This window comes from Sminthopsis crassicaudata, chromosome 1, assembly GCF_048593235.1.
Source record: "Sminthopsis crassicaudata isolate SCR6 chromosome 1, ASM4859323v1, whole genome shotgun sequence".
Lineage (NCBI taxonomy): Eukaryota > Metazoa > Chordata > Mammalia > Dasyuromorphia > Dasyuridae > Sminthopsis > Sminthopsis crassicaudata.
In genome coordinates, this window is record NC_133617.1 from 81,298,745 (window position 1) to 81,442,923 (window position 144,179).

The following is a 144,179-nucleotide window of genomic DNA, read 5'->3' on the forward strand; positions in this document are numbered from 1 at the left end:
GTCTAGCAAAGGCGTGTGAGAGCTGCCTTCCGGTACATGTTACTACCACAAGGAAGAGGAATCTTCCCTTCTGCATGGCCCCAGAGGACAGAACCAGGAGGAAGAGACAAACTCTGGCTCAATCCACAGAAAATTTTTAGAGAGCTTCCCATCACTGTAGAGCCTTTAGAGGAGATCAATCAATTAACCAATGTCCCTTTCACTTTCCTCTTCTATAAAATGGGGGCAATATTAGCTCCTAACTTCTTGTGAGGATCAAAGTAAACAATATTTGTGATGCACTACTACTACTACTACTACTACTACTACTACTACTAGTGATAACATGGATATTGTTGAGAGAAGTCCTTTTCTGGTCTGGTTAAGCTGAGATTCTGTAATTCTTTTATTGAGCCTCTCCTATGCCTACTTCACAATGGAGGAGGCAGGAACAGAGAACTACTTCCTAGGAGATAGGATTGGTATACAGCAGACAGAAAACAAGGGGCTGGAATGCTGTATTTGTTCTCTAAAAATGTCTCTTAAAATGTCGGAAGGAAGTGAGCACTTGTCCATGGACCAGAACAGAGAAGACGGGCCTGGAAGGAAGGAGAGCAGGTGGCTTTGGAAGGGAGAAACCATCGGACTTTAGGTTGGGAAAATGCAGGGTGAGCAATGTTAAGAAGTCTGGAATTGTCAGTCCCACTAAGTCATTTGACATATAAACAGTTGGAAGCCCATTCATTCATTCAACAAAACCATAAAGAGTACTTTTCAGCTATTTTATGGACTGAAAGACAGAGTAGTCTAAGACACTGCCCAGCTAAATGCAGCAGAGGTAAAAATGGGAGAGTTGTGGAGGGTGGGTATAGAACTACAGCCAGGATAAGAGAAGGACTGCCTCTAACAAAAGAGATCAAGGAAGACTTCTGTAGGAGTAAATTTTTTTTTAAATATAATTACTTTTTATTTTTCAAAATACATGCCAAGATAGTTTTCAGCATTCATCCTTGCAAAATCTTGTGTTCCAAATTTTTCTCCTTCCCTCCTCTAAACAGCAATTTAATCCAATATAACTTAAACATGTGCAATTCTTTTAAATATATTTCCACATTTATCATGCTTGATCAAGAAAAATCAGATGAAAAGGGGAAAGTGAGAAGGAGGTGAAAAAAACTATGTTGTGATCCACATTCAGTCACCACAGTTCTTCCTCTGGATGCAGATGGCGCTCTCCATCACAAGTCTATTGGAATTGGCCTGAATTACCTCATTGTTGAAAAGAGCCACGTCCATCAGAATTGATCATCATATAATCTTGCTGTTGCTATGCACAATGATCTGGTTCTGGTCACTTTACTCAGCATCAGTTCATGTCTCCAGGCCTCTCTGAAATCATCCTGCTGGTCTTTTCTTACAGAACAATAGTATTCTATAACATCCATATACCATGATAAATTCAGCCATTCTCCAACTGATGTGTATCTACTCTATTTCTACTTGTATTTCCGGTTTCTGGCCACTACAAAAAGGGCGGCCACAAACATTTTTGCACGTGTGGCTCCTTTTCCTTTTTTGAAGATCTCTTTGGGATACAGTCCCAGTAAAGGCACTGCTGGGCCAAAGAGTATGCCCAGGGTGATAGGCCTTTGGGCATAATTATGTGGTAGCCTTTAACTGGAGTTTTGACTCATGGATTGGAAATGGGTCACAGAGAAATTTGTCCAAACAAGTGGGTGCTGAGGGGATTCCCACTGCAGAAGGATGCCTGTCCAGCTTGGCTGGATTGGCTGATCAGAGGTCTGAGGGAGGGCTGAGGCTCTTTTCAAAAGAACTGAATTACATTCTGATGCACATGAAAACACTGCACCTTGTAGAATCATAGCACTGGACAACCTGAGTCCAGTCCCTTCCATCAATTGCCAAATCCTATCCATCTCCCAACATGATATATTTCATGCATCTCTCCTTTTCCCTTCCCTTTCCCACAACTTTAGTATAGCTGCTCATTATCTGTAATAACCTTACTTATTTATCTTGATATGGCTGCTCTTTTAGCACTAGATTTGGAGTCAGGGGGACCTGAGTTCAAGCATTGTTCAAATACTTGTAAGGTATGAGCAAGTCACTTAGTTCTCCTTTTTATGAGGAGAAGAGGAGCTTCTGACCTCTCTGGTTCCTTCCAATTCTAATTCCACGATCCTATGATTAATCAGCACCCTTCATATGGATTCCAGAAGCATTCTTTACCTCAGACCACTTTTCTCCTTCAGACTCCTGATGCTGGCATTCAGTGCCTTCACCAAGCTGCTGCCTGATCTCATTCATTTCCTTCTATTTTTAGAGGGAATTACACAGTTCTCTGTCCCTTAGAGCATCTTTTCCTCTCTCCTCTTTCTATTTCTGCTCACACTGTTCTCTGTGCCCTCCCTCCCCTCTCAGACTGTGGAATTCTTGGTCCATATAAGTTCTCTCCTAGACGCCTCCATGGGCTGGTTCCCCTGGTTGGCAATGTCCATCCTCCTCAAGCCCCAGACAACATTTCCTCCTGTATCTCTGTAATGTAATTTCCTTTTAATCACTTCTATAGTTGTCTGTTGTTTTATCCCCCTGCTGAAGTAGGGATGGTTCTCGTGATTTTTGGAGTTAAGGAGGACTGAGAAGAAAAGGAAAGGCATTATGTATCCCAGAGACTCAATCACAGCCAGTTGCCAGGGATCTGGCTCTAGTTGAAACCAGTATTGGGGGTGAGGGTTGGGGGGAGTTAGAAGACAGAGGAGGATGCAGGGAGGAGTGTTCCAGCTTTTAATTTGGAGGCCGGTTAAATAAGCCACAATTGGATTTCTCTGAAGCTCCAGATGTGTGAAAAGTCCTAGATTAGGAGAGGGGGCTTGAGAACTTCATTGTCTTGATCAGATTGTTATAGATTCTTTCTCTCCCTCCAGTCTTGCTGAGAAATGTAAATTCAATTGGGTTTCCTGGCTTTGGGAAAGGACAACTTTTGTATCCGGGTGGAGAGGGAGGAGATGCAGGGAAGGGCGGGAGGGAACCCCCAAATAATCCAGAGCCTCCCTAGCTACCTGCCCCTCTCCCATGCCCATTAGCACTGCTCCTTCCATTCCTCTGGAGAGAGACAGGCTCCCCCCCCCACACACTTGACCTTCCCTTGTGTATTCGGAGTTAATGCTGGGTAGAAAAATAACCCTGGGCAAAGATTTAAATCAATTCTCTCCGTGTTTAATAAATGCCAGGCTCCAAGGTACCTGGAGGGGGGAAAAGAGAGTCTTTCTTGTGAACTGTTGTGCCCACGTTTGCCTGGGAAGGGCTAGAGCGGGGGCTGGGATCCTACTTAGAGAAACATTGTCCTTCTAGGTTGGATTTAAGCTTATAACATTTGCTGAAGCCCAGGCAATTTATTTTTTTCCACTTTCTGATAAATGCTCTTCACAAATGCATTAACATGAAGAAATCCCAACTCAAGTAATAGCCATTTCCCTCTTTCTTCTTTCTATTCAGGCCTTATCTTCACCCTGAGCTTCACATCAGTCCGGGAACTCCCCTGGGGCAGGGACTGTTCCTTTCCCCCCCTTTAGATCAGGGGCTCAGTGGAATGAAAAGCTGTTTATTTCCCCTCAAACCAGGGGCTCCAAAAGATGAGAGGCTTTGTCTCCCCCTCCCCTCCCCATGTCCTTGGGACTGGTAGTATCCCCTTCAAGCCAGATATTCCTGGAACTCAGACTTGATTTCCCTCCTTATATCAAGTGGGTCCATGGGGCTCCATCCATTTGTCTTACAGGGTCCCTTAAAATTAGGCTACAGTCTCCTCTGACAAGGATTCAAGGGCAGCAAAAACCTGCTCTTCTCTCCCTATCAAAGCTCTCCCACTGAGTATCCCCCCGACCTTCATCTATGTGCTGTTCAGTCATTTTTCAGTTGTGTTTGACTCTTCGTGTCCCCATTTGGGGGTTTCTCAGCAAAGATACCAGAGTGTTTTGCCATTTTCTTCTCTAGCTCACTTTATAGATAAGGAATTGAGGCAGACAGGGTTAAGGTCCTGAGGCTGGATTTGCACTCAGGAAGATGAGTCTTCTGATTCCAGATGTGGTTCTTTACCTGTTACCTTTGCATACATAGAAGCTTATTTTTTAATAATAATTGGCAATAATAAAATTGGCTATCCTGTTTAATTTTTTCTCATTTTAAAATAATATTTTGTTTTTCCAAATACATATAAAGATACTTTTCAACTTGTTTTTGTAAAATTTTCTTTTCTAAATTTTTCTCCCTCCCTCTTTTGTCTCATCCCTCCCCAAGACAGCAAGCAATCTGATACAGGTTAAATATGTGCATTCTTTTAAAATATATTTCCATTTCCATACCATTTGCCATGTTGTGCAAGAAAAATCAAATCAAAAGAGGAAAAAAAAACATGAAAAATAAAAACAAACAAAAATGTGAAAATATTATGCTTCAATCCACAGTCTCCATACTTCTCCCTCTGAATGTGACTGGTATTGTTGAGAAGCGCCAAGTCCATCATAGCTGACCATCACATGATCTTGTTACTGTGTACAATAAATATTCTTCTGGTTCTGCTCACTTCACTCAGCAACAGTTCATGAAGGTCTTTCCAGGCAGAGCAGCTTATTAATGCTTATTGATTTAAGTGATGATTTTAATTTCACCAATCTCTCTTTACCTTTATCCATCTGAATATCTCTCTTCCACCCACATTATCCATATATATATATTCGTGTGTGTGTGTGTGTGTGTGTGTGTGTGTGTATGTGTGTGTGTGTGTAGATAGATAGATAAATATGTTTTGGTTTTGTTTTTTGTTTTTTTACTGAGGCAATTGCCTAGGGTCACACAACTAGAACATATTAAGTGTCTGAGGCTGGATTTGAACTCAGGTCCTCTTGACTTCAGGGTCAGTACTCTATCCACTGCACCACACTGTCCCTCTTTCAAGTCTATTTGGTATAAGGATTTTATGGAAGAGGATTTATCCTTCCCACATAAACTGGATTAGATCAATCAATCAGAAAGCTTCTATTAGGTGTTTATTATGAGCAGATACTTTGCTAAAAACTCTGGGGATACAAAGAAATGACTTAAACAGTCTGCCCTCAACAATCTTAGATTATCAGAAGAATCAACATATAAAAATTAGAGCATGGGACAGAAATATAAAGCAGATGTTACTATTACTAAGCATTCTTTTTGATGATAAAAGAAGATGAGTTAGTGCTAAAATAATTAATTCTGGAATGGAAGGGAAAACATGGACAAATTGAACATAGAACCCTGGAGCTGGAAGGGGTTTCACAACCTAGAATGTCAGAGGACTATATAGAGGACTCTGATTTGCTAAATAAGAAGCCCCTTCCCCCCAAAGAAGGAGGATTTGCCCAGGATCATTCAGTGAGTCAATGAGCAGTGGCGACAGAAGCAAGAGAAGAAACTTTAGCATGCTAGAACGCTGGACTTCAACAGGAGAAAGGGGCTTTTTTCAGCTACTAACTCCCTGTGTGATTTGGGGCAATTCCTTTCCCTTAGATGGGTCTCAATTTTCCCATCTGTAAAATAAGAAGATAAGTCTAGAAGGTTAAATGACCCCTTTACATATTGACATTCTGTGATTCCAGTCCAATTGATTACCTCCTCTTACAGATGAGAAAACTGAAGATCTACCTGGAAACAGAATTTCCCACAAAGTTGAGCTCCTCTTACTATATTAGCTTGTCCTGATTGTTCTAAACTCCTAGTGTGAATTTCTTAGAGAGAGGGTAATTTAAGACAACTCAGAGTTTATGGTGAAAACAGGACAGGTGTTTCAATGACCTGTTCCTTTGTTTGAAATGTATTCATTATTCCCCTTATAATGGAGGATGCTGTCCTATTGATTAAATGCCTTGATCTATTACCAATAAATACAAAAGAGGGAAAAGCCACATACTCAATAATACAGTAGACTTTGGGTCCCAAATCCTCCTAGGAAAGAAACTCCTATGTTTGAGTGGAAAGATCCATCAGAGACCTGTATATACACTTAACTCTGGCCAATCGCTTCCTCTCTCCGTTTCCTCATTTGTGAAATGGAGCAAGGATGCTGGCACCTTACAGAATAATATAATGGATACTATTTAAGGACTTGAGTTCAAATCCTAACTCTTGCTTATTATCTCTATGACTCTGGATAATTCACTTAACATTTCTGAATCTAAATATCCTTAACTTTAAAGTGAGGGGATTGGATGCGTTCATTGGACTTTAGATTTAGAAATGGAAGGGATTTATAAGAGTATATCTATTTTACCTCCCTCAGTTTATAGTTGAGCAGACTGTGGCCTGAGAAAGTAAATGATTTGCAGAAAATCACAGAGATACAGCAACAACAACAGAACTAAGGCCTTCCATTCTCAAATCTGGTATTCTTTCCAAGGCACCAAATTATTTTCATGATCCCCTTCCATTTATAAATCTTATGATTCCCAAATAAGTTTATATATATATATATATATATATATGTATGTATAATTATGGTATTGTAAGCCTTGAAACAGGACCACTAGGTGGACAGAGCATCAGAGATGGATTCAGGAAGATCTAAATTCAAATCCACCTTCAGATAATTACTAACTGTGTAATCCTAAACAAATCATTCAATCCTGTTTGCCTCAGTCTCCTCTTCTGTAAAATGAGCAGGGAAAGATAAACCAGTGCATTGTCTTTGCCAAAAAAAAAAAAACCAAACAAATGAGGTCACAAAGTATCAGACATAACTGAAATGATAACAAAAAAAACCTGTAAAATGCTATTTAAATGCAAGTTTTTATTCTTATTTAGGGATGCCCAGAAATAGGAGACTAAAAGTTATAGATGAGATGGTCCTCTGTAGAGAGTACCTATTCACAGTGTAGCATCTCCATAGTCTATCCAAATTTCTATCACTGCCTGAAATTCCAGCATTAGTCTATTATTCTTTTGGGCTAAACCCTTTCTATGATTATTTTTAAAGAACATATTAAAAGACTTGAAATTGGGGTGTGTGGGGGGAAATAACCCAGAGATCCAAAGAATGTCAGAGTTTCAAGGAACCTCCCTTAACACAAAGGGTAGCGGTGCTGTAAGATAAGACATCTAAAACTGGAAAGAACTTCAGCAGCCATATAATTCAACTCTCTCATTTCATAGATGAAAAAGCTGAAGGTCCAAAAAGGACCAGGGATTCGAACAAAAATTTTTTTCTGACTGTAAATCAGGTTTCAAGCTAAAGCTTATAGTTCCCAGTTCAGTACTTTCCCTGGACACCCTTAGGATGTGAGAAGGATTTTAGAACATCAAATACCAAGGCTGAAAGAGACTTTAAGGGATCATCTAGTTTAAACTCTGCCATCTTCTTACTATTCCCACACACACACTGCATTGTACAAATTAGGACAATGAACCCCAAACAATGACAATGCAGAGTATGATATAAAAACTCAGAAAAGTGAGATGTTTTTGCAAGCTCAAGAATAAAGGAAGATCTAGGGCAGAAAGACTAGGAGGATGATTTATTTACTTAGTGCTAACTACTAGAAGGGCTTAGGAAGTTGCAAAATTTAGATAAAGCTTAGTTCCTGCCTTCAGGGAGCCCACCATCTAATACACACAAACAGATAATTCAGATTACTACAATACATAATATTATTGATTAAGTGATTGAAAAAGAGTTCAGCTGTTAAAAGAAGTCTTTTAATTTTTACTTTTAACCTAGCTTTAAATGAAGATGGTGAATAGGATAGAACAACAACAGAAAGAGTTTCCTAAATGACTGAGGGATTCTAAATAGAGAGGTTGCTGTCCTTTGTTCTCCTCTTGGAGAACAAATTGGATTTATGTGAGGGAGGGCTGGGCAAGGGCACCTGCCTCACTTTCCTCTCCTGAGCCATCTGGATTCAGCAACAAGATATAGCTCAAGATAACTGCAGATGGCCCTGGATGGCAGACCTTGGACTTTTAAAGCTAAGGTCTTCAACAGGTCTCAGTTTGACCGAAGCAGCATCCATTCAGTGACTAAGGTTAAATAGCAATTGAGGCAAGGGAAATACAAGAATGGGGTAGAAAGAAGGCCAGTACGGGGAGGGGGACAGGGATAAGGAGGCAGGCTGCCTGAGTGCAAAGAGTCCTGGGCTCCAGTCTCAGCTCTGCTGCTCACCACTTCTGGGACCCTGGACAATCCATTCTTCTCTGGGCCTCAGTTATGTCCTTTATAAAATTAAAGACTGAACTGAATGATTTCTATGGTCCTTTCTCTGGCATCCCACAATGCTGGGATTTTTCTGTCGGTCTGGGCAGGATGAAATGGAGTCCAGTCACTAACTTCCCTATTATACACTGGGCCCAGTGAGCAGGAGACTAAAGACAAGAATCCTGGATTTACAGACAGAAAACCTGTGTTCCAATTCCTGGCTCCAACCTGGACCTCAATTTCCTTATCTATAAAATTAGATGATTAGACAAAAATGACCTCTTAGGTCTCTTCTTAATCTGTAATTTTATGATCATTACCTAGGATGGTGGGCAAATCCCTTTTCTTGTACCCCCTTCTCTATTAGAATGGATGCTCTTTGAGGACAAGGATTGTCTGGTTCATTTGTAATCCTAGGTTTAGTACATTGGCTGGCATATGATAAGCCCTTAATAATTGCACGCGCTCTCTCTCTCTTTCTCTCTTCCTCCCTCCATCCTTCCTTCCTTCCCCCCTTCTCTCTCATTCTTTCTCTCTTTTATTTTTTTCTCTCTCTTGTGTGCTCTCTCTCTTGTTCTCTCTTTTGCTATTTCTCTTGCTCTCTCTCTCCCTCTTTCTTTCTCCCTTGCTGTCTCTGTATCTCTGCCTCTCTCTCCATCCACTTAACTTTCTTTCTACCTATCTATATCTTCTATAAGGGGATTGGGTCAGGAGACAGCCTGAATAGGGAGACAAGACACCATAATGAAGGTGGGACAGCAAGACCTGACAGCAGGAGCCTGTCATTGACCATTATCTCAGATCAAAGTTATACTTTGGTCCCCAAAGGATTCTCCAGTTCTTTTCAAAGAACTTTCATATTCTCTGTTCCATGTCAGAACCGCCCTTCAGCATCTGTACTCTTCCTTTCCTGTCTTCCGAAGATTTTTAATTTTTTTAAATAAGAGGGACACAAAAAGTCCTGGAATACTAGAGCTTGAAGGAAACTTCATGATCATGCAAAAGCATAATGGGGTTTGGAAAGAGGCCTAAACTTGGAAATAAAGGACCTAGTTTCCAGTTGTAACCTCATTGGTGGTAACCAGGAGAGGTTTTGTTCTACCATTAAAAATTTATGTGTCAAAGCAGGGAGGTGGCACCATGGACAGAGCACTAGTCAAGAGGACTCAAAATATGGCCTCAGACCATGACTAGCTGTGTGATCCTGGACAAATCACTTGACCCTGATTGCATGTCCTTTGGCATGCCATTGGTGTCCAGCATCAGTTGGAAGAGACCTCAGAGGAATCTAGCTCAACCTATATCTGAGCAGGAATGATACCAAACAAGTGGTCTCAGTTTCCTTATTGGTAAAATAAAGGAGATGGGCCATGTGCCTTTTAAGATTTTGATCATCCGTATATCTTTATCTCATGGTCAACCAGCTAAGTCCAACTTTCTCCATGCTAAACATCTTTATTTTCTTCAATAGTTCTTCATATGGATTCTTCTGTAAAGAGTTCCCCATGGGGCAGCTGGATAGCGCAATGGAGAGATAACTGACCCTGGAGTCAGCAGGACCTGAGTTCAAATACAGTCTTTAGACACTTAAGTTGTGTGCCCCTGAATAAGTCACTTAACCCAGTTGCTTATCTACCTCCCCCAAAAAGAGTTTTCTCCTCTGTAAAATGGATATAATAATAATTGCTATATGCCTTTGTGCCGCTCTGTTTCATTAAAATCCAATTTGTGCATGGGTCATCATCACCCCATGATATCATTGGTCCTCTATACATATAACTTCTAAGTCTATGTTGTGATTATGGTAAAACCATCCAGTTAAATCTAACCTCCATACTAAGCATCCTTAGGTCCTTCAACAGATCCTCCATTCAGCTTACTTTCTAATCTGCTCATTAGCATAAGCATATTTTTAGTTTGTCTATATATTTCCTAAAATGTGGTCCCCGGAAATGAACACAGTGCTCCAGAGTTTCCATACCAGATATTACAGAACAACATATTTTCTTTCTCCTTGGGGACATTCTGTCTCTCTTAATGCCATCTAAGATAACATTTGCTTTTTTGCCCACTATATTATTCTTTTGATTCATCATTTTCTTTTTACATATAGAAGGAAACTGAAGCTTAGAAATAGATGAATCAATCTATAAATATTTATTGTCTATTATATCCCTGAAACTGTGCTCAATGCCAAAGAGACAAAAAGGGACAAGAACTTACAATCTAGTGGGAGAGATGACATGTAAACAGATCTATACAAAGCAAACTATATTCATAATAAATAGGTAATAATTATGGGGAAGTATTAGAGTGTTTAGGGAAGACTTCTAGTAAAAGATAAGATTTTAGTTTGGACTTAAAGGAAGTTGGGGAGGTCAGTAATCAGAGCAGAGGAGGGAGTGCATTCCAAACATGGGGTAGAGCCAGAAAAAGTCAAAGAGCAGTCATTAATTTATTCAAAGTCATGTCATTGTAAGTCAGTAGCAGAGACAGCATTGGGATGCCTCACAAATAGAATCAATCAATCAATATTTTTTTTTTTTTTTTTTTTTTTTGAGGCTAGGGTTAAGTGACTTGCCTAAGGTCACACAGCTAGGAAGTGTTAAGTGTCTGAGACCAGATTTGAACTCAGGTCCTCCTGAATTCGAGGCTGGTGCTCTATCCACTGCGCCACCTAGCTGCCCCTAATCAATATTTTTCTAATACCTACTCTATACCAGACAATACACTAGATGCTGAGCTTATAAAGACCAAAATCCCTGCCTTCCAGGAACTCACATTCTGTCAGGTACCACATCCTGTTTATAAGAACAAATACCAGTTAATTTCTTAGGGTAGAAGAAATCACAGGTAGCTGGAGGAGCAGAGGGAATCAAGAAGGATTTCCTGAAAAAGCTGAGACTCAAAAGAAGTTAGAGATCCTAAGAGATAGCTGAAAATGAAGTGCATTCTAGACACGAAATGCCTTTGCAAAACCCAGAAGCAGAAACTAGAACTCTGAATTCTGGGAACAGCAAGTAGGTCAGTTTAACTAAAATGTAGAAGGTGTGAATGGGAGTAGTGTGAAATAAGGCTGAAAAAGTAGGCTGGAACCAGACTGTGAAAAGTTTTAAAAGCTAAGCTAGGATAGTTTTTTTTTTTTTTCTAATCACAGAAACAAAAAGAAGTCTCTGATGTTTCTTGATGAGGAAAATGCCATGACCAAACTTCTACTGTAGGGAAGTTCTTTTGATAGCTCTATAAACCAGAGATTGGGGAGGGAAGAGACTAAAAACTGGAATTAAATATGGACTATGATTCAAGAGTCCAGATAAGAGGTAATGAGGGCCTAAACTGGGATAATGGCTATGAGAGCCAAGAGGTGTGTGTAGGAATGAATTCAGAAGACTTGACAAATGATTGGATCAGGTTGGAAGGAAGGAAAAGGAAAGATGACGTCCTCAACAGAAACAGAAAAATTTGGGGGGCAGATGAATTTGGATAGAAGACAAATCATTCCACTTGGGACATGGTAAATATGGGTTTAAAATCGAATTGGAGATTCCAATAGGCAGTAAGTGGCCATTCTAGTCCATCAACATCATTTGACAGAAGAGGAAACTGGAGGCTTTGAGAGTCAGCTTCTATTTCGAAGCTTTCAATGATGGAAACATTGGCTTTCAAAGCAGTCCTCTCTACTTTTTGACAGCTCTAATTAAGATAAAATAATTCAGAGCTTAGAAGGACCTTATAACCCACCTAGTTATTTTATACATGAAGAAAATGAAGCTAATAGAGGTAAAATAATTCAAAGCGATGCATCTATGAGATGTTACTTCTCATTATTTTCTGTCATTCTTTGCCATAAGATTTTACAAACCACTTCAAGGACTAATATCCACTGGTTCTCTTGACTTCCACATCTAGCTAAAGTGTTTCTAGGTTCCTTTGGATGCTTCATGGTAATTGGTTTATATTGGTTGAACTTCTTCATGAAGTACTAATGACTAATGTCAATATCCATTCTTTTCATCCAATTCCCATTTTTTCAGCATGAATACTTTGTTTAAATTGATCAGGTTGGAATTGTTTTAATAGCATGCCATCATCTTTTTCTAATATTTATTTTTCTAAATAAAAAATGACTAACCCAGCGTATTCCATATAAATACAGGAAACTGTTCTCTTTTGTCTTTATATTACAAGTTCCTAGCATAATACCTTGTATATAGTGGCCAATTAACAAGAATTAGTTACTTGGATGTATGTATATTTCATTGAATTCCATTAGAAGCACATGGTTAGACAGTTTTTCTTTTATGAGCATATACTATCTCTCCTTTCAACTTCTTAACAATGTTCCTAATTCTATCCTCTGAAGTCAAGGAAACCAAATCTAATCCTTCATTCATATAATAACAACTGACTAAATAGAGAATTAAATATAGAATTTTGCCTGGGTTATTATAGATAGCATTATCTCCATTTTACAGATGAAGAAACTAAAGTTCAGAGAAGAGAACTGATGTATCCATTATTACAGGATATTAAACACTAGAAAAAGAAATTAACCTCAGTTCTTTCCTGACTCCAAGCCCTGCTCTTGGCATTATACCATGCTATCAGAAAACTTTGACTTTAGATTCTCCACTGGTACAACAGGGCATCATAACTGATGTCCTGATTAAGTACCAGAATCAAAGGAGAAAATGGGAAATACTTGAGGACTTGAAACAATAATTTGAGATCTTTGATCTTTGATAAAACAAAACAAAACAAAAAACACTTCTCTCCAAGTCTTACTTGTTTCATCTTCCAAAAATAGAAATAATTTTTGCTTTGCTTTTCTCATAGGCTTAGTGTTAGGATAAATGAGATGATGAATGGAAGCAAAAGCTTATTTTTTAATACCAACATTCCTCTGGTACTACTGTGTGACTACAAAGCATGGAACACAATTGTTCATCGATAATGAATGTCACAAAAGATAGTGGACAGGCTTATGATGGATATAAATAGTCTGCAACACATAATCAAGAATGAAGTCAAGAAATATTTATTAAGCATCTATTATGTAACAGGCACTTAGTTTCCTCATCTGTAAAATGAGCCAAAAAAAGTAAAAGCCAAACCCCTCCAATATCTTTGTCAAGAAAACCCCAAGTGTGATTAAAAAGAGCTAGACCTGATTGAAAAGATGGAACAAACAGCAATGTGCCAGGCATTATGCTGAACACCAGGGATTCAAAGAAAGGTAAAAGAAAATAATCCCTACCCTCAGGGAGATCACCATCTAATTAAAAAGAGAGTATGCCTTTAAACAAGATGAATACAGGAATAAATTGGAAGTATTCTCAATGGAGTACACTAGTATTAAGGGAGATTGGGAAATGCTTCTTGCAGAAGGTGAGATTTTAGCTGAACTTTGAAGGAAGCAAGAGAAGCCAGATGTTACACATGAGAAGGGAGAGAAAATGAAGAGAAGAGGAGAAAGACTAAAATATGCAATCAGGAAAATGTACCTTAGGAAGAGAAGATAGATTGATCACATAATGAAGGCAAACAGTTCCTCCCCTGGATGACTGCTCTACTTTTTTTGAGTTTCAGTAACCTCCTCCATAAAAACTAACTGATTTGCCCAAGGTCACAAAGTAGGAAGGAAGGGAAAAAAGAGTGGATTCCTTTGTTGAATGAGGAGAAATTGCTGCGTGGGAGTGTCTGAGTCTGGGGCAAAGGGGAGGCGGGGGTGGAGGCTTTTGTGAATGGATGTTCACAATCCCCTTTTAAGTTAGAGACAATATGTTTTTCTAAAAGCTCTCTAAAGCAGACAGTCCATTTTTAGCAGGTATATGCAAATCATATACAAATGAGAGCACACTTTCTTTACCCACAGGCTTATGGCCCAAGGCAAGATCTCCAAGTAGTCTAGGAAGTTCCTGTATATCCTCTCAGATGGTGGGAAGCCTTGAGATCATGGCAGGAAAGGATGACTGAAGATTTGAAATGATGTTGAACCTAGAAAAGAAAATATTTTGAAGACAGTAACTGATATCAAGAATTTGTAGGACCATCACATGGAAAAGGGATGATTCTTGTACTTTCTTATGCTTGGAGCTATATATTGAAATTACAAGCAGAAAGGTTTTTCCTGGATGCAGGAAGAACTTCCTAGTATTTCAAGCTATCCAAAACTGGAGAGGGTTACTTTCATAGATGCTGGGTTCCCCACTCACAGTGATATAAATTGTGTCCCCTTTAACCTTTGGGGGCCCTGAAACTGTGTCCCCTTTAATCTTGGGGGGAAGGGTACTCCTGAGCCTCAAACACCTTTCCCAGATAACACCCTTTCCAAGTTAAGTGGTCTCATTCAATTAGAGATCTTGGCCAGGGGCATAATCACCACCCTCCATTGAATTGGAGATTAATCCTTCTAACTGCTCCCAGTGGCTTAAACTCCCAGTTAAGTTATCTCATTCAAATTTGAACTGAATTGAAGCCCCAAGCCTCAGATGGCTAATAAAGACAACTCTGAACCCAAATCTTCCCAGACATCCTAACAGGACCTTGCCCACTGCTGAAAATATTTTCTTCTCAGTGAAATACATCTTTGCTATATTCATAACAGGACCTTGCCCACTAAGAAGGCTATCTTCCTAGCAAGCTGTCTTCTCAGTGTAAATAAATTCCATTCTTTTGCCTATATTCATTGGGGTTTTCTAATTCTTTTGCAAAGCCTGCCACTGGCCAAGGGAATCCCATTGCTGTTACCCTCACTTCTCACACATAATCAACAAGAGGTTAAACATTTCTAATTTCCTTCGGTTGAAGTCCTTCAGTACTTTCTAAGATGCATTATTATTTCCCTGGCTTCCTTCAAGATTCTTTTCAAATCCCCCCTTTAGCTGGAAGCCTTTCAGTATACACCTTCATACTTGTGCCTTTCCTCTGGGATTGCCTCCACTGTAATAAAACCAATCCACAATTGGTACACAGTTATATGTTTCCTCCATTAGTCTGTGAGCTCTTCCAAGTCAGGGGCTCTTTGCCTTTCTTTGTATCCTCAGACCGTTTTATAGAAGAGACTTCAGAAAGTTTCTTGTGATATTACTTCTTAGTCTGCCCACAGATCTTGCCATGTCTATCCCAGCTCTACTCAAACGTCAAAATTCAGGTTCAGTTTCCCTCCCTTCCTAAGGGATTCTTCCCTAATTACTACAGCTCACAGGGATCCTTCTGAACAAAGCTTTTATATTACCCCAAATTTGCACCACACATTAATCATTGAGAGAGGAAGGAGGAGATAAATGCAAGTTAGAGAGTTGAAAAAATGAAGGAACAAGGTTTATAGAATGAGAATGGTAAGGAACCAGATTCAGCTGAATAACAGAGATGGAACAGAGGAGGTAAGAGTAGATAATATCCATGGCAAATGGAAATGTGATTTCATCCAGTTCCCCTGGCATCCCATAGGCACAGTCCATCTTCCAGTTACTAGAAATCTCTTTTCCTGCAGATAATTACCTGCCTGGGGGGGATATGAATGAGACAGGAAGATGCTAAGAATCCCCAAATGTGGGGAATTTCTATAGGGCCATCCTATTTATTCCCTTTCAGAATTTAAAAACATTTATTAAAGGTTTCTTCTGCACTATTCTTGGTGTTAGGTACATAAAGACAAGTAAGCAAAACATTTCCTGCTCTTAAGAGCTTATTTTCTAATAAAGAAACACAATTTTTAAAAGGGATTGGAAAGAAGAGATTGGCTGGGCATGGTTTGGAAATAGCCATTGATCTTTAAAAATCCTCTGAGTTTTTATGCATATTCAATAATTTAATAAATATGGACTCTCATCCATGTGCATGTATGTTCCTTCTAAGATGCAGATTTCAAATGCTGTGTGACTTTCCCATTCCCTAAGTATATCACAGGAATCCATCCAATATTTTGGGAACTTCTATAGGAATTACTAGTTTTAATTAGTATATGGGACTTGTAGAGATGAGATGAGCTACTCAGGTGTCAGAAAGTAAGTGACAGAACAAGGTGGATTTTGAACCCTGGTCGTTGATTGAAATTGAGCACTCTTTCCATAAAGCTATACTGTATTTCCGCCATTTCTATTGTGTCTTACAACTTATAATTTACTTCCTTTTGCAATCAGGTTAAATAGCAACTCCTCACCCCACTGACAAAAGCATATTTCTGCAAGAATGGCTTCATTGTGGGCTCAGGTTGGAGTGTGTCCAAGGCCAAGCAAAGGTGTTTTACCTCCATCACACTTACAAAAACACTGTGTTTTACAGTGAAAAGTAATATTGTCCCCATTATACAGATATAGCCCTGGGAGAAAAGGAACTAGCTCACCCAGTGAGTGCAGAAGTAGTGCGGCAGGGATGCTGCTGGCTGTCAGCACTTTTAAGAGGGTGAAGCTTTTGGTGTGGGGTTCCAAGTCAGAGGGGAGAACTGAAATGAAGCTAGAAGCATCATCCCCCACACCCCAGGAATAGAGATGTTTACACTAATAATTCCTATTTAAAAAAGAAAAGAAAAGAAAAACTCAATCATAAGGGACTTGTCTATGTTCACATGTCAATAAGTGATAGATTCAGGATTTGAATTCAAGTCTAGTCTTTGTTTTGCTGTGTACTATACTAGTTGTCCCTTCTTTCCTTCCTTCCTTCTTCCCTCCCTCCCTCCCTCCCTCTTTACCTCTTTCCCTCCTTCCTTCCTTCCTTCCTTCCTTCCTTCCTTCCTTCCTTCCTTCCTTCCTTCCTTCCTTCCTTCCTTCCTTCCTTCCTTCCTTCCTTCCTTCCTTCCTTCCTTCCTATCTAACATTATAGAGCATGAAAAATGGATACTGGTCACAAGAGAAAGCTGTATTTGCCAGAACTCTTCTCTACTTTCCACCTCCATTTCCAGCTTTTTTTCTTCCTTGGTTAGATCTCAGTACAACTTCAGTATAACCTAGCTCTTTCTAACTTCTCAAAATATTACCTCCTTGATGAAGCTCCCCAAATGCTTTGTTCTTTGTCATATAGAATCATTATTTTCATCCACCATCCTAATTCCATTCAGTTCTATTATTCATTGTTACTACTATGTAACAATAACATAAATAAAAATGATAAAAACAATAATAATGCACATTTTCACAATATTTTATAAATTACTAACTCCTTATATATGTATGGAGAGGCACTTAAGGATACATATATATTTGCACATCCTTACATTTTAGTGTTGTTTACAATAGTTCTTTACAAAGTTCTTTAAAAAGAATAATGGGAGGTTGTCTCCTTGAGACATTCTGCTTGTGGTGGTAATGGTGATAGTAATGGCAATTTTAATAGTTATGGCAGTGATATTATTCCTGTGTGATCAAGCAGAATCAAAAAAAGGAGCAATGTAATTTACTTTTTATCATCTTGCTAACAAAAGAAGGGTTATCTATGAACCATTTACTTAATCAGTTAATCAACAAGTTATTTATTAAGTACTTGGTATGTGCTAGGAACTATGCTAAGTTTGGGGGATACAAAGACAAAAAAACAAACAAAACCAAAATCAAAACCCTTGCCCTTGGCTTAAATTTTTATGAGGGGAACAGCATTTATAAATCAGAACATACAAAATAAATAGATGGAGGGACTCCTTAGAGGAGGTGGCACTAGTAGTTATAGGGGAACCAGGAAAGGCCTCTTAGTAGAGTATTAAAAGGATTATAACTTAGAGAGGACAGGACCTTTACAGTAGAGAACCATCAGCTCTTTACAACAAATATTTATTAGGAACTTACTGTGTTTGCTAAGCCTTGGGTATTCAAAGAAAGGCAAAATCAGTCCTTACTCTCAAGGAGCTTATATTATAGTAAGGAAGACAGCATGTAAGGTACATAAAAAGTTATATCTCTCTATAGACATATTCTATGAATTCCATATATTCTTCCATTCATCCATCTAGTCATCTATTCATTCATGTCTCCATCTATCTAATCATCCACATATTTATCTATACATCGATTCATCCATCTACTTATTGATTTATCTGTCTACTCATCAATTTGTTCATCTGAACATCATCTGGATGCTAATGAGTCATAATATGAGCCAAGAATTCTAAGGCAGAGAGGGAGAGAATTCTAGATATGGAGCATATCCAGAGCAATGCATGGAGACAGGAGTCTGGAGAACAGCTTTGGATACAGACTTCCCCAATTTTTTTCATAATCATATTGAGAGAGAAAGAGAGAGAGAGAGAGAGAGAGAGAGAGAGAGAGAGAGAGAGAGAGAGAGAGAGAGAGAGAGAGAAACAGAGAGAGAGAGACAGAGAGAGACAGAGAGAGAGAGAGAGAGAGAGAGAGAGAGAGAGAGAGAGAGAGAGAGAGAGAGAGAGAATCAATATCATTAGTTTCTTTCCAAAGTATATCCTATTTTTTCAATGAGACATCCTAAGGAAAATGTAGTACAACATCCTACAACAAGTTAGTATAATGAATAGAGTGATGGACATGGAGTCAGAGAGAAATGAGTTTCAATCTCATCTCAGAACCTTATCTGACCCTAGAAAAGTCACTTAACTGCTGTCTGCCTCAGTTTTCCTCATCTGTAAAATTATTATTATTATCGTTGCTGTGAGGTTAGAACAATATACAATTTATAACAGTGCTTTATATACCTTAAAGTTCTAAATAAATGCTAGTCACTGTTATTATTGTTATATGAGGAAACAGGTCCAGAAAAGCCAGTAACATGACATGGCTGAAAATAAGGAATTAATGTAATATTGCTATTGTTGTTGTTTACTCATTTTAGTTATATCTGACTCTTCCTGACCCCATTTGGGGGTTTCTTGTCAGAGATACTGGAATGTCTTTGCCATTTTCTTCTCTAGCTCATTTTACAGATGAGGAAACTGAGGCAACCTGAGTTGCCCAGGGTCACACAGCTAATAAGTGTACAAAGCCAGATGAAAACTTAGGAAAATGAGCCTTCCTGACTCCCAGCCCAACATTGTCCACTGGGCCAATGCACTGACCTTAGCCTTTATTGAGAGAAGCATCATATGCAGAACTCTGTGGAGGGATACTTTTGTTATCCTCTGCCCAGATCAGATCACACCTGCAGTCAGTTATTCGAGCTCTAATGCACTCTCATCAGGGCAGAGTTCAGCAGGACTGCCCCGTACTGAGTTTTGTACCTGATGCGTCTCCTAATGAAAGCCACTGATGGAAGAGTGGAGTGCAGCATTCAGAGGAGAACAGCCAGGATGGAGAAGAGATCCAAGGGCATATCTACCTTAGGAGGATTCATTGAAAGAAGCAGGGGGATTTTGCCTAAAGAAGAGAAGATTTCATGGGGACACGGAGGAGAGTTGGATCTGCTTGGCTTCTGAGGTAGAATTAGGAGCAGCGGCTGAGAGTAGCCAAAAGGTAGATTTTGGCCCCATCCAGGCGCGTTCCCTCTCAGTCAGACCTGGCTCAAAGCAGCATAAATGGCCGGAAGACAAGCTGAGTTTTTTTTTTTTCCACTGGAGGGCTTCATGTGAAGGCCAGAAGGCTACTTGTCAGGTTTTCTGTTGAGAAATAGCAGGGTTGAATTATTATTGGGGTTCAACTTAGACCAGATGAGTTTTCTCTGAGGTCTCTTCCAGTTTTTCAATTCTGGGATTCAGTGGCTTTGTTAATGGCCACACAGATAATAACTAGTGCAGCCAGGATTCAAATCCAATCCCCCCTGATTTCAAATCCCATCCTCTCCCTTGTGCCAGAGTCAGTCAAGGGGCTGTTGAATTGAGTTTGGCCACGAAATCCAGTGAAATTGGCCTTTCCCACTGCCAGGAAGTAAGAGCTCGATGAGAAATTGTGGAAGCTTCTCTGGCCGCTCATGCCCAGAAAATGAAATGAAATTAAGTTGGCTGAGCCCTTTCACTACTGCAAACGGATATAAATTGGTTTCATTAAAAAGCCCTAACATGTTGTAAGGCTTCCGTCACAGCAGCAGCTTGTACACGGGGCAGCTGCTGGGAGTCAGGAGCTTGCTGGCATTTTCTGCAAAGGGAAATGGGGAAGAAAAAAAAAAGCAACACACACACATACACACACACACACACACACACACAACAGACTTGGAGGCAAATAGGATTTTATTGCTCTCTCTAAATGAAAAGGCTGGGAATATCTCAGAATGAAATTGATTTCTGCCTCCTGGAAAGAGGTCTCTTCCTTCTCAAGGATGTGGACCCAGTCTGGTTACAGGTGGAATAATGGTCATCCACAAACAGCCTTGATCTGAGATGCCTCAAGTCAGGTGAAAATGCTGACCTTCTGTGGACCTGGTTTGGAGGGTGATAATCTGGGTGGGAGTCCTGCCTTTAAATCTCAAAGAATCATAGAATCTCAGGGCTGGAGAAGACCTCAAAGGTCATCCGATTTCGCCTGTCGCCAGAAATTCCTGGCATGTGTCCTTAAGAATTAGTTATTTGCTGTTGCCTGAAGCCCTCCAGGGTGGAAGAACCCTGAAGATAGCTCACTCATTTTATGACCTATTTTTAAAAAATTAACATTCATTAAAAATCAAAATTTCAGTCCCAAATTCTCTCCCTCCTTCCACCCTTCCTGTAGCCATTGAGAAGGCAAGCACTCTGATATTAGCTATACGTATGAAGCCATGGCAAGCAAAGCTCATTCATTTTGAAATGGCTTTGATTATTCTTAGAATTATTGAACTACAGAATCTCAGACTTATGTGGGAATACTTAATGTGTTATTGAGTCTAGCCAGTAGCCAAGCAGAGAACGTCCATATAGTGATCCTCGCTATATCCAATTTATTGCCAAATTCTATCAATCTTATCTACATGTAACATTGTTTGTATCTACCCCCTTTTCCCCTCAGATAGTGCTACCACCTTGGTTTAGTTCCTCATCACCTCATGCTCGGTCTACTGCAATAGCCTGCCTGGGGGGGTACCCTCTTCAAGGCTCTCTTCCCACTCTAGCCCATCTTTCCCTTAGCCATCAATTTAACCTTTCTAAAGCAGGACTTCTTAAACTTTTTCCACTCATGACCCCTTTTTGCTTGAGAAATTTTTATGCTACCCCAGTATGAAAAATAGATATAAATATATAATAAATAATAAAAATAATATATATATATACTATATAATATAAATATATATAACATATTTTAAATAGCTATTATATATGCATAAAAAGATATACAAATCAACATTTACTGATAACAAATCATAAAGAATTTTATTTTAATACAATTCTTTGTATACATAAAATTTAACCACTTAATAATATGAAAGAAAATTTGCATATTAATGAGATGGATGTGCTTATTTTTTTTTACATAAAGATTTAAATCTTGGTGGAATATTTGATCTTTTATTGTTGTCAAATTTTTCATGATTCTCAGTTATTGATCTTGAGCTGCTTCAAGTCAGGCGCAAATGCCAACCTTGTGTGGACCTGGTTTAGGGGTAGTAATCTGGATAGGAGCCCTGATCTAGGAGTAAATGTGACATGTTTGCCCTTCAAAACCTTCATTAACTGCTCCACCCATATAAAATTTAAGATTATTTTATTAATCTTCTTATACCTTACACACACACACACACACACACACACACACACACACACACACACACTGAACTAGTGACTCTGGCTTTCTGGCCCTTCCTCATAGAAAGCACTTGGTCCCCACTCTCCTGGCATTGCCATTGATTGTATTCCATGCCTTCTGGCTTCCCAGATTTCCTTAGACCTTTAATCTCAGCTAAAAATCCTATTTTCTATGAGAAGTCTTTCCTGATAGCTTTTCATTCTAGGGCCTTCACTTTATTGATTCCTTTCAGTTCGTCCTGTCTATATCTTGTTCTTAGCTGTTGTCACTTTCTCTCCCCCATTAGGCTTTTGCCTTTTTTTGTATCCTAGTGCTTAGCATAGTTTATGATTGATAATTGAATCATTGATTGATGATATGTGATGAATATGATAGATAGATGCTTATTTACTGATCACAGCAAACCAACAAAAGACACTTCAGCCTTAGAGCATGACAAGAAGAGGTTTTTACATACGTGAAATCACAGATTCTAAAGTATCAAAATTAAGTGACTAAGAACAAAATATTAAATTTCTTTAAGCCTCAGTTATTTCATCTGCAAAATAGAATAATTTTAGGGGCACAATTTGATTCATATGACACTTTCAAGGAAAACCCTTTGCAAGAAATAATTACTCAGCATCACTTCATGAGGTCTTTCCACGCTTTTCTGAAATCACTTTCTCATAGAACAATATTTCATTTCATTCTTAGAGTATATCTTATTTAGCCATTCCCCAGTTGATGGGTATCCATTCAATTTCCAGTTCCTTGCCACAACAAAAAGGGCTACTACAAACATTTTTGCACATGTAGATCCTTTTTCCTCTTTTATGATCTCTTTTGGGGTACAATGATGACACTGTTAGAACAAAGAATATGCACAGTTTGATAGCCCTTTGGCCATGGTTCCAAATTGCAATCCAGAATGGTTGGATCAGTTCACAATTCCACCAACAATGCCTTAGGGTTCCAGTTTTCCCACATCCCCTTCAACAATTATCATTATCTTTTTTTTTTTTTTTTTTTTTAGATCTCAGTTTCTTAATCCATGAAATGGATAAGTTGGACTAAATGACCTAAAAGGTCCCTCCTAGATCTAAATCTATGAATCTATGAGGTAAAGAATATTATGAAATCCAAAGAGATAAAGGATCTGTAAATGCCTCAAAAACAGAAAAGATGCATACTGTGAAAGGGGAGAAATCAATATTATTAAAATAAGAACTGGCAGGACTATAAATTTTCAGGTTAGGGCAGGAAATCCTGTCTGTTACTCAGTCATAGTTAGCACCTGGTTCATAGAGTTGAAAGGGTCTTTAGAAATTATAAAGTCTCAATCCTTCATTTTTACAAAGGAAAGAACTGAGCTTCATATAAGAGGAATGCCTTGGTAAAGGTTTGTTGTGAGTGATGTCTTACTCTTTGAGACTACATTTAGGGTTTTCTTGGCAGAAATACTGGGGTGGTTTGCTACTTTCTTCTCCAGCTCATTTGACAGATGAGGAAACTGAGGCAAACTTGGTTAACTAACTTGCCTAGAGTCACACAGCTAAGTGTCTGAGGTTCATGAAGATGAATCTTCTTGATTTTAAGCCATGTGCTCTACCCACTGAGTCACCTAGTTGGCTAAAGCTAGAAAGTTGTGAAGGTAGAATGAGAATCATGCTCTACCAGGGATTTGGAGCCAAAGGGGACTTTGGACTAAAATTTACTTATTAGTTGAAGAAGAAACAGAAGCCCAGAAAGGTTAAGCCCAAAGTAACATGAGGTCAAAGTGAAAGAGCCAGGATTTAAATGTATATCCTCACTTTTTCTGCTATATTACAGTTTTTCTTTCCATGCTAACAATAGTATTTAAATAATATTTAGTATCTCAAAATGCTTTACAAATAGTATCACATTTTTATCCTTATAATAACAATGGAAGGCAAGTTCTAGCATTATTTTCCTTTTACTGATAGGGAAATTAAGGCAAATAGAAATTAATAGACTTGCTTGGGGGTCACTCAGCCAATAAGTATCTGAGGCAGGATTTGAACTTAGATTTTCCTGCCTTTGAGTCCAGGGATTTATCCACTAGGACACCTTGCTGTTTCTCAATAAGAATTCCTGGTCACAAATTTCTTGCAAAGTTCTTTATATATATTATCTCATTTGATATTCCCAGAAGCCCTATTGTCACCCCCATTTTATAGATGGATAAGCAGGGACTCAGGGACATTAAGTAAATAAGCTAGGACCTCACCAATAATATGTGTCTGAGGTGGAATGAGACTTAGTTCTTCCTTCCTAGCTTTATCCAGTGCAACATGGAACCTTTTGAGAATCCCATTATTTCCAAATGGATATCAAACTTTTACTGGAAAAACCTACATTGATGAGAAAAGCCTGGAAAAAAAAAGGAGGGAGTGTAATGTAGAGAATACATGCCTTGGAAGCCAAAGACTATGTGACCTTGAAGAAGCTATTTCTCCTTTCTTGGCTTCACATATACTTTGTAAATGAGGGGATTGGATAAGATAGTATCAACACTAAGATTCATGCCAGTCCATTTTATTCATTTTGCTCTATTTTACACAAGGGGATTAATGCCATTATCCTTTCACATTTATATAGAACCCAATGACAGCCTAGAGGGAGAGATGAGCCAGTGCTCTGGCCCATCTGAAGTATGGTGCTCATTCACTGATTCTAGCCATCTTATGTCAGAAGGATGCAGAAAAAACAAAAAGATACATATTTAGAAATGGGAAATCTCAAGGTAAAGAGATGGTAGACTGTGTCATTGGAAAGTCAAAGGAATTGGGGTTGCTTATGATGGAGGGGAAACATTAGCAAACAGATGATGACTACATCCCACTATTTGTCATGGGAATAAAAGATCATATTTGTTGTATTCTGCCTTAGAGGACAGAAGTAGGAACAAGGGGTAGAAGACCGAGCTTAGCTAAGAATAAAGGAGGAGGGGAATTAGCCACAACATTTCCAAAAGGGTATCAAAAAATCAAAAGGCCAGACAAGGGATTCTACATTATTAGTGATATTCAAGTAATGTAGAATTCATCTTTGGCTAAGTGACCTCTGAGATCTAGCTTGAATATTCCATGGCTTATTTATTCCATCTGACTAAATTCAATGTCGTTTTCCATATACCACAAAGTAGTCTGTCTATTCTCTTGTTTGGGGCAGTAAACAACCCACCAAAACAGCGCACTCAAATGCTGAAGAGTGCCGCTCCAGGTGCACACTCCAAAGATAGAAATTTGTGGAGGAGGACAGGTCTTAGAAGCTCCCAGTCCTGCCAAGGAATTATTGAAGGATGTAAAAAGCTCTCTAATAAGCTCTGGGCTCTGCATCTTGGGAGAATCTTGAGTATCACAGAGGGACTAATTGACGAGATTGAAAGGAGCCACTGTAGGTGGGATGACAGGAGAATGGACACCTCCCAGTCCCTAATTAGGAGAATGAATAGCTTCAAGGTACTATCATGAATGGCTCACTTACCAGGTGTCGGGAATATGGGTCAATGAAGAAGGGGATAACAGCCGGTCTTCTCTTGCCTTTTATCTTCTCTTAGTCAACCAGGTGTGGCGGCTTCAGGTCCAGAGGCTGTCAAAGACTGACTTTTCCACTTTAATGGAGAGGTGTGAAAGATTAACTATCATGGAACCATCCAGGTTGTATGTGCCAGAGGAAGGATGGATATAAATACAAGTCTTCATGACTCCAAGATTATCCTTCTATCCACTCTACTACTTTGTTTTACCAGAGCTGGATGGAGTTTGGTGGAAGCTGCTGCAGGTAGAACAAGTAGTTTCTAATCCATTCTGGGCAGGATGAGAAATTCTTTCAACAGTGTAGCCCCAGGAAGTTACAATCTAGCTTCTAAGTGAGCCTTTGTAGGAATCAATGTCCTGTTCCATCCCATTGTGGGACGATGTTAATTGTTAGAAACATTTTCATTCCATTAAGCTGAAATCTGGCTTTTTGCTCACACTTCTCAAGGCTCTTAATTGTACCCTGAAGCAGAATGTCTGTTTTCTTTGCACCATAGCAATCTTTTGTCTATTTGAAGGCAGAGATATGTCTCCAACCCAAGTCATTCCTCATCTTGGCTTGTCATCCTCAGGAATATGTGTGTGTGTGTGTGTGTGTGTGTGTGTGTGTGTGTGTGTGTGTGTACACTTTAAAAATATACAGTTCAGAATATCATACAATATTACAGATGGAGATCTAAAGAAGTAAAAGTATAGCCAAACTATTGCATTTACCCTCCTCTTCCTCCTCTTTATGAAAACTAGTACTTACATAATGTTCTAATAATAATAATGCTTTAAATTTTACAAAAGCTTATACATAACTAACTTTTATCTTGGGAAATAGGTGCTATTTTAATAGATGGAGAAACCAAGATCATATATCTAATAAGTCTCGGAAGTTAGATTTAAACTCAGGTCTTCCCAACCATGGGTCCAGTACTATGTGCACTATGACACTGGACTTCTTTTTATGAAGCTTATGATCATATATTTATATCTATATCTATATGTTGTATGTGTATGAAAGAAAAACAGAAACATATTTATATTTATAATGTATATTTTCTAATGTAAAATATAAGTTTTTATATTTATGAACATATAAATACTTTTATATTCACATACAAATATAAATATATAATATATATGTTTGTCATATCACACTGCCTATTATATTTGAGTCTGTTGTTCACTAAGACCTACCTACCTATATGTCTAATTCATATGACTGTCTATTATTTGATACTTGGCCATTATTCAATAATTTCAACTTACCATTTCTTTAGAACCAGGTCAAGGTTCTTGGCTGGTGGCCCAAGAACATCCAGGAAAGCTATAGTTATAACATGTATGCCCCAGATTTCTCACAAACTTGATCAAAGTTTGATGAAGTCATTTTCTATCTCTGGGGAAATGGGTATATGAAGTCCCATTGGAGCAGAAGTTCAGTGAAAAGAACACTAGTCTTAAGAGTTAGGAGATATGGGTTCAATTTCCTATATAATTAGAGTATTGGTTGATCTCTATGAGTTTCATTTTCATCACATGTAAAACAGAAATTATATACACAATCTAACTTTTCAGATAATTCTAGGAAAACATTTTTGCAAACGATGAAGCAGTATGTGAATATATTTTTAATTTTAACAATAAAGTTGAATTTAATATATGGCCTACTATGTGCTAGTTTCAGGGAATCAAAAGATAAAAATGCAAAAATCCCAGCTTCAAAGAGCTTGCAATATTTTGGAAGAATAATAATACACACATCTATATGTGTGTGTATATATATGCATGCACTTTTAAGTACACACACACACAAATTATGTAAAAGATACAAAGTAAATGCAATAATTTAGAGAAAGAACTAGAAACTGGACAGGGTAAAATGAGGAAAACTTAATATAGAAAGTGATGTTTCAGCTGAGCTTCAAAAGATGTAGAGGTGAAGGGGAAGTATATTCTAGGCATGACAGATAACCTGCAATAAGGCATGAAAACAAGAGATAAAGATGTAGTCTGAAGAACAGCAATGAAGAGAAGCAATGTATAATAGAGATGGAGAGATGGGCTAGAGACAAATTGTGAAGGGCTACACATTTTAAATAGAAGAATTTTTACTTGATTTTAGAGGTAATAGGGATCCAGTGGACCTTTTTGAGAAAGGGGAGTGAAATGGTCATACCTATGCTTTTGGAATATTATTTTGTCAATCGTAATGTTTCTATGTGAAAGTGACAGGGAGTCTGTGGGAATGTGAGTGAGGAAAAGACAACTGATTCAATATGTGGGGTGATAAAGATGTGCATTTGAGGATTACACAAATGTGAACTTGGGTGACTTCAATATGGTGCTTTCTTAACAGAATTAGGAAAAGTTTAGAAGAAGGTGGATTTGGAAGAAAGATAATGTGTTCTACTTTCAGAACTTGAAATTTTAGTCAATAACTGTTGAGTTTGAACTACCTCCAGTTCAAACTACCCAACATGCAGCTGGGGATGCAAGATTAGAGCTCTGGAGAAAGATTAATACTGTAGTTATTAAATGAGCAGAGGGAAATGATTGGCATAGGAAACACATTAGAACAGGATTGAATTGAAGAGTCAGCTAGAATTAAGGGAATATGATTCAGCAGGGTAAATTTCAGCACAGGAAGAATTTCCAACTAGCTCTAACATTTTGTGTGTCAACATTCTGTTCTGATTTCAGGGCAAAGACCTTAGATGCATGAGGTTTGAGATTAGTAGGCATCTCAGAGAGAGCACTCCTTTTGTATAAGAGATCATCTCTAGAATTAATGTTTTGCTATTCTACCTGATTAGTAAAACTGAGATCAAAACAAGTTTGTTATCTATGGAGCTGGTATTTCAGAGAGCACAGAAAAAGGAATGAATAGACCTGCTCTAGGGTATTAGGGAAAAGGGATTGATGGATATAGGAATGAGGTATCAGGCAATGGGGGAACAGGGACAAGGGTTTATATAATAAGGGATGGGGATTCAGAATCACTGGGATGGGGAAACATGACAAGGTGAGTGTACTTAATCAATGAGGCAGGCTATCATTGTCTCCAGGAAGCTTGGTAGAGATAAACTAGAAAGTGAACTGGTAGAGGAGAGTGAACAGTAAGACTGACCTCTATGATTACAGGACCTCTTTGATTACAAAAGTGATGAATAAATTAAAGTAACCAGTAATTAATTTTAAGCATCCAAAACATTATACCACATATTTAAATGTCCAAAGGATTGTACATTTAAAGCTACAAAAGAAGTTAGAAGTGAGCTAATTCAACTTATTTTACAAAAGTGAAAACAGACTCAGAATAGAGTGATTTAATCAAAGTAAAATTGGTTATTAGTAGAATTTATATAAATCCAGGTGCCCTACCTCCCAGATCAGGGTTCTTTATATTCAACTGTACTGAAACCAACATAATTCCGTTATGTAGTTTAAAGATGGTCATCTGAGGCCCAGCAAAATTTATCTAAGGGCACACAGTCAGTTAGGAATTAAGTTGATTCTAGATTCCAGAGATTCTTCTATTAGACCATCAGAGTATACTTTTTGATCATGGATTATCCTCTCTATTTGGTCTTGTTAATTGGATTATCTGAATTCCACTCTGAATGCTAACTGTGTGTCTTTGCTGGCCCTACCTCTACTTTTTTTAAAGCTATAATAAGAGGCAACTATATTAAGTGATATCCTTTCCATTTCTAAGATTCTGGGATTCTACTATAGTTTTTTAAGATATGAAGCAAGATTTTTGCTTTGGATGGGGTAAGACCAAATCTAACTTTGAAATTCTATGATTCTCTTAATATCTAGTCCAATTTCTTCATTTTCAACATAAATATACTGAGGCCCAGAGATAAGATATGATGTGATCAGAGTTGCATAATAAGTCAGAGGCAGGACTAGAATAGGATCTCCTGGCACTCAAATCATGCTAATTTTTTTTATTAGACACCATTAAGTCTCTTTTGTGTCCTTATTGTCCCAAAGTCCCAAAGTCAAATTGGGATTTTCCTACTTAGCCCCCTCCACCATCTTAAAAAAAGAGAGAAATAGGCCGCAGGCAGTTAAAGAACTAATGAAGATTAAAAAAAGGGGAGACATTTTCTTTTGTCTACACTGTACATCCTCACCAGAAAGTCACTGAGAGAGAGGGAGGGCTGTAAATCATTCTAGGTACTACATATTGTTGAGTCAGAAATATAGCTCCACACAGCACAGCAGAAAGGATTCCAAGCATCAGGGAGGAAGCAGACAAAGACCTCCCTTGGCTTGCCAGACGGGACTTCACTGGAAGTGGCATCTGGACTGTGGTTCTGACAGGGGTGGAGAGCTCAAATCCCACCTTTTCCAGAACATCTTCTAGGAATCCTCCCCTCTTTCCTGCTTTCTCCCTTCTTCCTTTCATCTCCCAGGGGTTTGTGGTTTGAATCACAGAGTGTGATTCATTGTACCCCAGAATGTCAGAGCTGTAGACTGTCATAGATAGAAGCAGCCTTAAAGATCATATGATTTAAGTGGTTTATTTCACAGGTAGGGAAATGAAAATTCAGTTTGGGGATGGATCAATGGCAGAGGGATGTCATGGTCACCAGACAAACTCTGGGTCCTATTTTCCAGGTCTATGCTCCCTACAATTCTGTCCTCGATCACATCTCCTGGCTTCTATAGCTTCCTTCAGGATTCAGCTCAAATCCCACCTTTTGTTAGAGGCCTTTTTCAATCTTCCTTCATCTCCTACACATTTCATAAAAGTTGAAATTTTTGAAATTTCTAGTCTTAGAGATGTTGTTCAGTTACCCAGTCATATCTGATGTTTTGTGGTTCAGCATGTGAATGCTGTCTGTGGGTTTTCTTGGTAAAGTTACCAGAGTGGATTGCCATTTCTTTTCTCCAGATAAACAGGTTAAATGATTTGCCCAGGGTCACACAACTAGTATCTGAAGCCAAATTTTAACTGACTCTTCCTGGATCCAGGACCAATGCTCTATCCATTGAACTGCCCAACTGCCTCCTAATAGAGAGGATTATCCTCTTCCATATTCCCTCATTTTTCCCACAAGTCTTCTTAGGAGGAAACAAGAAGGGGATTTGTTGCACCATATAAGGAGTTTTATATAAAGAGAAACCTCTTAATGACATCATTGTTATAAAGTTGAAAAGGCTGATTTTTGAGGTAGTAAATTCCCCAGTACCCTAGTTCTTCAGGGAGAGATAGCATAACCATTTATCAAGAATGCTATTGAGGGGATTTGTTCAAATATTGGTTGGACTTTCAATTCATTAGAAACCCTAGGTGCTTTTCAAATGAACTTGATCTATGTCTCCCCTTTCCTGCACTTAAGCAATTAGCTTTTTGAACCAAATTGAAAGCCTCTCCATTGATCCCAATTAAATTTAATCTTACTAATTTTATCCATTATTCCATAATAAGACACTATTAGAAATGTTATATTATTTTCAAAGATGTGACTTTAGTGTAGAATTTCAGTCACTGAGATAGCTTGTGGTGGATAAGGAGGGAACCTCCAGGTACTTCCTCATCCCCAACTATGCCATCATGTAGTTAGTAATCTATTGATATAGTGGTAGCTGAGAATATGTGGTGAGAAATTAGGGAAGGGAGGAAGCCCCTTCTAGAATGGAAACTACAAAATTCTAATATTCACAGTTCCATCAGCCCTGTTTTATTGTGCAGCAATTGACAAATCACTTAACATATTTAAACTTCACTTCTGCCTTCTATAAATGGGGAAGAGGAGTATGGGAATCAATACCCACCTTTCTATATACTCATGTCTTTCTTTTTTTAAACTCATGCGATCATGGCTTATATCTATGTTGTTAGGGGAAACTGACTGTCATATCAAGCTGCTACATCCCAGAGATGCTCTTCCAGAGGACTGCTGACAGGTCCTGAGAGCCAGATATTGTGCAGGGTGAAAGCATAAGCTTGCTTTGTCTAAAAAAGAACTCTTGATAGGATTAGCTTTGTGTATTTGCAGGCATCTAAGACTTAGAGAAGAATGATTTAATTCAGTTAACCAGATCTTTTTTGTTCTTTGTCTCCAGCTCCATGTTGTACTTTAGTTTAAATGTCTGAAATATATCCTGGACTTTGGAAAAGCATATTTCAAAAGGTTCAGAGGAGAAGTAAAATGGAGTCTGTCTATTAAAATTCTACAAGTGAAATTAGCCCAGGAAGGACAAGGCACTCTTAACAATAAATTCTGAAGTCACAAGGGGAAATAACTTCTCAAGAGTTAGGGGGAAGGGGCAGACTATTGGGGATGTACAAAAAATTTATCAGCTAATTTAGATTTTAATATTTAAGTCAGTAATATTATTTTTGCTTTTACATCACCTTCATTTTAAAAGTGTACCCACCTCCTTATTTCCTCTCTAGTAAGCCATTTCTTATAAATGAAATAAACAAAACACAATAGTTCAGCAACAATATTTTAGCATGCCTGTCTTTCAGCAGTTTCTCCAACATTGACTATTCCTTCTTTTATCATTGTCAGTTGGTTGGCTGTGATGTGGAACCTCAGAGTTGTTTTGATTTGCATTTATCTTATTCAACTTAGACTTTTTTTCCCAAAAAAGGCATGTTTAGAAGAGAAAGCAAGGGTAAGCAACAAAGGATGAATATAGAAGCATGGAGTGGTCTTGTAAAAATAGTATCAGGGATGCCAAAGCTCAGAGTAGGCTGATACTCACAAGGAAAGCTAAACAAGGCTTCTTTTTTTCTCTTTCTTTTGCTATATTGGGGAAAAGACAGTGATCAAAGAAGTACTAAGACACTGATTGCAGTGGATGGGTTGATTATAATAGATAACACTTTCTGTTTTCTCTGACAAGAAGAATGACCTTTAGGCTTGAAATTACAGAACAAAAATAGCTAAGACAGATTGGATATGCAAGATAATAAGAATAGTAAGAGGATACCTAATTTCCTTTGCCCCAATTAAGTCAACAAGCATTTATTAAGCACTTACTATATGCCAGTCTCCTTATTAAACACTGAGATTACAAATGCAAGTCTAGTCAACAAGGAATTTAAAATCCAATGAGGGAAAACAAAACATAAGAAGGTAAAAGGTGTTATTTGGAAGGAGGGTTGCAAGAAGTGCCTCCCAGACTCATGAGGTGGAGAAAGAAATCTAAAGAGGCAGGAGTTTTGTAGCCTAGAGAGGAATGAAGGAATGAGCTTGGTTGGCTTCAACACATTCCTTAAAATGGAAGCCTCAGGAAGAACTAATTTTAAAGGGTCCATGAGATTAAAACTACTTTCATAATAATTCTAAGACATTTTAATTCTTAATATGATAAACATTAATAAATATACCCCACATAAAAACAAAATTTTGTGAAGAGACGTTCTCAATAATTTTTAAGAGTATAAAGAGTACTTGGTCAGAAAGACCAAAATATTTAAGAACCACTGAATTAGAGGAAGGGGCCACAGGAGAGAATAGGCTTTTTCAGAATGAGAAGATCACTGGTGAAAAGTGGGCTTCATGTTTAAGAAGGAAGCCCAGGGAATCAGGAGCAGATTACAAAGAAAAACAGAGTGATGAATTCAGTATTAATCTCTCTTTCCTTCCCTCTTTTCTTCCTTCTCTCTGCTTCCTTCTTTCTTTTAATTTTGGTGAGGCAATTGGGGTTAAGTGACTTGCCTAGAGTCACACAGATGTCTGAAACCATATTTGAATTTAAATCCTACTGATTCCAGGGCCAGTGTTCAACCCACTCTACAATCTAGTTGTCCCAGTCACAATTTTGTAAAGGACAACAATAAGCTGAAATGTCCAAAAGGGCACATCCAACAAGATTTGAGTTCGTGCTATCTGAAAATCTAACAAGAACTGGGGATGTTTAGCTTGGAGGAAAGATTCAAAAGTATTGTAATAGTTTTCATCAAGTATTTGAAGAGATATTATATAGGGGAGGAATTAGATTTGCTATCATTGATCCCAGATGACAGAGCTGGGATTCATGGGTAGAAGAAACAACAAGGCAATTTTTTTTTTTGATATAAAAAGTTTCCTAAGAATTGTTATTGTTGTTCACTCATATATAATTCTTTATATGACCCCCTTTGGGGATTTTCTTGGCAAAGGCCCTGAAGTGGTAAGACATTTCTTTTTTCAGCTTATTTTCCAGATGAGGAAACTGAGATAAACAGGAGTGAGTGAGTGACTTGCCCAGAGTCCCACAGCTAAGTAAGAATTCAAGGCTGAATTTGAATTCAGGAGTCTTCATGACTCCAGGGATATGACTCTATGTACTGCACCACCTAGATTCTTTTCCTAAGAATTAGAGATCTCATAAGATGGAATGGACGAACTTAAAAAGTTTTGGATTAATCTTTATTGGAATCTTTAAGCTTAATTTGAATGTGTTAGATATGTTGAAGTGTGAATTCTTTTTTGTTGTAGTTAATTGACCTGGATGGTCTTTGAGGAGCCTTTTTTTTTTTTTTTTTTTTTTTTTTTTAAATTTTCAAAATGTTTTTCTCCCTTCCCCCACCCCCTCCTCTAGACAGCAGGGAATGCAATATATGTTAAACATGTGTAATTCTTCTATATATATATATATATTTCTACAATTATCATTCTGCACAAGAATAATCAGATCAAAAAGGGAAAAGAGAAAAAAACCAAAATGCAAGCAAACAACAACAAAAAGAGTATCAGTTTCCACAGTCCTTTCTCTGGGTGCAGATGGTTCTTTTCATCACAAGACTATTGGAACTGGTTTGAATCATCTTTGAGACTCATTTCAATCATAAATTTCGGCATTTTTACTTTGCTCAGTGTAGAACTTGCCTTTAATAGGTGAGAATGAATGAGAATTGGTTGCTTCAGTCATTTTTCAGTCATAGCTGACTATGATCCCATTTGGGATTTTCTTGGCAAAGATACTGGAGTGATTTCCCATTTTCTTCTCTAGCACATTTTGCAGATAAGGATACTGGGGCAAAAAGGGTTAAGTGACTTGTACAGGATCACCCAACTACTATGTGTCTGAGGCTGGATTTGAACTAAGGTCTTCTTGACTCCAAGCCTGATACTTGATTCACTTAACTGCCTAAGAAAGAGTTACTTGCATGCAAAACAATTCCATTCAACAAATATTAATCCTTATTTAATATACATATATATAATGCATACACGCATATATATGTATGTATTATACAAATATATTGATATGTGTATATGGATATATATGTATATCCATATCCATATACACAATTGGATTACCTACCTATATCTATCTATCTATCTATCTATCTATCCATCTATCTATCTATCTCTCTATCTCTCTATACATAACATAAACACATTTGCTTCTCTTATGACATGGGAAAGCTAAGGGTAACAGATAAAATCTCACCCCTTAGAATTGTACAGTATAGAGGAGATAGTGAAAGAGTGTACTTTGGCACTGCCTTTGATGGGATCAAAGTCCTTGCTTCATAAACTTCAGTGGCTCCCTATTGCTACTTGCATCAATATAAAGTCATCTGAAGTACATTTAAGGTTTCCTGCCTTCCTTTTGTTTCCCATCTTCTTTTAACTGCACATGTGCTCCATCAGTCAGCAATGCAAGCCAATCTGCAGTTCTTCAAATCTCATCCTCCATCACCCCACCTATAATGTTTTCTTTCTTCACTTCTGCCTCTTGACTTCCTTCATGACTCATATCAGATCCTACCTTCTGTTGGTGGTTTTTCTCAGACCCTTCCCACCCCTCTCTAGTTGCTAATGTCTTCTTTGGCATTACCTTGATTCAGATTCCATGTGACCCCATTTGGGTTTTTCTCAGTAAAAATACTGGTTTGCTGTTTTCTTTTCCAGCTCATTTAATATATGAGGAAACTGAGGCAAACTGGATTAAGTGACTTGCCTAGGATTAAATAGCTAGTAAACCTCTGAGGCTGGATTTGAAATTATCTTCGTGTTCTGGATGTGACACTATCTACTGCATTACCTAGCTGCTCCTTGATTTTGTGCTGTACATAAGTTTTATGGACCTAGATATTTACATAGAGTCTCCTCCATTAAACTGAAAGGCAGAGAAATTCGACTTAATATTTATCTTTTATGTTCTATATGTGTAAAGCACTGGGAATACAGCCTTAAATTGAAAAATTTATATTTTGTCCTAGAGGCAATAGGAAACTGCTGAAGGTTTTCAGTAGGAGTGTGACATGCCCAGGTCTCCTGTGCCTTATGGAAGATTATGTTGGCAGCTATGTGAAAAAATTGACTAGAAAAGGAAGAGCCTGGAAACTTAACTAATAAGAAGGTTATTACTATAGAACTGGGGAGAGACAATGAGAGCCTGAATTAGGCTGGTAACAGTAGGAATGGAGAAAAAGGGGTGGATATTCCAGCTGTTTTGGAGGCAGAAACAATGAACCTGGCACTAATTGGGAATGAAGGGGGAGGAAGGGAGAGGCAAAGGCTGAGGGTGACTTTGAGGTTACACATCTCAGAATGACTGGGAGGCTGGTGATACTGTTAATACATGGAAAGTCTGGAGGAGATGAAGGTTGAATTGGGAAGAGAATGAGCTCACTCTCAGACATCTTGAACTTGTGATGATATTACAATGATCCAGTGGACTGCTGTCAATGAAAGAATAGTAAGAGATTAGGCCTGGATATCTACATTTGTAGGAGATGATTTTTTAAATAAGATAAAGTAAGGAGGGTAGAAAGATAAGAGAATTAAGGCAGAGCCCTGAAGGCTACCCAAGCTTGGTGGACAGGAAATGGATGATGATATAGCAAAGCACCATTGATTTAGAAATGGAAAGGACTTTATATACCATCGAGTCTATTCCCTTAATTTGAGGAAACTAAGACCGAGGGATGATAATGATGATGATGATGACAATGGCTAGAATACTTTAGAATTTGAAAAGCATTGTACATGTATATTGAATTTGATCTTCACAAGAACTCCATTTTACAGATGAAGAAACAGGCTGAGAGAGGCAAAGCAAATAGTTATCTGAAGCAAAGATTTAAACTTAGATCTTTCTGTAGACCCCTAGTACAGTTCTCTCTTTGCTATTCTACTTAACTAACCAAAGACACAAAGATCCAAAATTAGAACTCAAGTCCAAATGATTCAAAATACATTCTTTCCATTATATCATGGGGACATAAGATGGAATAATATGATCATACTGGTAAGGTGTTGGAGAAAGGAGTTTACTTTGAAGGTAATATGTAACTTCTAAAGATTTTATGCCAAAAATGGAATATCTGACTAGGTCTGAGGAAATCCAGTAGCATGTCATTGGAGGAGTGTTAATTGCATAGAGTCCATTAGGTATTGCAATAGTCTTAGTGTGTGGCAGTCTGTATAAGCATGTTGGCAGTGAGCAAGGAAGAAGATGTAAGAAATAAAGAAGTAAGAGGATTTTCCAGGTGGAGTTAACTGTCTATCATTAAAGATTGTCTAGTCTAGTTCCTACTTTCCAATTTGCCAATGAGTAAACTGATATCCACATAATTACAAAGGTGGCAAGTAACAAAGCTGGGTTTCAGATCTATATTCCTGTGACTCTAAACTTATCTCTTTATCCATTAATAGTAACTTACATATGCATTTTTCTTTAATAATCATAGCTTTTTATTTTCAAAACACACGCAAAAAGAGTTTTCAACATTCACTTTTGCAAAACCTTGTGTTCTAAATTTTTCTCCCTCCCTTCCTCCCACCCACTTCCTTAGACAGCAAGTGATCCAATATATGTTAAATATGTGTAATTATTCTAAACATATCTCCATACTTATCATGTTGCACAAGAAAAATCAGATCAAAAAGGAAAAAAAAATGAGAAAGGAAAAAAGAACAAGCAAACAACAATAAAAATGGTAAAAACACTGTTGTGATCCAAATTCAAGTATGCTGTCCACCAAATCTGCTGCCCACACACCAGAAGCAAGCCTTTGGAAGTGACTCCTTCCACAAGAAGGAAGTCAATTGGTCCAGGGGGAAGTTTTTGCTGACTATCAGCTATGTTTCAGGGATTTGTACTGAGCTGGTACTTTAGGGGAGACAAGAAAGCGGGAGGAATCCCAAGATTTCTGCCCTCAGGAACTAAGTCTTGTTGACAAGATAAGGCATCCCTATGCAGCACTGAGGGAGCAATAAGAGAGAGGATCCTTCTCCAAGAAGAGTTGTAGGAGAGGGTGAGCCAGCCAAAAACAAATTCTAGTCTGACTTATAAGCTGGAAAGGCTTTGAGGTTTTGCCAATCATAGACTCTGGGTTTGTTGGCCAAGGATCAAATTGGTTAAATTCAAAGAGGTTCATTACTAGAGGGTCAGTCATGAGGGAAAGCCACAGAAACTCATTCATAATAATAATAATAAACAATAACAGCTCACATTGCTTTGGGACTTTAGTGTTTATGACATAGGAGAGAGAGAGAGAGAGAGAGAGAGAGAGAGAGAGAGAGAGAGAGAGAGAGAGAGAGAGAGAGAGAGAGAGAGAGAGAGAGAGAGAGAGTATGTATGTATTCATAACAACCCTCTGAGGTTAGGTAGGTTATCAGTTATTATCTGGGCTAGTCTGCAGTCTGCTTAGAGGCAAGGACAAAATCCATGATTTCATGTGTGTAAAGAACTCTTGGCAGATGAATCTCCTCTACCTGTGAAATTTCCCCTGAAACTCAGGAAGCCCAGAATCACAGAGTCAGAATATGCAGTATCCAGTAGTACTGGAAACTCACATCTTCCTGGTTCTAATGCAAATTTTCTGTTTTCTATATCATGTCCTGATATGTTGAATAGAGTAAAAGGATGCTTAAAGAGTAATCTAATTTACTCAAGGACACATAACTTGTGAAAGAAAGGAGGAAGCAAGGAAAGAAAGAAGCAAGGAAGGAAGGAAGGAGAGGAGAAAGGAAGGAAGAAGAGGAGGAAGGAAGAAAGAAAGGAAATAAAGAAAAAAGGATGGAAGAAGGAAAGAAGGAAAACAAGGAAGGACAAGAAGGAAGAAAATAAAGAAGGAAAAAAGGAAAGAAAGAAGAAAAAGGAAGTAGGGAGAAGGTGGGAAGAAAGGAAGGAGGGAAACAAGGAAGAAAGGAAGGAAGGTGGGAAGGACTGAAGAAAGGAAGGAAAGAATGAAGGAAAGAAGAAAAGTAGGGATGAAGGGGGAGGGAAAGAGGAAATGAAGAAAGAAAGGAAGAAAGAAAGAAAGGCAAGAAAGAAGGAAGAGGGAAGGGAAAAGGAAGAATGGAGGGAAGAAAGGAGAAAAGGGGGAATGAAGTGAAAAAGAAGGGAGGGAACACAGGAGTGAAAGAGAGATAAAATAAAGAAGGAGAAAAGGAAGAAAAAAAGGAGAGAGGAAAGGAAATAATTTATTAAGCCTTTACTCTGTATTAGTTGCTGTGCTAAATCATTGGTTGTTGTTCTTTGTTTTTGAAGAGGACCAAGATGACATCACTGTTAGAGGTGTGTATCTGACTGGCTGGTCAGTCCTATAAAGCTTGGAAATGTTCTGCCACAGATCAGCCACAAATAAGCTATATGAACAATTGAGGTAGACTTTCTAACTTTGAACATCTTGTATTTCTTCTGAGCTAATTCAATTCTTTTTTGCTCATAGAGCACAGCACCTTCTCTGATGAGGACACACTATGGTGGGTAGTCCTGTGGCAGTGTCTTCCATGTCATACAATAGATTCTAAAGTTCTTAAGAGAGACCTTGGGAGTGTCCTTGTATTGCTTTTTCTGACCACTTTGTGAGCACTTGCCTTGAGTGAGTCCTCCATAAAATAATCTTTTTTAGATGAGTACATTTGACATTTAAACAGTGTCACTAGCCTAGTGGAGTTGTGCTCTCTGCAGTAGAGTTGGAATGCTTGGCAGTTTATTTTGAAAAAGGACCTCAGTGTCTGGTATCTTATCCTGCCAGGTGATTTTCAGAATCTTCCTAAGACAATTCAAATGAAGTTACTCAGTTTCCTGGCGAGGGTACTGTCCAGGTTCCACAGTCATACAACAATGAGATCTGCACAATGGCTCTGTAGACCTTCAGTTTGGTAGTCAGTCTAATATTTTTCTTCTCCCACACTTTCCTTTGGAGCCTCCCAAACAGAGCTAGCTCTGGTAACGCATATGTCAAGCTCATTATCAATGTGAAAATCCCTGGAAAGTATACTGCCAAGGTAAGTGAACTTATCCACAGCATTCAAAACTTCACCATTTGCTGTAACTGATGGTTTCACATATGGATGATGTGGTGTTGGCTGATGGAGGATCTGCATTTTTTTCTTGGTGTTAATTGTTAGGCCAAAATTAGCATAAGCAGCAGAAAATCAATCCATAGTTTGCTGCATCGATGCTTCAGAAACTGCATCAAATGAACAATCATCTGAAAACAAAAATTCACGCAGAAAATCTCTCTCCATTTTAGTTTGGGTTTGTAGTCTTTTCAAATTAAATAATTTACTCAGTACGTAGCTGACTTTGATGTCACATTTGTTCTCATTGAAGACATTTGACAACATGGCTGCAAACATGCTAAAAAAAAAAAAAAGAAATGAGCACAACACAGAACCTTGTTTTACCGCATTGGAGACTGGGAAAACTCAAGAGCATTGTCTATTGTCCAGAACTTGGGCAAGCAAGCCAACATGAAATTGATGTACTATACTGATGACCTTCTCTGGGCAACCAGATTTTGACATAATTTCCCACAAATCCTCATGACTGAAAGTATCAAAGGCCTTGGTCAGATATATGAATGTTGTGTACAGAACTCTGTTCTGCTCCTGGCGTTTCTTCAGGAGCTATTGGACAGCAAACACCATATTAGGTGTTCCTCAGCCCCTTCTGAGTCACACTGGCTCTTTTTCCAAGAGTAGGGTCAGTCTAATAAGGAGGACTTTGGCAAAAAAAATGATAGGAGTATCTATTCCTTTTATCTTTATAGAGATGGACAATGGAGGCATCTTTGAACTCTTAAGGCATAACTTTCTCTTGCAATATAATCTGCAAAATTTTAACTAGCTTTTGTATGAATAAGGGACATAGTTTCCTCCCGCACCTTATAAATCTCAGCTGGAATAGAATCAGCACCAGATGCTTTGCACATGAAAGGAGACTAATGACATTCAGAATCTCTTCTTCATTTGAAACTTCAGCTAGTCAGTAATTGATTTCATTTTGAGCTAAATGATCAATGGCTTCAGCACTGATTGATAATGGTCTGTTGACCACACTATAGAAGCATTCAGCCCAGATTTCTAGAATTATAATCTTATCACTAATCAATGTGGCTACATTAGCACTGAGTAGTTGAGGTACATCATAGGTCCATAAACATCATAAAAAATGTGTTGAATTGTTATTATAAACACAAAACTGAATTTCATCTTCCTTTTTACTGATCCAAAGATCCTGCATCTCTCAAGTTTTTATTGCACTTTATTTTTGATGGAATTAAATGTTACCTTATTAGAGATGAATGTAGTTCATCTGGTATACTTGGTAGTTCTGGTACATCTCTGTAGTTCTTGGTTTTCATTCAGCAGCTTCTGAATTTCCCCTTCATTTTTGTAAAACCAATTTTGATGTTTTTGAGTATTCTTACTCAGCTGAGCTGACGTAATATTGAGTACCAAAACTCTGAAAGTTGCTTATTCCTTTTCTCCTCCACTATTGCTAATTGTGTATGGCTCAACTTACACTCCAAGTAAGCAACAAATTGCTCCCTTTTAAAGAAGTGCTTGAATCTGTTGACATTAATTCTTGGATAGTCTTTTTGCCTTTGGGGCCACTGTTTTTGTTGAATGCAAATATTCAGCTTGGAGATAAGTCTATGATCAGTCCAGCATTTTACAACACACATTTCTTTGGTCACTCTCCTGTTTGTCTTTTCTTACAATCACATCATCTATTAAATGACAGTGTTTTCTGTGAGAGTGCATCAATGAAGTTTAATTGCATTTAGGTAAACAGAATAGAGTGTTAGTGATGAGAAAGTCATGAGATTCACAAGTTTCAGCATTAAGTGGCTATTGCTTTAGCTGTTTCTAATTACATTGCTCCAAAGGACCCCTGCCATGTCTTTCAGAATGAGTCTACTTTAACTTTAAAGTCACCCAGAATTATGAGCTTATCTTCTGTTGGCCCATTGATAATAAGGGGTCTCCAGGTACTTATAAAATTTTTCTTTGACCTTATTAGGGTTCATCATGTAGGAACGTAAGCACTGATGATGGTGGCTTGGAGTTTTCCTGCAAGAGGCAATTACATGGTCATAAAACTGTTGTTAACTTCTTTTGGAAGGCATGTAATCTTGTTTACTAAATTGGTTTTGATTTCAAAACCTCCACCAGCTTCATGATGCTCTCCCCTTCACTGTGGCCACTTAAGAAAAACATATATCCAGCTCCTACTTCAGTAAGCTGGCCTTCATTTGCCAACCTTGTTTCACTCAAGGTTGGATGTGATACTTGTTAAATTCTCTCACAACAAGAACTATTTGTCAGGTGATTGGATTTTGTATTATCTATAAGTGTGTGCACATTCCATGTACCAATGATGAGCAGAATCAACTTTGTAGACATTTTTGCACACTTTTAGTGTTTTGACCACAATGTGAAATTCCTGCCTGCCATAGTTGGTCAGGCAAAAATTTCTGTGCCACCTTTCCAGCCCTTTTTTCTCCACCTAGAGATAAGCAGTGTGAGCCTTAAAAGGCTGCTCAGGTATTCAGGAAACTACCAAATCTCACTGTTGTTTTCCATGAGGAGATGACCATATGGTTTGGGATGCCTTGTGCAGGATAGTCATTACAGCTCCTATATTTGCTGCTTCATCTCTCTCTCATTCCTACAGGACTTTGGAATAGATAGAAATGGTAAAATGGTAGAGTGATGTCTTTTGATTTGTACATAAATTGGATTTAAGTGAGGCAGGGTTGCTCAAAGGATTAGCCTCAATCTCTCTTCCAGAGTCATCACTGCCCATTGGCAAGACAGAGTCACGATGACTGGAGATGACTCCAGATATGGTGTATGACCTTGGGGCCTTCCATGTTTAATCAAGTTCCAAGCACTCCACAACATCTGCTTCACCTGCCTTCATGGCCATTGGAACAAATTGTTCACATCTGGTCATTCCACCAGGAGAAGTCTTCAAATGCCCCCTAACTTGCTTTAAGCATGAGACCCCTTGATTACCCTCAACTGGTTTAGCCTGTTTGCCAAAATGATTTACCAGGGTATGACCACAGTATATGCTGCAAGTCATTGGAGACACATGTTAGGTGGACCAGGTGAACACCGAAAGTGGAAAACATGAAAGGGCTTAGCAGCACTTACCGCAGAGGTATTAGTCTTCCCTGAACACATTTTATAATCCACTGTGCTAAATGCTAAAGATATAAATACAAAAAAAAGACAGTATCTTCTTTCCTAGAGCTTACAATCTAGTTGTGGAAGACTACAGACATATGAAAATAGTGGTCAGGGAAAGGGATTTTGCCCTAAGAAATCACTATTATGATGAATGGAATCATGGGAGAATTGTGACATTTCCTTTCCAGAAATGTTTGTGTTGATTTGAATGTTGTTCCCAGATTAAAAATCGGAAATGATTCTGGGGGAGGACAGAGAATGGTGATGGACAGGTGAATAATAATATGCTTGATCTAATCTATTTAGATTTGACAAATTAGATTATTGAGAAGCTCAGTGTCCCAGGGAAGAAGCTAGTTACAGATCAGGGACTCAAATCCATTTCTCCCAGTGGTCCTCAAACTTTTAAAATAGGGGGCCAGTTCACTGTCCCTCAGACCGTTGGAGGGCTGGACTATAGTAAAAACAAAAGCTCACACTCTGTCTCCGCCCCTCAGCCCATTTGCCATAAATCGGCGGACCACATAAAAGTCCTCAGCGGCCACATCTGGCCCACGGGCGGTAGTTTGAGAACCCCTGCCCTAGACCATTCAGCCTCTATTAAGGGTTTGTCATCTCTTTTGATACAAAAAAAGACTCACATCAAGGAAATTAAGGATCCTAGATATATAAGACATTTAGGGAAGAATTTGATAAGTATTGAATATATGATCGCGACTAAGAATTTTAGGAATGCCAGGTGATGAAGTAAACTTCCATAGAATTTTTGAATGAGAGTCTTATACTCACAGAATCTTAGAATCTCACTGTAATGCAATCTTTTAAGAATAGAATTTTCAAGTACAGAATCAGACTCATAGAATGAAATGATAGAATTGTAGTATTTTGACTCAAAATCATAGTCTTTGAGTGATAGACTCTTTGACTCATATAATCAAACAATCTCAGAAAAATTTGCATAGAACTTCAGAGGTCACCTGAAGAAGGCAGATTTAGAAAAGGACCTTGAAAAGCAGGCAGAGCAATGGTGCCAAGAGGATGATATATAAGAGAGGGTATATTATCTCTCCCAGGGCTATTTATGTTTTAACATCCATCACAGTTATAGTCCATAGGAATGAATTGAAATGGTAGAATTCCAGGTGTCACTGAGAATAGAATAGATATTTTGTGACTTGGGAAGGCCCCTTTCCAGCTCCTCTAAAATCACAACAGGTAAGTTCTATCATTAGATAGTGGAACTGGAAAGAGATTGTGTCCCTGGTAATCGTATACTCAAGTTATATTTTCTTTTCTCAATAGGATCTCTGGCCATATGGATGCTTTGAATGACTTATTCTCCTCCTAAGCTCTTCCAACCTTTAGAATTCCATTTCATTAGAATTCAGAGTAGTGATTCACCTTCTGAGCAAGGGGCACATGTTCTTTCTCCATAGCTTCAGAGCTTTTATCACTCCATTCCTGAGACAGATCATGGCCCCCAATGTTCCAGGGAAGAAGGAGACAAGATCTGATGGGTAGCAAGAAAGTGTAGTGAGGGATTACCTCTCTCTTTCAGAATCTTAGGTGTCGGTACTAGAGACAGTTGCTGTTTCACCCTTTACACTTTTCTCTCTTCCCATGAAAGGCTTCTGTTGCACTTCTTTGAAAAGTATCCCGGGAGTAGGTTGGATGATTTCATTCATTTGCCCTGAATGAGACACATGGTGGAAAGGCAAATAAAGGGAGAAAAAAGGAAATGTCTCTCTAAAGACCAGTACTCAGTGTGGTTGCTGATCTGAATGGGGAGTCAAGTCTATTGCACAGAGAATAAAGGGAAAAAATGCTCCTGAACTCATCATGAGAGTGAGAGAATCCTTTCACAGCAAAGGACCTCATTGCATACTTCATTAAAAATTATCTTTAGCATTTACAGTATTTTTTTCCTTAGGTCATGGGGAGCCACAAAAGTTGTTTAAGCTGAGAAGTTATGGGGTGCAATCTGTACATTATAAAGAAGATTCTGGGAACTTGTTGAAGTGGACTTGAAGAAGAGATACTGGAAAAAGTTTATAAGCTCTTCCAGGTGACAGGTCATGAGAGCCTGAACTTAGGGGATATTAATGGGAATGGAGAAGGAATGATAGAGACATAATGCAGAGGTAAAATTGGAGATGGCCTGGATATGAGAAGTGAGAGAAGGAAGAGACAGATGTGCTCTTGGAAGTACAACGTGTTAGCTATCTCAGCTTTCAATCTCTCATCTCGGGACCTTTGCACAGGCTTGGCTCCATGCCTAAGATACACTCGCTTTTCACTTTACTTCTTAGGACACCTGCCCCCCGAAATTAACTATACAACATACTGGAATGATTTGCCATTTCCTTCTCCAGCTTATTTTACAGAAGGGGAAACTGAGACAAAGAAGGGAAAGCGAGTTGCCCAGAGTCACAGAGGTAGTAAGTATTTGAGGTCAGATCTGAACTCAGGAAGATGAGTTTTCCTTATTTCAGACCCAGCATTCTATTACCAAGGCAATTCATAATTCTCTGCTACTGTTTGTTATCTTTCAGAGACTTATTTCCTTGGTGGGTTTGCCTGCTTCAAGTCTTTTCTTGAATCCATCTTTGATTCAGCTTTTAAAGTGATTTTTTTATTGCACAGGTACAACAATATAACTCACTCCAGCCCCCCCCTACTTAATAAACTCCAGTGACTCTCTATAACCTCCAAGATCAAATACAAAATCCTCTTGTGTTTAAACCTTTATAACTTAGCCCAGACCCCCACCCATCCAGTCATCTTACACTTTATTCCCTGCCATCTGCTTTTAAATATAGTGACATTGGTATCCTATATGTTCCACATACAAGACACTCCATCTCAAAGCCTTTTTTTCTGGCTGTCCCTCATGACAGAAATGATATCCCTCTTCAGTCCTGATTATTGACCTCCCTGGCTTCCTTTAAGCCCCAGTTAAAAATCCCATTTTCTATAGGACACTTTCTCCAATCCCTTTTAATTCTAGTGCCTGTTTCTATGAATTATTTCCTATCTTGTATATAACTTTTGTTCATATTTGTTTCTTTGGTGTCTTTTTACCTTTAGACTGAACTTCTCAATTTCAATTTCTACCCAAGATTCAATTGCCTCTTTTTGTATCCTTAGTCCTTAGTGCAATATTTAATAAATACTTACTGGTTGAATGAATAACAGAACTACCAATATCACTTGATGGTCTGGTGTCATCAGTCTGCAAATTATTTTCTATGTTATGGCTTGCTGATCTGGTCTCACTTTTGTACTACCATCTGCTGATACCATTGCTGAACCACACTTTATTTTCTGTTGTTTCAATCTGCTTCTTCTCTGATAATTTGCAGATATTATGTATCTTTTCTCAACAGGGAAGGAATGTATCTTCTCTTTTTGTTACATGGTGTTTGAACTCTTTTTTAATTCAGACCCTAACCCAGCCAGCTAGTCAGCCAGAGAAAACTTCAGGCATTCTTTGTATTTTAACTACTTTTCTTCTCACTCAACTATCATTTTTTTGAATCCAGTTTATTTTTTGAGTTAAAAAGGAAATATTCCTTTCAACTCTGTTCAGCTGCTATCAAATCTTTAGATACTCTACTATTCCATATAAATAACCTTCTAGGATATTCATAAAAGTAGACAGAGGGAGAAGAATGGAGATAGAAAATTCTGCACTTCCAGCATGTTTTCTATTCTAACGTGTGTGTGTGTGTGTGTGTGTGTGTGTGTGTGTGGCTTGCTAGCATGTTGAGCGGGGAGAGATTAGGAAAGATTTTAAGCAGTTAATGTCCAAGTTGAAACTGAGGAAAGGGCCGGTGTGGGGAGGAAGCAGGCGTTTTAGTTATGGGGGTTAGATTTCATTAGCACAATGTTTACCATACTTCTTAGCAGAGTAGACTCCTAACAAATACTAGTGAATTGAGCAAGGGGAATAACGATGATATTATTCATTCCCTCAAAAAATAGACATTGATAGGGGAAGATTGGTGGTGGGGAGAGAAAGATTAATTTGGGACTTACTAAGTTTAAGTTTGGATATAAGAGGGAGAGATCCAGTTAGACACAGATTTAGTAGATGGCTCAGAGACCATGCAATCTGATTCATATCTGCATGAGAATTTCCTCTACAACCTAAACTATCTCATAACTGAGAACCTCCAATGAGGGGTAATATTTTGCCTCCCAAGAAAATCCATTCCAGTTTGGGATAGTTCTAAATATTAAGACATTGTTGTGTTGATTTAATTTTCTTCTTATATAAAGGCTAAACCAGCATGTCTTCAATTTCTACCCAAGATTCATAGGGTTTTTTTTTTTTTGAGCTAAACAGGAAATGTATAACCTCTCCTCTTTGCTATAATACTTCAAATATTTAAAGATAATCTTTATATTAATCTCAGTCTACTTTTCCAGACTAAATCCCTTTTCTCCCATTCCTTTCTGTATTCTCATAAGGCCTTCACCATCCTAGTTGCCCATGTCTAGACCTGTCACTTTGCTGATGATTGTCCTAAGTTGTAAGTGCCTATATTCGTATATAATAAATATTCCCATGAGAGGTGGAGAGAAGGATGGAACTATCAACCTACTTTTCTTAATGCAAGGTATTTAAACCCCCTCCTATCCCTTTCCCCTCTCCTTTGCTCCCTATTTCTGTGCCCTTTTCCTCTCCTTCACTTCCCATTTTCAATGGTGTGTGGTTGGGGGAGATAAATGGAGACAGACTAGAGGTTAATAGCCAATGGTGCTCATTAATTTAGCTGTAGACCCAGAATGAATAGATGTACAGATGGCTAAAAACACTCTACCTGCCTCATGGTAAACTCTTGCTTGGGCTTTCTCTAGGAAGGCTCATTGGATATCTGACAGCTGATGTACTCCCTTAGCACTGCCCTCAGCTCTCTCAATCCTTAGCACATTTTGTTATTTACATACAGGCCTTATTATATCCCTAGTAGACAGAGAACTCCCTGAAGGCAGACAACCTGTTCCCTTCAACACTGAATCCAGGCTCTGCACAAAATAGGTTCCTAGGAAATGAGGGCTAAATATATGGATTTTCTTTCAATCCAGAGAAAACCAGAACAATCCCCTTTAGGAGAAGTGGCTCATTGCCTTTCATTTACCGTGAATTTTATGTAGGCAAATTGGCTCGAGGTTCCCTGATCCTTTTTTTCATGGGGAGCTTTATATCAATGTCAGGTTAAAGCCAGAAATTCTTCTATTCAAAAGTTTTAGAGTCTGCTGTTTTATCTCCTCCTCCCTTGACTGCCCAAGGTCTCCTAACTAGTTCTTGGGCAAAATCTTAAATTTGGAACAAATTGTATCCCTCTCTGGATTTTGTTTTTTTCCCCTTTTTTAAATGATGTAGATGAACCAAGTTCTTTTCTGGTGCTAAAAGCCTATAATCCAGGGAGCCATTCAGTGCTGATATTCTAAGGTTCCAGATTTGGCTTTTTCAAATCTATCAATGGATTGTGCTGCTCTTCTGACATCTTGAGGCTGGTGATTTATGCCTTAATAATTTGGCAGTTCCTAGAGAGAAGAATCTAGGGAAGTAGAGCAGCACAGTGAATAGAACACTAATCCTAGAGTTAAGAGGACCTGAGTTCAAATCCAGCCTTAGACATTCACTAGCTGTGAGATCCTTACTTTCTGTTTGCTTTGATTTTCTCATCTATAAAATGAATAGGAGAAGAAAATAGCAAACCACTTCAGCATCTCTGCCAAGAAAACTTTAAATAAGGTAATGAAAAGTCAGATATGACTGAAATTATTCAATAACAAGAGAGAAAAGAATGCAAAAACTCTTGGAGCTTCTCGTTCTGTTCAAAGTTAAAGAGACTGGACAGCCTGCTTTGATAATATTCTTTTAAACTTTATTCCATCTTCTCTTCTCCTCTCCCCACCTATCCTGCTTTCCTATTAAATTCTTGCCTATTCTTTAAGAGCTCACTCAACTAACTTCCACCTTCTACTTACTGGAAGTTGTCCATGATTCCCCTAGCCAGTAATGTCTAGAATAATATCCAAAGTCAGATCAAATCCCAAACCCCACTTTAGTATTTTGTTTCCTTCTCTGTTTTATCAGTCTCAAAAAATCTAAGAATTAACTCTTTATATTTCCTTCTCAGTACCTTTGCCCTAGTTCTTCCCCATGCTTAGATGGCATACCCAGCTTACTTCTACCTCATGGAATATACCTTTCTTCATAAATAGATTCAGGCATCAGTTTCTCCATGAAGGCTTTCCTGTTCCCTTATAACTGCTAGTACCTTCCCTTCCAAATCCCCTTATGTTGAATTACTTTATTTGTATGTATTGGTTTGCTTGATATTTATTCTAAACATATGAGTATACTTAAATATGTTCCTAGTATTGGCCCCCATCAGACTGTAAGCTCATTGTGAGTAGGACTTTTTTGGTTTTGTTTTTGTTTTTGTTGTTGTTGTTGTTGTTTTTTAACTGGAGCCCACAACCCCTAGCACAGAACCTGGTATATAGTGATGGGGCTGATGTAGCAGAACAGGTTTTTATTTAGTCTATTATCATCATTTAGGGCAAGTTCCTTAGAGGAATTTATTCAGGAACTTAACCAGAAGAAAGGGAATACATCACGAGTTTGCCATAAGTAAATATATAGGAAAAATGTAGACTCAGAGACTTGACATCACTTAGATTTCTAACTGGATTAATTCTGCAGAGGATGGAATCATGGAAATGAACCAATTCTTTATCACAGCCTCCTTCCTATCAGCCCCAGGGAACAATTTTATCAATGCTTCAATTTCTTTCAGCCATCCACACCCACCATTCAGGACCTTATCATATGTATGAATTTAATACTTATTGATAGTTATTATATATATATATATAATTACATATGATACATATATTACATATAATATATTATATATACTTATAGTATAATTATTATATGTTAACATAATTATATATATTAATTATAATATATAATATTATATATAATTTTCCTTGACTAAATTATGATGTTCAGGGAAGAGAGACTTCTGGGAAGGTGGTGAAGTCAGTCAGAAAATTTCAAGTTCTCCAGATTTCCCCCATAAGTAGAACAAATTTGCACCTCAGGGCAAACATAGACTGGTGAAAAACAAAGAAGAGTTGGGGCAGAACAGGAGTCCTTCTGGGACAGCATGAGAAGACCAAAACATCTGGAAGAAAGACCACTCTAGGCTAGTTCCACAGAAACAACAAGTGGGGTCCCCTGATAATGAAGAAGCAGTTCTTAGTTTGAAATAAACTTTCAGCAAATCACAATGGCCATTCTCTTTTCTAGAAGGTAGCTCTATATAGGAGAAGAGGTTATAGGCAAAATAAGAGGTAAAATAGGCACCAAGAGTAGCAAACAGGAAATAGAATTGGGAGAACAATAGGGTCACCAAGGAAAGGATCAAGGAAAGGAGTGTGGAGGAATCCATTAAAGGGATATCCTATAAGGATGGAGTGCAACATTGACTGGCAAATTAGATCCATACAGAAATTTAGCCAACTTAACAAAGTTAGCTATAGTGAGGTGAAAGACACCATTAAAGGGAAGTCATTATAAGTCAGAGAGAGTATGTCATAGTAGGCTTAGTCTTGAAAAGAACTTAGCAAAGATCTTCATCATGAGCAAATCTTTTATAGGGGAAATACAGCTTGGTGAATTTTTCAGGACCAGGAAAGCTCAGAGGGAGGGATCAAGGAGGAGCCAGATGGACTGTACCTGTCTTAAAGATATGTTAGTCAATACCTTAAAGATTGTTTAAAGATGCATTGAGATTGGAGAATAGACGATGGAGGTTGATAAAGAGTTCCATCCTAACAATCGCCCTATACAAATAGGATAGTCTGGGAATTGATTATCCCTGATAACTAGAAGGGCTTATTCCTGACAGGGGAAGAGAGTAAGTCAGTGGGGCTAGCTGGGTTTGGCTGAAGCCTCAACTGGAACAATAGTAATTTTCACCTCTTGGACGGCATGGAGAGTCTGAGTCTAGGAAAACTGAAGGAACTTCTGCTGATTAGGAATAGCTGTGAGGCTGAGAAATGGCCCTGGGTGAGAAGGAATCAGATATCCAGTGAGTTCGGAAGCAATAGGGCAGGGAATGCTGCTGGATGTAGGCAGTTTTAGAAAGTTGGAGCAAAGCTGGAGGCAACATCCCCCCATCCCATGATTAGAAGTGTTTATACTGATAATTCTCATTTAAAAAACTGAACAGGAAGAAAAAAAAAACATCACTATAGAAACTTACTATGGGAATAGGGAAAACTGGAGTTCATCTCAGAAGATGACAATAAAGTTAAAAAAAAAGTCTCTTCTATCCCAAAGAGTAACATTAAATGGTTTACCTGCCCAGAAAGAATTTATAGAAAAATTTAAAAAATACTTTAAAAATCAAATGAGAAAAAACTAAAAAAAAGAGCCATCCCAGAAAAACAAGATTATAGGAAAAAAAGTTAGCTAACCAAAAAAGGAGAGTCTTTTTTAACTATAACTTTTGGTTTGCAAAACATATGCATGGATAATTTTTCAACATTGTCCCTTGCAAAAACTTGTGTTCCAATTTTCCCCCTACCCACCTTATCCTCTAAATGAAAAATAACCCAATATGGTAAAAATGTATGTTAAATCCAATATAGGTATACATATTTATACAATTATCTTCAAGAAAAATCACATCAAAAAGAGAAAGCATGAGAAAGAAAATAAAATGCAAGCAAACAACAATAAAAAGAGTGAAAATGTTATGTTGTGATCCACACTTACTTCCCACAGTCCTCTCTGGGTGTACATGGCTCTCTTCATCACAAGATCATTGGAACTGGTATCAATCATCTCATTGTTGAAAAGAGTTTTATCCATCAGAATTGATCATTTTATAATCTTCTTGTTGCCATATACAATGAGGAGAGTCTAAAAGAAGAAAATAATTCTTTAAAAATCAGAAATGGCCAAAGGGAAACCAGTGAAGCTATGAGACCAATAAATAACAAAACAGAGTATAAAGAATGAAAAAATAGAACAGAATGTGACAAATCTTATAAGAAAAAGCAAGAGATGTAGAGAGCAGATCAAGAAGAAAATATATAAGAGTAATTGTACTACTTATAAACTGTGATAAAAAAAAGAATTTCAACACAATAATGCAAGAAATAATAATAATAATAAAACTGTTCTAGAGTGATAGCACATGAGGGGAAAGTAGAAATAGAAAAAAAACACTGATCTTTTGTGGAGGAATATTATTGCCAAATTGTAAAATCCCCAGGTTAAAGAGAAAATTTTGCAAGCAACAAGAAAATAGACAATTCAAATATGCTGGAGATGTAATTAGAATTGTTCAGAAATTATCAGTCACAATAAAAGAGCTTGGGTCCTGGAATCATATATACTGGCAATCAAAAGAAGTAGGCCTGTGACTAAAAATTTCATATACAGCAATATTATCCATAATATTGAATTTAAAAAATGGATTCAATGAACTTGCAGATTTTCAGGACTTTGTCTTAAACTCAAACTTAATAGAAAATTAATATACAAAAGCCAATATTAAAGATTAATTTCAAGTAACAGCATGGATAAATCATTTATGTTTTTTACATGGAAATGTATACCATATGTTTAAGATTGATATCAGTAATTGGTCATTGGGATAGATTTGAATATAATCTGACTCTAAAAAAAAACACCAAAATTGTCTAGGAAAGATAAAGATAGAAATTACTTTATACAAATGAGGTGAAGAAGAAGAATAGACACAGAGATATTAGAGGGGAAAAAAGGGCTTGTGATTCTGAAAACTGACTCACATTGGGAATAGGTTAAATAGGCAACACTGCATATATATACCACAAAGGATATTCTCCACAATTTATAAAGAAATAAAGGAGGAAGTAATAGGATAAGGCAGGATATAGAAGGATATGTAGATTTATGGCAATGGAACAAGATATATAGGTAAATGGGCAAGGAATAAAGGATAAGGGGTACAGAAGGGTATGTAGACTTTTGGTTCCGGGAGAAGATGTATAGATTAATGGGAAAAGGATAAACATGGGGGAAAGGATAGCAAAGGATAAGGTGAGGTATAATAGGTGTTTAGATTAACAAAAGTGGGGTCCTGTGTGTAGATTAATGGGAATGGGATGAAGAGGGAAGGAAAGGTTGGGAGAAGAAAATAAGGGAGGTATCCTTGGGGGGGGGGAAGGTTAAGTAATAGAAAGACAAGTTAAAGAACAAAAATAAAGTAGAAGAGTTTCAGAGATAGGGAATAAGAGATATAGACAAACACTACAAGGATCAGGAATAGAATTTATTAGAAATTTATTGGAAAAAAGTAACCATTGATCTTAGACAAAGTCAAGCTTAAAAATTCAATCAAAAGAGAAATCTACATTATATGTTATGTGCATTAATTTTGTTTTAGGTGTATATTTATATTAGGATAAATATATATGTATATGTACATATATACATCTGAGTCTAATTGGGTATGTATGTATATAAGTATATATAAAGGTAGATGTATATATATGGGTGTGAATATATACATATATATATATGTATATATATAATGCAATGAATATATATGTGTATATATATATCTGTTTATATACATATATACAGACATATGTATATATATATATATATATATATATACATATATATGTATATATAAATATATCTGTGCTTAACTATAGCCTTCTTGGGGAAGACAGAAGGGATGAAAGGAGAAAAAAAAAGAATAAATTAAAAAGCTAAGAGACAAAAGAATAACCTACAAGGAAGCAACGGATAAATGGACATTCATAAATATAATCTTTTCTGTTATTATATATATTTTCTTGAAGTGGAAATTTATTGTTATATATTTTGAATCTTCTCTGATGTTGGGCTGAACAGATGACAATGTTTTGTGTTGTTTTGTTTATTTTTCTTTGCTTTCTTTTTTTCTTCTGTTTTCTCTTATTTGGTATTTAGTTCATTAAAAAAAGAAAATAAATAAATTATGAGATTCATAAGGGTAGAAACTTATGCCACATTCAGTATCATACAGCAGCCTCTCCATATTTGCAATTATTTAGTTATTTTTCAGTCATGTTTGACAATTTGTGACCTCATTTAGGGTTTTCTTGGCAAAAATACTGAAATGGTTTGCTATTTTCTTTTCTTGTTCATTTTACAGATGAAGAAACTGAGGCAAACAAGATAAAATGACTTGTTTAAGATTACCCAGCTAACATAGAAGATATTGCAGATAGATTCTTAGCCACAGACAATACAATTTCTCAGAAGCAAAAGAACCTGTCTTGGTCTAGGGTATGTGTATGAGTGGACTAGTGGGGCTCCCAGAAATAGATGTGTCAGTGGAGTTTCCTTTAGTACTTTGTCCAGTCAGGATCCCTATTTGTATTTCATTCAATTCAGTAAACATTTACTGAGTAAAAAGTACTGTGCAAAGCAAATGCCTAATGACTACTAGTAAGTATGTTATAGAAAGGATTCTTGGTCAGATTAGGAATGGATTAGATTAGGATTTATTATCCTGGAGTGCTTTAATTTTTTAAAAAACTGATAACTATATATCTTTTTAAAATTAATTTTATAACATTTTTTGAGTACATATGTATAGGTAATTTTCTTCAACATTATCCCTTGCACTCACTTCTGTTCCAAATTTTTCCCCTCCTTCCCTCCACCCCCTCCCCTAGATGGCAGGCATTCCCATACATATTAAATATGTGATAACTATATTTCAATATAATTTATTTACCTTGTCCATCAGTCAGTAAGCATTTATTAAGTTCTTATTAGGTGCTCAGAATTATGCTAAATGATGGGGGATACAAAGCTGTCAGAGACCTCACATTCTAATGGGAAGAAATAGCATCCAAACAGCTATGTATATAATAAAGTATATTCAGGGTGAATGGGGAATAATTAACAGAGTGAAGGCACTAGTTGGGGAGAGGGGAGGAGGAGCAGAATAGCATTCTTGCAGAAGGTAGGATTATGATTGAGTCTTGTGAGTTGATTAATCTTTCGATTAAGCCAGGAAGTAGATGTGATGAGGAAGAGCATTCCAGAAATGGGGGACAGACTGTGAAAACACAAAGAACTGAGTCATAAACATGAATTATATTTAAGGATCAAGCAAGAAAATCGATGTCATTAGATCACAGAGTATGTGAAGGGCATAAAAAATTAAGAAGACTGGAAAGGTAGGAAAGAGTCAGGTATAAAAGGGCTTTGAAAGGATTAGGATTTCATGTTTGATCTTGGAGGTAATGGAGCCACTGGAACTATTTTAGCAGAGGAATGACTTGATCAGAACTGCATTTTAGGAAGATCACTTTGGCAGCTGAGTGGAAGGTAGACTGGAATGGGTAGAGAGGTAAAATACAGAGACAAGTCAGAAGGCCATTGTAATTGTCCAAGTGTGAGATGCTGAGGGCCTGCATCAAAGAGATGGCTGAGTAGAGCAAAGGGGATAGGAAATATGCTGTGAAGGTAGAAATAACAAATTCTATACGTTATGTTATGTATAAAAACACTTCATTCAGAAAAGAATAACACTGGATTATCAAAAGGATCTATGACATCTGGACTATATAGTTTCTGATAACAAAAGTGGAAAACAATAAAAACTGTTCTTAAGTGGCTTAAAATCTAAGGGCCTATGAAATCTGAATGTAAGTAACAAGGATGTAAGGGAGATTGTAGAAAGGACAATAGAAGTTTCCAGGAAAAATAATGTAGGGAATTTGTCATTTCCTTCTCCAACTCATTTTACAGGTGATAGACCTAAATGACCTGCTCAGAATCACAGAGCTAACAAGTGGCTGAGGTTGAATTTGAACTCGAGAAGAGAAGTCTTCCTGGTTCTAAGCCCAGTGCTTTAGCCACTGAATCACTTTACTGCTCCAATACCATGGGGAATTGGAAGGGAGGTAAAAGACTTTGAACTTGGGGTGGTGGTAGAGCTTTGGTAAGTCTCCATGAGGGGGCTGATGCTGAATTGCATGTTGAAAGAAAAAGATATCTCTAACAGATTGACATAAGGATGGCATGTCAATTCTAAGCATGGTATAGGGGCAGGAGAGAGCAGAATTAGAATTGAGTGCTGGAGAAAAGTTCTAGGTAACTAAATTATAGAATGAATGAGTTTCCATCCTCCTAGGCAGAGTGATATGGACTGGACCTTATGAATTCCTAGAATAGAGAACTCCCTGATGAGAAAGTCAAAGCAGGCCAGCATCTTCTCTGCAGTTTATAGATCTATGTTGTCTTGAGCACTGATAGGTCATTTGACTTAACAAGGTCATGCAACCAGTAACTGTTAGCAGTAGGAATAGAAATTAGGTTCTCCTGAATATAAGTTGTTCAGAAGATTGCTGGCCCAGCAATTGCAAAAACTCATCTTTGTGAGCTCAGATCTGATTTTGGATACTTACTAGCTATATGACCTTGGGCAAGTCACTTAACCTTTGCTTCAGTTCCTTCATCTGTAAAATGAGCTAGAGAAAAACATGGCAAACTGCCCCAATATCTCTGCCAAGAAAACCCAAATGGGTTCATGAAGAATCAGAAATGACTGAAAGGACAACAAAAACAATCATCTCCTGAACCTGAGTCCCATGTCCCATTCTCTACAACATAGTGTCACTATACTGAATAGGGTTGAAAAGATGAGATGGAGTTAAATTGTTAATGATCTTGAAATGTTAGAATGAGGAATTTATATTTTACCCTGTAAACTTTTGGGAACCATAGAATGGAGTGATCAGAGGAATGTCTTTTTTTTCTCTACAGATAATAGAGATTTGACCTTTATTTACATGAAACAGCTCATTAGAAGAATGAGGGGAGGGAATGACAAGCAAGACTATGGATAAGTTGAGTTGAAGGTGTCAAAAAGAAAAGACCTTTTAATTTGTCTGACTTCTGAGTTAGGAGGACTGAATTTCTCTTTCCATATTCTCCAATTCAAGATTTAGCCCATGTGCCCATTCTGTGATCAGTGCTTTTTCCTGAGCCTTTTAAGACCGTGAAAATCATCACCATCATCATCAATTATAACAACTTCCATACTTGTACTACTTTACCTTTGTCTCTTTTACTTCCATTGTACCTCTTTCCCCACTTTTCTCCCACTATGAGTTTAGGATCAAGTCATTCAAATCACCTTGAAATTTGTAAAAGCCTCAAGAGAGTTTGTAATTACTAGGCAACATAGTGAATATAATGATGAATTTGACATCAAGAAGACCTAAGGTTTATTTCCTGCCTCAGACACTAATTGTATGAATCTGAGCAAGTCATTTAAACTGTGTGGACCTCAGTTCCCTCAACTGTAAAATGGGGAAAATAGCAGCATCTACCTTGCAGGTTGTAAGAATCACTTAAGAATCAAACATTAATAAAACATTTCATACATAGTAGGCATTATATTAATTTTTATTTTTTATATTATATATTAAATATATTTATAATTTATATTAAAATGCCCTTTTCTTTTCCCTTGGCTTTAATATCCTCATCTATAAAATGGAGATAATAATAGCATCTTCCTTCTAGGGTCCTTGTGAGGATCAAATAAGAAAATATATTAAAAGCTTTTTGCAACTCTTAAAGCATTATGTGAATATTATTTCTGTTTATTATGGAAAAGATACATCCTTAATGTAGGGTTTGAGTAATAATCTTTGTAGATGTGATAATTGAAAACATGAAAATAAAGACAGAGCTGGGAACAGTGAAAAAGTCGAAGGAAAAGAGAGATTTGGGTTTGATTTACTGAAAATTCAAAATTTTCTAATAATTATAGTTATTCCAAAGTGAAATGTGGAAGGGGATGCATGGGGTGATAATGGGTACTGTCACTGCAGATTTTCATATGAAGGTTGGATGAGATCACCAAAAGTAAGAGTAGAAAGAAGGAAAAAGGGCCACTGGTAAAATCTTTTGGGCCGTCCACATTGAAAGAGCAGGCAAATGTAAGACAATGTAGTTCAAAGAAGAGAAATATGGATTTGGTTCAGAGAATATCCATTCTAATCTGGCTCTGTCCTTTACTACCTGTGTGAATTGGCAAAGCTGCTTCTCTCTAATCCTCAATTTTCTCATTTGTAAAGTGAAGCCATTTGGCTAAATGATCTCGGAAATCCCTGTCACCTTCCTCCCCTCTGATAAGTCTGTGGTGAGGAGCCAGAAAAAGAGGTAAAGAACTATTTCTTGGAATAAGAGAATGTGTTGTTATAGGACCTGACCGAGACAAACTGTCCTAATTTTCCCCAGTGGTGGCTGACGTGGCTCAGAGCTTGAAGGTAATAAACAAGATGGCTTGATAATTACATCATTAACTAAAATAAATGGCCTTCCCCAAAGAAATACCCAGGAAGCCCAATGCAGAAGGGGAGAAAGATGCATCGATATCTCAGCAAATTATAAGGCCCATAAACAAACAACCCCAAGTAAACAAAGATAATTGTCTTAAATAGACTTACCAGCCTCAAAACCTGACACTTATTTTAAGTAAGATCTATGAAAAAATTAGGATGGAGAGTAACTGCTCACTGACTGTCAGCCCCAATACTAATGAGGAGTTGGGTGGGGAGGGGGGAGAGAGAGATGTAATTATTTTTTATCTTTTTGCTGGGGGAGAGGGGCAGGGATGTTATTTTTCTAAATGTTTTATTTAGATGGTTCTATCTTTGGCCTTTGAATCTCTCTGGGAGTTTTTCTCTGTGACATCATTCTTTTAGAATTATAGTTTTTTTGTTTTTTTTTTTTAAACTGAAAGGAAACCTAGAAAACTCCTTTTCATGGCTTTGCCCAGGGAAAAAACAGCTCAATGAATAAAAATGAAGGAGAGAGTGCTAGATTTGGTCTTGGGAACCCAAGTTTCATTCACAGTTTTTCTAGTTACCAAACATGGAATCTTGGCTAAATAATAAACCCACCTTACCTGAATTTGCCTTACTCACAAAACTTCTTAATTATGGCTCTGTTCTGGGATTTCTTTCAACTCTATATATGATAATACTGTGAAATAATGTAATATTTTATAAAATATATGACATGTTATATAATGATATAATGTAATATTGTAGTGGTCTACCATTTCCTTCTCTATCTTACTTTACAGATGAGAAACTGAGGCAAACAGGCTTAAATGACTTCCCAGAGTCACACAACTAAGTGTCTGAGGCCCAAATTCTCTACTCATACCCTACCCACCAACTTAACCACACTGCTCTCCATCTCTAATTCTTTCTGCCCTTCCCTTTTTAGTCCATTTACAAGGGCCCATCCTCACACATACTCAAAATCTGCTGCCTTATCACCACATCATGAAATTCTTTTCTTTCTTCAAAACTAGGCTTAGTTGCTGCCTCTTATATGAAGCCTTTACTGATTTTTCTCAGCTGGAATGGGCTTCCTTCTTGTTTAAATGTCCCTGGAGCACTTTGTCCAGATTTTTCTTTTGTTTCTAGCACATTACTCTGTATAATAACTATTTCCTTGCACAGGAGTGAGCATAGAGACTGGCCCTGTGACTTCCTCGGTGTCAGGATAAGAAGGAGATTAGAAGTATGATTTCATTGGTATAATGAGCTCCCAGGGAGGAACTCCCTCTTACTAGTGTAGATAAGCCCCTTCTTTGAAACTTAATGGTCTTAGGGAGTTGTTTGGGGAGCTGAAAGTCTATGTGACTTGCTCAGAGTCACATAGTCCATGAGCTCACATAATCCAGAAACAGGGCTTGAAACCAGATCTTCTTTGCTGCAGGGCCAGCTCTCTATCCATTATTATTTGTATACATAAAGGTGATCATGGAAGCCGTAGACTCAGATAGAATTGTAGAGGAAAAGGCAAAGATGCCCCAAATAGAACATTAGAACACATCCATGATTTTAGGGACATAAGGGTAAGATTTATTTTCCTTTTCTTCTCTAGGGCAATAGAGTAGATTGCACATAGTTGGTGCTTAATACAATTTATCAAATTGTTTTCTTGAATATAGAATGTCAGAGCTGGAATCTCTCATTCTGAAATTTTACAGATAAAGATACTGAGGACCAGAGAGGGTCAGTGCTTTGTCAAAAATCACACATGAAGCATGCCCAAGAGGCCAGGCCTATTGACTCCCAGCCCAGGAATCTAAGGATCATAGAAGTTTAAAGCCTGAAGCAATTTGAGGGGCCGTCCAATCCAACCCTTTCATTTTACAGACTAGGAAACTGAGAAGCTATTTCCCAAGGTTATGAAGTCATATAAATAGCCACATGGAGTATGGAATCCATGTCCCTGCAATCCATAGCTTTTTTCCCTTCCTCATTCCTCTTTCCCCATTACTTGTCATGCTCTGAAGTAGGGGGTGGGTGAATAAGGGGAAGCTAAGTTTATAATTGAATTCATGATTAATTTTCAGAGTCAATGACATGACTATCAAGAGGAATGCTCACAAAAGACAGAATTACTCTAGCCTCCCCATCATTTTGTCTGTCCAGGACTAACTTGTAAGATAATCTGTGGTCACCCCTGGATAACAAAGTGACTGATTGTTATCTGAATCCTCAAAATGAGTAAGTGGAAAAGTTGAAAGGTAGAGATGAATTTGCTCAGGAACAGAAATAATTGGCTAATCTGAGCTCTTAGGAATCCAGGCTTAGAGACATGATTAAGACAGTTGGTTGATCAAATGGCCTGATCTGTCAGCAAGGAAGAGGGAGCTCAGCCCCTACTTTCCTAAGAGGAGGAGGGAGCATCTTGAAAACCTCCTCTCCAAATGGAAGAAAGATTAGCTTATTCTGCTCAGTCACAGGGGATAGAGCTAGGAGCTAAAAGTAGGGATTACAGGAAGGCAAAGTTAGATTTGATGGGGGGAAATCTTCTTAATAACTAGAATGCTTTTAAAGTGGCTGCCTTAACAAGGTCTCTATTACTGGAGGCCAACAAGCAAAGTCCAAACATCCTATTTGCTGGATTGCCTTAGAAAATGTTTAGATGTAAGAACTGGGCAAGTCAAAGGACATTGAGATCTTAGAGAGAGTCCAGAAGAGGGTAACAAGAATAACAAATGGCCTTCCAGACCATTCCATCTGAAAACTCACTCAAAGCTACCCCAGACAGTCCAGTGATTGAGGGCTGGAATTGAAATAGGATGAAATACTCAGAAGCCATAAAATAAAATAAAAGTAAGCTTACAAAAAGCATACAGTTTACTGATTCAAATGAATGTTGTTTATTCGATGACAATGGTGGGAAAAACAAGTCAGAAAGGCAGCCTTAAGGGGCATTAGGAAGATCTCCAGCACATCAGTTTTCCATAGGATGAGCTTTTTATGCCTTGGTGAACAAGGAAGCAATGCCAACAGTGTGAGTCCTATCTATTTTTTCTTTCATATCATGACTAATATGGAAATATGTTTTGCATGATTGTACATCTATAACCCATGGCAAATTACATATCATGTATATAATGGGAAGATGAGGGAGGGAGGGAAAAATTTTGGAACTCAAAATTTAAAGAAATGAATGTTTGAAATTGTCTTCATGTGTAATTGGGGAAAAATAAAATATTATTAAAAAACAACAACACTGTGAGACCTAGTAGTTCTTAGACCAGTCAAATCCCAGTCCCTCAGACCAATCAAATCCTTATCTCCTTACAGGGAAACTGGGACAGCCTGTGTATAATAAATACTAATCTAAGTACAGTAACATAGGAGGACCACTTAAATTATATATAGATATTTAACCTGGAGAGGAGATGACTTCTGGGAATATGGTAGTTGTCATTAAGTATTTGAAAGTGTTTTTGTCTGGAGCAGAAATTAGGACTAATCTTTTTTTAAGTGTGTTTCTTTCATTTTAAAATTTAGGTGTATTTTATTTTTATTTGTGGAGTAAACTAAGCATTTCTTTTTTTATTAAAACTTTTTATTTATAAAACTTATGCCTGGGTAATTTTTCAACACTGACCCTTGCAAAACCTTTTGTTCCAAATTTTCCCCTTCTTGCCCCAACCACCTTCCCTAGCAGATAGTGCAATACATGTTAAATATCCTAAAATCTATGTTAAATCACATATATATATATATGTATACACATATATATGTATATACACATACACACATATATTTATACAATTATCTTGGCTGCACAAGAAAAATCAGATCAAGAAGGAAGAAAAAACTGAGAAAGAAAACAAAATGCAAACAAACAACAACTGAGAGAATAAGAATGCTATGTTGTGGTCCACACTCAGTTCCCACGGTCCTTTCTCTGAATGTAGATGGTTCTCTTCAGCACTGAAAAATTGGAACTGGTTTGAATCATCTCATTGTTGAAGAGAGTCACGTCCATCAGAATTGATTGTTGTACAGTCTTCTTATTGCCGTGTACAATGATCCTGGTTCTGCTTATTTCACTTAGCATCAGTTCATGTAAGTCTCTCCAGCCCTCTTTGAAGTTGTCCTGCTAGTCATTTCTTACAGAAGAATAATATTCCATAGTATTCATATACCATAATTTATTCAGCCATTCTTGAATTATGGGCATTCACTCAGTTTCCAGTTTCTTGCACTGTCAAAAGGGCTGCCACAAACATTTTTACACATGTGAATCCTTTTCCTTCCTTTAAGATCTCTTGAGTTATAAGCCCAGTAGAACACTGCTGGATCAAAGGGTATGCACAGTTTGATAACTTTTTGAGCATAGTACCAAATTGCGCTCCAGAATGGTTAGATCCATTCACAGTTCCACCAACAATGTATCAGTGTCCCAGTTTTCCCACATACCCTCCAACAGTGGTCATTATTGTTTCCTGTCATCTTAGCCAATCTGAGAGGTATGTAGTGGTATCTCAGAGTTGTCTTAATTTACATTTCTCTGAACAATAGTGATTTAGAGCACTTTTTCATGTGACTACAACTAGTTTCAATTTCTTCATCTGAAAATTGTCTGTTCATTTCCTTTGACCATTTATCAATTGGAGAATGGCTTGAACTATTATAAATTTGAGTTAATTCTCTATTTATTTTAGAAATGAGGCCTTTATCAGAACCTATGAATGTAAAAAATGTTTTCCCAGTTTATTGCTTCTCTTCTAATCTTGCTGCATTAGTTTTGTTGGTACAAAACCTTTTTAACTTAATATAATCAATAATGATCTCTAGTTCTTCTTTGGTCACAGATTCCTTCCTCTTCCACAGATCTGAGAGGGAAACTATTCTATGTTCTTCTAATCTGTTCTAATTCTTTATGTCTAGATCATAAATCCATTTTGAACTTATCTTGGTATATGGGGTCAATACCTAATTTTTTCCATACTAATTTTTCCCAGCAGTTTTTAATCAAATAGTGATGTCTTATCTCCAAACCTGCAGTCTTTGGGTTTGTCAAATACTAGATTCCTATAGTCATTGACTGTTTTGTTCTGTAAACCTCACCTATTCCACTGATCACCTGTTCTATTTCTTAGCCAGTACCAAATTGTTTTGATGACTGCTGCTTTATAATATAGTTTTAGATCTGGTACAGTTAGGGCACCTTCATTTGATTTTCTTTTCATTAATTCCCTTGAAATTCTTGATCTTTGTTTTTCTAGATGAATTTTGTTATATATATATATATATATATATATATATATATATATATTTTGGTCAGTAAAATAGTTTCTTGGGAGTTTGATTGGGATAGCACTAAATAAATAAATTAGTTTAGGTAGTATTATCATCTTTATTATATTTGGTCAACCTATCCAAGAGCACTTGATATTTTACCAATTGCTTAAATCTGACTTTATTTGTGTGGAAAATGTTTTGTAGTTTTGCTCATATAGTTCCTGACCCTCCCTTGGCAGATAAATTCCCAAATATTTTATCCTATTGACAGTTATTTTAAATGGAATTTCTCTTTGTATCTCTTGCTGTTGAATTTTGTTAGTGGTGTATAAAAATGCTTATGATTTATGTGGATTTTTTTATATCTTGCAACTTTGCTAAAATTGTAGATTATTTCTGATAAGTTCTTACTAAGAGCTAAGTCGATACTTGGCAATTCTCTAGTTCCGGCCTTTACTGGGAGTTTTACTTGTGAACTCCTGGGGGAGGAGCTTGTATGCTTAGGAGGAGCAAGTTCATTGGTTGAAGTGATTTTCCCCAGAAGCCCTTGCATTATCCCATGCCCATTCTCTGGGAGGATAAAAGAGGGCGGCACTCCAGAGATAGAGAGTCTCTGTTCTAGGTCAGAGTTAGAGCGGCTCTCTGGAGGAGAGAGAGTGTCTTGTTTAGATCAGACTTGAGGCGGCTCTCTGGAGGAAGAAGTCTCTCCTCTAGACCAGAGAGCAATTGGCAGTTTCTGGAGACAACAACACATTAGATATATAATATATAATATATAATATATAATATATTATATATTATATATATACATGTATATATATGTATATATATATATATATATATATATATATATATATACATAATAGTTTTTTTTAGTTGATATTTTAGGGTTCTCTAAGTATACCATCATCTCATTTGCAAAGAATGTTAATTTGGTTTCCTTGTTACCTATTTTGATTCTTTAATCTATTTTTCTTCTTTTATTGCCAAAGCTAGAATTTCTAATACAATATTGAATAGTAATGGTGATAATGGGCAACCTTGTTTCACCCCGATCTTATTGGGAATGGTTCCAGTTTATTTCCACTACATATGATGCTTGCTGATGGTTTTAAAAGATGCTACTGACTGTTTTCAGGAAAAGTTCATTTATTCCTATACTCTAGTTTTTTATTAGGAATGGGTGTATTTTTTGATTTTGATAAAAGGCATTTCATAAAATATCTTTTCTGCATCTCTTGAGGTAATCATATGGTTTTTGTTAATTTGATTATTGACATAGTCAATTATGCTAATAGTTTTCCTAATATTGAAACTTCCCTGAATTCCTGGTATAAATCCTATTTGGTTGTGGTGTATTATCTTGGAAATGATTTTTTGTACTCTCTTTGCTAATATTTTATTTAAGATTTTTGCATCAATATTCATTAGGGAGATTGGTCTATAATTTTCTTTCTCTGTTTTTGTCGTACTTGGTTTAGGTATCAGTACCATGTCTGTGTCATAAAAGGAATTTGGTAGGGATCCTTCTTTCCCTATTTTTTCAAATAGTTTATATAGTATTGGAGTTAATTGTTCTTTAAATGTTTGGTAGAATTCACATGTAAATCCATCTGGTCCTGGATAAACTATATATTTCTATAGCATAGCAAAGCATAAAAAAGACAATAGCACATGAAATTGTAAATCTATTATATACAACTTGATATTCCTTTTAAATATTTAATAAAGCTATCATGAAATTTTTTCTCTTTCCCCCATGGCTACCATTAGACATACATACATATATCATCAATATATATACATATATATATACATATATATATATATATATATATATATATATATATATATATATATATATATATATATATAAAATCATTCTATATATGCTTTTATTAATCAGTTTTTTCTCTGAATATATATATAGTGTCTTACTTAGGACTATTCTTCTTATATAGGCAGGTAGGTAATACAGTATATAGAGGGCAGGATTTTAAATCAGGAATAATTGAATTCAAATTTCCTGAATTTGGAGCAATGGTAGAAGGAGGTAAATTTATACCTGATGTCAGAAAAAAATTTCTCAACCATTACTACTGCCCCAAAGTGGAATGGGCTTCCTCTTAAGGTACTGAATTCCTGACCAATGGATATGTCTTCAATCTAAGATTTGATGGCCCCTGGACAGAGACTTTGCCAAAGGGAGTCTTGATTAATCAAACTGTACTTTTATTTCCCCCTTTCTTTTCTCAAGTTTGTGCCTTGACTCATTCTTTTTCCTATGCTTAAAATGGCTTCCCCTCTCAACCTTTTCCTTTCCCTCCCTTTCCCTTCCTTTCCCTTCCCCCCCTTACCTCATTTCTTCTTTCACTTTCCCCACACTCAATGAATTGCCATTGAGTGTGAGGAATTCCATTTTAAAAAACCTTCCCTTAGATATGAACTCCTTGAGAGCAGGTAGTTAATAAATGTTTATTGACTAACTGACTTACTCATCTTCTTAGAAATAACCTTCCTTCTGTATCTTAAATTACACTTTGTCTTCATCTTTCTAGAACCTTTATTATATAAAATATGTGCATTAAATCTATACTTTAATACATATTCAAGGCTTACCCTATATGTTCTTCTGCTGTTGTGTTTATAACATTCAAATGCTTAATCTGGCCAATGACGGAAATCCTTCAGAGGTTCTCTTGATTGGCCAAAATATTTTTCTTGATTTACTTTGATTGGTCAGAGCTTATCACAGGAAATTTTGTTTTTCAGCTAAGTGGCAGCTGCTGCCTTAATAAAGATATTTTACAAACAAAGCACATGGGCAGTTTCAACAAAGAGGTCAAGTCTGATGTTTGATAGAACTGATTTCATGGCCTCAAGGAAAGCTATAAGAACATAGTTCTAAAATGGTCCAGCATATGAATTTGAAAATAAGGAAAGAAAAGCTAAATACTTCTAGAGATAAGCAGGCTAAAATCTAAGGATATTGTGTAAGAATATTACTTAAGTGATAAACTTTCAGTCACTTTATTTTGTTACAGGAATACTATTCTTTTTCCTCTGGTCTCTTTACTTACTTTTTTATTTCCATCAATTCTGAGATTTTATTTCACGGATAAAATTACCTATTCTCTTCCAGTGTGTCTTGTGCCTTCTATATGTTTGATTTGTAATTTTCTAATCCCTTTTCTCTTAAATTCTAACAAAGATTTAAAAAAAATCGCAACTTCAGAGTAATGATGCTGTAGCAGAAAAAAGGAATTCCTTCATTTAGCAACACTAGGTTGGTTAAAGTGGAAGACATACAGAAAGGACTCTATCCTAATAACTTGGGATGCCAGTGAGGAGAAATCAAGTTAAGATCATAAATACAGGTCATTCCTATAATATAGTGCTTTATAGTTTACAAAGCACACCCCTCACTATACAATGAGCACTTCTGTCCCCCTTCTTTGTAGTAAGGTGAGATTTTGTCCCAGCAGGGAGACAAGCAAGAGAGAAAGCAGCATTCAGAAGGAAGCTGTGGAAGGGAAGACTGAAGGTTAGAATAGCTTCAGGACAAAAATGATGGCACTGTTTCTTATCAGGGCCAAATGATGAGTCTGCCTGTCCTTTTTTGAGATTCATTGTAGATTTGGTCATGTCTGTCTCTTCATGTCCCCATTTGGAGTTTTCTTGGCAAGACACAGTGGAATAGTTTTGCCATTTCTTTCTCCAGCTCATTTTATAGATAAGGAACCGAGGCAAACAGGGGTAAGTGATTTTCCCAGGCTACTCTTTTAGTAAGTGTTCAAGGCTGGATTTGAACTATGCTAAGGCTAGACTTGGTTTGAGGTCCCTGCTAATGACAGGACAACAGGAATCAGGGGAAACAAACCCATCAATCTTTATGAGTTTTAGGTTACATTGAATCCCAAACTTCACTTACTAAATTGAGCCAAGATTCTGAATCTAGAATCCAGACTTTCTGTGTTAATATTAGAAAACTGTCTCTACTGAGAGTATGATGCAAGCATTAATTAGGAGGAAATACACATCTGCCATGCTCACTAACTAACAAATTCATATTATATTTTCTACAATTTCTAGGTCCTAATCAATCCTATGTCTGAAGACTTTCAGGGCCTAGGAAAGTGGTAAACTTTCAGTCACTCAGTAGATATTTTACAATGTGTTTATTCATTGCTTTTATTGTTCCTCTGCTCTGTAAACACTTTTTAGGATCCTTAAGAATATGTTTTTGATTTTTCTAAGATTTAACTCTGTTATGTCGAGGTCATGTTACAAAATATATTTATACAGGTAGAGTCTAACTATGGGGGTGTTTAGAACAAAGGGCTGTGCTGGAGCCAGCTCTACCCAGCTGGATGAAGTTGATTGCTACGTTTTCATTGTGAGTATTTAAATATCGGAAATCAACAATCCTTACAAATCAAGGCTTGTTTTATTATTTTGTTAATTGCTTAAGATAATGTTAAATATATTAATAAAACTGATTATTATAAAAATACATACATATTTATTTCTTTTGAGAGCCCTGTTATTAAACATTTATGACCACATTCTTATTTTTTCTCTATAAACATTGCTTGAGCTCAGAAATAATGCAGTAGAAACCTCAGGGGATGAAATCATCAGCATTCTGAAAGTCTGCTGACTATAGGCTAATAGCAACAACGACAACAACAAGAATAACAACTGTCATTTATATAGCATTTTAGGGTTTTCAGAGTGTTTTATATCTTTTATCTTGTTTGAGACTTATAACAGCCCTGCTTAAAGCTGTTCTATTTGGGTAAATCAAGAATTCTGTATATTCCTAGATAATCACTCAGGATTGTCCTATTAGAGATAGAAAGAAGGATGGTCACTCTCTAAGAACTATAGTGAACTTAGGACTTTGTAAGTTCTTAGACCTAATACAGTGTGAATGTACAACCACAAGGATAAGTGTGGGAATAAATTATCCAATGACCAGGTAATAATCAGGACTGATAATGGCAGAAACATTTCTTAGGTCTTCCTTAACTTAGGTCTTCCAATTCTACTTATATACTTTATACTATATCACAGCTGTCTTTCATTTAATGGATACGAACTGAGAAATGCTAAATGTCTGTAGTGTATACTATATATTTCAAGTGGGCTTAGAGTATAGACAATTTCCCTTTACTTGCTTACAGTTCCCTTTTGCCTGAGTTGGTTGGATCAAATTCTGCCGTGTCACTTAGTTTCACACGAATGACATGACCCAGTTAACCTAACTTTGCTTCCTCAGGATCTTCCTGGGAGAAAGCCCCATCAAGCCTCCTTTGTCTCTTGACAGTCAAGTTGATTAAAGGGTTAATATTTCCTCCAACCCTCCTTTCCTGAGAGAAGGATTCCTGGGATTTAAATTGTCATAATTTTGTAATTGTTCCCCAGTGGAATGCACCCATTTAAATAATTACAGCATTTGTAACCCACTTAGAAAACAAGGTCTTTTTGACGTGAACACTTAAGAAACAATACATTCCACACCCATCTCTCCAAATGGCACTGTTTTTTGAATAATTTCTTTGAAATGGAGTCTAAATATATACAAATAGATGTATCTGAAATGTCACATATTCTGAATACATTTGCATGGAAAGTGTTCCTTCTGAGGAACAGAGTTTTGGAGTCAACGAGAGTTTCTGATAGAAGAAGCAAAGCAAAGAAGGGTGAGAGGGAGTGGGGAGGAGAAGAGGGGAAAAGAAGAAGAATGAAGAAAGACCTTGAATAACAATGTCATCAAAGACCTTGGAAACCTTAGAAAATAGAATGTGAGAGCTCAAAGGGACCTTCCCTGAGACTGTTAAAAGAGGAGAATGTTAGTAATGGGAGAGATCTTAGAACACAGAATGTGAAAATAAAAAACAAAAACAAAAACAACAGGACACTAGGATGAAAATAACTTAAAAGGACCTTTGGAATTTCATATCAGTAAATCAGCAGTCATTGAGTACCTACTATGAACTAAGCATTGGGAATAAGGAACTAAGGACTGGGAATAAAAAGAAAGGCAAAATAGCTCCTACCCCCAAGGACCTTACAGTCTAATGAAGGAGAAATATGCAAACAGCTATGGATAAATAAAATATACACAGGATAATTTGGGTAATCTCAGAGGGAAGGTACTCATAAAATGTGTAATGAATGGCTATAGAACAGAGAACATGGATTGTCAGATCTATAAAGCAGGGGTTATTTAGGTCCACTCCTTATGTATTGATTTATTCTGCAGGGAAAAGATATCTTTTGGCATTTAAAAAGAATGGCTAATATACACACATACATATACATACGTATATGTGTGTGTGTGTAAATCAGCGTAAGCTTTCCAAAGTATTTTATAATTTTTTTTTATTTTTTCTTCATAACCATCCTGCAAGGTAGGTACTATTTCTATTCCCATTTTACGGATGAGGAAACTGAGGCAGAGGGAAGGTACATGGCTTGTTCAGGGTCACAAAGCTAGTGTTTGAGGCAGGATTTAAACTTAGGTCTTTTAGACTCAGGTTCAATCTGCTGTGCACTTAGGTCACTGTTCAAGGTCACTTTGACAGACTTTGGTTTAGAATGAGTTATCCTTCAGGTCTTCTCATTCCTGATTTAGCGTCCTCTAGTCCTGTGGTCCTGCATATGTTTCTTCCCTTTGTTCCAGGCCCCAGGGGGAAAAATGAAATCCTCTGAAGCCAAATCCATCAGCTGACAATGGCAAACGAAGAGAATTAGGGGAAATAGATGGGCTTTCAAAGCTTTCTCTTTGCTTCTTTACACGCAGTTCCATAAAAGCTAAAAATGCGTGTGGAGAATGAAAGCTGCCAAACGCCCAGCCCCCGCAACATCTGGAACATCTTCTCAGCTGCTTTCCAGCGTCAGGCGAATGCAGATTAAAACAAACAAACAGGGAGAACAGAGAAAGTCATCCGGAGAGCAGGAAGCTGAAGAGGAGACAGAAATACTCTAGAGAAGAGAGGGGCAAGAGAGCTGAGAAACATCTTCACCTTCCCATTTGGAGATCTTCAGAACCAGAGCTGGAAAGCCCCTTAGGTCACCTAGTCCAACCCCTTCATTTTACAAGAGAGGAAACTGAGACTCAGAGAGATTTGGTGATTTGCCCAAGAGCATGGTAGGATGCACTGGCTCCTGAGTAGTATGAGACGATTGGAGGAAGGGATTCATGTCAGGGTAGCAGAGTCAGGAAGCTAAAGGTGGAAATAAAGAGCGTGATCCTGTGGGAATGTTTTGAAAGGATGAAGACTTTTTAGATCAGACAGATAGTGGCTGAAATATCATTAATAATATTGATAATAACAACCACAGGGATGATAATGGTACTGGTGGTGATAACACTGATAATTACAAAAATTTATCACCTACTATATACCTAGAAAGATATGATCAGGTGATAGCAATTACACACCCCAAACTAACCATCCTTCATAAACTAAGAGAGGACAAGTCCCCCTATTACAAATACAAACTGCCAAATATCCTTGAGAATTAAACCCACAAATTGTACAGGAATTATAGCATCATTACAGACAAAGCTATTACCCATAGAATAATCGAATCATACCACTGATCCATAAAATTGTAAGGATGTTTTTGAATAGACATGGCCATATTCATTATCTCCAAACTATATGGAATGCAAGGCTTTTGAAATCTCGTATTCTAGTGAAAGAAATCAAATCCATGTAGGAGAAGGATGAAATACATATCATCCCCATTATCCTGTCTAATAATGGAGTTATTCCAAGGAGTTATACATGGAGTCTTCAGATTATTCAGTTACAAAAAGAAATAATTCAATCCCCCTGTATAATAATAGTTCACAAAGTAGTGAAGTGGATAGAGTGCTAGCCCTAAGACAACCTGAGTTCGAAATCTCTCCTCAGATACTTACTATCTGTGTGACCCTGGGCTAACCCTATTAGACTCTGTAAAACGAGTTGGAGAAAGAAATGACAAACTACCCCAGTATCTTTGCCAAAACTCCAAATAGAGTATATGAAAAGTTGGACATGAGTAAGTGATGTGTGTATGCACATATGTGTACATGCACCCACATGTACATAAAAGTATACGTGTATACATGTATCTATACACACATCCCAAAGGTCATTAAATAAGGGAAAATGACTAGTCCCAAAATTGTTTCTATCTGAATTTATCAAGATTCACTCATTCAACTAACATTTATTAAACACCTACAGTGATAAGTGCAGAGGAACAAAAAGAGAAAAAAGGCAGTCCTTGTCCCCAAAGAGCCTACAATCTACAACACATAAAAGAAACTGAAAGGGTATGTAAGGGTCTCTGGAGAGGGGATGATGAAGTCCTGGAGATGAAACAGAAAATTATTCTGAAGGGGTGAGAAATAATTCTGAAGAGGTGCAAGTTTCAGAGTTGATTTTCTCTTGCAGAATGGTGAGTTTCCTGGACACCATGAATGCCAGGAGATCATTGAATGAGAATGAAGATGAAAAGAATGAGATGAACATCAACTGTGCCCATTTCTATATGGTTTTCAAATGTAACTTTCCTCATTGTAACTCTGGGTTAGGTAGGACTAATACATTACCCCCATTTTGTGAAAAAACACACTGAGGCTTAGAGAGGCTGGATAATTTTTTTTAAAGTAACTATTATAATAATTTGCATTTCATTTTCAATCTTTTATTTCTTGCACAAGTTAAGTAGTGCAAATATGAATAGCAGTATTCTCTGGACAAGGAAATAGATCCAGAACTTCTGAGTCAGCAGATCTAGAAATCCTGTCTCCTGCCTCCTAAGGTTATTGTTCTTTCCACTTCAAGGCAACTGGTACAGTAAGCCTCAATGTATGAGTGTGGTTCAGAGTGCTAGATTTGGAACCAAAAAGACTGAATTCAAATTTTTCTGTGTAACACAGCCTCAGTTTTCCTTTCTGTAAAAAATGGGGTTAATAATACTTATCTCACAAAGTTGTTGAAAAGATCAAGTGAAAAAACTTTGACTCTTTCTACACTTTAAAGTATCATATAAATGCTAGCTGTTATTAATATTATTAAGAATAGGGGGAAGGTGTGGAGCTTAGACACTGATCTTTAAGGCCTATAGAGCTGAAAGAAGGTGTTTGGGGGCCAAATTTCAGACTGATCTCCTTTCCTTGCTCCATGAGAGGCATCCAGGTTGGACAAAAATTCCAGCTTCCAAAGAAGAGAGAGAAATTCATATGATTTGCAAACCCCTCCTCATTCCTAGATGCCATCTTGGGGAAAGTACCAAAAGTCTCTTCCTCCCAGAGTCTTAGAGCCTGTCAGAGCCAGAGTCCAAAGCTGAGGAGATTGTGGCACTGAGCTGGGATAAGTCTCTGATGATTCAGAGTTCAGGACTAGATTGGGGACACTGACCACATGGAAAGAATTGGGATTGTCTGATCCCTGTAGAATCCACAGGTGCAAAGTTAATTCTCAGGGGACATTTTTATATGATCATTGATCTAGAACTAGAAAAGGGACCTTAGCAATCATTTCATACAACCATTTTACAGAAGGAGAAACTGAGGTCCAGAGAGGTTATGCATCATTAGTAAGTAGCATAGCCAAGGTTTGAATTCAGAGCTCCTTCCATTGCAATAATGATAATAGTCAGGATTTTAACAAATGTTTTAATGTTTGCAAAGCACTTGTGAATTATTTTCTCAGTTGATTCTCATGATAGTCCTTTAAAGTTGATATTATTATTATCCAGGGTCACAAGATTGATAAGTGGCACGATTTGAATTCAATTCTTCTTGATTCCAAGACCAGTATTTTATTCACTGATAGCTAGCTTCCTTTATACAACTTGTGATTCGTAATTTTGTGTGACGTGACCTAGAAAACACAAATACACAAACAATATAGAAAGTGGAAAATATTATGCTTTGATCTGCATTCAGGCTTCATCAGTTTTTTCCCTGCAGGTAGATAGGATTTTTCATCATATGTCCTTTGGAACTGCCTTGTATCCTTTTATTGCTGAAAAGGGCTAAACCATTCACAGTTGATCACTAGACAATATTTCTGTTACTGTGTATTGTCTTCTCCTGTTTCTACTCAATTCATTTTGCATCTGTTCATCTAAATCTTTGCAGATTTTTCTGAAATCACCCTGTTCATCATTTCTTACAGCACAATCATATTCCATCACAATTATATACCACAACTTATTCACCCATCTCCCAATTGATAAGTATTCTTTCAATTTCTAATTATTTGCCACAAAAAAGCTGCTATGAATATTTTTGTATTCTCCACCCTCACACCTTTTTAAAAAAAAATCTCTTTGGGGCACAGACCTAGTAGTGATATTGCCACATCAAAAGGTGTGCCCTTTTAATAGCCCCATTTCCTTGATTTTTTTTGCCTGTGAATGTGTGAATCACTTCCATTTTCTGCGCCTCAGAATCCTTATTTATAAAATGAATGGGTTGGAGTTGATCTATGAAGTCTTCCTGATGTCTGTTGACAAGTGATATTTTTCTCTTTCTTCTCAGTGACTAGTTCTTCTATTGTTAGGTGAGATGACCTCAGAATATTGTACCTCAGGTAGGAGTTTAGTTGTCAGGTATTTGTGCCTGCTAGATGTCCCTTTAGATATCCAGTTTGTATGACCTAGAGTGTTCCTTTCCATTTCTCTACTTGTGGCATCAACATCCATTCTTTCAAGCTATCTTTGACTTCTTTCCCTCTCCCTCACCTCCCACATCCTGTGGATTTCAGCACTATCTCTCACTTATATCTCCTCCACTAGTTGGGTGCTTTTTTGCCTTGGCAAGTCACCTACCCATCCCAGCCTCCTACCACTGTCACATTCCAAATGCAACTCCTTAGGGAAAACAAGGATGAAGGTGTGAGAGATAGGTTCAGGCAAAGCTATGGAACCAACTGACTATTCTCAATCCCAATCTGTGAAGGAGGGCCTCCAAGTAGCATATAAATCTAGTTTATAAAGGTTAGATAAAAGACAACAATTGGAAGAATCACTGATAATGATGATGTTAAAACCCTGATTTTTTTTTCAGGAGAGCATGAATGCATTTTAGGGAGAGTTTTCTGAGCTGTCAAACAGAGATGAAGACAAAGATCCTGATGACTTGTCAGAATTTCAGATTGGTTCCCTTTTCTCTTGTGTTAGTTTATTTTCTCATAGGATTTTCCTTCTGTGGGATTCAGACGTTTGCTTGATTGTCTCTTAAGGAGTGAAAACTGGGGCAGATGAAGTACTAGATAGATTGCAGTACTTTGGGGTGAGTCTATATGTTTTCCCTGCTATTATCTTCATCTGAAATCTCAGGCATGTCACTTCTTCTATCAAGGAATCAGTTTCCTTGTCTTATAGACCCAGGGAGTTAGTTTCCATGAATGTCTAAGATTTTTGCTAGCTCTAACTTTCTATCATTCCCATCCTGAATATCTCTTTCACCTCTGACATTACATATTCCAGGGTTCCTACCTAGTCTGGAAGGCTGAAGAGATTCAAGGGAGTATTCATTTATTTACAAGGAGGAGATTAATTAGGCAAATTTAATTTTTGTGGATTTAATTCATTTCTACCAGTGGCTTCATTAGTTCTCCAAGTGACTGCTTCTGTCATAATATTGATGGCAGTTTCATGTTTGTTTGGGGGAGAATGCTTCTGATGTGGATGCACAGCTGGGGGGCAACAGGGTGGTGTGACTGGCAAACAATCAGCTTGGGGAAGGAAGAAACTACTCAGAGCCTATGTCAGAGCCTATGCCTTAGCCCTAAATTTTATTACACAATTCAGGTTGTAAAAATTTATCTTATCTTTTTAATTAAATAAATCAACTTAATTAGAAAAAAAAAACTTTTATTTTTTGTGTGACCTTGAACAACTTACATAACTGTGCCTCCATTTCCTCATAAAGAGGAATTTTTATCTAATTGGTTATCTATTATTATTATCTATGAGTGTTATAACTATTTATAAGTTCCCTTTCATATTTAAACCTTATGAGATCCCATGAGGTCTTTAACCTAGAAGTCAAGAGACTTGAGTTTGAGTTTTCATTTTGCTTCTAAGTTGCTGTATAATCTCGGGAATAACTTCTCTATCTTATTCTCCTCCTTTTTGAAATGAAACAAAAAGGTTGGAATAAATGTCTTGCAAGATCTCTCCCCAAAACAACAACAACAACAACATCACCACCACCACAACAGCAACTAAATACTATGAACCCTAGTTTCTTTCTTTGTACTTTATTTTACTCAGTGGAGAGTGGTGACAATGATAATTGCCCTGCTTTCCTCCCAGGGCTGCTGTGGATACAAAGATATGAAAGATCAGAGAGATGCAAGCTAGTATGTAAAATATTTTAACCTGTGGGAATTTGATTTGATAACAATAGGTCACTCACTCTCTTAAAAATCTACCATGGCTCTCCATGGTCAATACCATCACATCCTTTCCTTATCTTGTTCCACCATCTTCCACTTTTCTTCTTTTTTCACCTTTTCTTCATGTTAACCTACTTGTGCCACTATTACTTTGCATGTATGGTTCTACAGTGTTAATTGTTAAACTTGAGGACTTTATAGCCCCATATGTAGAAAATATCTGATGGTCTCAGTTGATTCCAAATTCAAAATAAGCCCACAAGAATATGACTCAGTAAAAAAAAAATCCTAATGTGACCTTAGATTAATAAGTCAACAAGAATTTATTAGGCACTTACAGTGTACCAGGTATTGTGCTAAGCACTGGGAGTACAAAGAAAGGCAAAAACATTGTCCCTGCCCTCAAAGAGTCACATCTAAATGAAGCAGAGAATATGCCAGATACTATGTTTATGCAACCTAGATAGATAAAGGACAGAGAGAAGGTACTATCCTAAAGAAGGTACCAGCAGTTGGTAAATGGTATCAACAGAGGCAAAACTTCCAGGAAGAGAGAGAGGCAATGATCTTGCTCTCCTCTATATAGATTAGACTACGTTTAGAGCATGGTTTTCAGTAACTGGAAAAAATGGCAGAATATTTGAAGCACATTGAGAGAAAAGTAACTAAGTTGAGAGAGTAATGGAAATATGGTCATCAAGGATCAGGTGCTGATGGAACTGAGAATATTTAGCCAGGAGAAGAGAAGATTCGGAGTTAAATAAGGAACTGAGGTGAGGGTATGATATAGGGGGCAAAGGAACAAACACAACAGTGATTTTTAAACATATGAAAGTCTACCCAGGGCAAAGTAGAAGAGTTGGTTTTACTACAGGGAATCATGGGGAAGTGGGAATAGTCTTTCAAGTTCATATTTATCTCTGGTTTTGATTTTTGAAGTTCCATTTATGCAAGGCAGTTGAGTTCTATTTTCTATTTAAAAATAAATCACATGTGTTTAGTGCCTTGAGGTTTACAAAGTAATTTTTCACATCGTGTATAGTATATTATTATACTGTAATAGCATTTATATAATGATTTAATGTTTGAAAACTATTTTATAAATACTATCTTATTTTATCTCAAAAGAACTCTTGCAAATAGGTGTAATTATCCCTCCTTTATAAATGGATAAACTGAGGCAGAGAGAGTTAAAATGACTTGTCCAGGATCACAGAGCTAGTCGGAATTGAGGCAGGACTTGAACTCAGACTTTTTTTTGACCCCAGATCTATTTTGACTCCATCCACTTTGCGTACCAGACTTGAAGTCAGAAAGACTCAAATTCATGAATTCAAATATAACTTCAGTGTAACCCTGATCAACTCACTTCCCCCTGTTTACCTCACTTTCCCAATCTGTTAAATTATCTGGAAGGAAATGGCAAATTCCTCTAGTATCTTTGTCAAGAAAACCCCAAATAGAATCACAAAGAGTTGGACAGGAATGCAACAACTGAACAACAAAGCTGAAACTCAAATCAACAAAGTTACTTATTACATGGCAGTGGCATAGAATCATAGAAAGATTGGATTACTGAGCTAGAAAATATTTAAGGAACCTTGAAGATTACTTAACTCCATAATTTTAGAGTTAGGAACTGCCACCCAGAAAAAACTGACTGATTCGGGGTGACATGGGTAATAATTGGTGGGGCTTAGTTTTGAACTCAGGTCCTGTCACTCAAAGGCAGCCATTGTATCATTCATCCATAGGGAAGGAGGTGCAGAGAGGAAGGGCTCTATGCTTTCAGTGCCCAATTTAACCCAAGTAGAAGGTTTGGGATTAAAGACCAAGTTTTGGTTCCATATCCCTCACCCCTCCTAGGTCTTTGATAGGAGGCAGTAAACGATGGGAAAAAAACAAACAAAAACAAAACAAAACAAAAAAAAAACCAAACAATTCTCAGAACACTATGATCTGTCCCTTTCTCTGCCTACTTCACTGCCCAAACCAGAGGCTGTAATGGTACCTGGCTGCTGAAGGACTGCCTAAAGGCTCCCACTCAGTGATGAGATCTCTTTTCTTCAAAAGCAGCATGGTGGCAAATGTTGGGGTGGAGAGAGGGATTCTTTTATCTAGAATAAAATTACATTCCTATCAGGCAATGTGACATTGTCAGACTATGGGATGTATCCTCAGGAAGTGAGATACACCTGTTTCCCTGTTTTGTTAATGTAAGTGGGGGATGGGAAGAAAGGATTGCTCAGGCTCTCTAGTGTTTGGGATGAAAAGCTCATCACAAATTCAGCGCACAGAATCTTTGACTATCAGAACTAGAAAGAACTTTTGAAAATAGAACTCAGAGTATTACAGCTGAAATGAGGCCTTAGGATACAGAATAAACTACAGAAAGTCAGAGTGAGGAGCCCGTATCATTTGAATTCAATTCAATCTAAATAAACATTTATTAAGCATCTACTTTGCACACAACCCTAGAGTTGATCTTGGAGACACAAAGATTTAAAAAAAAATCACTTTCCCTGTACTCAAGAAGCTTATTTTCTAGGGGAAGGTTCATATTAGGATAAATTGGGACCACAGGAGTTAGTCTTGTTTGAACCTCTTTTTTATCTATTTTCTAGTGCTCTCCCCAGTTCAGAACATTGAGGGAAATGACTTAAAATTGACTTAGGGTTGGGCTCAAGGCTTGTTATTATTAATAGTTATATTTGACTCTCTGATCCTATTTAGAGTTTTCTCTGCAAAGACATTGGAGTGAAAAAAAAAAGACATTGGAGTGGTTTGTCATTTTCTTCTCCAACTCATTTTATAGATAAGGAAACTGAATCAGAGAGGATTAAGTACCTTTTTCAAGGTCACAAAGTTGGTAAGTATCTGAGGTCAGATTTGAACTCATGAGGATGGGTCTTTCTGATTCCAGGCCTGATACTCTTTCTACTGAACTACCTAGCTAGGACCTTCTCAAAAGGAATAAGAAATGTACTCATTGTAAATTATAGATCAGCTATAGAAGACCTATTTATTTATTTACTACACACAAAATAAATGCCTAAAACATAAAAGATTCCCCTTCTACCCCCAAGGAAAATTCTTTAAGGGACATTCTGGAGAAAGGAAAAACCACCAGGAATGCAAGTACAGAATACTTTGAAAATCTGCTCAATGGGCAGCTTTTTCTGGATCAACTAGTTGGGGATAGTCACAGCCTAAGGTTCTACAGCAATGAGATAGAGCCTCTGTGGCTCACCAGAAGATACTAGGGAAATGTTAAGGGCTGTACAAGACCACCCCCTCTCTCCCTTTCCTTCCCTCCTCCCTCTCTTTCCCTCCCTTCTTCCTTCTCTCTCTCTCTCTCTCTCTCCATATATATATGTGTATATATATATATGTATATATATATACATATATATATATATATACACACATACATACACACACATATTCAGACATACCCTAGTCAGGACACACCAGAGTGAGGAGGTTATTATTCCCATTATACACTGATAGACTATGTACTTATAATGAGGAGTGTTTTGGCTTCAAAGGATCAATCTGTACAAAGTATCAAAGGGAAATTTGAGGAACAAAATAACTTCTTTTTTTTCTGAGAGAGTTAGCATTCTCTGAGCCAGACTTTGGGGGAAATAGGATTTTAACAGGAGTAGGTAAGAACTCATTAAGTCCAGGAATAGGAGAGCACCTGATTGGCTCAGAAGTCAGAGAAATATTTCGTTAAATAGGTCCAGTTTTTGGAACTTTGAGTTCCTAGAGAAGAGGAGTATGAAAGAAAGCAGGAAAGGTAAGCTGGAGGGAGTTTGTGGAGATCCTTAAATACTAGGTATATGATATGTACAGTTATACAAAGTAAATTCCCACATTAGTCACAGTAATAAGGCATTTGTAAAAGCTTCCTAGCACTAGGGACATGGTCAGATGTGTGCTCTGGGAAGATGACAGTGATGATTGTTGTTATTATTTTTATTTAGGATTGTGGGATTTTGGCACAGAGATTATCTCCAACCCAACTCCTTTACTTTACAAAAGAGAAATCTGGACTTCAGAGAAGGGAAGTAACTTGTTAAAGATCCCATAGCTAGTAAATGGAAGTCAAGGTTCCAGTCTGGGTTTAGCCAAACCCATTCTTCTTTCCCCACACTGTTCCTTTGTTCTGGGTCTAGGTAGGGCTGATGGAATTCAACCCTGCCCTGGAAGATGAGACTGAACAACAGTTACTAAGCAAATGAGTGTATGCCTCTTGTGACTTTTACCACCAAGTTCTGTGCCCAATTAGCTTCCTGATGTCTTTCTCATCTTATCATCTAATAAAGTTATAGTCTGTAATTTATCAGTTTTCTTAGGGAATAAAGGGAAGAAGGTTTTGTTCATTTCTTTCTGGAGGAATCTCTTTGTTCCAAAAGCAACAGAAGCAATATATCCAGCTGCCAGAGTCTGACCACAGTCAGTGGGAATAGGAATCTGTACAATAATTACAAACATCTCCTATAGAGAGTGGAATGGGCTTCTTGGTCCAGAGAATATTCTCTCTGACCCCATATAAGTAATTGACTTTCCAGAGTTCAGTTTCTACAGGAATAGATGCATAGGAAATCAGAGATAGGAGGGAATTAAATACCATCAAGTCTAATCTACCCATTTTACAAACTGCGGAGACATTTACAGAGATGACTTAAATTGGAAGTAATTTTAGAGACCATTCAGTTTCACCTCCCCAACTCTCCCTACTCTCTCATTTTTCACTCATTTTAGAGATACAGAAACACAAGCTCAGTGAGGGTTGGGGACTTATCCAAGTTCACCAGTTAGTGGGACAATTTATTTTGATAATTGAGCTATAGCTTAATATAGAAGATTCCACTGTGTCACCTTAGATAATAGTTTTTGCCTCTCTGAGCCTCAGTTTCCTTGTCTGTAAACTGAGGGGGAATAAAAGGTCTTTTCTGGTGTCAACATTTTATGTTTTTTCCATTCCTTCTATCACTATTATTTTATACTCCTAAGGTTCCTATGTTTTGTATAATATATTCTCTAGTTCTAATAAATCCTACTTTCACATATTTTATAGGAAAGGCTTGACACAATTCAACCTTCAAAATCCTCAAAGTAGTAAAGTGATTGGGGATGGGTATTGTTTTATCTTGATGCCTTAAAATATTACCAAATACTCTGGTATAACAGCTACATCTGCCTCTAGGATGCAAAAACTTTCCTAAAAAATTGAACCACCCTTATGTCTCCCATGCTTGAGATTCTCTCCTTTCTTATTTTTTGCCTCCTGGCTTTCTTCGAGTTTCAGCTAAAACCCCACCTTCTGTAAGAAGCTGTTTCCAGCCTCCTTAATTCTAGTGTTTTTCCTCTAATATTCTCTCTAATTTATCCTCTTTCTGATTTAGATACTGCTGTTTGCATGTTGTCTCAATCATTAGATTGTGAAAGTCTTGACATTAGTGATTGTCTTTATCTTTCTTTGAATCTTTAATACTTTGCACAATGTCTGGCACAGAGTGTGTAATAAATTTTTCTTTAATTGACCTTTAGACCACTTAAGTGCCTTGTGACCTTGGAAAAGTTATGTTATCTCTGATATCTTTTGGATTCTTCTAAAATGAGGGTGATAGACCAAATAGTTTTTAAGGTCCCTTCCAGTTATGAGATCCAGTGTCCCTATGTTTCGAATTCCTCTGGGGGCAGCTGTTATTTTTAATTCTTGCTGCATTCAGTGTTAGCAGATATTCCGCATAGGGGAGGGCTCCTAGGCTATTGTCAGGGAGGAAGAAATAAACAGCCTATGGGGGAGAAGCGGGACTGATGAGGGTGACCTTTGGATCGCATGCTGATTAGAATGTATTGACCAAAGCTGGTGACCTTTAGAAGAAAACAGGTAACGGCTTCCTTAAAGAGAGCCATGATGAATTTTCCTATTAAATATCACTGCGTTTGAGGAACTGCGGAGAAAGGCCACTCAGTGAATGAAGGGATGGTGTTGACTCATTTCCATAGCTCACCCTGAGGCAGAGATGCCGGAGGAAACAATCACTGGGATGAGGGATGGACTGCCTAGAGCAGGAATGATAGATGAAAACAACATGACTGGACCAGCGTAGTTGAAAAAGTAACTAGCTTTGGAGTCAGGAGATATGGGTCCAGATTCAGACTCAGATACCTTCTATGTATAGGACCCTAGGCAAATTCTCCATTCTTGGATTCTTCAGTTTCCCCATTTGTAAAATGAGTTTGGGGGAAGGGGTAGGGAAGGATTTGAATCATGATGCTCTCCAATTTTCCCTCTAGCTCTGAGATTCTATCTACTAAGCTTCCCTTGTACTTCTAACAGTTCTATGTTTTATATTTACCATGCTTACTACCCCAAATCCCAGGGGCTTATTCTGCCAGACTTCAGCCTAAAGGAACCTCAAAGTTCTGCTTTTGGTGAGGGCCATGATGCGAAAGGATCAGGTCCTTAACCACAAGTGCCAAGAGACCTAGAGCCTCTAACAAGGGTCTCGGTCACCACATCTAATACAACTGGGTCAGGCTGACCCAAGGTTCAGGACAGAGGGGTCAGGTATTTCACCTGATCAAGGTCTAATTCAATAAGGCACCAAGCTTAACATAGATCTGTCATATTCTCATTTGTGGGATGTCTGCTGAAAATGTCTTATGCTTAGGACATTTTACTTGAATTTGGAGTTAGAAGAACAAAGTTCTAATTCTGTCTCAGGTACTTACCAGCTATGGGACCTCGAACTATTCACTTAGCCTGTTTCAGCCTCCAATTTTGCATTTCTGAATGAGAATAATAATTGCACCTATTTCATAGAACCAATGGGACACTCAATCAAGTAAAGCATTTTGTAACCTTAAAATTCTAGTTATCTATTATGGTTCATGATGATGATGGGTCTGAGTGTTGGTTTAGTCTGCCCCGTAGAGTCCCAGCTCTGGCTTAGATTCTTCATCCTCTCCAAAACCAGGTTCCTTTTATTATGAGTATGAACACCCCAAGTGTCTCTTCACTATCTCTTCACAAGATGCTCAGAGATGGAAATCCCAATAAATTGTTATTATGCAAGTCTGGTGACTACAATACCAAACTCCCTGCTTTTCTAATCTTAGTGATTTGTAGTGGATGACTATAAATCTTAATTCTAGATAAGAAAACTCCTTTCTCCCATAACCTCTCCCCATTCTCTGGTCTCAAGCCAGCTAAACCATAACCCTTTTCTACCTTTTTCTTTTTCTGCCCTTTCTTAATATTGTATCTTCTGTCATGAACAAACTCCCTTTCATACCAAATTCCCATTTTTATTTTTCCATATCTTTTTTGTGATCACTGAAAAATCAGCTCTTTCCAGAACAGAAGGGTGTAGGGTGAATTGAAAGGGAACAAACATTTATTAAGCACCTACAGATGCTGCACTAAACACATTACAAATATTATCTCATTTGGTCCATAAAATCCCTGGGTTGTTGTTAAGGTGTAGTCAATTTTCCATGACTGCAATTTGGGTTTTTTTTTTTTTTTTGGCAAAGATGCTGGAGTAGTTTATCATTTTCTTTTCCAGTTCATCTTATAGATGAAGAACTGAGACAAATATGGTTAAGTGATTTGCGCAGGATAATGCAGCTGGGCTATACAAATATGATATAAATATACATTTATACATGCATAAATATACATTACATATATATACATACATTATACACACATAGCAAGTACATAACTATATATACTATCCATCATTATTTGTCAATAAATATTTATTAAGCACCTAGTATGTTCTAGGTTTTATGCACTGGCAATGGAAAGCCCTTAGGATAAAAAGAAAGGCTGAAATTAGTCCCTGCCCTTCAGGAGTTTAAAATCTAATACAGAGCATAGCATGCAAACAACTGTATTAACAAAGTATACACAGGATAAATTGGGAACAATCAATATAAAAAAGCTACTAGCATTAAGGAAAGGATGGGAAAGGCTTCTTGCCAAGGGTGAAATTTAGTTGAGCCTTATAGGAAGCCTATTGTTATTTGTTCTTCTTTCACAAAGAGGACCATGACATCAAAGCTACTGGGAATGGCTTTTCTCTTTCCTTTTCCCTCTCCTTTTTTTTTTCTTTTCTTTCTTTTTCCTTTCCCTTCCTCTATCCACATAGGATTTAATACCCTTATCTGCAGGTAATCTGGAAAAAAGAATGTCTAAGTTGAGCCCTGAAATTTTGCAAAATATCTTGGGTTATGGACTTTTCTTTCTTAAGGACCAAGCCTTAAATCAAATCACTCCGAGTCTTAATTTATTTTTCAACAATAGATTCCAGATCAAGCCCCACTTGGTTATTTTTTGGGTTCTGATTGACTCAAAGTGAATGTAATTATCAATTGTTTCTGTTTTAGCCATAAATCCTGATATCCCTTCCTAGATATAGACATGGGTGGTGTGGTGCTGACTGCTGGAGAACCTGTGTTTTCTAGGTATTAATTGTTAGGCCAAAATTAGCACAAGTAGCAGAGAATCCATCCATACTTTGTTGCATCTCAACTTCAGGGGCTGCATTGAGTGAACAACATCTGAACAAAAAGTCATGCACTAACATTCCCTCCACTTTAGTTTTCCTTTGTAGCCTTTTCACATTGAAGAATTTCCTCTCAGTGTGGTGGCTGATTTTGTGTGAAAGCTGTCTTCACTGAAGGTATTTGACAACATGGCTGAACATGTGGGACCATCAGGTACAGCAAATGATGAAGTTTTGAATGTTGTAGATAAGTTCTCTTACTTTGGCAGTGTACTTTCCAGGAGTGTACCCATTGATAATGGAACTGACACACACATTGTGGGGGGTAGCTCAGTGTTTGGAGGCTTTGAAAGAAAGCATGGGAGAGGAGAGGGATTAGACCATCTATCAAACTGAAGTGCTATCAAGCTGTTGTGCTGACCTCATTGTTGTGTGCCTGTGAAACCTGGACAATGGACCAGTGTCATGCCAGGAGACCGAATTGCTTCCATCTGAATTGTCTCAGGAAGATTCTGAAGATCACCTGGAAGGATAAAGTGACAGACACCGATGTCCTTTCATGAACTAAACTGCCAAGCTTTCCAACTCTACGGCAGAGGGCACAACTCGGTTGGGCTGGACATATTGTTCAAATATCAAATGTATGCTTGCCAAACATATTATTTTATGGAGAACTCACATAAGGCAAGCACTCATAAGGTGGTCAGAAAAAGCGATACAAGGACATTCTCAAGATTTCTCTTTAGAATGATTGTATGAGATGGGAGACATGGGCACAGGACCATCCAGCATGGCGTGCCCTCATCACAGAAGGTGCTGTGCTCCATGAGCAAAGCAGAATTGAATTAGCTCAGAAGAAAGATAAGATACAAATGTTCACAAAGCTTATTTGTGTCCAAAATCTATGGCAGAGCATTATTGTTCTGATCAGCCACAGTCTCCCACATTATAACTCAACTCTAATATAGTGATATCATTTTGGTCTTCTTAGAGAATGAAGGACAACCACCGACCAACAAGATATAGACAAAGCTATCTATCCATATGTCTATGTATCTCTCCATCCATTCATCTATCCATCATCCATCCATCTATCTATTTATCACTCCATCCATCCACCCATCTCTCTACTCTATCTATATTCAGTACATTCAGTAAAAGAAGCCACTCCTTGCCTAATTTCTTATGTAGCCTCAGTCACTGCTTGGACATTGCCTTAAAATTGAAATCTTAATTTAAAAAGGTCAAGGTTTCACACTTCATCCAGGGCCATTTCCAGTCATCCTGATCTATCTCTTGCTGTACCCAGATGTCTCCAACAAGAAAGAAAGGACATCTACCTGCTTCTAAAAGGGACGAAATCTTAGATTCTTTCACTCATGAATTGTTGGCTCTCCTGACTACCAGCCTCTGGTTTACAAAATTCTTTCTTTACATCCATCCTTGGAGACAAGGGATTTTAAGTATTAATTACAGGGAAGAAGGCTGATATCCATAGAGATATCACAGAATATATTAATGTGTGTGTGTGTGTGTGTGTGTGTGTGTGTGTATGTGTGAGAGTGAATTCTGTGCTTCATAAAATTCTGGGGTCTGAAAGTCAAAAGAAGCCCCAAAGGTTATTTAATCCAATCCATAGATAAGAAAAATGCCCAAGATAACAAACCTGACAGGTCACTATTCCACTTATGCTTGAAGACCTCCAAGGAAGGGAACCCATTTCTCACAGGAAATCCATTCCACTTTTGTATAGCTCTAATTGCTAGGAGATTTTTCCTGATAGAAAGACTAAATTTTCCTCTTTGTAACTTCCACTCATTGCTTTGAATCCTGCTTTTTGGGATCAAGAGAAAAGTCTAATAATTCCTTTTGCACATGGGAACCCATTAAATAGTTGAACATAGCTATTACATCCCCTCTTAGTCTTCTCTTTTCCAGGCTAATCATCCCCAGTTGCTTCAACTGGATCCTTGCATGACCTAAATTAACGTTTCTTCACCATTCTGATTGCTTTCCTTCAGCTACCTGCCATGTTAGCAATGTTTTCCTTAACTACATTGTCTGGAACTGAAGCCCTTACCAGATGAAGGCAAATGAGGACAGAATATGGAGGCAACTGTCATCCCCTTGTTCCTTTTTTTTTTCCCCATTCCCTTATTCCTAGAATTTCCCTAGGATCACATAGCTAGAAATTACCAAAGAATTAACCTCGGGTCCTCCAACTAAAAATCAAGGTTCTAGGGAAAACCAGACCCCTGGGATTTCATTGTTTTAATTCTGTCTGCCTTCCTCTAGAAGTTATAGAGAGCATCAGGGTCCATCACAGCTCTTTTAAGTGACAGGCTTTTTCCTATGGGGTGATGCTTGTCTCATTCTTTGGAAGGAAAAAGTCAAAGCTGGGATGGTCCCAGAGTCACTAACCTCGGGAGGGAATTAATTAAACAATTATATTACCCTGCCTTTACTTCTGACACTACACAGCTGACATTAATTGGGCCACAATCAAGATAGTAATTCAGGTTAATTGGCTCCCTGCTGTCATCCCCTATCAGCTGTTTCAATATGTTGCTGTCATTTAAAAGTAATTAATTACTGACGGCTTTATTGGAGGGGGGTGGTTGACAGCTGACAGTGTGGGGAAGTTGGGGGTGGGTTTGAGGGAGACAAGACCTGGTGATTGGCAGCTGTAGGTATCCTTGAGTTATCCAAGTTGGGAGAGACCCTTGAAGGTATAGAGACTAGAAAAGGTCCTTAGCATGGATGTATAAAGAGTTTGAGCTAATGCACCAGAACATCCCCAAGGAGAGCATTTCCAGGGGCCCATGGGTAGGAGGGCACCTGAGAATGTCCATCAGGAGTCACCTAGGGCCTCATTCTGCATCTTATCTGGTCCAGCCCTTTTCTTTGCTAGAGGAAGAACATGGGTCTCAAAAAAGTGAAATGACTAGTATAATGTCCTATAGCTAGAACCCAGGTTTCCTGACTTCCAGGCCAGTTCTCTTTCCACTACATCTTTCTTTATATTCTCATATCTCCCCAATGACCTAACAACCTGCTAAGATCTAGAGCAAAGGCTTTTGAATATTTACCACTAAGGAATTTTTTTCCCTGAAATTCTGATTCAGCAAAGGTAGACATAAGCAAAATTTTAATTTTCAATGGGTAAAGTGCTAGCTTAGGAGTTAAAATGTCTTTAAGCATATGTCATGTTCTCTTCCTCACCTTTCCCTTGTACCCTTTAGTTCATGGACTCTCTGGGACAAGCTCCATTATTTCCCCGATCAGACTTACTGGCTTTCTGAAAGCAAGGGCATTGTATCCTTCTAAGATTCCTAAAAGTATAGCAATTTTCTGTGCCTATAGTTATCTCTTCCTGAAAGGCCCCTAAGTGACCAGGGAAAAGAAGATAAGAAGCCTTGGAAGGTTCAGGCGATTAGTAGGAAGTGTGATTGTTAGGGGATTTGGAGTCTGCACTCTGTTTGATGACCCAGCCCAGCCCAGTGTCTCCATCTATCCCCATAGCTCTCACTGAGCTGTCCAGGTGACAGACAAGTGGTATTTTTAGAGTCCCTTGGGTTGGAGGATCAGAGGTGTTAGGCCAGTTGCCGAGGAGGAAACATGAAAAGTGGCTGATGTTGTCTTGGTCAGATCGATTCCTATTCTGAGCATCATTTAAGCAGGACACACCACTCTGATGATTGCCAGCCAAGAAAGAGTGAGGCAATAACATGGTGATTCACCAACAGGACAGCAATATTTTAGCAAACTTAGCCATCCATCCATCAAGGGGCCTTTCTACCTTCAGACTTCTATATTTCCAAGGCCTTAGTTTCAACAGCTCATTCTAATATTGTGGGGTTTTATGATTCTACATTTATGAGAAACTAAGATTCTATGAATTTAACATTTCACAATTTTGTGATTTTAATGTGACTCCGAGACCATGATTATAAGAGTTTATGATTTTAACCTTCTAGGATTCTATGATTTCAAGGGTCTATGAGTCTAAAATATTAGATTCTACATTTATTTCTAAGATCCTAAAATTAATATATTTCATAATTCATAGATGTTATGCCTTTTTGATTCTAAGATTCCATAATTCTATGATTCTGTGGTCAATCCACCAATCTCATGAAAAGTTTATATTGAATATCTACTATTTATTTTCAGGGCATCTGGAACTTGCTCATATGGAAAATTCAGAGATAATTAATTTCTTCTATGAAGTCTGGAGCATCTTAGGAAAGACATAATATCAAAATATCAATTCAGCTAGATATAATACAACACAGTAGAAATCCACTAACAAATAAGGAATTTCAAATAATATAAAAGAGAATAGATACTAATACTCTTTAGGGGGGGCTCAAACTTTAAGTGTTCCAAGTCTGACAATGAAGGGCTCAGTATGGGGTAGAGTAAATAATTAGGGCTGACAGCCAAGTTCTTTCTTGAAGAATGGATAGGATTTAGGCATTTTAAGGGATAGCTATGATAACTACTAATTACATATAATGCAAGAAAGTAGTAGAAAATGTAATACATCACTGTAACCTGCAAAAATTGACCACTTACTGAATATTTAGCAAGCACAAATTGGTAGTTCTAAAGTTCACTTTCTTTGGTGAAATCCACATATTAGAAATACAGGCTTCAAAACATTCTGGAGATATTCAACAGACACAAAAACATTTGGGAGAACTCAACCACTTAATTGTTGGGGCCTATATCATTAACACAGACTGAATTGTTGCCTGCCATCATCTGATCACAACATTGATCCATAAAAACTCAGGAATTCACCAAGGACTTTCAAACTCTAAGCTACATGGAATGAATAACTATCATAATAGTTATTATGATAATTGAACAAAGCCTAGCAGATGAGAACAAAATAATGAGGGGCAGAATGAGGTACATATCATTCCTGTTGCCCTGTCTGCTACTGGAGTTGTACCAAGATATTTCAGGAACCCTATGGAGGATAAAATTATATCCTAAGACTTTTATTAAACTATAAAAAAGATGGAATTCTTGTAACAATCTCTAGAATATTAAAAATGTTGTTTAGTCATTTCGGTTTCGTCCAATTCTTTGTGACCCCATTTGGAGTTTTCTTGGCAAAGATATGGGAATGGTTTACCATTTCCTTCTCCAGTTCATTTGACAGTTGAGAAAACTGAGGCAAATAGAGTTAAGTGATTTGGTTAGGGTTACACAGATAGTAAGTGTCTGAAACCAGATTTGAATTCTGGTCTTCCTGATATCAGAAACAGCACCCCATTCACTATACCACCAAGTTACCCCATATTAAACAATAAAATCCCTAGACTATGTGTCAGAATTGTTTCTATGTAAACCTTGCTCCAAAAAATGAAGATGAGATAATAAACTATCACCAATAATAATATCCCAAAAGTTCATTCTTTTCTATTTTTCAATCTTTCGATTTTGTCCTATGCTTCTTGGTTGTCTCATGGAATTGTTGGCTCTTAAGGCTTCATTTTTGGGGGGAAATGTATTTATGTGGGCAATGTTTACAACTTCTATTATAAGCTATTTATTTTTTTTTCCATCTTTTCCCTCAAAACCTCTAATCATTGATTACTTAGGAGAAAATAGTTTCATTTGAATGCTGAGGTTGTAGTCTTTTGTGCAGATGGAGAAACATCTTTTTTTCTCTTAGATTTTCTTTGTCATTGTTACTTCTGGTGCAATTTAAAAGATTTTATTGAAGGATTTAAAAACATTAAATTTTTTTAGTGAAGAAAAAGCATTTTTCTTTTCTCTCTCCTCATTTGGGAAACAACAACAAAATAAGTCCATTGGTACAAATATATATGGCTAAACAAAACGAATTGTGTTTGAGTGTTATGAAAAAGCTGACTTATCTGGTTGTTATCTATACATGACATGGACTAGAGACATGGATATTTGCATAATGTGCCAGTACTCTAATGCCAGTACTCTAACATAATAAATTTGGCAACATCTTACCTGTGAGAGATGAGTTTCATACTGATTTTTGTTAAGTTCTCCTAGCTCCAAATAACATGTTGGTGACAGTATAGGGTAAGCATAAAGAATGACTTCAACATAAGCCTAGATTATATGAAATGGGAAAAGGTAGACAACCTGAGGTCAATAAAATTTTTCATTAAAACCAAATTCCAGATAATATATCTAATATGGAAATGAATAACAAAACATCCTTCTAAATGATTTTGAAAAAAATGAATATACTTGGATTGGAATTTTGAAGTCTTCAAAAAATTACTAGATCTTATCTTTGTCAGAATTATCAGATCACTGATAACAGATCAGATCAATGATCAAAAACAGTACATTTTTTTAAAGTGATGTTATTTAATAGTAATGAAGAAGACAATTGTTACAAAAATTTCAGGATTTGTATACAGAAGTATATTTGATGATTATAGCCATGGTAAGAAGCATAGGAGAAAAGATTAAGCTATCAAGGACAAGTATCATATATTGTCAGAGCAGGAAGTGCCTTCTATAGGCTTTTGAAGATCTCTAGAAATTTATTGGAAGATTACATCAAAATCTAACTAGCATATATAACAGAAAACTTGAAAGTCATATGGCTCAATTAAACATAACAAAAAATACTTTTTTTTTCTTGGTTTTCCAGAAAACCCCCAAAACAAAAGCATATTGGAAATGCTATCCACTTAACTGGCAATTGAAAGCAAAAGGCAAAAAGGTTAACATGATAAATGGAATCAATGCAACCCAAAGAACAAAATAAGCAATGCAATATCCATCAAAATGTTTACAATAGAAGTTTGAAAAATAAAGTAGAGGGAAGAGAGAGAGAACTCCAAAAAGAGGAAGATGTGAAAAACTTTTGTTTATCTATAATCAAAAGAAATCCGACACAACACAAAAGTCAGTTGTATCAAACAAGATTGCTCATCATCAATATAATGAATGAAAAAATAGTTATGTTAAGGCAGGTGACTGAAACTCTAGCTTCTCTCCAAACGTGGAAAGCAGTGGGGTCAGATAATATTAATGATCATTGGCTCAAGTGCTTCAATGACCCATTAGGAATTAGACATTCTGCTTCGCTTCTTTCAGTGATAGTGATCAATCTATCTGTCCTAATGGAAGTTACATCTATAAATTGAAAATACCAAATAGTCCCTCCAAACATAGGCTTATTGTAGGTTTATGCAGTTTTTAAAATAAAAGATGCATAGTTTATATCACATACAGAAACAAACAAAACTATACATGTTTATAATAAAATTACATCAGAGGAACAAAAATGATATTCCATAAAGTCACCAGGGAAGATGATGTTAATGATACTAGCATTTATATGAGGCAGCTAAGTGGTGCAGTTGTATAGAGCACTAGACCTAAAATCAGAAAGACTGAAATCTGGCTCCAGACTCTTAATAGTTATATAACCCTGGACAAGTCATTTAACCAGAAAGCTTTACTTTCCTTATTTATAAAATGAACTGGAGAAAGAAATGGCAAACTACTCCATTATCTTTGACAAGTAAACATCAAAGGTTATGACAAATAACTGAACCACAATAACAACAAAACATTTATTTAAGACCTATTATGTGCCAGGCACTGTGCTAAGTGCTTAACACACATTATGTCACTTGATACTCACAAAAACCCTATTTTATTATTATTATTATTATTCCTATTTTATAATTGAAGAAATTCAGGTGAAGTAATTTGCTCAAGGTCATTTAGTTATTAAGTATTTGAGGACAATTTGAACTCAAGTTTTCCCCATTCCAATTCCAGAGCTTTAGCTGCTGCTCTCTGTATCTGCCACCAGAACTAGAAAAAATTAAATATTTCAACTTCTTAAAAAATAAAATGAGATCAGAGACTGAAAATTATTATAAACCAATGAGCTTGACATCAATTACCGGGGACATTTTAGACTAGATTATTAAATCAATCAATAAATTAACGAGCATGTATTAAGTGCCTACAATGGCTTTGAGAGCAAGCTGCCCCCTAAAGTAAAGAGCCGTTTATTATTTATTCAGCAATTACTGAACAATTTGCCCCCAAATGCTATAATATTTACACTTCCTTTGTTAATTATTGCAAAGCCTTTGGCTCAGTTTTGCACTCATTGCTTATTCATGAACTACAAATATGTAGAATAGACCTAAGTCTGCTGAGAACACCAGAGTATGTAATGTCCACATGGAAAACTGGTCTGTCTTTAAACCATCAGCACAATAAAGTGAGGAATAATTGATATGAAGTATGATACTTTCAGGGAGACTATTTCAGTACATTATAGTTCTGCAAAATCTATTATCATATCGTCTAAATAGAATTTTGTATGACTTCTAAATGAAAGGAGTTTAATTAAAACATCTTATTAATCATTTGATACAGAAAGATGGCTTCAAGTTATATGGCTCTACTAGAACATTAAATAGTTCCTTCATCTCATGGAATATTTTTTCCAATGATATTAAAATGCCATTCCAATTTGACAGATTTAAAATGTTTAATGTACATCAAGCTAAGATATAGAAAGAAAACTTTGACTTTGAAATCTAAAAGTCTTTGAGTTTGAAATCTAAAAGTCATATTGGACCAATTATTAAAGGCAATACTTAGAAATATCTTGATCTTTAGGCAAGACATAAAGACATAAAGATATCAAGAAATAGGTTTTAACTAAATATGCTAAGAGACTTATTGGCATCCTGAAATCAAAGGTGAATGGGAAAAGACATTTAAAGCAACTAACGTCTCTAAAAGAATTGTCTTAATGCACACATTCAGAACTAGAAAATAGACCACAACAGATTTAGAAACAATAACAGATTGAAAGGAAACCAAAGTAGAATATTAATAGGACACAAGGACTATCCCCCTAAGGAAGTTAAAGAAAGATGAATATTTTTCTCTCATATTCTTAGGGTATATAATGGATGTCACCCCTAGAAATACCGTGGATTAAGCAGACAACACTTAAATGATAAATAGTAAAGGTACCTACCATTGATTTTGTTAAAAAGAGCCTCATATAATGTCTACAAAATAGCCAAGATCAAAAAAATGGAATCAAAAGACTGTCTAAGGGCAATATCAGTATTAATTCAGCCCCTGTTTAAAAAGTCATGTCAAATAGATAGATGAATCATTCTAATTTGAAGAAAGGTTATGAGGCCATTGAGGAGCCAGTTATTGCCATCAGAAAATTAGAAAGAGTTATTATGATGATGCCTGGATATAATGATCAATGTAAATAATTCAAGGAAGCAGAATAAAATGAAAAACACATTCCTGCTGGCTGAAAAATTTAGCACCTACCAAGCAAGTATCTAAAAAATATTAAATGATGAATCCCCCTATCTGTCATGGATTGATAGGTAACAAATCCTGATAGTACAAATGTATGTTTCAAAATGTCATGGAGAACTCAACTGGAAAACAGACATTTTGTCCACAATATTCCAGATATATGGATATAAAACAATTCAACATTAAGTTCTCACTACTTGCCAAGCACTATGCTAAGAACTAAGGATATAAATGCAGGCAAATAAGACCATTCCTATCATTAAAGAGTTTTTATCCTAATTGAAGATGATAATACATAAAGGGGAACTGGAAAGTTTTTTTTTTTTTTTTTTTTTTTTTTTTTTTTTTTTTGTGGGGAGAGTTCTCTTCTGTTGAGAAGTCTGGAGAATGAGTTGGAGGTGTAAATGAATGAAACATAACTGAGACTCCTCCTGAAATATTGGTGTAGGCAGACAATTCACCAATTCACCAATCAAGAATGTGGGGTCTCAGGGCAGAAATTTTTTCATAGTGGGAAGGAAACTATAGATAGTTAGATCTATAAGATCTAGACATAACACTGATTATATAAAGCTCAAGAAAAATGTTTTTAGTAGATCTTGCTGACCAAGTACTCCTATTCTCCAGGCTACATGAAAAGTTTTTTCATGCAGCAATCTAGTACATTCACATCATGTGGAAACAGGATGCCATATTTATTGTCCTGTGTGTTTGAGCTTCAGTGAACTTACAAAAGATACACTTCCATACAAATATTTTTATTCAATGACAGAAAGCAATTATTTTATCCTTTATAATAATCATTATAACTTTAAATATCTCAGAATACTATCTTTCTGACCTTTTTACATGTTACATCTATTCATATAATTTTTGATGTCATACTTTTCTAAGTTCTCTCCCATATAAATATCACTCGGCTCTTAGCTGAGACAGCTAGATGAAAAAAATCTTTGACCTAGATGTTGTAGGTATCTCTACGTTAAATTCTGTGTTATGTACAACTTTCTTTTGTACATTTCAGATAAAAGTGATATTCATCTGATGCTCAGTCTCCTCAGTTATTCCACAGTATATCCTTCCTTATCTATCTATCTATCTATCTATCTATCTATCTATTTATCTATCTATCTATTTATAATATATACATATACCCCAATCATGAGAAATAGCAGGTTTCACCACTTTCTTTCTATACTAGTCAGGCCTTAAACTTTCTTTTTGTTTAAAATTGTCTAGTCTGACATGAATACATTTAATTCCCTCTTTAATATAGTTTTATTATCTTTCCCGATGTAATTTGTTTAGCCTTTCTAAGCAATTAACACTATGCTACTTGATGAATATGCTAAGTACTGATATTATTTGATTGCCTATGGTACTTTTTAGTACCAGTTTATTTGAATAAAGTATGTTTTTTTTGCTAAGCTAAATAGCAAAAAGGATAGAACATAAACTTGGAATCAGGAAAACTCACCTTTACAATTTCAAATCTAAACTAGCCACATACCAGCTGTGAGATTCTGGACAAGTCACTTATTACTATTTGCTTCAGTTCCTCATCTATAGAGTGAGCTGGAGATGGAATTGGTAAACCAGTCCAATATTTTTACCAAGAAAACTCAAATGGGGTCATGAAGAATTAGATACTGAAAATACCCTTGCTTACTCTGTGTCTCTGTCTCTGTCTCTGTCTCTGTCTCTGTCTCTGTCTCTGTTTCTGTCTCTGTCTCTGTCTCTGTCTCTGTCTCTGTCTCTGTCTCTCTCTCTCTCTCTCTCTCTCTCTCTCTCTCTCTCTCTCTGTCTCTGTCTCTGTCTCTGTCTCTGTCTCTGTCTCTCTCTCTTTTAATTGAAACTTTGTGTGGATCTTTAAGTTTCAAGTGTGTCCATTATAAACAATATATTGTTGAATTCAGCTTTCTTTTCTTTTAAACCCCTCTCCATAGTTCTTAATGGTTTGAGTTTATTTTGCTTATGACTAATCCATTTCTTAATCTATCCTTCCTTTTACTCCTTGAATCTTTCCCCAGTTCTCTCCTAGTTTCCTACTGAGGGAACTGTTTCTCTAATCCAGTTATTTCTGTGTACCTATTCTATTATTCACTTCAGATAAAAGTGAAGTTGAAGTGTCATCTGTTCACCAATCCCTTTCATCTTGTTTGTAAAACCTTCTACTTATACTTCCAGTTAAGCAATTATGTGAGATGATTTCCCCTACTTTTTCATGCCCATTTACTTCTAGTATGTTCCTTTTTTCTTTCCCTTTTTGCTATTATTTAAAAAAAAAAAACAACTAAAACACAAGTATACCATTTTCTGGATTTTATTTGACTCCTTTGGCAATCTTATAAATTAAAGTTCTGAGGTGACAATTGTATCACTTAATGTATAAGAATGCAAATTTTCGGTAGGAAAGACATGTATGTATATGTGGGATGTGTATGTGTGTATATATATATATCTACATATGTATACATTAATATATCTTTTTTTTACTGTAGCTTGCTGAAAGGGGGGAAAAAGTAAATAAGATGCATAGTTGAGAACCAAAGAACAATTTACAAGGAAGTAAAGAAAAAATAGACATTCATGAATATAATTTATTCTATCTATATCTCTCTATATAGATATAAAACATATCTATATATACTTTCTTGATCTTGTAATTTATTGTTATATATTTTGAATCCCCCTCCCCCATATTCTGCTGGAACATGACAATGTTCTCTTTTGTTTTGCTTTATTTTGTTTTGTATTCTTTTCTGTTTTATTCTTACTCTGTTTTTTCAAATAAAGTAATATTTAAAAAGAATGTAAATTTTTTTATTCTTATTTAATCTCTTTTTATTGGTCACTCGTATTTTCTTTTTTGTGTTTCTCTTGGTTCCCGTTTTTGTATTTAAAAATTTCTATTCAGCTCTGGTCTTTTCATCAGGAATGCATTTCATTAAAGGATCATTTCCCCTATAAGAGTTATATTCATTTTTTCTGGGTAAGCCATTGTTGCAAGCCTATATGTTTGGAAATATATTTTTGAAGTAATGAATTTCAAACTTTCTGCTCTTTTATAATAATGATTACTAAATTTTGTTTGATACTGACCATGGCTTCTTATTCTTTCTTTATGGCTTTGTGCATTATTTTTCTTTGATCTAGAAGCTATGTAACTTAACTATAATAATCCTGGGAGTTTTTATTTGGAGGTTTCTTTCAGGAGGTGACAAGTGTATTCTATTTTTCACTTTGGAATAATAGTTATGCGAGTAATAATTATGCGTAGCTTTCATCATTTATTTTTATTGATTTATGGTTTTCTGGTAGTCCCATGATTCTTAATTGATCTCTTCTTGATATACATACATACATTTTATATATATATATATATATATATATATATATATATATATATATATATATATATATATATATGTAATCTTTTTAGTCTTTTGACTTTATTTTAATGTTTTTTTATTCTCTCATTGAATGACTAATATTGTTCTATTATAGTTTTCAAGGATTTTCTAGTTTTGTTAAGGTTTTGTACCTCATATGCTAATTTTTTCTTAATTTTTTCTTTCACAGATTTCATTTCTCTTCCAGTTTTTTTTTCGTCTAGTGCTCTCATTAATGTTTAAAATCACTTTCAATTCCTTAAAGAAAACAAGTCAAAACAAACAAAAAAAACTTTAGAGCTTGATTTCTTCTAGGAATTTTAATTCAATTTATATCTAAGCTGTTTTTCTTTGAGATTTTGCTTGTAGATATTTTGAATTCATCCTTCTACTTCTAGTTTTTTGTCTTTAGTATCCTTATCACTATAATAACTCTTTATTCTTATTTTTAGTTTACATATTCTCTTATTCTTACTTCTTGAATTGGAATTTTCCATGAGGACCAGGCTCTGTGCATTTCTTGAGGCAATGCCTGAATTTTGCTTAATACTATTTTATGTTTTTGTAGGATCCTACTATTGCTTTCTCAGTGCTCTGTTCTTCAAGAATCCTGGGGGAGTCACAGGCTAGGGACCTGTAAATTTTCTGTGTACTTAAGCTGTCTGATCCACAGAGAAGTCTGAGAAAAGTCTGAATACTACCCTCATTTCCAAGCTCCTCCTTCAGGTTTGAGTTTGGGCAATGTATAACCACAGGTTAACTCCTAATTGGAGTTCAGGTAGACTGTTGCTGGCTCCATCCATTGTTAATTAGCTGGAAGTTTCTACTAGTTCAGCATGATACAGTTACAGGATCTCATTTTGTCTGACCCCACTCTGCATGCATCAGAATGGGTTGGGTGATGAGAAACACACACAGATACATACATACATACATACATACATACAATGTCTCTGTATATACATACATTTGTATATATACATACACCTATGTATACACACACACACACACACACACACACACACACATATATATATATATATATATATATATATATATATACAGAGATATAGACAGACAGAGCCAAAGAGACAGAGATAGAGAGAGACACACAGAGAGATACAGAGACAGACAGAGACAGAGACACCCACATAGATAGAGAGGAACAGAGAGATAGACAGAGAGAGACCGCCTGAGACTAGATTGAGTTTGGGTCTTCACTGAACTATCTAGCTGCCTTTAAGTAGTTAGGAATACATGAAATATATACACAAAATACAGTATCTGGAATCTTATCCTGCCAGGTGATCTTCAGAATCTTCCTAAGACAATTCATCATAGAAACAATTCAGTTTCTTGGCATGGCACAGAATGAGAGAATTCACCCCAAATATTTATAGGGACTATTTGTGTCTAATCTGTGGCAAAGCATTCTGAGCTTTGATCTAATGAACTACAGTCAGACACACTAACTTAACTCTAACCATCATGTTAGATGTCATTTTGGTCCTTTTTGAGAACAAAGGACAGCAACCAACCAACACAAAATACAATGTAATTTTGAGGAGATTGGGGAGGGAACTAGCTGCTGGCTGACTCAGGACTTGGGAATATCTGTTAGGAAATAGCATCTGAGGTAGAATGTGAAAGAAACTAGGAATTCTAAGAAGTGGTAGTGAAGAGAGTGCATTCTGAGGGACGGACTGGAAAAATGTAGGGTTAGAAGGTAGAAAGTCATGTGTGATGAAAAATATGAGTGTGTCTGAAGATCTAGCATTCCTATAGGGTTGGAGTCAACTTGTGAAGCATTTTATTGTAATGCCCGGGCTAGCTCTCCGGAGGACCTTGGGATCAGCCAGAGTCCTTGGTCTTAGGGTGGAGAAGTGAAGGAGGCAGGAGAGTATCCACTTGCTGGTTTTTTTTTTTTTTTTTTTTTTTTTTTTTTTTTTTTTTTTTTTTTTTTTTTGTGTGTGAATATCATTTTCTTGTTGCACAATAAACATTAGAATCCGAAGGTACATGCAACCTGGGCAGACAGATATTAGTGCTAACAATTTACATTCCCCTCCCAGTGTTTCTTCTCTGGGTGTATCTACCTCTGTCCATCATTGATCAACTGGAAGTGAGTTGGATCTTCTTTATGTTGAAGATTTCCACTTCCATCAGAATACATCCTCATACAGTATCGTTGTTGAAGTGTATAGTGATCTTCTGGTTCTGCTCATTTCACTCAGCCAGTTGATTTAAGTCTCTCCAAGCCTCTCTGTATTCCTCCTGCTGGTCATTTCTTACTGAGCAATAATATTCCATAACTTTCATATACCACAATTTACCCAACCATTCTCCAGCTGATGGACATCCATTCATCTTCCAGTTTCTAGCTACAACAAAAAGAGCTGCCACAAACATTTTGGCACATATATGTCTCTTTCCGCTCTTTAGTATTTCTTTGGGATATAATCCCAGTAGTAGCGCTGCTGGGTCAAAGGGTATGCACAGTTTGATAACTTTTTGGGCATAATTCCAGATTGCTCTCCAGAATGGCTGGATTCTTTCACAACTCCACCAGCAATGTATTAGTGTCCCAATTTCCCCACATCCCCTCCAACATTCATCATTATTTGTTCCTGTCATCTTAGCCAATCTGACAGGTGTGTAGTGGTATCTCACACTTGCTGGTTAAAGATGGAGTCTGGACTCTGAATTTTGGAGCCTGAAGTCTTTTCTGGCTGAGAACTGTGGGTGAGAGCACTGGGGCCAAGAGAGCTCTGTGTCTTTCCCTCAGCCTTTAAATCTTTCAGTGAGATTACCTCACTACACCACATTAAGCATGCACAGTTATAAGCACCATGCTGTGATTCAAATATACCTTTTCAGAGTTCTGGCCAGCTACATTTTATATATAAAATAGGAGAATAAAGATGTTTTTGACTATAGATATAATTGAGAGCCACTAGAGTTTACTAAGTAGGGAAGTGTTTGAAGTTAGGGTAAAATATTGAGTTCTAATTTGTACATATTGATTTTGATATTCCTATGAGTTCTTCATTTGGAGGTGTCCATAAACTAGCTAGTGATGTATATCTGGAGCTAGGATTAGAAAAAAAGGTATAGGAGTCATTTGGTAGAGTTACTAATTGAATCTATGGGAAATCAAGAAAGGGAGTATAGGGAAAGAAGAGAAAGAAGGATCAGCATAGTGATATGGGGTAGCTTCAAAGTTAGGAGTTGAAATATAGATGAAGATCCAGGAAAAGATTCCAACAGTAAATAGAGGAGGAAAACTATAGTACAAAACCCAAATTGGAGAGAGTAATCAGCAGGTCAACTGCTGCAGAGAGGACAAGAAGGATGAGGACTGAGCGAAAGCCATTGGGTTTTTAACTGAGAGATCATTTGTAACTTGAGAGAACAGTTTCAGGTAAATGTAAGACTCAGTAGATTGAAAAAAGTTTAGAAGAAAGCAAATGAATGTGAAAATAGAGTAAACCATTAGTAGAACTTTATTCTAGCTCTTTATTCATGGTTCATGGTTCACCTATGAAATTGAGATTAGAACTGGAATGGACCTCTGAGGCTATCTACTTTATAAATAAAGAAACCAAGACTAAGAGAACAGTTAGCTTACTCCAATCATACCTGGAATTTAAACTCAAGTCTTTGACAGGATATGACAAAGTGAAACAATTTTCCCATTATATCATGTTGTCTCAGAGATGTTAGGTTTATGGAGTGGAAAGGAAGAGATATTTGCTCTTGTAGACATCATAGAGGGAATCAATGGATAAAGAGAGATTAAAGATTAGAAAGTAAAAGGAAAATGGAAGAGTCAAGATAATGGAAAAGATGGAAAGGGATGGAGTCAAGCATGGGGGTTAACTTTTATAAGAAGGCTGACTTCTTTCTCAAAGACTAGAGCAATGGAGGAGAGACAGTGACAGTGTTTAGAAGATGTGGAGTCACAGTAAGAATGGAGCTCATGATGGATGACCTTATTGTTTTCTGTGAAATATGGAGCATGTTCCTTTGCTGAGAAGCAAAAGAGAGGAAGAGAGATAGTCAGCTTGAAAAGAGAGAGATTTGAAACACTTTCTGTCTCTGTCTCTGTCTCTCTCTCCATCTCCCTCTTTTTGTCTTTCTCTTTGTGTAAAATAAGGAATCATTCATAGGAAAGCAAAAATCCTGCAATGCAGCAGTGAGACCAGTTTAAAAATTAAATAACTATAAATACCTAAATAACTATTGTATACCCATTATAATTATAAATTTGTAATTAGTCCACTCTGCTTAGCTATTGGACTTCCTGGATGAATGGTAAGAAGTACACAAATTGTATGAGAAAAGGGAGATGGTAGTAATAACCTAACATGGGGGTTTGGATAAATGATGATGCATGAGTGCAAAGGGATTCAAGGGTGAAAGACAGTGTAGAGATGGACAGGTTGACACAACTCAAGATTGTAAAAGGAAACAATGAATAGGGGGTTGTAGTCAGGAAATGGTCTGGGGTAATAGCTAAAAAAACAGGGAGGGGTGGAGTTACTGAAGATTTCAGTTAGGATAGCAGGATAGATACAGAGTTGAGGCACAGGGAGAAATGGAAGATGAGGAGGTTATTACCAGGCTTGTGAGAGTGTAACATATATAGATGATGAAAGCTAGAGCACAATGGCCATCTTCATGTGTGCCTGATAGAGGAAAGGAGAATGAAGGAGAAGAATGAAGGAGGAGAATGAACCAATAAGTCAGAATATTTGCAGTGACATCAACATGGAAAGAAGTTTGGTGCAATGTGTGCAATATTTGAGATTTGAAGTCAAAAGACCTGGGTACAAATCCTGAATCTACCAGTTTTTACTTGGGTGATAATGGGCAAGTCACTTAACTTCTATGAATGTTACTTTTAACTTGATAATAAGGAAATTAGATTGGATAGATTCTGAATTGTTCCCTGAATGTCCCCTGAAAAAGTTTTGCATCTATCTATAAATCTCTTTTAGGTATGGTTAATCCCCAAACTATATGGGCATGAAAAAATGAACTAAAAGGCTGTGAGCCAGGTACCAAATTCTTTGAGAAAAGAGGGAAAGACTCTTCAGGGACTAATAGATAACCTGCAACCTGGTATGAACCTAAAGGCAAGAAAGATGAATGAATGATGGGGTCTGGAAATGGTAAAGAAGAGCAAGGAGAATGACTACTCAACTGGAGTAGTGTATGGTGTGGGGGCATAGGTTTATGAGAGAAGGTAAACATGTTGATCAAGGATGCAGCATCCTTTGAGGATTTTCATAACTGAAAGAACATTTAATTTAAAAGGAACAGGTCTATTATGAAGGACAGTTTATTATAGAGTGTTATTTCGAGGAACACAATGGAAAAGAAGTGTAGGCTTGAATAGTATGAAGGCCGAGTTGGATGGAAGCAAGAGAGTGGGAGTGACAGCAAGGGAAGAGAGTTTTTACCAACATAGGTTTTAAGGAAAAAAGAATATGATAGCCATCTAATAGCAGGTTGGCACTGTGTTCCTAGTAGCAATAGTAGCTATGCCGAGGTCCAGGCTAGGATGAATTTATTTTTTTTTTCTCTTGGAAGGAGAGAGAATCACCAAGAGTCTTTACCAGGGTAGCTCTGGATGGGCAGGTTGGGGAAGATCTGATGTGGGAACTGTTGCTGATGAGAGAGAATTGAGGTACCATTTATTTATTAACCATTCCTAGTGAGCAAGTACAGGTCTGCTGCAGGTCCCAGAAAAAAATGCTCATTGGATTTTCTTTCCCTGATTGGGAGTTCTGAACCAGTGTGTATTGGGAAGAAGTCCCCATGTTTCTTCTTCATTGGTGTGCTCTGTTTCCTATTCAGTAAAATTTGGGGAAGAGGGAAAACAAACATTTATTGAGCACCTACTATATAACAGGCACTATGTTAATCACTTTATAAATATTATTTCATCAACCTTCACAAAAACTCTGGGAGGTAGGTGATATTCTTATTCTCACTTCACAGATAAGGAAACTAAAGTAGAGAGAAATTAAATGACTTGTTCAGAGTCACTCAGCTAATAAGCTAATAAACACTAATAAGTGTTTGAGGCTGGATTTGAACTCAGGTTTTCCTGATTCCAGGCTCAGTGTTTTATCTGTTGTTCCACCCAGCTACCCTAGAGAGGCAGAATCAGGAGAATATTTGTAAAACCTGTTCACAGGGCTATGGTGAGAAGCAAATGAGATGGTGGCTATAAAATTTCAATGTCAAGGTTAAAAATAAAACATGGAGATTAGGTAATATTATTGTAATTTAAATAAGAATCAGCATGGGATCAGAGGCAGTCCCACTGAGGACTGGAGGCTGTTTAGTCTCTTATAATTTGGAATCAGAAAAGCTAATTTTGAATTTTATTTCTATCTACTAGCTGTGTAATACTGAGCTGGAAGGGAAGTAGGAAAGAAGGCAAAGAAAAAGGAATGAAGGAAGGAGAAAGGGAAGGAAAGAGGGAGGGAGGGAAATGGGGAGGGAAAGAGAGAGAAGAAAGGGAAGGAAGGAAGAAGGAAGGGAGGAAAAGAACAAATGAAGAAAGGAAAGAGAAAGAGAAGGAAAGAAGGAAAAAGGAATGGAAGAAAACAATATTTATCAAATGCTTAGTATGTGCCAGGCCCAGTGATAAGCATTTTTACAAATATTTTTTCATTTGGTTCTCATAGCTCCCTTGGGATAGAAGTACTATTATTATCCTTATTTCATAGTTGAAAAAATGAGGCAAACAGAGATTAAATGACTTGCTCTGGATCTCCCAGCTGGTAAATATGTGAAGTGAAATTTGAATTTAGATCTTCCTGACTCCAGGTTCAGCACTTTATTCATGAGTGATATATCTACTTCCATTGGGTAAACTCATTCCTTCTCTGGTCCCGTTTCCTCACCTGTCATAGGAGGGAGTTACATGAGATGATCTGTAGGATTCCTCCCTGCTTTAAATCCTATGCTCCCATAAATCCAAAGCAGCTTCCTGCAGAAGGCAGGTGTGACATGACATTTAAATAAGGAGGCTGCAGAGGAATGATCAGGAATGGGCAGGCAGACATGGGTGTTACCCAGGAAAGGCATGGGTCAAATGGATCTTAATGAAAGGGTGACAGGGGAAGGGTTATTGTCATGAGTTGCAGAAATCTCGGGCATCCTTCTGTCAGTTCAGCTTCTCTCTAAACAGGTGGTTCTTGAGGAGAGAAACCACGTGAGACCCAGCAACAGGAACAGATAAAAATAAGGAAGAAAGAGCTGGAATCTGTGGGTGGGCGGGAGGAGCTAAATATAAAGGATGAGTTGAAGAGCCGGGTAGGAATTCTCTTCTCTCAAGCATGTGTGTGTGTTTTGTAGAGTGCAACTTCTGTGTTCTGTATGTGCTTCTGAATATGATTGTATCTACATGCATGAGAGTATATAGGCACATGTACATGGGCACATGCCAATCAATCAGTCAGCAGGCATTTATTAAGCACCTGCTGTGTGCCAAGCAATGTGCTAAGCACTAGGAATATGAAGAAATTAAAAAAAAAAGAAAACTGTTTTGAAGAAGCCCATAATTTAATGGAGAGAATAGCATCCATATTACTATATACCAATAAGACAGAGGTAATATATGCCAGAGATAAAGGAGGGACTAGCATTTTGGACTGGGAAAGGCTTTTTTGTTGAAGATGGCCAGGAAGTGGAGAGGAGGAGAGAGAATTTTAGAAATGTAGGATAACCAATTAAAACGCTGAATTGGAAGAGGGAGTATTTCATGGGAGGAGCACCAAAGAGACCAGTGTCATTGAATTGGACATTATGAGGATTGTACAGAGATGAGAAGACTGGAAAGATAGGAGGGGATCTAGTTATTAAGATAAATATGTTTTTGTATTTGTGCACATGTAATTCCTGAATTTTCAAATGATTGGTCAAAGATCTGGATTTGAATTTTAGTTGTGCTGCTTACTAGATGTGTGACTTTTGGTGAATCACTTTCATTCTGTGTTTTGGTTTCCTCCTTCAGTATGAGGGGAGTTGGAAGGGATGATATACATATGCATATGTGTACCTGGAAAAGCACAAACTTACGAAATTTCTGTCTATGTGCATTCAGTTAGCCAGAGCTGGATGGGACCTCAGAGGAAAGTTACTCCAATGAGTACACACAGAGGAATCTCCTCTGTTCCATCTCTAAAAAGTGGTTATCCAGTTTCTGCCTTGAAGATATTCAAAGGTCATCTCCAATTGCCTTGATTTATATCTGGTCTCTGGTCTCAGATGACTCTGAAGGAGAAAGTGAAGTTGGTGACCTTGCACAGCCCTCCCTCACTTAAAGTCAACTCACTTGTATGACATGACATCACCTTGCTGATGTCATGGTCCTCTTTGACAAGGAAGGACAAATAACATGAAGATATTCAATGAAGGTGAACTCACTGCCAACTAAGAAATTCCACTTTTGTATAGGTCTCATTGCTAGGGCATTTTTCTTCTATGCAGCTGACATCTGTCTTCTGTACCAGCACCATGCCAGGAAATTGAATCTCTTCCTTTTGAGTTATCTTAAGAAGATTCTGAAGGTTACCGCAAAATAAGGTACCAGACACTGAGTTCCTTTCTTGATCATATGCAAATTGTATATGCTTATATGTGTATATTTCTTGAATTGACTTGGGAAGTATTCAATCTCTACTCCAATGGGCTGGCCACATTGTTTGAATGCCAAACTTACATTTGACTAAAAGACTATTTTATGGAGAACTCACATAAGGCAAATGCACACACAGAAGTCAGAAGAAGTGATATAAAGACACTCTCAAAATCTCTTTGGAGAATTTTGCAATGCATTGTGAGACATGGGAGACAATGGAACAAAACCACCCAGTATAGTTTGTCTACATTAAGGAAGGTGCTGTGCACCATGAGCAAAGAAGAATTGCAGTCATATCACAATTTAGAGACCTCTTCATTCCAAATGTTCATATGGGCCATATTGTACCCAACATGTAGTAGAGTCTTCCCAAGTTTGTATTGATTTGATCAGTCACAATTAGACCCCGACCTTAATTCCCACATAGCAATATACACACTTTCCACCACTAGTCTAATTGTGCCCATTATGGATAGACAGAACAAACCAAATTTTTTTTCCAATGAGAATTTTTTAGCCACTTGAAGATACACTCCTTCTAAATCTCTTTTTATCTGGATTAAATATTCCCAATTGCTTCCATTAACTCTCAAATAGCTGTTTTTTTATGCTATGCCCCTCAGAATGCAGGGTTGAAATAGCTTTATTCATTGCAATCCAAACTACTGACTCAGTCAACTTGCAGTTCACTGACATCACCAGATCTTTTTCATAAGAAAGAACAATTCAGCACCTAGCTGCAATATATATATATATATATATATATATATATATATATATATATATATATATATATATATATATATACTTGAATTTATCAACCCAAGTGTCCAACTTTAAATTTGTTCTTATTTAATCATATCTTAATAGACTAAGTCCATTATTCCACTATACTGCCAAACTTCTTAACTATCTTTGGACTATATTGTCTGCAAAATGTATACATGTGTCACGTACACATTCATCTAAGCCATTGTTCCAAAGTTGAATTGAATAGTACCAAGGACAGATCCCTGGGGCATTTATCACTACAGACTTCTTTCCATCTTACACTAAGCCTTGAGGACTCAAATTTGCTATCCTGTAATTCCCCTTATTGGTCTTTCTTCCATCCTTTAGGGACAAACCTAAGAAGGACAATCCCTTTTTTATATGGTGGCCTTTTAAATACTCAAATATAGTTGCCAGTCATTCTGGATGACTGTTTGGATTCCTAAGTGTTCTTATCACTATCCTTGACATCTGCATTTCTTTAAGTTGATATTTTTTTATTATTTGTTTTCCAATAACGTCACCATTTTGGTCAAAGCACTATGTGGAATCTGGTTGATAATACCCCTTGAGTGTCAAAGAACAAACAAAAGGACATTTAAACCTAGACTGTGTTGACTTTTGGGTATCTGGTGTTCTAGTGAGAAAAAGGGGTTTCTGGACCAAATAAAATATGTGGAGAAGATGGAAGGGTTAACCTATTAAGAATGCATACTGTTTTCAGATGCTTTGGAATTCATTTCTGGTATATCGTTTTGTTATAATTCATAGGAAAGTGCTTCATAAGCTGTAAAGTGCTGTACAAATGTGGGTTTTTATCATTACTATTATCATTGTAAAAGCATCCTTGTGCAAATTATAAGACTTTTATACTTTTTTCATGATAGCAGATTTCATAGAACTGCTGACTAATAATAGTACCATTAGAGGCTGTCTGTATCTTGTATGGGTTTTAGAGGCAAGGAACGTGTCTTCTGGTTGGGAGCTAATAATTTCTTCTCTGTAGCACAATTTCCTCTTCTGTAAAATGAAGAAATTGGGTTAGGTGACTTCTAAGATCTTGCCTAGCATTAAATATATGATGTGGTATACACTAACTAGATGGCCATAGACCTAGCTTTCTTTAACATTTTTCTATATGTACAGGTTATTAACAAATAGCACTTATCCATACTTGTCTAGGACTCAGGAGGATTAGCTTCTAGTTATGGCCTTGCCATTTATTTACCATGTAACCTCGGACAATTTACCTCATTCTTCCCAAACTAGTCCCCTCCCTCCAAAAATACTAAACAATCCAATGACTCTGTCCTCTTTGATATTCTTCACACAAGACATGAATTCCTTTCAACTCTGGGCATTTTCACTGGCTGTCCTCCTTGCTGAGGATGCTTTCTCTTTTCATCTTCACACCTCATTTCTGACTTCCTTCAAGTGTCAGATAAAATTCTACTTTCTGCAAGAAATCTTTCCCAGCTGCTCTTAATTCCAATGCCTTCCTTCTGTTAATTGTCTCCAATTTATCTTTTCAGGGTCTTATTTATAACGTGGTTTTCACGTTATCTTCTTGTTGCTGTCTCTATATTATAAAATCCTTGGGAGCAGGACTTCTTCTTCATCCATTTTCTTGTATTCTTAGCACTTAGGACAATGTGGTGCACAGTCGGTGCTTAATAAATACTTATGTTAGTAGTGCCACTTATCAGACCTTACTTTCCATTTATATAAAGTGAGGAAGTGAGTATCAGATTCATTAAGGTCCCTTTCAGTCCTGACATTCTAGAATTCTGTGATTCAACCCAATTTGATAAATTTCAATTAATGATTAAACACCTACAGTGTATAGAATCCTACATATGGCACCACAGAAAATATATGATATACAACATAATTCAGTGCTCCATGGAACTTACCATTGAGGAGAGACAAATAGTACAAACACAGATAACTCCAATATGAAAAAATAAGGGATAAGGGCTTGAGAAGTCATAGAGTCATTGAATTGAAGAAATATAGCCTGAAGGAATCTTAGTGATCATTTAGTTTAACTGCCTTGTTTTCCAGAGGGAGAAATTGAGGGAAATTGTGATTTAAGTATATAAATTCAAAGTAAGGAATTCTTATTTCAAAATAGAGGGATGAGAGAAGGTCCCCTAGAGGAGGTAATATTAGGGTATTTAGGAAAAGGTGACAATTGATCAAGTAGAAATAGGGGTTGGAGGAAACAAGAAATTTTAAATAGTCTGAGCAAAGATATGGTGGTGGGAAGGCATGTTGTATAGCTCAGTTTGTCTGCATTGACAAACTTTGGGAGAGCTGTAATAGGAGATAGAGCTGGAAATTACTTTTTATTCTTCCTCTCCCATCTTTTATGTTTGATCCTTTGCTCCTGAATAAATTCACCCTTCCTTTCCTCCATCTCTACTATTGAAATCCTCTTTTCTTCAATGCCCAGATACTCTCTCCTCTGTGAAGCCTTCTAATACACACATACACACACACACACACACACACACACACACACACACACACACACACATACACACACTGCCCTCAAACCTCCAGCTGGATGTGAGCTCTACCTCCTCAACATTTCTCACGGCACTTTGCCTAGACTTCCACTTTACACTTATCTCATGGTTCCTTGTAGCATAGTTATTTATGTTCTGTCCCCCTCACACCGCCTTCTATTGAACTGAAGGTTCCTTGAGAGCAAGGTCTTGGTTATTTTCTTTCTTTGCATCCCTGGAAGCTGATCATAGGGCTTTGGACACATAGAAGACATTGTAAATATTTGATGAAGGAAAAAATGAAGGTTGAGTGAAATCAGACAGAGCAGGCCCTTGGTGACGAGCTGTATGTGGAGAACAACTGAAGACTGTGGAGCAGCAGGAAGATGGTATGAAACTGGGCATTAGAAGATCATCTAGTCCAAGTCCCCTCATTTTAGAGAAGAGGAAACGTCAATAAAGGTAAATAATTTTGCCAAGGTTATATAGTTGCTAATTGGCAGCGGGGTCTAGTGATGTGCATGGGATGGATTTGAGGGGAGCAGAGGCTGAGATCTATCTGGACCACTAAGGAATCACATTTTAGTAAATGGGGAGGAGAATCATTAGTTGAAATGATCAGAGTTTGCCTGTAAATGAGAAAGGGTAGGAGGAGGACTCCAGAGACCAAAGGAGAGGGAGAAAAAGTACAGAATGTGTCCCTAAAGAATCAGCAAGCCTTGCAGTAAAGGGACCTTTTCTTTAAAAAAAAAAATGTAAATGGCTTTTTAAAGGACAAATCTTGTCAACTTAATCTAATTTTCCTCGGAGAAAGAATGACAAGCAAAGGGGTGGAGGGCAGACTGACAGGTGTAATTCATCCTAGCTTTGGGGGATGTATCTGACCCTGAGCCTCATTCCCTCAGGAAATTCAGGAGGTGGGGCCTAAGAGAGGGGTTGGTCTGACAGAAATGAAAGGAGGAGATTCTGGGCTTCCTTTTGCTCGGCTATTGCTGCCTCCCCACCCTTATTTTGGACTAGGCAGGCCTTTTCCAGCAATTGTGCAAATCCATCCCACATGACAAATATTCTGCTAAGAGTTAAAGCAAAGTCATATATATATAACTGGGTGATTGCCACTGATAGCAAAAGATTGTTTACTGTTGAGTGCCAGAAAGAAAAGCTGTGTGATTTTGCTTGAATCTTTTGGTACCAATTCCATTCAATAAGTGTTTACTATTTATTTAACTCATTTCAATTCAGAAAACATATTGTTTATTCATTTGGATCCCACAAGCATTTGTTAAATGCCTAGTATTTAAATGTTTTATCCTAAGGGATGGGTTCTCAGAAAAATGAAAGTCCCTGCCTCCAAGGAGCTTACATTTTATCGTGGGAAAATGGGTAGGCTAGGAAGTAATATCCCCATGTATAAGTAAATGAAATGTAAATGTAAAGTCCCCCTTCCCCCATCAAAAAGTAAAAGGAATTGGGACCTTACCTTGGTCCTAAGATTTGTTTATATTGGACCCAAGATTTAGTGCCTTTAGTGTTTAAGTATATTTACAATTAAACAATTGGGTGATGCAGTAGATAGGGCACCAGCCATGGAGTCTGGTAGACCTGACATCAACTCTAGCCTCAGACACTTACTAGTGACCCTGGGAAAGTCATTTAATATGTTTGCCTCAGTTTCCTTACCTGTCAAGTGAGCTGGAGAAGGAAATGATAAACCAGTCCAGTATATTTGCCAAGATAACCCTAAATAGGGTCATGGGGAGTCAGACAAGACTGAAATAACTGAACGATATATTGATAATGCTATGGTCATTATACATATTTTCCCTTTGTTTTTGTTTCTTTTGCTTGTATTTCAAGTCATGCCAGACTCTGAATTCTTCATATTTGTCATTTATTATGGCCTTTATTTTCTATCTACTAAATGATCATGGGATTTGAGAGAGGAATGGATTTTAGAAACTCCCTAATTTTGTAGAGGGAAAGGGAAGTGACTTGTTTAAGGTCATTCTGATGGAAAATTAAATTGGGTATTCCAGGGGAGTAAACAAAGTTGATCCTGGGAAAAATCATAAAGTTGATTAAAAAATCAGCATCAGAGGTCTCCTCCCTCTTCTCCCTTTGTGTTCTTTGGGGTCACCAGCCCTTCCAGTGTCTTTATATTATATCTAAAGGTGTCTCAATTCCCTTTAGACTCTCTCTCACCCTGATCACTCCCTACTTAGGCATTCCCCCTCCCCCCTCAGACAATGAAGGATTGTTTGGTTGAAAATTCATAGGGTCATAGATGTAGAACTGAAAGTGAATTTCAACCATTATACAGATGAAGAAACTGAGACTCATGAAAATTAAATGACTTGCCCCAGTTTACACTCAATTCAAATTAGTTAGAACCCAAACCTAGGTCTAGAGATAATAGGATCCTAGAATTTACAGCTAGAAGAGACCTTAAAAGCAAAAAATACAGTTCCTGCATTTTATAGTTGAGGAAACTGAAGTCCAGCTTGCCTAATGTTACACATGTCATAAATGACAGAGCCAGAATATGGATAATATAGGAAGAGAACTGGCCCTGTAGTCAGGGACCTTTGTTCAACTCCTACCCTTGCTCTTTGGGACTTGTGTAATCTTAGACAAATCACTTTACCATATTGGTCTTCAGTTTCCTCATGTGTAAAAAGAAAAGGCTCTGTCTCTATGGCCTTGGAAGGCCCTTTCAGATCTAGCCTGGGATCCCAGGCTTCTGACTCTTTCTGCTACACTCTCTACAAGTCTTAAGTCTCCAAACAGAGCCATCTTTTTAGTATAAGGCCAGGATATGAATGCAGATTCTACTTCTTATCCATTGTGTGACTTCAGGTAAAGCATTTCCCCTCTTGGACCTCAGTTTCCTACCTTATAAATTGAGAAAGGTTGAACATGATGGACTCTCTGAAGGAATGTTTGAGTGAATTGTTGGATAAATTAACCTTTTAAGAGTGTATGAGTTTTCCTATATAAAACTTTTTTTTTTTTTCACAGTATCACCCGTTCTTCAGATCTGTGAGTTGTCTTTTTATAGTTCCCTCACCAACCCGAATATGTCCCCGTGAAAGGATTATATAATTGAGCTAAGGAGAGCACATCTTCTCCTTGAGACACAGAGCTCTTGAAAATCATAGACAGGACCATGGGATTTAGAAGTGGAAGGATCATAGGGATCATGGAGTCCAACCCTCACCTTTTACAAAGGAAGAAACTGAAACTCAGTGAGAAGTGGCTTCTTTAAGGTTATAGAGTTGATAAGAAGAAACTGAGATCCATGCCCAATCCTTTGTGTCCAAATCCAGGGAGGGGGAAGTTTTCTCTTCTGTCTCCAAAAACAAGCTCAGTGCTTTAGTCTGGCATCCAAGACCTCCCATGGTCTGGCTCCAATCTACCTTTCATTTTCTTTCTCTTGCTCCATATTCTCAATCAGATAAAATGATTAGCAATCTCTTGATTTTTCTTTGTCCCATTTTTTAACATCTCCCTCCTTCCATGCTCCTGGATTACCACAGTGACTTAAATATAGTATGTACTTCATGGGCAGTAGCTGAATTGCATTGAAATGAGTTGAATTGTTGAACTGCAGTCAGTGGTCAGTAATCAGGTGAAGATGAAGCTGGAGAGTTTTGGCAAAGGCTGAGGTAGATATTGGAGAAAATTAGGATGATCACCTAGATTTAGGGACACCTACAGTTGAGATGTTTAGATGAGACCAGAGCTAAGGCTAATTAGTCAGTCAGGACAGCAAAAGCAGATAGAAAATGTCTGCTTTTTATATATTTTTTTTTGCCAGTGCCTAGCATACTCTTTTGTACATAATAAGCATTCAGTAAATACATGTTGGAAGAATAAATGCACAATTGTGACAAGAAATGTAGAAATTTATAATGTGTGTTGACTTTTTCATACAGTTCTAGGGAGAGCCAATGAGCAAGTTTTCATAGGATTGAAAGCTCCAAGGAATTTCTAATAACCATTTTGGAATACTAGTCAGCTGTTGACCCTAAGGTCCTAATTACCAAGGTCATTTAAAATAGAAGTATGGATATGCTATCGAGTATTGAAATTTGTACAACATCTATAGACTGAGAGCCTCAAGACTAGGACCTCTGCAGCTCCTTTAGAACCCAGTAAGATATCAGTCACATAGTGTGAAATCAATTAGTGTGTTCTTCAACCACCTGCTCTCTCTTTTAGTTCTTCAATATCTGCAAAGTTAAGAAAGGCATTTTAAGAGCAACCTTCGTTTGGGCAAAGAGAATGGAATAGTCTATAATAGTAAAAAAAAAAAAAGAAAAAGAAAAAAAAAAAAAGAAAAAGAAAAAGTTAAAAACTGAGTCCAGGTCAAGGAGAGACATAGTTAGGAAGCATTTGTTCTGAAGAAGATCTGGAAGTTTTAGTGGACCCCAGATCCAAGGTGTGTTAGCTGTGTGATGTGGCAGCCAAAAAAATTGATTGTAGTCTTAGGCTGCATTAAGATGGGCAAAGCTTACAAGAAGACAGAAATTATAGTCCCACCATACTCTGCCCTGATCTAACTCTGTCTGGAACACCCTGTCCAATTCTGTGGCTTTTGATAGACAAGGTGGTTTTATCCTAGGGAAAAGTACAAATGAAGGTTAGGGAGAACACTTGATTGGGAGTCAGAGGGCTTGATTTGAATCCTACTTTGTACATTTAGCCATGTGATTGGGGGGGGGGGCAGCAATTGGAGCCGACCTTTCCTCATCTTTAAAAGAGAAAAAGAATATAAGAGGTGAAAATGAAATAAAATAAGATAATCTTTGTAAAATATTGTGCAACTGTCAAGTACTATATAAATGCTGGCTATTACTAAGACACAATATCTGCACCACAAGAATATTGCAAGGATTAATTGAAATGATATCTGGAAAGTGTTTGTACATATAAAACAAAGTGGAAAGAAAGGAGGCTTTGCTACCTGACATGATGGTAAGGCCATTTATTAAATGTCTATTAGGTGCACAAGGCCACCCTTTATGTACTGGGGATAAAAAGAAAGGCAGAAAAACCAACAGTCTCTGCTCTCAAGAAGCTCAGTTCGGGGACTGTTCATTAGCTGTCTACCATGTGCAAAGAACTATGGTAGGTCATAGGGATACAAAGATAAAAAGACTGACCTTGATGGCAGTCTGCCCTCAAGTTACTTACAACCTACTGACATTATATATATATATATATATATATATATATATATATATATATATATATATATATATATATATATATATATATATATATGTAGCCAAAGAAGTAAAAAGTAAATACAAGCTATTTTGGAAAGAGAGGAAACACTAACCACTCAGGGGTATATTTCCCACAGCTAATGGGATGTGAGCTTACCCTAGCCATAACCCTAAGAATATCTACCTACCTCTAAAATTGATTTTCTTGAACTGAAGGATTCTTGATGGAAATTAAGGATTCTAAAGGCTGACGGGAAAAGAAAAAATAGTTTAGGCATCGGAGACAGCCTATGCAAAATAAATAAGGAAAAAAGGTCAAGTTCAAGGAACTACAGGTCCATCAAAATAGCTAGAATGTGGAGTAAGTGAAGGTAAACAATTACTTACTGGAGAAATGTTTGAGCCATATTGAAAGCCTGTTTTAACCAGGAACCTGAAACAATAGATGTACTTGAATCTGCATATATACATGAATGTTTACAATATATGTGTATATGTATACATTAGTGCACATGTATTGCAGTGCATATTGTATCTAGTATACATGCAAGTACATATATCCACACATGTGTATTCATATGTGTTCAAGAGGGCAATGTGCATGCATATATATATGTATATATACATGTATTTATAGATATATATATACACACAAAGACATATGCTTGTATATCTTCATTTGTATATAAATATACTAGTATTACATGTACACACACACACACACACACACACACACACACACACATATTTTCCCTAGAGGCTGGGGAATTAGATCAAGACAAATCAACATATTTATTAAATGCTTCCTATGTGCCAGACACCATACTGAGTGCTTTATAAATATTACTTAATTAGACCCCCACAATAACCTTGGGAAGTATGAGCTATTATCATTATTTTACAGTTGATGAAAGTAAGGCAGATAGCAGTTAAAGGACTTACCGAGGCTCACATAGTAAATGACTGAGGTTGGATTTGAACTCAGGTTTTTATAACTTTAAGCCTAGTTGTCCATCGATTGTACCATCTAACTGGCTTAAACAAGATAAATACAAAATAAATAAAATGAATACAGGATAAATTAGAGATAGCATTAGAAGAAAACCACTAATATATCTTTTTATTCATTTTATAATTATAACATTTTGACAGTACAGATGCATAGGTAATTTTTTACAACCTTATCCCTTGTACTCCTTCCTGTTCTGAATTTTCCCCTCCTTCCCTCCACCCCCTCCTCTAGATGGCGGGCATTCCCATACATATTAAATATATCCTAGATACAATATATATACATACATATATACAAACATACACATACATATATACATACATATACATATATATACATACATATATATACATATACACAAACATACATATACATATATACATACATATATATGTATATATATATAGATATACATAGATATATATCTATATATCTATATATATATATATATAGATATATATAGATATATATATGCAAATAATTTACACTCATTTCCCAGTGTTCCTTCTCTGGGTGTAGCTGATTCTGTACATCATTGATCAATTGGAATTGGATTAGCTCTTTCCTATGTTGAAGACATCCCCTTCCATCAGAATACATCCTCATACAGTATTGTTGTTGAAGTGTATAATGATCTCCTAGTTCTGCTCATTTCGCTCATCATCAGTTGATGTAAGTCTCTCCAAGCCTCTCTGTATTCCTCCTGTTGGTCATTTCTTACAGAACAATAATATTCCATAACATTCATATACCATAATTTACCCAACCATTCTCCAATTGATGGGCATCCATTCATTTTCCAGTTTCTAGCCACTACAAAAAGGGCTGCCACAAACATTTTGGCACATACAGGTCCCTTTCCCTTTTTTAGTAATTCCTTGGGATATAAGCCCAGTAGTAGTACGGCTGGATCAGAGGGTATGCACAGTTTGATAACTTTTTGGGTATAATTCCAGATTGCTCTGCAGAATGGTTGGATTCTTTCACAACTCCACCAACAATGCATCAGTGTCCCAGTTTTCCCACATCCCATCCAACATTCATCATTATTTGTTCCTGTCATCTTAGCCAATCTGACAGGCGTGTAATGATATCTCAGAGTTGTCTTAATTTGCATTTCTCTGATCAATAATGATTTGGAACACTCATATCAGTGGAAATCGTTTCAATTTCATCATCTGAAAATTGTCTGTTCATATCCTTTGACCATTTATCAATTGAAGAATGGCTTGATTTCTTATAAATTAGAGTCAATTCTCTGCATATTTTGGAGAAGAGGCCTTTATCAGAACTTTTAACTGTAAAAATATTTTCCCGGTTTGTTACTTCCTTTCTAATCTTGTTTGCATTAGGTTTGTTTGTACAAAAGCTTTTTAATTTGACATAATCAAAATTTTATATTTTGTGATCAATAATGGTCTCTAGTTCTCCTTTGGTCACAAATTCCTTCCTCCTACACAAGTCTGAGAAGTAAACTATCCTATGTTCTTCTAATTTATTTATGATTTCATTCTTTATGCCTAAATCATGGACCCATTTTGATCTTATCTTAGTATGTGGTGTTAAATATAGGTCCATGCCTAGTTTCTGTCATACTAATTTCCAGTTTTCCCAACAGTTTTTGTCAAATAATGAATTCTTATCCCAAAATTGGGATGTTAGGGTTTGTCAAACACTAGATTGCTATTTTTATTCACTATCTTGTCCTGTGAACCTAACCTATTCCATTGATCAACTAGTCTATTTCTTAGCCAATACCAATTAGTTTTGGTGACTGCTGCTTTATAATATAATTCTTTATCAGGTACAGCTAGGTCACCTTCATTTGATTTTTTTGTTCATTAATTCCCTTGAAATTCTCGACCTTTTGTTCTTCCATATGAGTTTTGTTGTTATTTTTTCTAGGTCATTAACATAGTTTCTTGGGAGTCTGATTGGTATAGCACTAAATAAATAGATTAGTTTGGGGAGTATTGTCATCTTTATTATATTCGTTTGGCCTCTCCAAGAGCACTGAATGCCTTTCCAATTATTTAAATATGACTTTATTTTTGTGGCAAGTGTTTTGTAATTTTGCTCATATAATTCCTGATTTTCCTTTGGTAGATATATTCCCAAATATTTTATACTATCGACCATTATTTTGAATGGGATTTCTCTTTGTATCTCTTGCTGTTGGATTGTGTTGGTGATGTATAAAAATGCTGAGGATTTATGTGGATTTATTTTGTATCCTGCAACTTTGCTAAAATTCTGAATTATTTCTAATAGCTTTTTAGCAGAGTCTTTGGGGTTCTCTAAGTATACCATCATATCATCTGCAAATAGTGAGAGTTTGATTTCCTCATTACCTACTCCAATTCCTTTAATCTCTTTCTCAGCTCTTATTGCTGAGACTAGTATTTCTAGTACAATATTGAATAGTAATGGTGATAGTGGGCAACCTTGTTTCACTCCTGATTTTAATGGGAAAGGTTCCAGTACCACTACTTTACCCTTTTTTCTCTAGTTTCTAGGACAAATTATACATGTGTTCTTTACATATCTACATGGCAGAAATATAGTTCTCAAGATTTCTTTTTACCATTTTAGAAATACCTTGAGTTCTGTATTTGAAGATCAAACTTTTTGTGTAGATCTATTTTTTTTTCATCAAGAATAGATGAATTTCATTTATTTTGTTAAATGTCCATCTTCTTCCCTAGAAAAAGATGTTCATTTTTGCTGGGTAAGTTATTCTTGGCTGCATACCAAGTTCCTTAGCCTTTCAGAATATCATATTCCAGGCCATTCGCTCCTTTAATGTGGATGCTGCTAGATTTTGGGTTATCCTTATTGTGGCTCCTCCATATCTGAATTGATTTGTCCTAGCAGCTTCTAATATTTATTCCTTCATCTGATGGTTCTTGAACTTGGCCACTATATTTCTTGGTGTTTTGATTTTAGGGTCCCTTTCAGTAGATGATCGATGGGTTTTTTCAATGTCTATTTTACCCTCTGTTTCTAAAATGTCTGGGCAGCTCTCTTTGATAATTTCCTGGAAAATAGTATCCAGGCTCTTTTTTTCCTCACATTTTTCATGGAGTCGGATTATTCTCAAATTGTCTCTCCTGGATCTGTTTTCCAGGTCTGTTGTCTTCCCAAGAAGGTACTTGACATTTTTTTCCATTGTTTTGTTTTTCTGGTTTTGCTTGACTACTTCTTGGTTTCTCCTTGAGTCATTCAATTCTACTTGTTTGATTCTTATTTTCAATGATATATTTTCTTCACTCACTTTTTTATATCTTTTTGTAATTGTCCAATTGAGTTTTTAAGTGAATTTTTTTCTTTTATGGAATTTTTTTCCATTTCATCAATTTTATTTTTTAGAGAGCTGTTTTCTTTTTCAAACTCACTAATTTTATTTCTCAATAATTTTTTTCTCTTTATCCACTCTGGATGACTTCTCTTTACTCTCTTGCCAAGCTTCCCTTTCCTTTTCCCATTTCTCTTCTAGCTCTCTTGTGAGAGCCTTTTTGATTTCCTCTATGAGAGCCTTGTGTATTGAGGAGCAGACCATATCCCCCTTAGGGGATTCTTCTGGAGACAGTCTGTTTTAGTCTCCTCAGGTTTTGATGTCTGCTCTCTCTCCATATAGAAGCTGTCAATGATTAAATTTTTTGTTCATTTTCTCAGAGAGGAATTGAAGAAAACAAATTGACAAGAGAAACAATTGGTCTGTTTCTGGGGGGGCTGGGGCTGGGTGGTGTTACTGGGCTTCCTCTACAGACTACGGGAGACAGCAAAGAGGCACTAGCAGGACAGCGATGGCTGTGTTGTGTCTGAACTCTGAGGCTCTAAGAACTTGCTGAGTCACTCTGGGTGGGGGTGGGGGTGGGGGTGGCCGGGTCCCAAGAGATGCTAGTTTTCCGGGGTTTTATTCTTTACCTCCTGTGTTTACATCTTCTCTGCTGCCAAGATGGAATATCCACACTGTGGTAAAGGTGGTTCCACAGAAATGGCAGAGATCATACCTCTCCCCCCTCTGGTCTGAGCAGTGTGAGCTGCCTGCCTTGCTCTTGCTGCTTGCCTCAGCTTGTGCCCAATCTGTTTGTCCCCTCCCCTGAGCAAACACAGACCTTTTCTGGCAAATTTCAATGATGTCTTCTGTTGGTAATTATTTGTGGGTTTTTTTTTCTGATCAAGCATTAATTCCGAGGCTTGTCATGAAGTAAATTCTGAGAGAAAACATGGAACTCAAGCAGCTGTGTGCTTCCTTTCTGCCATCTTGGCCGGAAGTCCCGAAAACCACTAATATTAAGGGTGACCAGGAAAGACTTCTCCTTTTTTTTATTAATAGTTTTAATTTACCAGACATATGCATGGGTAATTTTACAACACTGACAATTTCCAAACCTTTTATTCTAATTTTCCTCCCCTTCCTCCCCAGATGGCAGGTTGACCAATATATGTTAAATATGTTAAAGTATAAATTAAATATGATATATGTATTCATGTCCAAACAGTTGTTTTGCTGTACAATAAGAATCGGACTTTGAAATAGTGTACAATTAGCCTGTGAATGAATCAAAAATGCAGGCGGACAAAAGTAGAGGGATTGAGAATTCTATGTAGTGGTTCATACTCATTTCCTGGAGTTCTTTTGCTGGGTGTAGCTGGTTCAGTTTATTACTGCTCTATTGGAACTGATTTGGTTCATCTCATTGTTGGAGAGGGCCATGTCCATCAGAATGTATCATCATATAGTGTTGTTGTTGAAGTATATAATGATCTCCTTGTCCTACACTTTTCACTTAGCATCAGTTCATGTAAGTCTTTCCAGGCCTTTCTGAAATCATCCTGCTGGTCAGTTCTTACAGAACAATAATATTCCATAAAATTAATTTACCACAATTTATTCAGCATTCTCCAATTGATGGGCATCCACTCAGTTTCCAGTTTCTGGCCACCACAAAGAGGGCTGCCACAAACATTCTTGCACATACAGGCCGCTTTCCCTTCTTTAAGATCTCTTTGGAATATAAGCCCAGTAGTAAGCACTGCTGAGTCAAAGGGTATGCACAGTTTGATAACTTTTTGAACATAGTTCTAACTTGCTCTCCAGAATGGCTGAATGTATTCATAATCAGGAAAGACTTCTTATAGAAAGCAGAATTTTAGCTAAGACTTGGAGAAAGTCAGGTGAGCCAGAAGAAAGGATTGAAAAAGGAGAGAGTTCTAGGCATGGAACAGTAACATGGATAGACTTGCATGAAACAATGTAGAGTGAAATTAACTGAATCTAGAGAACACTGTATATACAGTAACAGCAATTTTGTTTTAAGAACAACTTTGAATGAACAAGTCATTTTGACTATTAGAAATAGCCTATAAAGGCCATATGAAGGAAGATAGTATCTACATCCAGAGAAAGAGTTGATAAATAGAAGTATATATAGAATTATTTTATACATACACACACACACACACACACACACACACGTTTGTGTCTAGTGGTAAACATCTTTAGGATATGGGGAGAGAAGGGAAAAAATTCAAATGATATTTTTATTATGTGCTTAAAAGGAGTAGAAAGTTGTACATAATAGGCTTAGTTTCATGTGCAATCATCTTTTTATTATATGATTTTTATGAAAATACATGTTTTATTCCATACATTAAAAATAAATAAAAAATTTTAAAATTGGAAAGAAAATGCTTGAAGTCAGGAGCTGACATGTCATGCTGTGAGGAACAGCAAAGTAACCAATGTCATTAGATCATAGAGGATATCAAAGATTTCTGAGCAGAAGACTTGTATGGGCAGACCTGTGCTTCTGGAAGTCTTATGAATGCCACCTTTGGATGACTGAATGGAAAGACTAAAAAGTAGATGGAGGGGAAAAGCTGTATCTCAATTTACCTCTATTAGCTCTGTACCTGTGCTACTTCATTTCCATCAACCTCAGTTTCCTTCTTGGTAAAATGACTCCAGTAATACTTAGAATATTAGTTTCACAGAGCTATCATGAAGAGAATATTATTATAGCATTAAGTGTTATTTTATAATAATTACTCATTATTAATAATTCATCATCACTAATAATTACTAATTATATCAATTTCTTTTCATTAACTTTAATTAGTTAATAATACATAAAGTGTTCCTATAATTATTAAAGAAATGAAAAAAAACTTTCTCTAATTGATACTCAGAGAGAACTTAAACAACAGGAAGGAAGTCAAAGAACTTAATGACCACCATCACCATCTTGGTTTACTTGGACAAGAGACCTGTTTAGTTCCGATTTTCTTACTATGCCACAACAATTCTGGTAATTATACTTCAAATGCTCATCCTTAATTAGTCAGGAGCTAATTATTCGGTCTTTGTAATATAGCAGTATAGCAATGACACTAAATCTGGCCTCAAACACTTCCTGGCTGTGCAAGTGACTTAATCCTGTTTGCCTTAATTTCCTCTTTTGTAAAATGAATTGGGGAAGAAAATGGCAAACCACTCCACTGTCTTTACCAAGAAAATCCCAAAGAGAGTCACAAAGAATCAGACATGACTGAAAATGACAAACTTCTCGATTGTCTCTCATACTGCTGTTAAATATTTTCTTTCCATGGTTACTGCTGAGGATATCCACCTATCAGCAACTACCTTGCTTTCTTGTTTCCATTTCACCCCTTCTTGATCCATTCTTCAGACTTCTGCCCTTGGATATGCTCATGTCATTTCCTCCCAGAATTCCTTAGCAATCTCACTTCCTGCTGAATCAAGGATAAGTTCCTAATCATGTAATCAAGACTCAGCCAAATGACTCTTGTTTCCCTTTCCGAACTAGTGCACACTAATCCCTTCACATACCTTATATCCAGTCAAATTGGAATAATCTCCCTCCATCTCCCATTGCTGTTTTGTCCTCTCCTTTCTTTGTCTTTGCTGATATCCTGCACAACACCAAGGTATAGACTCCTCTGCCATCCTGAGCAAGTGAAATTCCCTCCCACTTCCTTTAAATCCCTACTTCAGTGCCAACACAGTGCAGCTTCCACGTGGTACCCCATCATGAAGTGCTTTCTTTTCTATTATACATTCAAGTCAGAAATTATATTCTTAGGCACATAAGACAATCAGATGTTATAATGGATAGAGCACTGGACTTGAGTTCAAATTTGGCACCAGTCACATTAGCTATGTTATTAATCTCTGTCTGCCTCAGTTTTCTCAACTACAAAATAGGGGATAATAATTGTTGTGGGGATCAAATGAGATAATATTTATAAAGTACTTTTAAAAAATCTCAAAGAGCTACCTGAATATTAGTCATTATTATTTGTTTGATTATTTCTCAAATCCATTGTATAGAAGGCATCTTTTTTACTCTACCTTGAAATTCAGAAGAGGAGCCTTGTTGATACCATTGTACATAGAAACTTGCATAAAACATAGATATAACTCAGGTGTTCCCCTTGTATGACTTACCCAACTGCTAGTCTTTTTCTCTTTAACTCTCCCTCATTATTCACAAATGAGTAGAAATGGAATCTTGTCACTTCTCATACAGTCTTTTGCCTAGCCTTTGTAATTAGCTTATGTTTTCAGATCACAATGTGACTGGACTACCCCCCCCCCCACTCCATCTCAGTTAGATAATAACATCCTTGAGAAAGAAAACTTCTTCATTTGTGTCTTTGTAGTCTTTCCCCTCCACATCATAGCACCTAACATGGGGCAATACCTCTAGTAGATGCTTAATAAATGTTTGTTGATTTAGCTGTTGGCATAGGGAACTCCCTAAGTGAGAAAACTTCTACCAATGCAGACTGATGCCCTTTCTGCAATATAAAGTCCCAGAAGATTGCTTAGAATATGGAGAGGTTGTGTGACTTTCTCAGTGTCAAATAACAGGATGTGTCAGGGATAAAGTTTGAGCCTTCTTGGCTTTGAGAATGGCTTTCTATCTATTATTTAACTGAATTAAATTAAATAGCTTGGTTTCAACCCAACATCTTCATGGACATGATTGAGAGGAGATGAGGAGGTAAGGCATACTAAGGTAGGAAAGGACCCTTAAAATATCACTGACTCCAGTGCGGCCACAGGGCAGAAGATGGGCATCAGTGCTGATTTTCGGGGATACTGTTTGAACATTATAATTATTCCTATACAGTCACACAGTGGGCATGCAAAATCAAGGTTTTGGATTGCTACTGGGAATAATTCTTTCTCTTTTGGAATCCTCTGCCTTAGTTCCTGTTCTTGGTCCCTAAGTCTCACTTCTCAGAAATATTGTATTAGTATCTTGATTTTTCTTTAGTAAAATACCTCCCCACCTGATACTTTAAAAAGAGACTATCTGAGGAGTCATCCCACTAACTCCGAAGTGTTATGGCCAAGATTCCACTCATGATCTGTGAAGTAAGAGTAAATAATTTGTCAAGGGTATAGAGTATGTATGGTACAATTTCCTGATTTGAATAGATAATTAAAAAGAAAAAAAAATAAAAGAAAGGAAGAAAAAGACCCTAAACTATTAAAAATATCTCTGAGAACAGAAAAGTAAGCACAAACATAATTTATCACTTTCTCAGACTCAATAAACATAATTTTGCTCTACTAACAGCTTATTGGGACAGCAGCCATCAGTTAAATAAACAAATCATTAGACTGAGAACAGTGTTAGCTTGGGTCCAAGCTTATGTTTTAATGATCCCTCATGAGCTTTAGTAAAGATACATATACTTGGTTAAAGATCTGAAGCTTGAACTGTAATCCTCAGACTAGGAGAGAAAGGGGGCGAGAGGTTGGCGACATTTATGTATGGGAATGTGGGATGTGTGTACATATGTGCAGATGCTTGAAGTTGCTTTGGGGCTCATTCTAGCCTCTCCCATTTTAACCATTCCTCCCTCTACCCCCACTCAGACTCACTGCCTTTTAAGTTAGTGGAGACCTGAGAGTATTAATTAAAGTGGTAGGTGTGTATATAAGTATGAATATATGTCACTATGTGCATATTTCTGCATCCATCCATCCAATAAGCATTCATTAAGTACCTACTGTACACTTAGTTCTTAAGACAATGAAAGCTTTTTGAAGGCAGGGTATCTCATTTTTGTCTGTATCCTAAGTTCTTGGCACAGTGCCTAGCACATATTGTGCCATGTTGATTGTTGTAGATACAAAGACAAAAAAAGAAGCGATCTTTGATCTCAGGGAGTTTCATTAGAATAAGGGGAAACAATATACATATATATATATATATATATATATATATATATATATATATATATATATATATATATAATTACAAATGCCTATGTGTTAGTTTTTGGGGAGGAGCCAATGGCATCAAGAAAGGCTTTCTATAGGAGATAGTGGTAGGTTGGGTTTATCACTGGATGGAACTAGGTATTCTAAGGACTTGGTGTGAGTAGGGAATGCATAAGAGTTGGGAGGTAGAATGTCCTATGGAGGGAATGATAAATTAAATAGGTCAGCTTAGGTGCAATGCACTGTGCAACATAAAATGAGTCCAGAAGGAAAGGCTGAAGAAAGATTGTGAAGGATTTAAAAAGCCAAACAAGATGGGGTTTATATTTAATCTTTGTGATAATAGTGAGCCACTCTATCTTTTTGAGAAAGGGAGTGTTATCATGTGACCTGCATTTGGGAACTGTTATTTAGGTCCCTATATGGTGAATAGATTTGAAAAGTGAAGATAAGAATTGATTAGGAGTCTATGACAAATAGCCCAAGTGAAAGATGATGAGGATTTGAATTAGGGTGATGGATGAGTGAGCATGTGGACTTAAGGTAAAATTAGCAAGATTTGGGAATTTATTAGATTTAAAATGTAAGAAAGAAAGAAGAATCTGAGGATGATTCCAAGGTTGTGAACTTGGATGAAGGTCTTGCTTCCTTCAACAGAAATAGGGAATTTAGTAAGAGGAAGATTATGAGTAATTTTTTTTGGACTGAATAATTTTGAGATGTCTATAGGACATCTAGGAAATTGTGTCTAATGGGCAGTTGATATGTTCAATAAATAGGCAATTGCTGAATAGATGTATATGTGTGCATCCGTGCACAGGCACAACACTCTAGGAATAGGGGATAGGGAATCAGCACCAGGAAGATAAGCTGGGCAAATGTCCCTAGATGTTTTGCCAGCTTGGCCATTTTGCATCTGGATAAAGAATAGCACTGTATTTTTAAATGATTTTGAAAATGGCCACTAATTTAGAGTGATTGAGCAGAAGGGATGCATCTCCGTTTTTGTTGTAATGTCAGAATGGCAAAGCCATATATAGAACTTATATATGCTAGAGAACCTTCCTTCTACTGAAATTGCTCTATTGCTTGGCAAGAAGATGCACATTTTTCACTCTTTGAGTGTTTCTCTGCAAATTTAGACATATCTGTGTACAGAAAAGCACATACCTTATGCATATCAAGATCTTTCTACTATCTTTCCTCAGCCCCAGCCCACCCATATCCCAATAAGCAACCTAATGGCCCGAAACTAGTACATTTATTCCTCCATCTTCATTGCCAAATTCTGATCTCATTCCAGACACTCCTTTCTGTCTAGATGTTTACTTTCCTCTCACTTTCATGCCATGCCCACTATCATAGGAAATAACACAGAGAGGCCAATCTGCTCCATTGTGATCCTTAGGCCCAATACCTTTTTCTGAGAAGTCTTAGGTAGGATCATGGCCACTCACACTGGTTAGGTGAGCAGAACATTACCAGCTACCAATGTTCTGGTAAGATGGTGGAGCACCAATCCTTGTTATTTTCCCTGGCATTGCTTCCTAAGATCTCCTGGATCTTGCTATCTGTCCTACTGAAATACCTTTCAGACCAAAAGGCATTGCCATATGACTTGTCTTTGCAGTGCTAGGCCTCTAGTGTTTTTCTGTCTACTCTGCAATTGAAACTATAATAGATGTCAGCTTTGTTTAAAAGAATATGTTTCCTGAGACCAAAGATAAACACTACTTTTCTATTTGTATCATTAGAAATTAATAATTAGTATATGGCAAATACTTAGTAAATGCTTTTTCGTTCATATGATACACATTCTTTATATACAAATATATATATGTATATATATATATATCCACATAAATATATATATATATATATCCACATATGTCTAGGTATGTAGGTCTATACTACACATGTAATTTGTAAGTATTTTTACTCATGTATGTCATATATGTTCATGTGACACACTCATGCAACTTAGACATTCAAATCTAAATGGGGAAAGGAGAATTTATGTAGCACCTCTTATGTTTCAGGCACTATGCTAACCTCACTTCCCTGCCTCATTAAAACAAACAAACAAACAAAAAAGCTAACTAACCAATGTTATTTCACTTAATTTTCCCCTGAGAAGTGGGTGCTATTATTATTCTTATTTTGCATATGGAAAGCAAAGATTAAGTGACTTGCCCAGGGTTATATAGCTAATAAATCTCTGAGGTCAGATTTGAATTTAGATCTTTTTGATTTATGGCTAGCACTTTATCCACTGTTTCACCATCTATTACATCAGCATCCACGCATATACAAGCTTACATAAGTAATATTGGCATCTATTTATATAGTATTCTAAACTTTGCAATGTATTACATATGTTGTCACAATTGGGCTTCATTCCTCTAAGATAAGGATGAGAGTTATGGTTATTTCTATCACAAAGATGAAGAAAATGATGTTTAATGATTTGATCACAGTCTACAGTTACTATGTTTTAGGGAAAAGAAATTCAAATCTAGGTATTGGTAATAAAAATTTTAAAAAGCAACTAATATTTTTATGGCATTTTGCAAAGTGCTTTAAAATATCTCATTTTATTTTCCCAACAATCATGGGAGATAGATGCTATTATTAATCTCCATTTTACAGTTGAGGAAGCTGAAACAGAAAGAGGTTTAGTCGCTGCTCAAAATCACACATCTACTAAGTGTTTCAAGATTGATTTGAACTTGGGTCTTGCTTACTCCAGATCTAGGGCTCAACCTATTATTCAGTGTCCCCTTTTTTGTTCCAAGTTTATTACTCTTTTTTATCCTTGGTGCATATGATCTTTCTGAGGAACATAGTACTATTCAGTCCCTGAGGGCAGAAACTGTCTCTTCAATTCAATTCCATAAACTTTAATGCAGTGATCCATATGGATAATGCATTATACTCAAATAAAATGTATAGTCATTAATAAAAATAAATATGGTACAATATTTTAAGGGCAGAGTTTAAAGACAATCTGGAGGAGTTGGATTAAACTCATAATTTTGGTACTCATTACCTGTGATACTTTGGACAAATCACTTAACATCTCTGAACATCAGTTTTGTCATTTGTGAAAGCAGACGATTTGGCATTTGATGTTCATTAAAGCTCTGGATCTATGATCTTATAAATCTTTGATCTGATAAGTATGCAAAGAAGGGAGACATTAAAACAGGACTAAGGAAGAAATGGAATACTTTTCTCCAGGTAAATCTTGGAAAGGGAAGAAAAAACTTGAAACTTTCAGGGATCAGAGATGACCTAACAAGAGAAGTGACACTTGAGTCAAGCCTTAAGAGAAGAGTGTATGTATCTTACAACTGCTGAATATCGTGCTCAATACACAGTAGTTACTTAATATGTATTTTGTTGAATTGACTTGAATGCACAATCACACATACTCATGTACACAACCCCAGAGTGTAGAAAAGAGGTCAAAATGCTAAGACAATCATATTTTTCCTATTAAACCCTGGGCACAGTCCTTGCATAAACTAAGCATTCATTTACACAAATTTGTATGGCCCATTCTGGGAATTGCAACCCCAAGGAAGTGAACTGAATAAGTCAAAGGAATCTTGGCCTTTTAGGGCAGTTACCTATTTCAGCATCCTGGAAAAGCTAAGCAGAGTGGACTGACTATTCTGAAGCTTCACAAAGAAACTGGACAATTACAAGTGGCAAGAAGAGGCAGATGCACCAAGGGAAGACCTTTGTCTTAAGATAAGTGTGGGACAAATGTGGATGAGACCTGAGCTATCTTCTCTGAGTCATTCACCCAAGTTAGGGATTCATTTCAAAAAGCCACTGACTACTCCTCCATCTCCAGTAGAAATCCTTCCATAGTGGATCTCATCTCACACTGCAAAGTTCTAATTATTCTTTGGAGCCTTTCAAGAAATTAAGGGAATGAGGATTCCCACATAGGATGATGGGGATACTCTGGGATTGGGTCCTTACCAACTGCTTCATACTCTTGGGGTAATGGTGGTGGGGTTATCTTATACCACTCTAAAAATGTGTATTTTATTTCCTGGGACACCCTGAATTTTTCTTTCTCCTGCCCTTGATCACACATTTCCTGATGTTTGCAATGCCTCCTTTGCCTGTTAAATTTCTTGCTGTCCTTTAAAGCTTAACTTAAGTGCTACTTCCTACAAGAAGACATTTTTGATTCTACCAATTGATCAATCAACCAATAAACATTTATGAAGTTTCTATATGCCAGAAACCATACTACCCCAATCAGTAGAGATTTTTGTGCTCTCAGACTTCACAAGGCACTTGGGCCATGCTTCCCAGATACAGCTGTAAGCGTGTGACAGTAATTCAATACAATAGCAGAATTATATCCTCTTTGAGGTAGATACTTCACCTGTACATATTGCTATCCATATATTTCTTCTATATGAATTGCCCATATTTGCCCATTAAGATCCATGGGGATATATTCAATACATTGGAAGCCTTTTTCCAAGTATTCACCATTCGTTGGGTCCCACCATTATAAGCATACGGGATCTAGATGAAACTGTGTAAGAGTCTTACTAGGCTGTAAGCTCTCTGAGGACAGAGCCCATTTTTTCTTCATTTCAACTTTGTATTTCCTTCAGGGCATAGGATGGTTTTCAAAATAATTAGGCCCTTAATAAATATTTGATGAGTTGAGAAATTGAATAATTATATATTTCTTTCAAATAAATATTTACATATATATCAAACTACTATGCTAGATCATGAGATCCATGAAAGCTGGGTCTGGTTCTTACTTAGCCCCTTTGTTTCACCGAGACACAAATGTGCAGTGAATTGGCCTTATCATCCATACTAGAAAATCAAAGTATCTGAAAAAACATATTTTGTCCAGATTAAATTGGATTTACTAAATCCACCTGGTGCAGTTGGATGGGTAGCCCATTGAGTTAGTCTGTCACTCTATGTATCTGGACATTCTCCAGAGATGAACAATAAGTTGGGACTGTAGATTAAGAAGAGGAGGCAATTGAGTTCATTTGCCTCTGGGAAACAATGTATTATTTTCAGTGACACTAAAGCTCATCTCTTTAACTGAAGCATTCTACCCTGTGGCTGGCCATTATGGAATCTTATCATCTTAATAAAATCAAATTTCAGGTACCACAAGGCACTTGGGAAGATAACCAAGCTTAGTCTAATTAAGCTCTACAATGGTATCAGGGAAAGAACACTAATACCAAAGTAAAAAATCATGGGTTCAAACCCTGCCACTGATGCTTGGATAAGATTTTTAACCTTTTTACGACTCAATTTCCTTATCTCTGACAGGAGAGTTGGATTAAATGATCCTTGAAGTCCCATAGAGTTTTATATGTGTGGTAAGCAATGCAGAGACACAGGATCATAGGCTTACCAATCTATAGCTGACAAGCAAGCTAGAAGGCATAATAGAAGGCAGATGAATAATAATAACTAATAATACAGATGAAAAACTGGTATCCAGAAATGTTCCATATCTTACCTAAGATCACACAGCTTCGGATGAGGAATTTAAACCTATGTTCTCTGACTTTAGAGTTAGTGTTCTCTCAGTCTTGTAACTGGATAAAGAAATCCGTAAGGATTCATGTGCAATGGGAATAAGAAAGATTAGAGACATAACTAGTCTACATTTATACTAAATATATTAACAGGTATGGAGGGAAATAGGCAGCTAGGTGGGACAGTGGATAGAACACCAAGCCTGGAATCAGGAAAACTGAGTTCAAATCAAGCTTCAGATCCTTACAAGCTGGGTGATCCTGGGCAAGTCACTTAACTCTGATCACTTTTTCTATAAAATGAACTGGAGAAAGAAATGATAAACCACTCTATTGTCTTTGCCAAAAAAAATGGAGTAATAAAAAGTCATCCATGACTGAGTAATGGAAGGTTTTGAGCAAACTATCTATGAAATAGCTTTTCAACAACATGGGAAATAATAATACAATTGGATAAAGGATAGAGCGATGAGAATCTATCTTCATTAAACTTTCTATATATTCATGGGGATGATGAATTCAATGACAGTGACAATGACCATAGTGATGGCAATTATAATGATAATCGTGATTTTAATGTTCTGGTTGGTTTTCTGGAAGTCTTTGATTAGCCTTTTCAGCAGATTAATCACCACGAGAATAGCCAGGTGTTAAAGTCCAAATCCTTTATTATTTCCTTCACAATCTAGTTTCCTTGCCTGGAGCTCCGGCTAGCTTTCTTGGAGGCCTTCTGAAGTCTTGGTTTCAGTGGAAAAATGAAGGAGGGCAGGTCTGCCACAGATTGTGTGAGATGGCATGAACCTGTCTGGCTGAGTTTGTTCCAGCTTATATGCTCTATTATAATTACATTATCATAGGTGTGAATCTTGTAGTATAGGTGTCTTTCTTGTGGAACTATATTAAGTACTAAGTACATGTACTGAACTAGAGAACTGTTAATCACCATGCTAAACTAGATAACCATTGTATTATCAATTCCTCTGAGTTAACACCTTGTAAGAATCCTTGTTTCAAGTACAGAGTTCTGGCCCATAACAATGATAGCTCTGCTTCCATAGGGCTAGAAATAACAACAATCCTGTGAAATTAATAGTGCAAATATTATTCTCACTTTACTTATAAGGAAACCATAGCCCAGGGAGGCAAAGAACCCTACCAGTAGTCACACAGCTGATAAAAGCCAGAGTTGGGAATAAATTATTCCTTTATTTCCTGCTTCTAAGTCCCATGGTTTTTCCTCTAAATGATGAATTTCCTTCAGCACCAAGGATAGAACTCTCTCTCCAAAGTTTGGAAAATTGTATCCAAACTTTCTTTCCTCTCGTGTGTGTGTGTGTGTGTGTGTGTGTGTGTGTGTGTGTGTGTTAAAGTTTGTCTTATTGGTTTTAATGATGTTGTTCATTTCTCCATTGGTCATTTCCTAACCTCATTTCTAAGATGAATCCTGTCTTGTGAGAGAAAATGTCATTTGAAAACATTTATTTAAAACCCTTATCTGACAACACATATAGTATTGTGTCCTGGTAGAATCTGAGAGAAAAAAAGTATATTTTATTCTCTTCAAGGCCTTCAGCTGTTTTTCCATTGCTCAGAGTTCAGTTTCTTTTCTGTGATCTTCATTTTCCTTGTGGTCACTGTTTATATTGTTCTCTTGGTTCTGCTTATTTCACTCAAAGTCAGTTCTTACTAATCTTCCTTCCTCTGTTTTGTTTAACGCTTCTCCCCTTTCTCCTTCTGGGAGCTTCTGTCTCAGCAGAGTCTGTCTAGGCTCCTCTATCTGGTTTTTGAGTCTGTCTGAAATCAGGTAGCCTCAAAGTTCCATCAGAAGAAAGCCCTGAGGCACTTATAGAGAACCCTGGGGGATGAGAAAATGTTTAACTTGGCATAAACTGCTTTTATGAATACCATGGTAGAGGAAAGCTGGTCTGTTTAGTCTTTTCCCTAGGTGATAATCAGGCTGAAGTGAATACTCAGTGGAGGATGTTGTGGGAGCCTAAGAAGGTCTGTGTGTCTTTCAGGGATTGCTAAAGGAGAGCAATAGGGGGGCAATGGAGACAGAGAAGTGAAATAGGACTACCTGATGCCGAATTACAAGGTAGTTTGAATTCTATTTTTATTTTGGATATAATAAATGCTTGTCAGCTGACTGGTATGCTGCTCTGGGAATGTAAAGGCAGAGATCTGAATCTGAGAGTGCCTTGGGGAGTTTTTTTTTCCCCCTGAAGATGGAAATAGAGTCCCTACCCTCTGTTCTTGATAGGAGGAAGAGATACAGTCTCTGCTCTCAAAAAGATCCAGTTCTGAATTGAGAGAATCCCAAGACATGTTGAAGATGCAGTTCTCCTGGGGAATCCCTTAGCCTGAGGGAGACAGTTGGTTTTGCCCTTTGGAACCCTGCCCCCACCTAGTCTGGCTAACCAGAGCTGGTGAATTATCGATCCTTCATTCATAGGCGAGGGGATTTGTCAAGAGGATGAATTTCTGTGTGGAGGAAGGAGAAGCCCCTGGATAAGATGCATTGGCAGCTCCTAGCAGCAAATCACCCTAAACCACATATTGCTTTATAATAACCATTTAAAGCCGACAACATCTATTTTTGCAATAAATACACGTGTCCTCAGGCCTGCGTGTAATGCAGGGATGTAAGAAAGAGACCAAAGACAACTGTAAGTATCTCTACATACATGTACATGCTTGTACAGACACTCAGAGGCACAGGTGTATAATAAAACACCTCAGCACATCAGAATATAGGCAACAAACTCATCCAGACACAAGGACACACAAATCTAAATCACATAAATACAAATACTCCTATTCATTCCCCAAAGGACCTTATACTCATATTTTCCTCATTCTTCCAAGCATAGCTCATCTATCCTATTCATCAAACTTTCCCTAATTACTTCAGTTCCCATCCTTTTATATTTAGTTATAGAATTAAAATGGGAAAGACCTTGAGAGACTGTTCAGTTCAATCTCCTCTTACCTCACTTTACAGAGGCTGTCTTTCTACAAGGCACCGATGTACACAGATCAACAGAAATACAAACATACATGTAAATAAGAAGACACAATGACCTTTACAGATAGATGTCCACATATATGGAGATAACACAAACAAATGCATATACCTACACAGGATGGGAACATGGTTATATCTGTAAGAACTTGTTAAACAATCCCAAATAATATCTAGTCTTAACCTATAATTTTACAGATGGGGAAACCAAGGCCCACAAAATGGAAGTCTCATATTGGATAATTATATAGTCTTTAAAATACATACTCCCTTTTAAAAACAATAGCTTTTTATTTTCAAAACATATGCAAAGATAGTTTTCAACATTCACCTTTGTAAAACCTTGTGCTCCAAAATTTCCTCCCTCGCTTCCCCCTACCTCCTTCCGTAGACATCGAATAATCTAATAACCCTTTTTCTGAAACAATTTGTGTTTTTAGAGAGACCAGTCACTGCAGATATCACAATTCACAGCTAGCTCTTCGTATCCTTGGAGTTTGGGGAGGGAAAGAGGCTTTCTGACCACGCTGAGGGAGTAGTCAAAATGTTTTCCTTCCAGAAAAAGCTTTGAGGAAGAGTCCATAATTTACAATTTAATATATAATATTAACAAATAGCATTAATATTAATACTACTGATAATATTTGTACATAATAATATTTATGAATACATTAATATATAAATTAATACCTAAAGCCAATATATGATTACTTGTTCAATGGTGCTTTGGATGAAATCTAGAAGGATGAAGGGTAGATGATCCTCACTTCTAGGGAGTTCAATTCTAATCATGAGAATGCAAGAATGTGGATAAAGATTGGATCTGTGACTACTATTGGTAGAAAGAATTCCCAGGTGATGAAATTTCTTTGCCAAAATAAGATGTCATTTTCTCTGTAACTTATACAAAGTTATAATGCCTAAGATCACACTGCCACTTTATGTTAGAGTCAGGATTTGAACCCAGGTTTTTTCAGCTCCAGGGTGAGTTTCCAATCAACAATACCTTGCTGCTTTACCTGAAATTTACAGAAAACCATGAGAGGCCAAAAAAATTCCCAGTACCAGAGACTGGTGTAGTGGAAAGAAACCTAAATTTGAGATCAGAGATTCTGGTCTTTGATATTTACCTGGAGAAGGTTTTACTGTAGAAAAATGGAATTTTAGTAGAAACTTAAAGGAGGCCAAGGAATGGAATATAAAAATCAGTGAGTCAGAGGAATCAGGGGCAATTCCCTGAAAGGGAAGACAATTAGAATTTGAGCAGTACTTTGAAGACTGTAGAAGATATGAATAAGAATGAAGGAGAGAGAAGGAAATGGGTACATTTTATTTAATATAAAGAAAACTTGTACCCTATAACTCAACAAGCATATAGTAATAATTCCCTTTTCCAAACTATTTTATGAATCAATGAAAAATGCCTTCTTCAAAACAGCCCTGTGAGATAAAAATACAAGTATTACTGTCTCCATTTATCACTGAGGTAATCACGTGATGTGTGCTTGTTTACACAGTCAGTAGATATTAGAGGTAGGATCTGAACCTTGATCTCTCCTTGTCCAGGAGTCATTCCGTTATACCTTGCTACATCAAATGCCTACTGTGTGCACCTCATTATACAGTATAGTCACAAATAGTGAGATGAGAATTGTTCCTTCGCAGTGTGGAACTTACAGACTATTTTTTGTCCTTTTTTCCATCCTCAGTACTTAGTATAGTGTAGGTTATATAGTAGAAACCTAATAATTGCTTATTGACTGAATAATAGAGGGATAAGACACAAATAAGGATAACTGCAATACATGGTAGTATATGTGATAAGTGCATAGGTGAGGGACATGGAGTTATATGAAGGCACAGCTCAAATGCCTTCTCTATACGAGGCCTTTCCCAGAAGGCTATTAGTAGGCTATTAGAAGGCTAATAGTATCTTCTCTCTGCAATCACCTTCTATTTACATTGCATATATCTTACAAGTACCTAGTTATTTACATGTGGCCTTCCTATTAAACTATTAATTCCTTGACAGAAATGACTATACTTTTTCCCTTTCTTTGTACTCCCAGTACTTAGCACAGTGCTGGGCACATAACCAAAGCTCCATTAATGCTTGTTCACTGAATGACTGACCGACTGATTGGGAGTTGGTACGTAGGCTTGGTGGAAGAGTTGGCCCTTCACATGGTCTCCAAAGGATGGGTTGGGATTCAACAGGCAGATGACCTTGGATGTGGGGAGGAGAAGACATATTGAAAAAATATTATGAATGAGGAATCAGTGATGTCAAGCTGCAAGGCTTAGATAGAACTGAGACTAATTGAGTTCTTGTGGGAAAAGAGAATAATAGAGGGGAACAATAAGCAACAAGTCTGGAGAAATTGTGGAGAGCCTTGAAATATAGGAGAAAAGTTGAAGCATTAGTAGATATGAATAAAGATCCATCAAATACTTGGCACGTAGAAATAATATACCTACTAGGTTATTAATTTAAGGAATTATTATTAAGTGTAAAATTCTCCTGGGTAGAAGATGGGAGGTTCATTTACCCATCTTGCTTTCTACCAATGAATTCATTACATTTCCCCGGGGGACATCTGTAAGCAGAGTATAGAATCATTTGTGGTACTCCCAGTTCATAAACTAAAAGAAAGAAGCATTATAATGAAGTCTCTTTGGGTCAAGATGGGTAAGTGGTCCAGTTCTTTAGATACTCACAGGAAAAGACTGGGATAACAGCAACAAGTGAGTTATGCTTCAACCATACTTTAATAAGGCTTAGATAGATGGTGTTGGACTGAGGAATGGGATACTGGAGGGAGGGAGGTCTTGAGGGGAAGAGAATAAAGGAGGGAAGGGCACTTACATAAGACAGCATGGACTCATAGCAGATTGAGGACTACGTGGTTGGGGGAAGATAGGAATTGGGGTTACATATTTGTAGTATTATAGAGATGGGGGAAAAGTAAACTTATCCATGCCAATTTTGGCTTGGTTCATTAACATATGCATATCACCTCAAAATTTTTGGCAAAATCTTTGGATGATTTCATTAGTATAATGTTTTACTGGTCTTACTGCATATGTCTAGAGCCTATCAGAAGTTTATAGACCAAGGGCAGTAAGTAAGACCAAGGGGCTATTACTTTAAGGCTTAGCTGGCTTTCCCTAATTTAGTACATAGTCTTAGGATGTGGCTTCAGTTAATTTATGAGTTAGTTGCCAGTGGTTCCTATGCTCCCCTAATTTATGAGGCATTTTGCAAGTAACTATTATACTCCCTTAATTTATGGAACAGTTTGTAAGTGACTTCCAGATTCCCTTTTGCAATCTTACTTTCTACTATTGTTACCTTATACTAGTGACTTATAAACTTACTATGCTAGCTGGGAATGGTGTGGGTGGTCAGAGGGACCTGAACAAGATGCAATTTCAACACACATACTTCATACTTATTTGCAAAATTGAATAAATTTGAAGATAACCACAGCATGGCTGACAGGAGAAAAATTATGAGGGAGGGGGAAAATAGAAATTCTTTTCTTTTTTCTGTCAGGTTCCATGGCATCAAATTCAACATGTTAAAAACAGAATTTATTATCTTCCTCCACTCTACCACCACCAATCCTCTGCTATTCCTAATTCCCCTATTTCTGTCCAGGGCACCAACACCCTTCTACTCACCCAGGTTTGTAACTTGAGTGTTGTCCTGGACTTTTCACACTTCAACACCTACATATATAGGGACTTGCCAAGTCTCAATATTTCTACCTCCACATCTTCCATCTGTCCTCTTCTCTCTGCTCACATGGTCAGCCCTCTAACTGAAGGCTCTCGTTGCTTCTCTCCTGGCCTCTCATAATTCTAATCTAGACAGTTCATGGGGCTACTTGATCCTAACTTCCCCTTCTCATACCATCCTCCATTCAGTTGATGAGGTAGTAATTCTGAATAAAATATAATTTTAATTTTAAAACTCTTCAAAATTTAGTTTCAACCTCCATTTCTATGCTTATTATATATAACTCCCCTTCACATACTCTGCTTTCAAGCCAAACTAGCCTACTGGTTGTTCCTCATATAGGACATTCCCATCCTCCATCTGCAATCCTCTGCAAAAGTTGTTCCCCAGTTCCCTCCTTGCCTCTGTCTCTTGGAATCCCTAGTTCGCTATGGTGCTTGTTAATATTAAGATTTGCTTTTCTTTCTTTCTTTCTTTCTTTCTTTCTTTCTTTCTTTCTTTCTTTCTTTCTTTCTTTCTTTCTTTCTTTCTTCCTTCCTTCCTTCCTTCCTTCCTTCCTTCCTTCCTTCCTTCCTTCCTTCCTTCCTTCCTTCCTTCCTTCCTTCCTTCCTTCCTTCCTTCCTTCCTTCCTTTCTCTATTGGTTCCTTGTAGCTGCTACTTGGTACAGTAGATAAGAGATCTGGGCCTGGAGTCAGGAAAACTGAAGTTCAAATTTAGCCTCAGAATTTACCTTTCTGTGACCCTGGGAAAGTCACTCAATTCTATTTACCCAATTTTCTCATCTATAAAAAGAGATGTAAAAGGAAATGGCAAACCACTTCAGTAACTTTACCAACGAAATAAAAAAAATTCCAAACACAAATGCAATCACAAAGAGTAGCTCATGACTGAAAATAATTGAACAACAAAACCCTATGAACAGCAAGTGCTTAAATCAAAGTATATTGACTTTGGATGAAAATGTTTATTAACACATAACATCTCAGAATTAGAAGGGGCCACCGATCCTCTTTTTAGTAATCATCCATGCAATACAACCTTCCTTAGAAGGTGTCACCAAAGCTCTGCTTGCATACTTCTAGTGGGGGGAATTCCTTATCTATCACTTCAGTTCATTCCACTGTTGGTCAGTTCCAATGTACTGAATAACCTCAAACAGGTTCTTTTGGGGTCTAATAAATTCTTGTTTATTAGTTGGTGTTTTCAGAGTTTTTTCTAACATTTCTATTTTAAATTGAAAATTGCTGTTCAAACACAAAACACTGTAGTCCCTTTCTACTCTAATCTTATAGTTTTGATTATCTCTAGAAAAGGATCAATGTCATGTTGGAAAGAGGTCATTAATAAGATTTCCAAAGCATATATCCTGGCTCAATTATATTAAACATTTTTGTTTTAGGTGGAAGTATAAATGGCATACTTACCAACTTTTCAGGTGACAGGATGCTTGAAGATATAGATAAACCAATGAATGACATAATTAGGACCTCCAAAAGAACTTAATAGTCTGAATCTAATACCATGAAATAATTTAAAGATAAAGACCTCATGTAATTAAAAAAAAAAAAAAAACCTCAATGTCTTAACTATGTGATAAGTTGTATTTAAATGATAATTCTAGTTCAAAATATTGGGTGTTTCTTGTACACTATGAGCATGTGATATGATCAATAAATAAGTTAAAATAATATGAGGTTGCATTAAGAGAGGAATAACATCCAGGAAAAAAAACACAATATGAGTTGTCTATACTCTGCCCTAACCAGTTCAAGTACACATTGTTATATGCAGTGCTGGGAAACATCTCTTAGCAAAGACATTGACAAGCTGGAGAGTATTCAGAAGTACTAACATGAAGAAATCATTCAATATTGTGCCATCTGAGTGTAACATGCCCTCCTGGCAGGTACAATTACCAGTCTGTCCTAGGCCCAACAGAGTACCTTTGACCACTGACCTTTGCAGTGTCATCTCTACCCAGCTCACCTCCTCTGAGGGCTTCAAAAGTCTCTGGCCACGATTTCTTGAATAGTTGTGCACTCAAGAACAGCCACGTGTAATCTTAAAATCCTTTATTATACCTACTCACATAATGCCCTGACTTAATGCCCTGACTTGTTAACTCCCTAGTGAACACCTGGTCTGAAGACCCACATGTTCACTACCAAACTTCTTACCTCTCAGCTATCCATCAGCTTGGCTTGGCTATCCCAGGTTAGGGAGCCAGGTTAAAGAGAGCGAATTGCTGTCTGCAGTGGGCTTATAAAGGGCCTGTGAGGTCACACACACAGCCAACCAGCAAGAGAGCTGTCACCCATTACGAAGCTATCTCAATATGGACAGGATCCCACCCACAGGGCAGTCCTATATCCACAGAGATTACTTCTGGGCCACTCAATCTCTTGTTGTGCTGTGGCCGCCCATTTAAAGGATCCGTACATATGAGCATTGTTTCAAGGGACTGGAAAGCTTAATATGGATATGAGAGGAGACATCATATCCATTTTCAAGCATCTGAAGAAATAGCCCATAAAAGAGAGATTAAACTTGTTCTTCTTTGTTAGAGGAGGTATAACTAGGAGTAAAAAATAGAAATTTTAAAAAGAATATTTAAGAAATAGTAGAGCTAAGACGGCAGATTAGAAGCAACTCAGTCAAACTCTCCCAACACTTCCATACAAATAACTTTAAGATAACACTTTAATTTAAATTTTGGAGTGACAGAGGAAACTAAAGGTCAGGATAATACATTTTCCCAATATAAGACAGCTTAGGAGGTGATCAGGAGAAGTCTATAACACTGGGGTGGAAACCAACCCAGAGAGCAAATAATGGCTTTGGTGGTGGTGGTGAGCCTGGGAGGCAGCCGTGACAGCTGCTGTTGCACCTGTGGGAGCTCCCTCAGAAAGAGATCATATGGACTCTTTGTTGTCACTTGCTTATATAGTCTGGATTGTAGTTTCAGAGCAGAGAGGAGCACTTGTGGTTGGTCACAAGAGAGCAGGGGCCCTCATTGCAGATCCAAGGTAGAGAAGAACACTAGTACTTGAAGTTTCAGGAGAACAGGAGAACTGATTATAGTTGTAAGCCCAAGTGGAGAGACAATACATGTTGCTGCAGGGCAGCAGAAGCCCTTCATGGTTACAAATGATGTATTACATCATCTTGAAAACACTGAGGAATTGCAAATCCTCAGGAGTAGTTTTGAAAATAGCAGCACAAAAATGCTTACATCTTTGGAACAATAGTTCTCAAGTCTCATGTAAGCAGAGTCTAACCTTAAAATAAAGTTCAAAGTCAAGAAATAGGTTGAAAAAATGAGCAAATAACAAAAAAGGAATCTGATCTTAAAAAAATAAATCAAACCAAAACCAAAATCAAACCAACCAAACAAAAAACCTACTGGAGTGGCAGGGAAAACCAAGACACAAATTCAGAGGATGACAACAATGTAAAAATGGGCACATTCAAGGTCTCGAAAAATGCTGATTGGACTCAAACCTAACAAGAATTCCTAGAAAAGTGAAAAAAAGAGATGAGTACTGGAGGGGAAAATGGGAAAATAAAAGATAGTGATGCAAGAAAATTATGAAAAAAATTAATTTCTTAGTAAAAGAGGCATGAAAAAATACTAAAGAAAATTAAACTTAAAAAACCAGAAATAACCTAATAGTAAAAGAGGCATGAAAATTCACAATAGAAAAAAACTTCTTGAAAAGCAGAACAGGCCAAATGGAAAGAGAGGCAAAAAAAAATTCATTGAAAAGAACGCCTTACAAAAAGAACTGGTCGAAGGGCAAAAAAGAGGCACAAAAACTAACTGAAGAAAATAATTCCTTAAAACTTAGAAGGGGATAAGGAATGAGGGATAAGTAAGAAATTAGATAAAGGGAGGAAGTGGTCAGAAACAAAGTGACTTTTGAGTAGGGAAAAGATAAAAAGAAAAAGAGAATATTTAAAGAAGAAAATAGGATAAAGGGAGGGCAATATATAGCTATATTACAACTATGAAAATGAATGGGATAAAGTCATTCATAAAATAAAAGCAGATGGTATAATGTTTTAGAAACTAGATTCTAACAATATATTGTTTAAAAGGGACACAACAGAAAGATATACACGTTGAGTAAAAATAAAGAGATTTAGTGGAATCTATTATGCTTCAACTGAAGTAAAAAACAAACAACTCAAGGGTAGAAATCTCAGATAAGGGAAAAACAAAAAAAAGACCAAATTCAAAGAGATAATCAAGAGGAAGACAGCAAAACTATCCATAGTCATGTGAGAAAAAATCTTTAAATCATTATTGACTGGAAAAATGAAAATCAAAACAACTTTGAGATATACAGTTTTACATCTATCAGAAATGACAAATGCTTGAGTGAATGAAGAAAAATAGATTAAAGAACTATTGGAGTTGTGACCTAGTTCAACCTTTCTAGAGAACAATTTGGAACTGTGCCTATAGGGCTATAAAACTATGAATACCTGCTGCCTCAGCAAAACCATTAGGTGTATAATTCAAAGAGATTAAAGAAAAAGGGGAAAAAAAAGACACGTGTATAAAAATATAGCGATTTTTTTGTGGTGACAAACAATTAAAAATTTAGGAGATGCCCATCAATTGGGGAATAATTAAACTTTTTTTTTTAAAGTTGAGGCATATGGAAGGAGTGGAACCAAGATGATGAAGAGTAGATGTGTGTTTATCTGAGTTTCTCTGACCTTCCTCAAAAGAACAGCAGATTTAACCTCTGAACTGATTTTAGAGTAACAGAACTAACATTGGAGTACAGCAAATTTCCAGAAGAAAATACTTTGGAAGAACTTCAGTAAAAGTCTGTTTCAATTGGGCAGGGGAAAAGGCTACTGAGCCCAGATCACAGTGCAAGAAGCCTGGGGCAAAGTCCTGGCACAGGGAGACAAGGCATTGGGGCATCTGCTACTATGAGGCTTTTTGGCTTCTCTGTCCTGATTATAAGCCACTGGTTCAGAGATTTGCGATAAGACCCTCAAAGCAAATTCAAAAGTCAAATTATGAGTCCCTGAACCCCAGTATATAGGATTTGGCCTCACCTACCCAGCACCAGAAATCACTCAGAAACATCTCACCAGGCAAATTAAAGCAGCTGTTGTCGCTTTTGCTTTAAGAGCAGACCTCAACCCTTAAAAAATGAGCAAAAAAGCAAAAATAACTCTGACCATAGACAGCTTTTATGGAGAGAGAGAACAGACTTCAAACTCTGAGGTTCCTAACAACAAATCAGCTCCAGATGATGCCCCAAAGGGTGACATAAATTGGGCCCCATTTCTCAAAGCTGTCCTGGAAGAATTCAAAAAGGATCTTAAAAGATAGCTAAAAGAAAATGGGGAAAGAAAATGAGATTTTTTTGCAAAAGGTATGGAAAATACCTGAAGAAAATATCTTTAAAATAGATAGGATGAAATGGGAAAAGCATATAACTTCCTACAAAATATATTTCATGAAATGGAAAAGGCAAGTAATGCATTACAGAATAAATTTGATGAAGTGGAAATGGGAAAAAAAACATAAATCATTTAAAATAATATGAAAAAGAAACCAATTCATTGAAAAAGAGAATTTGTGAAATGGGAAAAAATGAGATAAAGAAAGCAACTCATTTAAACATTCAATTGACCAAATACAAAAGGGGTAAAAAAAGGTAACTGAAGAAAATAATTCATTAAAAATTAGAATTGAACAAATGGAAAAAAACACCAATTAAATAACAAATTTCACATTTTGAAAATAAAAGAGGAGATAAATAAAACTGAAAATAAGAAAACTATTGAATAAATAAATAAAACTAAGAATTGGTTTTATGAAAAAACCTACAAAATAGATGAACCTTTAGTTAATTTAATTAGAAAAAGGAAAGAAGAAAATCACATTTTTAGTCCCAAAAAAGAAAAGAGAGAACTTTCCACCAATGAAGAGGAAACTAAAACAATAATTAAGTTATTTTTGTTCAACTTTATATCAATAAAATTTGATAATCTAAATGAAATGTAGGAGTATCTACAAAAAATTGATGTCCCTGGTTAATGGAAGAGGAAATAAATTACTTAGTCCCATTTTAGAAAAAGAAATAGCATAAGCTAAGAAAAAATCTCCAGGGACATGTGAATTCTACCAAACAATTAAAGAACACTTAATTCCAATACTTTACAAAGTATTTGAAAAAAATTGGAAAATTTGAAACTAGTATGACAGAAACTAGGCATTGACCCACAGCTAACACCATATATCAAGATAAGGTAAAATGGGTTCATGATTTAGACATAAAGAGTGATATTATAAGCAAATTAGAAGAACATAGAATAGTTTACCTTTCAAATATGTGGACAAGGAAGGAATTTGTGTCCAAAGATATAAAGTGATGGAACTCTGAAAGGGTTTACTTGAATCTAAAACAGCAGAGCACTTAAGGCTAATTACTTATTCAATGTGAGATTATGGTTCTATAAACACATATTTAGATGATATGGTGATGTGAGGGCTCTCTTCAAGATTGGCATTTGCTGAATGTGTGGTGGTGAGGTAATTGGAGGGCTGAGAGAGAGGGTCAGAGTTTCTCTGTTGCAGCATGTTGAGGAAAGAATATGTCAGGCTCCAGGCTCCAGAGTCTAGGATTCATCTTTGATGAGCAGTGTGGCCACTTGCATGTCTCCTTCACTTCTCTTCCTAAAGACCAAGGACTTTGACTGATACTGATTCTGACTGATCTCGAGGCCCTCCAGAGAGCTAGCCCAGACATTATACAAAGAATAATTGGAACTAGAGAGATAATTTTGATTATGTTAAGTTAAAAAGTTTTTGTTCAAACAAAACTAATGCAAACAAGATTAGAAGGGAAGCAATGAATTGGGAAATCACTTTTTCATTTAAGGGTTCTGATAAAGGCCGCATTTCTAAAATATATCGAGAATTGAATCAAATTTGTAAGAATTCAGACCATTCCCCAATTGGTAAATTGTCAAAGGATATGAACAGACAATTTTCAGATGAAGAAATTAAAATCATTTCTGGTCATATGGAAAGGTGCTCTAAATCACTGTTGATCAGAGAAATGCAAATTAAGACACCTCTGTGATACCAGTACACACTGTTAGATTGGCTTAGATGACAGGAAAAGATAATGACAAATGTCAGAGAGGATGTGAGAAAACTGAGACACTAATACATTGTTGGTGGAATTGTGAACAAATACAACCATTCTGGAGAGCAATTTAGAATTATGCCCAAAGTGTTATTGAATTGTGGTTTGATCCAGCAGTATTACTACTGGGCCTATAT